This window comes from Malania oleifera, chromosome 7 (assembly GCF_029873635.1).
Source record: "Malania oleifera isolate guangnan ecotype guangnan chromosome 7, ASM2987363v1, whole genome shotgun sequence".
In the NCBI taxonomy this organism is placed as follows: domain Eukaryota; kingdom Viridiplantae; phylum Streptophyta; class Magnoliopsida; order Santalales; family Ximeniaceae; genus Malania; species Malania oleifera.
Window position 1 is genome coordinate 65,954,684 of NC_080423.1, and position 144,179 is coordinate 66,098,862.

Consider the following 144,179-nt stretch of genomic DNA (forward strand, 5'->3'; position numbering starts at 1 on the left):
AACCTGCATGACTCGGGTTGTACGGCCCGTAGGCTAGACTTAAAGCTGGCTGGCCTACCAGGTTAAGTCAAACATGACATAACTATGCACAATTGCCAACCCTGCTAGGTTTGCCCATCCTACTCTCCATCAACCTATAACGAGTTAGTACACAGTGCGTATCCTACTCACCGCCTACACTTCAGGGCTAATCGGCCTCCAACCCACACTTCCTGAATAGTGTGGTTGCACTGTTGGCTATACACCAATCTGGTCTGCCTATCCTACTCTCCATCAACCTCTAACGGGTCGGCACACAGTGGGTATCCTTCTCTCCTATCTGGCTAGCTAGCAGTGGTACCATGCTCATAACATATGTAACCATCCAGGTTCTATTACTATATAATACATTTCACATAATATATTTATGTTCATAAATAACATTTTCATATTTTTGAAATAAAATCTGGCTTTTACATATTTTTGAATAAAATCTGTCATTTCATAATTTTTGAATAAATTATCATATTAAAATTGATCACGGCATCTGCGCTAGCTTATCATATCATGACATTTGTGCCGACTATCATTACATCGCATCTGCGCCGGCTGTCATATCATAATATACTATAAATATCTTAGCTTCTGTACTGTTTATGAACTTTCTAAAAATTACTGTAAAATCATACTTATTTCATGAAATATTAACATATTCTGACATACTATTTTTCAATTAAACTTATACTCATGCCACACGAATGAGTTCTACTCTGTATTATACTATAATATGTTATAAATCTGTTCAATACCAGTATTCCCAAAAACTACATTAATTCATAAATAAATTTCTAAAAATACCTAACTTAATCTATTCACCTAATTCCTGAGAAGCCTATTAAAAGCCTTAAACCACGGTTACAACGTCTAGAACTCCAAATCCTAAAATTGCATTAACCTTTATTCAAACAACTCTAACCCCAATATATTACTATCTAACACCTTTCTCGAGTTCACACATTCCTAATAACCGCATAAACCCTAAATTAACTTACTTACTCTGATTTTGAGATGGTGCTCAAGAACCCCAAATCAGTAAATACTCAGGCTAAGTTGTAGAGAATCTCCCCAAGATCATCATGGTAACTTCCAATCGTCGAAAAGGGGAAAAATGGAGTCGGATCAAAGAAGAGAAGGAGGAGAAACCGAAAGTTAGAGAGAAAAAAATGAAAAGAAATAGAAAAACGAAAAGAAACTAATACCCTCACTGAAAATCTGATTTTTGCGTACATATAGACTACTAGCCACGTGACTTCATCGATGAGACACGTGTACTCGTCGATGATTCAAAGAAGGGTGTTCATCGGCAAAGATAATGAGTTCCTCGATGAACCCTTAATGGCCTGGTTTTCCTGTTCTCGGTATCTTCTCTTTGACGAGACACGTGTACTTTGTCGATGAGATCTAAAAGGACGTTTGTCAACGAGAACCCTGGGTTCGTCGACGAATTCCTACTGACACTCCTTAATATAATTCCTTTTTCCTTATTTTCTTTTCCTTTATTATTTCATTGTTATTATTTTTTCGGGTCTCTACATCCTCCCATCCATTTAAAAATTTTGTCCTCAAAATTGGCTATTCATCTCTTACACTAAATCCTTAAAGATAAACATTAAAATTTTATTAATAACCCTCACTTATAGTGGAGGAATGTCGTGGTTACATTTACAGTCCTAGGAGATTACAATAACTTACCAAAATTCTCCCAAAACCCACTATATCCTATAATCCAAAACAAAATTTACACATATATTACCCTGCATTGCTTAAAATAAAATCGAAACAATACTTACCTTACTTGAGCTATTATTTTACTTTTCTTGACTAATGTTGATCCCCACTGAATAGATGTGGATACTTCTGTCATATGTCCTCTAGCTCCCATGAAACTTCCTCCACTGCATGATTCCTCCACAATACCTTTACTAGTGAAATTTTCTTGGTGCACAATTCCTGTTCCTTCCTATCCAAAACCCGCACTGGTATTTCTTCATATGTTAAAGTATCTCTAAGCTCAAACTCTTCATAACTGATCTCGTGGGAGGGATCTGAAACGTATTTCCTCAACATAGATAAATGGAATACATCATGAATCTTGGATAATACTAGTGGTAAAGCTAATCTGTAAGCAATTGGACCCACTCTCTCATGTATTTAAAATGGGCCAATGTACCTTGGGTTCAACTGACCCTTTCTCCCAAACCTTATAACTCCTCTAATCGGTGCTACTTTCAAGAACACATGGTCTCCTACATCAAATTCTAATTTTCGGCGGCAAGTGTCGGCGTAACTTTTCTGTCAACTCTAGGCTGCACTAATTCTGTCTCTAATAAGTCAAATTTTATCATATGCCTACTAAACTAACTCTGACCCCAAAACTCGCCTTTCTTCCACTTCATCCCAATATAGCGGAGAATGACATCTCCTATCATATAATGCCTCATAAGGTGTCATTTCAATGCATGCCTAATAAATGTTATTATACCCGAATTCAACCAGCGGCATAAACTGGGTCCAGTTACCCCTGAAGTCTAGCACACATGCTCAGAACATATCTTCTAGTATCTGAATCGTCCTCTCCATTTGCCCATCAGTTTAAGGATAAAACGTTGTACTAAATGATAACTGAGACCCCAAAGCCTCCTACAAACTTCTCCAAAATATGGACGTGAATCGTGGGTCTCGGTTTAAGATTATAGATACCGGCACACCATAGGGTCGAACTATCTCCTGAATATATAATTTGATCAGCCTGCTCATGGAATAGTTGACTTTAATAGGGAGAAAATGAGCAATCTTCGTCAACCGGTCTACAATCATCCAAATGGCTTTTTGCCCATGCAACGCCGACGATAATCCTGTAACAAAATCCATAGAGATATGATCCCACTTCCACTTAGGAATATGGAGTGGCTGCAAATGTCCTGTCGATTTTTGGTGCTCAGCCTTTACTTGTTGGCACATCAAACACTACTCCACAAATTTGGTTATCTCCCTCTTCATGCCGCTCCACCTGAATGACTCCCGGAGGTTCTGATACATCTTAGTGCTTCCAGGATGTACTATGTAAAGGGATATGTGTGCCTCTTCTATGATAGTCCTCTTAAATTCAGCATCTGCGGGTACGCACAGCCTAGTACGAAACCTCATAGCTCCATCATCTGAAATATTGAACTCCTCCCCCTGTCTATCCTACACTTTATCCCTTAACTCTTCTAATTCTGCACCATTCCTCTAAGTAGTCTTAATCCTCTCCTGCAGGGTAGACTGTAGTACCAGGTTGGCAATAAATGTCTGGTGCTCACCCTCTACCAACTTCACATTGAGCCTCTCCAAATCCATCTGAATCAAACGTTGAATTACAACAGCTGATAATGCTGCTCGCACTGATTTTTGGCTCAAAGCATCAACCACCACGTTAACTTTCCCCGGATGGTAACTGATGGTGCAATCGTAATCCTTAATAAGCTCCAGCCACCTCCTCTACCTTATATTTAATTCTTTTTGCATGAATAAATACTTTAGGCTCTTATGGTCAATAAAAATCTCACACCTACCCCCGAGAGATAATGTCTCAAAATTTTTATGGCATGAACCACCGCAGCTAACTCCAGATCATGGGTAGGGTAATTCTTTTCATACTCCTTAAGTTGCCACAAAGTGTATGCAATAACTCTCCCGTGCTGCGTCAACACACATTCGAGTCCCTTCTAGGATGCATCACTGTATATAACAAATTCATCCTCTTCTAATGGAAGAGATAACACCGGTATAATGACAAGCTGCTGTTTTAACTCTTGGAAGCTCCGCTCACACTCATCGGGTCATTCAAACTTCATATTTTTCCTTGTGAGTCGTGTTAGTGGACCCGATAATCTGTAAAAAGTTATCCACAAAACGCCGATAGTACCCCGCCAGACTTAGAAAACTTCTGATCTCTTGACATTTCCTCGTCTCACCCAATTCACTACCGCTTCTATCATTCTTGGATCTACTAATATACCATCCCCAGAAATATCATGTCTGAGGAAAGTGACCCACCTCAGCCAAAAATCACATTTTTTGAACTTAGCGTATAACTTCTTTTCTTTTAGTACCTGCAATACTAGTCTTAGATGATCTTCGTGCTCTTTAAAATTCTTCGACTAGACCAGTATATCATCAATAAAGACAACAACAAACTAATCTAAGTACTGATGGAATATCCGATTCATCAAGTCTATAAACACTGCGGATGCATTAGTCAGACCAAATGGCATAACTAGAAATTCATAGTGGCCATATCTAATCCTGAATGTTGTCTTTGGAATATCCTTGGCTTTAATTTTTACCTGATGATATCTCGACCGAAGATCAATCTTAGAGTAGACCTAGGTTCCTTATAACTGATCAAATAAATCATCAATTCTACGAAAAGGATACTTATTCTTGATCATCACTTTATTTACCTCCTATAATCGATACACATCATTCTCAGCATTCCGTATTTCTTTTTTACACATCATTCTCAACATTCCGTATTTCTTCTTTACAAACAGCACTGGCGCTTCCTAGGGCGACATGCTAGGTCTAATAAATCCTTTATATAACAACTCCTGCAACTGATCTTTCAGCTCTTTTAACTCAGCTGGGGCCACCCTATAGGGTGCCTTAGATATCGGTGCTGTTCCTGGAAGTAACTTCACGACAAACTCAATCTCCCGATCTGGTGGTAAACTAGGTAACTCTTTTGGGAATACATCTAAAAATTCCTTGACTATTGGGATATCAGCAAGTTTCAATTTTTTCCCTTTGGTGACTCTTTTATATAAGCTACATACCCCTGGCAACCATTCTGGAGTAGCCTCTTGACTTGAATGGCTGACACTAATTGTGGCGAGGCACGCACACGCGATCCCAAAAATCTGAATTCTTGCTCTCCCGGGGGTCTGAAGATCACCTCTTTTTTATGGCAATCAATGCTAGCGTAGTTAGCTTCTAGCCAGTCCATACCCAATATCATATTGAATCCCTACATGTCTAATACCATAAGATCGGCTGGTAATATTTTCTCTTAAATACTCACTAGATAGTTTTTAATCACCCTTCTACATCTCACTATCGATCCGGTTGGCGTGGCTACTGACAAATCAGTATCTAACAACTGTGTCTCAACTCTAGTTGACTTGACATACTCCAACAACATGAAAAAAAGGGTGGCACCTGAGTTAAATAAAACAACAGCTTTATATGATAATGCAATAATCATACCTATCACAACGTTGCCTGCAGCCTCAGCATCTTCCAACGTCAATATATAGACCCTCTCCGGAGCTGTGTTCCTCTGATGGCCGCCACCCTTAGGTGCCTAGTTATGTCCCGGGAATAGTCTGGGAGCGGGAGCAGTACAGTATTATGCACGACAATCTCGTGCTACATGACCCGGTCCACCACATCGGTAGTAGACATTCCTCCATGCTCGGCATTCTCCTCTGTGTCTCTTTCCACATGCAAAACAAATAGGATATGCCTGCTCACCCTGAATCTCCCGTCACCCAGTCTCCTGCCTCTGAGCTTTGCTATATCTGCCTCCCCTCCAAGGACCTTGGCTGAACCTGCCTGGAATCCCGGAGGCGTAGGCCTCTTTCTCTTACTCGACGTCTCTACATCCCTCTATCTGATCTCCTCTATCACTGTGGCCTTGTCCACTGATTTAGAGAAATCCTACACCTTTAAAATTGCCACCTATCTATGGATGTCATGCCTCAAACCCCTCTCAAACATTCTCGCCTTCTTAACCTCATATTAAATGATGTAGGGAGCAAAGCGTGACAGCTCGATAAACTTTGCTACATATTGCTGAACCATCAGTCGCCCCTATGTCAAATTCAAGAATTCTGCAGTAGAGACCCGAACCCGTAAATAAGAAAAGGGGGTTTTCCAGCAGGGTTTGTTGATGAAGGTAAAAGGTTCATCAACGAAGTTCCTGCAGTACCTCATCGACGAAATTCAAAGCGTCGTCAACGAGGGAATACGAAGTAGGCCAAAGTATTTCCTAAGAAGACTTGTCGATGAAGGTATGGCTTCGACGACGAACCTCATGCCTGGCTCCTCGACGAAAGCACCACCTCGTCAACGAGATTAACTCGGTCAAAGGCCCTATAAATAACGTTTTGAGTTGCTTAAGGGCTAAGATATCCCAAAACTCTCTCTCTCTCTCTCTAAAACCAGCGGGTTCCCTCTCTCTCTCTCTTCGATCCTTCGCCATTTGTTGTAAGTTACTACAAACGAAGGTTCCTACGTAGATCAAGGAAGGAAGCTTTACAACTTTAGCGGATCAGATCGTCGTTTTGAAGATTTTTGGGTTTTCCCAAAAATCGAGGTAAGGATCTGATTCCATTTTTGATTAAGCAGTTATATAGTAGTCTAAATTTCAGAGAAGTTATGTTCTATGGTTTTTAGGTTTCGAGTATCCCAGGTTGTTGGTTTGGACCGTTTCGTACATGGTTTTGTTTCGAGTTTAAGGTAAGGGAAATTTGTTTACAACAGTATTTTTGAAAAACTAAGCCGCTAAAAAGATAGTTCATGTTTATATATATGATTTGACTACTTATTTGCTAAGTTTCACCAGGTAAAAATACCGGTTTTGCGATTTTACGTTTTTTGGTAAAAATGAGGATTTTGCGTATGATCTCCAAACTTTACAAAATTTCTTTATTTGCTTTATTATTTATGTAGGAGATGCTTGAATCCCTTATTTCTCTGTTAAATAATGTTTGTTGTATTATATACTATATAGCGGGTTTTTGATCAAACCTAGTGTGACATATGTATTGAAATGGTATGTGGGAATTTTTTATACAATACATGTGAATTATAGGAACTGGAGTTCCATTTTGTTATACTAAAATGTGGAAAATAGGTGCCGATTATATACCGAGCTTTATACCTAAAAAGGGTAAACCGAGAGAGTGTGTGCCGGTTTATACCCGAAGTGATTGAATGAGTTTGTGAAAATACTGAAATTGTACAGGTTATTATGTTTTCATTATAAATTATATATATGATATATGGAAACACAGCTTGCTACCAAAAGAAGTTGAAAAAAAACTTCAGTTATGGGGTTGAAAAATACTTTAAACTTTCATATACACGGTTCCGATGCTAGCAGTACAGTGCAACCACACATGAGGATCAGTGTGGGTACGTAAGATAGTTTGCTTGCAGGAGTTCATAATCAATGGTGAAATAATAAACTAGGGGAGGCATTCAGACTATAGAATAGATGCTCAACAGTGTCTGCACGAACAGAGCACATCAGAGGCGTTAGTGCACAACCTGTGCCACGAGGAAACTAGGCAAAACTTGTCATACCAAGCTAGTTGTTGTTCTAATATTCATATGCATGATTTAAATACTAGAATGTGCAAATAAATTTCATATGATGCAGTATCGTAAAAATGCTTTATATGTATCAGTTTTAATTGAAATATGTGTATGTCGTCACACACTGTTGTAATATCTTCTTCCTTACTGAGAAGTGTCTCACTGTTGACCTAATAGGTCGCACCCGGTTTTGATAATGATAAATATTGATATTTGATGTTTGTTAAATGTTTGTGCAGGTTCAAATCAAACTTCCTTGATGGCACTTGAAGAAACAAGAAGACCGTGAAGCTTTGTAATTTACATTGCAATATATTAGTCATTTATGTAATAAAGTCTGTAATAGTAATCTAGGATATGGTTTGTATGCTTGTCACCTGCACATCATACAGGATATAGCGTAAGCTCAATTAGACCATAGCAAGACCTTAGGCTCCAACACTCACACATATAGCATAAAATATATGAGTGTGTTATAATTGTGCTTAAAATTGGACAAATCTAAGCAAGATAAGAGAAGTTGGGCAACCGAACCTTTGGAGTATAAAACTCCTCGGGCGCCTGAACTTTGAAAGTCAAAATGTTGACCAGCCCTCGGGTGACCGAACCTCAAATGCACACATCTTTCTCGGGCACCCGAACCCTTCGAAAAGGACTGTTCACCAGCTTGGGCACCCTATGGTTTTAGTTCAAATATATCCCCGGGCGACCAAACACCTGCCTTCGGGCCACCGAAAATATGATCAAGCACCCGAAGTCACGAAGCTTGGCTACTAACTTTGATTCGGACTGCCGAACCTTTATCTGGGTGACCGAACTTAATTGAAGAACTTTTTGAACTATGTCTTATCGGGCGACCAAACCAAGGTTCAGCCACCCGAACCTCGCCTAGTTAAAATTATTTTAACCACGATAAAACAAGGTTATTTCAAGCTAATTGGATCTTAATCCTTTGGGACTTTTTTAATAATACCCATCCTGTCCCAAACGGTTATATTTTTTCACCTGACTATAAATATGTTCTCATTTGCATGATTAGTACACAATTAGCAAAAAGTGATTAGCAAAAATTCTCTCTCTCTTGAAAATCAATTTTTTGCCCTAATACTCTCAAACTTGCATCTTCTTGATCAAATCCAAGATTGTGAGAGTTTCATTCGTGTTTATTTGATTGTTGCTCAGAACTAATACTCCCATTGTTGTGTGTGCTGAGATTTATTTTGTTGGGAGCATAACTTAGGTTTATCCGATAGATTTTTCATTTATAAATCTAGTGTGGGATTAAACCAAGGAAGCTTAGGATATTTGCACTTCATTGCAAGTATCCAATAGTTTTGCTTTTGGTGTGCAAAGATTTTCTAAACAAGCAAGCAACCTTTTCAAACTAGTTTTGTGCTCATTTCAATGAAGAAAATCGTTTATAAACTAGTTTGATTATCTGCATAGTGTACTTGGAATATTGACGTGTTGTTGAAATATTTTGTTTAGATTCCAATTCATTGCTTGAGTTGATTATTCTTGAGCATCATACTGATTGTATTGTGTTGAATACTCTTGAGCTTCATATTGACTATATAGTGTTGAGTATTGATAGAACAAACCTTGCACCACTGAGCTTACATTACATCCTTGCTTTTGATGCGTATGTGATTGAGCATATTATTTGGGTACAAATCTGCTTTACGTGAAAGCACTATTTCATTGTACCATTTGATTGTAAATCTGAGTGATTCCAGGCGTGGCCTGAAGGGGCAGTAATCCAGTCCGGTAAGGATTGATGTAAAGGTTGAGGTCAGTTCTATGCTAATTGACCTGGTTTGTATAGGTGCCGCTCCACCCGTTTAAGTGAGCAAGTTATTGTGGTAATCCTTGTGCTAGTTAGCCAAGGCGGGGACGTAGGCAGTTGGCAGAACCTCGATAACATATCTGCATGTCACCCTCTTTTTACTGCTTTCTGGTGCTTGTGTGATTGATTAAACTACTTTATTTAATTTTTGATATATTTATATTATTTGCACTAGATTGACTATAGGGTTGTGAACATACTGCTGTTAGAAGTTAAATTTTAAAAATACCAATTCACCCCCCTTCTTGGGATCACTGTAAAGCTAACACTCACCCTATCATACAACCTTTGTTTTCAAGCCCATCAGGACATCGGTCCTAGTTGCTTGATGGACTTGGAGAATTGTTTTTGGGTATAGCATACGTAAGTGTACTACGTGTGTATTGAACTTAGTTGGAGTGTCTTTTTGGGGTTGTAATAATAGGCTATGTTCTAAGTCTGGATAAATGTATTTGAGGATACAATAGTAAACTCTGATATATGTCTATTAGAAATCCCGATGAATGTTTATGTTTTTCCACAACATTTGCATTGTAGTTATGTATGAGTTACATTCATATGTCCCTATTTAGGGCGGGTTGTCTATGTAACTTGAACAGGTACAAGTATTTTGTATGAGTAGGTGACATATGGGTCCATATAAAGGGTCGGGTTGTTACAGTTGGTATCAGAGCCCTTAACCAGTCGGAGGTGACGCTTAATTCTTACTGCCTGGTTAGGGATATGTGGAGAATTTAGGATTTATTAGTTCCAACAGTCTAGATTATACCATAGAATAGGACATAAATGAGACCTTGGGTTTTGCTTTGTATACCCGGAGACGTAAATCCATTGATAGACTTCTATATTTTTTTGGATCAATCGAAAGGTTCAGAAAATCACGGCAATCTATTGACGATTTTTTTTCCAAGTAGAGGGGCGGAATTTGAGTTAGAATGATGATGTCTAATTAATGGAGTATGTCAATATTAGGGATATGAATTTAAGGGACTGAGTCTATTGTATGAAAGTATTAGCTAATGCTTAGGCTATTACTCTTTCTAATGGATTCTCATAATTGTTTTTAGGACGGAATCTAGGGATATTATAGCCAACATAGGAGGTGGTTGTAGTGAGGGTGCTGGCCATGAGGCTAGCAGCGACTCTACTAGTGTATTACGTGATTTCACACAGCAGCTTATGGCTGAGGTGGTGCGAACAATTAGGGGGTAGGATCGTCCTACGACTGAGTTGGGTTGCTCTATTGAGCAATTCACCAGGTTGAAGCCCTCATTTTCCTAGGAAGTGCAGATCCAGTTTGTGCTGAGAATTGGATCCAGGAGATCGAGAAGATCCTGGATGTTTTGAATTGTACGGAGAAGCAGAAGGTAACTTTTGCAACGTTTAAGTTGGCAGGGGAGGCTAAGAGATAGTGGGTGTCTGTAAGGAAGATGGGGGAGCACCGACCGTTACCAGTAGTGTTGGCATGGGCCCGATTTAAAGAGCTTTTCTTTTAACAGTATTTTTCGGCTACGGTCAGAAACACGAAGATGGAGGAATTCATGAATTTGACTCAAGAGTCGCTGACGGTGCAGCAGTATGCTACCAAATTCTGAGAGTTGTCCCGATTTGCTCCATTCATGATACCAAATGAAGTGAAGAAAGCCTATAAGTTTTGGAGGGGTCTGAGGAAGGAGATCCGTAGGCAGATGAAAATCTTGCAGTTACAAGACTTTGCTACACTGGTTGACAAAGCTACTGTGGCAGAGGAGAGTTTGCTAAAGGACGTAGAGGTTCAGGTCCCGAAAAAGAGGCTAGCGCCTCCTAGTTCTTCATTTGGGGCAAGACATGGTAACTTAAAGAAGAACAGTGGTGGTACGTCTGAGAACACCGCACATTTTCAACGTTGCTCTTTGTGTGGTAGGAAACACCTTGGGCAGTGTTGATTGTCTACGGGGGCTTGTATGCAGTGTGGTAAGCAAAGACATCGAGCAAGTAACTGTCATATGCGGGGAAATGGTGGAGCCTCACAAAAGCCATAAAGAGGAAATGCTTCGACACAGCGTGGTGGTCAACAGGGGGGTACAGCCCAGGCTAGGGTGTATTCTCTAACTCCTAGTGACGTAAAGAATGCTGGTGATGTAGTCACAGGTATCGTTTACATGCTTTCCCATAAAATTGTTGTATTATTTGATTCTGGGGCAACACATTCTTTTATTTCCTGAGGATTTGTTCAACTGTGTGGGTTAGAGGTGCAACAGTTAGACTATGAACTGGTAGTGGCCACATCGTCTAGGTCTGCAGTCGGGTGTAGCTGTGTAGTTCATGACTTCCCGATTGAAATTCAGGGAAGGGTGCTACCAATTGAACTTATGGTCTTTGGCATGTATGACTTTGATATTATCCTTGGGATGGACTGGTTGTTGGCCAGTTATGCCAGTATCGATTGCCACAAAAGGGAGGTATTGTTCAGACAGCCAAGGGAGCAGGAATTCAGATTCCTAGGGTCATCCGTGCGTTCCGCACCACAGATCCTTTCATCTATGCAAACTAGAAGGCTAATCCTTAAAGGATGCCAAGGGTGTTTGGCATTTGTGAAAGACACGCCAACAGAAGAAAGTAAACTAGAGATGATTGCTGTAGTTCGTGAGTTCCCTGACGTGTTTCTAGAGGACTTGCTAGGGTTACCACCAAACCGTGAAGTGGAATTTGCTATAGAATTAACTCCAGGTACGGTGCCGATATCGAAAGCTCCTTCTCATATGGCTCTAGCCGAATTGAGAGAGTTGAAAGAACAGCTTCAGGAGCTGCTTGACAAGGGGTACATTCGACCCAGTGTTTCTCCCTGGGGAACACCGGTGTTATTTGTGAAGAAGAAGAATGGGTCGATGAGAATGTGCATCAACTATAAAGAACTGAATAAGTTGATGATAAAGAATAAATATCTACTACCCAGGATCAATGATTTGTTTGAGCAGGTTCAAGGCACGCAGATCTTCTCTAAGATTGATCTACGATTTGGGTATCACCAGCTGATGGTGAAAGCCGAGGACGTCCCGAAGAAAGCATTTCGAACTCAGTATAGCCATTACGAATTTATGGTTATGCCTTTTGATTTGACTAGTGCTCTTGCAGCATTTATGGACCTGATGAACAGGGCATTTCATGAATATTTAGACCGGCTCGTTGGGGTATTTATCGATGATATCCTACTGTATTCTAGGAATGTTGCAGAGCACAAAGTTCATTTGAGACTAGTATTGCAAATGCTTAGGGATAAGAGGTTGTATGCTAAGCAAAAGAAGTGCGAGTTATGACTGGAACAGATTGCATTTCTGGGGCACGTAGTGTTTAAAGAAGGTGTATCAGTGGACCCGAGTAAGATAAAAGCAATTGTGGACTAGGCGAGACCAAAGAATGTTTAGGAAGTCAGAAGTTTTCTAGGTCTTGTAGGTTACTACCATCGGTTCATAGAAGGGTTCTCCAGTTTAGCAGGTCCTTTGATGCAACTCACAAGGAAAAACATGACGTACGATTGGACTAATGAATGTGAGCTGAGTTTCCAGGAGCTGAAACGGCGACTGGTTACTACTCCAGTTTTGACTATTCCATCCGGTGTTGGCGGCTTTGTTATTTACAGTGATGCCTCGAAAAAGGGTCTTGACTGTGTTTTAATGCAGCAGGGCAGAGTAGTTGTTTACACTTCTCGTCAACTCAAAGAATACGAGAAGAACTACCCGAAACATAATATGAAATAGGTAGCGGTAGTGTTTGCACTTAAAATTTGGAGGCACTACTTGTACGGTGAATGGAGTGAGATTTTTACCAACCATAAAAGTCTTAAGTACTTTTTCACCCAGAAGGAGCTGAACGTGAGATAGCGCAAGTGGCTTGAGTTGATTAAAGACTACGACTATATTATTAGCTATCACCCAGGGAAGGCTAATGTGGTAGCTGATTCTTTGAGTCGAAAGTCTGTTGATGCATCTATCTCTGTAGTGAAAGTTCAGCATCAGATCTGTATGGATCTTGAAAGGTTAGGCTTAGAAATAGTGGAAGGGAATCATCAGGTTGTTCTTGCCAGCTTCGTGGTACAGCTGACTTTGCAGGAGAGGATCCGTGTAGCGCAAAGGGGGATCTAGAGTTAGTTGAAGTTATGGAAGGAATTCAGAAGGGGTTGAAGCCAAATTTCAGTATCTTCGCGATGGGATATTGAGATTTCGCAGCAGGGTTTGTGTACCGAATGATGTCGTGATTAAATGGGTTATTTTGGAGAAGGCACACCGTTTGCTCTACACTGTACATTCTGGTAGTACGAAAATGTACCATAATTTGAGGGAATCTTTCTGGTGGTCCAACATGAAAAGAGAGATCGCCCATTTTGTAGAGCAGTGTCAGACATGTTAGCGGATCAAAGCAGAGCATCAGAGGTTGGCAGGACCACTTCAGCCACTTGACATCCCTGAGTCGAAGTGGGAATACGTCTTGATGAATTTTGTGACAGGATTACCTACGATGGTGCATGGGCAGAATGCTATATGGGTAATAATGGATCGGCTGACGAAGACTACACATTTCATTCTAATCAGAGTCAACTACTCTTTTAATAGGCTGGTTGAGCTTTATGTGCAAGAGGTGGTACGACTCCATGGTGTCCCTATTTCTATTGTTTCAGATAGAGATCCATGTTTTTCATCTCATTTTTGGAAGAGTTTATAGGATGCCTTGGGGTCACAACTGACATTCAGTATGTCTCTTCACCCGTAGACAGATGGACAGTTGGAGCGGACTACTCAGACGTTAGAGGATATGTTGCAGGCTTGTGTACTGGACTTTGGTGATAGTTGGACACGATATCTACCGCTTGTTGAGTTTGCATATAACAATAGTTACCAGGCTAGCATAGAAATGTCACCTTACGAAGCATTATATAATCGTCGGTGTCGATCTCCGTTATACTGGGATTAGGTAGGTGAGCGGCAATTATTGGGTCCAGAACTGGTTCAGAAAACCTCTGCAAAGGTCGAGTTGATCAGGGAAAGAATCAAGATAGCTCAAAGTCGACAGAAGAGTTATGCTGATACTCGTCGATGAGAGTTAGAATTTAAGATAGGAGATATGGTATTCTTGAGGATCGCTTCGATGAAAGAGGTGATGAGGTTCGGAAAGAAAGGGAAGTTGAGTCCTCGGTATATTGAGCCTTTTGAAATCCTGGAAAGGATAGGTTTAGTTGCTTATCGAGTGACTTTACCCCCAACATTATCCAGAGCCCATGATGTATTTCATATGTCTGTACTGAGGAAGTACGTACCAGATCCATCACATGTATTAAGTTACGAACCTCTTGAGATTAGTGATGTTTTATCTTATGAGGAGGAACCAGTATAGGTATTGGACTGGAAGGTTCAGCAGTTACGGACTAAGGAAATACCTTTCGTGAAGGTATTATGGTGTAACCATGCAGTGGAATAAGCTTCTTGGGAGTTAAAGTCTGAAATACGCCAAAAGTACCAACAGTTATTTTTATAGTACGTAAGCATGTATAGTAGTATAGTTGGTTCAGATTTGGGGAGAGTTTTGTATGCGTATGTAATCTTCCAAAACGTCATTTTGTAACCACGGTATTCCTCCGTCATATGTGAGGGTATATAATAAATATGGGCCGGAGTCACTTTGTGGGTGGCTGCCGACTCTTCGATAGAATGAAACTATAAGATAATACTATGCATAGTAGCGGTTAAATGAATTTCGGGGACAAAATTCTTATAAGAAGAGGAGAATGTAGAGATCCGAACCCGTAAATAAGAAAAAAGTAGGGTTTTCCAACAGGATTCGTCGATGAAGGCAGAAGGTTCGTCGACGAAGTTCCTGTAGTACCTCGTCGACGAAATTCAGAGCGTTGTCGATGAGGGAATACCGAGCGGGCCAAAGTATTTTCTAAGCAGGCTCGTCGATGAGGTATGGCTTCGTCGACGAACCTCATGGCTGGCTTGTCGACGAAAACGCCACCTCGTCGATGATGAGATTAACTCTGTCAAAGGCCCTATAAATATCGTTTTGAGTTGATTAAGGGCTAAGATATCCCAAAAACTCTCTCTCTAGAACCAGCGGGTTCCCTCTCTCTCTCTCTTCTATCATTTGCCGTTTGTTATTAGTTTCTACGAAACGGAGGTTCCTGCATGGATCAAGGAAGGAAGCTTTACAACTCTAGTGAATCAGATCGTTGTTTTGAAGATTTTTGGGTTTTCCCAAAAATTGAGGTAAGGATCTGATTTCGTTTTTTATTAAGCTGTTATATAGTAGTCTAGATTTCAGAGAAGTTATGTTCTATGGTTTTTAGGTTTCGAGGATCCCGAGTTGTTGGTTTGGACCATTTCGTACGTGGTTTCGTTTCGGGTTTAAGGTAAGGGGAATTGGTTTACAACAGTATTTTTGAAAAACAAAACCGCTAAAAAGATAGTTCATGTTTACATGTATGATTTGACTACTTATTTGCTAAGTTTCACCGGGTAAAAATGCCAGTTTTGCGATTTTACGATTTTTGGTAAAAATGAGGATTTTGGCGTAAGATCTCCAAACTTTACAAAATTTCTTTATTTGCTTTATTATTTATGTAGGAGATGTTTGAATCCGTTATTTCTCCGTTAAATAATGTTTATTGTATTATATACTATATAGTGGGTTTTTTATCAAACCTAGTGTGACATATGTATTGAAATGGTATGTGGGAATCTTTTATACGATACATGTTAATTATAGGAACTCGAGTTCCATTTTATTATACTGAAATGTGGAAAACAGGTGTCGGTTATATACCGAGCTTTATACCTAAAAAGGGTAAACCGAGAGAGTGTGTGTCGGTTTATACTCAAAGTGATTGAATGAGTTTGTGAAAATATTGGAATTGCATAGGTTGTTATGTTTTCATTATAAATTGTATATATGATATATGGAAACACAGCTTGCTACCAAAAGAAGTTGAAAAAAACTTCAGTGATGGGGTTGAAAAATACTCTAAACTTTCATATGCACGGTTCTGATGCCAGCAGTACAGTGCAACCACATATGAGGATCAGTGTGGGTACATAAGATAGTCAGCTTGTAGGAGTTCGTAATCACTGGTGAAATAATAAACCAGGGGAGGCAGTCGGACTATAGAATAGATGCTTGGCAATGTCTGCACGAGCAGGACACGTCAGAGGCGTCAGTGCACAACCCGTGCCACGGGGAAAGTAGGCAAAACTTGTCATACTAAGCTAGTTGTTGTTCTAATATTCATATGCATGATTTAAATACTAGAATGTGTAAATAAATCTTATATGATGCAGTATCATAAAAATGCTTTATATGTATTGGTTTTAATTGAAATATGTGTATGTGGTCATACACTGTTGTAATATCTTCTTCCTTACTGAGAAGTGTCTCGCCCCATTATACAATCTTTGTTTTCAGGTCCATCAGGATGTCGGTCGTAGTTGCTTGAGGGACTTGGAGAATTGTTTTGGTTATAGCATACGTAAGTGTACTACGTGTGTATTGAATTTAGTTGGAGTGTCTTTTTGGGGTTGTAATAATAGGCTATGTTCTAAGTCTGGATAAATGCATTTGAGGATACAATAGTAAACTTTGGTATATTTCTATTAGAAATCCCGATGAAAGTTTATGTTTTTCCACAACATTTGCATTCTAGTTATGTATGAGTTACACTCGTATGTCCCTATTTAGGACGGGTTGTCTATGTATCTTGAACAGGTACAGGTATTTTGTATGAGTAGGTGACATCTGGGTCCGTATAAAGGGCTGGGTTGTTACATCTGCTATCTTACCTTCTCTAACAGTGGGAGGATAATAATGATCAAAGAACATTTCCTTTAATCAGTTCCACGTCATGGTCACTGGGACGAGTCTCTGTTCCTTAAGTAATTTCACGGCTGTCCACCATCTCTCAGGCGCACCTATCAACTTATATGTAGCATATAGGACCCTCTGTTCATCGGTGCAGTGCAACACCGACAGTGTTTTCTCAATCTTCCGCATCTAGTTTTCAAAAACTGCAAGATCAGCTCCTCCTAAAAACGTCGGAGGATTCATTTTGGCAAACTTCTCTATAGTCTAGCCCTGGTCTACTGATGGTCCTCCCTGCTCTTTAGAGTTACATGCAATCTCAGCCATAACCTACTGAGCTACACTACGCAGAACTGCTTCTGAATCACCGCCACCTGCACTAGAGGGGCCTACACCATCATCACCACTAGCGTGAGCACTGCTACCCCTAGGGTCCATCTTGAAAAGAAATAAACGTAATCTGAGAACCCTGTCTGCATAACATAACTAACATATTTATCTAACTCGAGTCTCATATCATCAATTAACCTAACGTCCTTATTCTCAATTTAAGATTCAGTCCCACAATTTATAAACGCATCCCGACAATAGTTTACTATGGCTTTCTTGAAATCGTCATCCCAGGAAAAACATAGAAACGACTACGAAAATCCTATTTCTCGATCACGGAACAAAACCCTAAATACTTATCTTAATTCCTCAGCATTGACTCACTAAATTTCTGATCCATTCCTATACTTTGGTATTGTTTCCGCTATACACTAAAGTCTAAAGAACCTAGCAACCTAGACTCTGATACCAAACTTGTAACGACCTCAAATTTTCTGCTATATATATATATATACTTTCCCACATACTATTAATACTCTGATACCACATAATCAAAGTCAACCCGGACCCATAGGTACCGAAAAATTACTTGTTTATACATACATGTCATCTAAGCAGTGGAAATTATAATATACTTAACTTATATATATAATACCATAGTTTCACTATTTCTACATATACACATATAATCTCAAAAATCCATCCTACCACTAATCTCTGGTACTTACCCTGCAACTAAGGTAATACCAATGAACTCCTCTATCATAAAGCTCGCTCCACTCGTCTATCGGGGTTTCTTGAAATATTTATAATGCTGGGGTGAGACAGCTTTCGGTAAGGGAAATAGACTAATATCAGTGTGTGGTAATGTGGGTTTTATCATATCTTTAAGTTGTAACTGATAATGCATGAAAATCTGTACTTTTTAAACATAATCTTACTATAACATAATGAATTTTTGTATCTTTTAAAGCATCTATTAAATTTGTATATTATTGAAATCTTACCCTGGATGTATAACTGCAAATCATGAATTAACCCTGCATGACTCAGGTTGTGCGGCCCATAGGTTGGACATAACGCTGGCTGGCCTACCAGGTTAAGTCAAACATGACATAACTACGCATGATTGCCAACCCTACCTAGTCTGCCCATCCTACTCTCCGTCAACCTCTAACGGGTCTGTACACAGTGGGTAACCTACTCACCGCCTACATTTCGGGGCTAATCGGCCTCCGACCCACATTTCATGAACAGTGTGGTTGCACTGTCGGCTATACACCAAGTCCGTCCATCCTACTCTCCATCAACCTCTAATGGGTCGGCACACAATGTGACGACCCGAATAATAATGGTATTTGAATAATAAAGTGGAAGGGAAATGGAAACAGTAACAGAAGGAGGTAGTCGACGACATTACACTTTGGGAGAAATAACCAAGGGAAATTATTAGGGCCTCGTCGACAAACACCGGGGATTCATCGACGAGGGTACAAGAGGACCTCATCGACGAAGACAAGTTTTGTCGACGAGAAGATACCAAGAGAGGATTTTGGGAAGTTTGAAACTCATCGACAAAGGTGCAGGTTCGTCGACGACTTTCTACAGGATTCGTCGATGACTTTCTACAGGATTCATCGACGAGGTGACGTGTCTCATCGATGAATCCAGTCCTATAAATAATCCAAAACCCAAATTTAAACGCAAAAATTAATAAAAATCTCACACTCTCTCTCCTCATTCGGTTTCTCTCCCTTCTCTCTTTGTTTTCGAGCTGGATTTCTGCCGATTCGAAGATTTGAGGCTACCACAATGCTCCTAGAGAAGTTCTCTGCATATCTGCCAGAGTGGATCGTCAGTGGAACTCCGTTGAAATTCATCTTTGAGTTGAGGTAAGACTTTTTATGCCGAATTTGGTCTTACTGTAGTTATAGGAAATGATATTCATGTGAAAATACTGAAGTTTAGTTCTGCGAGTTTTCATTTTCAGGGTATTGATTAGGAAATCCTACGAGTGTGAGACCAGAATTTATAGGAGCTTTTCTCAGTAGCGAGGTAAGAGAATAAACTAAAGCAGTTATTTTCCATGCAAATTATTATTATGTATGAGTAAACTTATTTTTAGGAAAGCATGTATTATATTTGTATATTACAAAGGAAATGCACGTTTGGGAAAATACTGCTATTATGTTGAAATGTATATATATGTATGAGATGCCAGAAATTATGATTTTTAGAATACAATGTATGGCTTTATACAACAAATATGTGGCATGAATATTACTTTACGTGAAATGTATTACGATATGACTTTGTTACGAATGAAGCATGTTTTCAGGAATATGCAATGTTACAGTACAAATGATGTTGAAAATACCTGATAATTGTTTTATTTTCAGAATGATATATATATGAAATGATTTCGGCGCGAGGCTGTATTTATGAAATGATTTCGACGCGAGGTCGTATTTATGAAATGTTTGGCGCGAGGCCATATATATGGAATGATTTTGGCGCGAGGCCGTATTTATGAAATGATTTTCGACGCGAGGCCGTATTTATGAAATGATTTTTGGCTCGAGGGCGTATTTATGAAATGATGAAAAATGCTATAATATCATGTATTATATGTTATCAGAATTTGGATGTTAGTTTAGTTCAGTTTCAGGAGCTTGGTACCGTAACTTATAGATCAGATATCTATGATCAGATTAGTGCTAACCACCCCACGAGGGGGTGGGAGATGGATAGTCGATGTGCCTTTCAGTGTAGAGTGTGGACATCCACCTCACAGTTCGGACCAGGGTGTGGCGGGTTCATCGAACTTATAGACATTTTTGACTCGACAGTAATTAGCCAGCCATTGTCGGGTCCCGCCTTTAGGATGCATAACCCTTTATGGGGGGTAATACATGACATCAGCTAACTATTCATCCTAGGCGTGTTTTCAATATTATTAGCTATAACAGACATTTCATGATTAGTATGAATTATTAGAAAATATGAAAAATATGATTATTCCACCATGTTATGATGTATGTTTTTCGATATATGAAATGTACTGAGTATGTATAACTGCAATAAATATTCATGTTGCCACACAACTGTATTTAGTTTATTTTCCCTTACTGAGAAGTGTCTCACCCCCGAACCTAATTAATTTTTCAGGAGACCCTGAGAGACCGGCGGGTCGTGGACGTCATTGAGCTTTTTGAGTTACCCCACTAGGAGGGTAAGATTTTGTACTAGGATCAGGATTATTTTGTTGTGAGATCCTAGTTCTATTTGGAATGTTATGGGAGATATATATATATATATATATATATGTTATTTTGGTGTAAGTAGACTCTGGTATTATGTTTTATGGTTGGATAGTTGTAATTTTATACTTACTACTGCTTAGACTTCCGTTGTGATTGACAGGTGTCCCCGTTACCCACGAGTTCGGGTTGACTATTGTATTTATTATATTTCATTTTATATTAAAATTTTTGAGGTTGTTACACACAGTGGGTATCCTTCTCTCCAATCTAGTTAGCTAGCAACGGTATCGTACTTATAACATACGCAACCATCCAAGTTCTGTTACTATATAATACATTTCACATAATATATTTATGTTCATAAATAACATTTTTATATTTCTGAAATAAAATCTGGCTTTTACATATTTCTAAATAAAAGCTGTCATTTCATAATTTTTGAATAAATTTTCATATTAAAACTGATCACGGCATCTGTGTTGGCTTATCATATCATGACATCTGCACCGACTATCATTACACGACATCTGCGCCAGCTATCATATCATAATATACTATAAATATCTTAACTTCTGTACTGTTTATGAATTTTCTAAAAATTACTGTAAAATCATACTTATTTTATGAAATAATAACATATTCTGACATACTGTTATTCAATTAAACTTATACTTTTGCCACATGAGTGAGTTATACTTTGTATTATACTATAAAATGCTATTAAATCTGTTTAATACTAGTATTCCCAAAAACTACATTAATTCATAAATAAAATTTTAAAAATACCTGACTTAATCTATTCCCTTACCTGATTCCTGAGAAGCCTGTTAAAAGCCTTAAACCACGCTTACAGCGTCCAGAACTCCAAATCCTAAAATTGCATTAATGTCAGTTCAAATAACTCAAACCCCAATATATTACCATCTAACACCTTTCTTGAGTTAACACATTCCTAATAACCACATAAATCCTAAATTAACTAACTTACCCTGATTTTGGGATGGTGCTCAAGAACCCCAAATCAGCAATTTACTCCGACTAAGTTGTAAAGAATCTCCCCGGTATCATTGAGGTAACTTTCGATCATCGAAACGGGGAAAAACGGAGCTGAATCAAAGGAGAGAAGCAGGAAAAACCAAAAGTTAGAGAGAGAAAAACGAAAAGAACCTTAAACCCTCACTGAAAATCTGATTTTTTTCGTATATATAGACTGCTAGCCACGTGGTTTCGTCGACAAGACACATGTACTCGTCGACGAGTCGAAGAAGGGTGTTCGTCGATGAAGATAATGAGTTCATCGACGAACCCTTAATGGCCTGATTTTCTTGTTCTCGGTATCTTCTCGTCAACGAGATCTAGAAGGACATTCGTCAACGAGAACCCTAGGTTCGTCGATGAATTCCTGCTGACGCTCTTTAATATAATTCCTTTTTCCTTATTTTATTTTCCTTTATTATTTCATTGTTATTATTTTTTCGGGTCTCTACAGCCTAGGTGAGGCATACCATATACCAAATATATGAGGAGTTATAAGAGAAGTCACCTATGAAATTAAAATAAGGTTGCCCAAAATGAACAACTTGAGGCTATATGATTAGACAGACAGTATTCCAGGTAGGGTTAAGACAGCTTAAGGGAAGTATTGTGTTGGAATTGGTGTGAACACAATAGGGGGTGAATTGGGTTTTAAAAATATTTTGGCAATATTAATATTTACATTGATTCACCACATATCATATCCCATTCAACATAATGACGTGTATGTAAATAATAAAACTACGAGTGCGAACATATACGTGCAGCATATCTCATTTAAATGAATGTGTGCATGCAAATAATTATAACTGTAAATGGACAAACATACTGATATGGAAATTACAGTGTGGAAAGTAAATGAGATAGGGAGAAAGGAATAAACGATATTTGTTATCGAGGTTCGGCCAAACCAGCCTATGTCCCCGCTTTGGGCATACCCCCTAAGGATTACACTATCCTTGCTCACTTAAACGAGCGGAGCAGAAGCCGTTTACATCCTCTCCTTACGAGGCGAGAAAAAACCACAGTTCAATTTTCGGGATGAACCGAACCGGTCTCACTTACGGGACTGAGACTCCCCAGTTCAATTAATGGGATGAACCCAACTAGTACAATAAAAACATTTTTCATACATATGAAATGCTTCTAAAAATACAAGCAAATATGTACATATTTAAGCTCAAAATGCGCTCTCTAATGATATGAGTTATACTCAGTGGAGAAAGGGTGTTATCAAATAATATTTACACAAACAAAATATATGGATATAAAATTATTATTATGTTCTCCAACAAAGATTTTTTCAAATAAAAGTATTTGGAAAATCTGGAGTTTAAGTTCAAGAAAAATATTTGTGCAATAAATAATTTCTCCCAAAAATATTTATCAAGAAAAATAACCGGAAGAAATATTAAGGCTACTCTAAAAAATGATTTAAATAAATGAAGATACAAATGAGAGTAAATGTAAATGCCCAAAATAAATATGCTCTCCTTCAAAATAAATTTTGAAATAAATAAACAAAAATAGAGTAGAAGAGATTTGATAAAAATATGCCCCAAATAAATGATTTTATCAATAAAAATTGGTTTGAGGGAACTTTGATTAACAAAGGGTTTAAAGAGAATTTGGAGTTAATCAAAGTTACTAATTAGGAGTTATGAGGGGATATTTATAGATTTTACAAAAATTATGACCGTTGGAGACATGCTTAGTATTTTGGAAAAGTTTAATTAAAAGTTAATGGCGTTTTAGCGCTTTTAAAAAATTCCAACCCGAGAGTTTCAGTCGACCATATTGACAAGTTCAGTCAACCATGACATTTTTGAACTGAGGTTCTAGTTGACCATATCAAGGTGATTTTGAACCCTCCAAGGTTCGGTCGACCAGGGCATGTTCGGTTGACCAAATTTTGATGTTCGGTCGACTAGATCAAATTTTAACTAAGAGTTCGGTCGACCAGAGCGTTGGGAATTACCCACGTGCCAGTTCGGTCGATCGTGTGGCGTAACGTCATTTTAAAAGTGGTCGGCCGAATAGTCAACTATTAACCCTAGAAGGTTCAATCGACCGAAAGTCTATATAGGTTTAGGTTCGATCGATCTAGGATATTAAAATTATGCATTTAAGTCCAAATTTTTATTCAAAGTCACCCCTGTTCACATAATTATAACTTCTAAGTTGTAGGGGACTTTTTATGTGATATTTTGGGACCTAAAGTTAATCTATGGTCTTTGAGAGTTAAACCCAAAAATTCGACTCCCTAAGGTTAATCTACGGTCTTGTGGCCCCCTATGGTCAATCTATGGTCCTATCTAAGCAAATAATCATATCATGCAGATGCATGCATTCTTACAAACCAACTGATAAAAATAAATGCAATTACAAAAGAAATATTATGTCTTATTCTTCTCCTTTGCTCTTTGACATCATGGAATACGCCAGATTTGAGCTTTAAGTCATGTCTTGGCTTCCATGTTCTCTTGGTCTTATGTGTGACCTGGATTATACCCGTTCAGCACTTAAACACACACATAAGAAACACTTGTATTTGTCAGCATCAAAATAGAGATCGGACTCAAAAAACCAACATATTGCCCTAACAATTCACCAACTATCTAATAGAATAGATGAGTCTACAAAAACACGTGGAACCTAATCAAATATTTTTATTTTGCATCAAGGTCACAAAATAACTTAGTCAAAACATAAGACTTAGCCACAAAATCCTTTCATATTAAGTTAAAAAGTAAAAAAAAAAAAACCCATTATAGTTCTCCTTGCATCTCGCAAAGGTAGCTAAGTCATGTTGCCATCGAACTACGTCCTTATAATTAGCCATCTTCACCTTTGCCTTTGAAATCTTTGATCATAAAGCCTATAGGTTGTCCTTGATCTCCGAATGCCTCACCTTCACATCCTTTGCTATATTAAAACACGAGTTAACGTTGAGGATACCAAGTTAATCTTGTCATGAGCATCTTTAAGCTCACTTTCTAGCCTCACCACTTCTTAAGTCTTTTTACATCGTTGGTCACATAATTGGAAATATTAGTTTAGAAGGAATTCCAAACTAGACTAGATAGAAGTCTCCTTAACAAAACTACTAACGGTTTTATGCTCCCCAATAACAACTTGGTGATCGAACTGTCGACAATCAAGAAGTTATTATACATGGCCTCAATATTGTTAACCTTGGCAAAGAGGGATTTGACATTGCTTCATCTATCAAAAGTGAAATACCCTACGATAGTAATGAGGATAACTTTGGGAGTTCCCATTCCAACATCGTATTCGAAGGTGTTGTTGATGATAAAAGAACTTCTCTCTTTTTGAATTTTGAAAGATAAAGTTGAAGAATGCATCCGTGGAGTCCTTAGCTTGCATCCAATAACAATAACCATGGAAGGGACACTTACTACATTTCTTGAGAAAAGGTGAATTTCTCACCAGTAGGGGAGATAAAGTTGGATACCCCATGACTTGTCAAGTGTCACCCTCTAAGAATGCAACTTGAGATTACCGACAACTTGAAAGAATAAACATGGAAACCAAAAGAGTCTGGAGCTATAAAAGAAAGGGATAAAAGGGTTTAAATAAAAAAATGACACAAGAACTCAAATGCTTTAAACTCTTAAAAGTCACAAGGATGCAACCCTTGAGCACTATAGACACAACACTTAGTATGTCGCTTTGATCTAAGGGATTAGGCAAATGAGAAAGACATATGGTAGTGCCACGAACACAAAATTCAAGTAATAGGTTGCCTAGATAAGGCACAAAAGTGGTTGCTTGGGTGAAGGGAAGTTGACTTTGCTAAGCCTAAAGAGCTATGATCATGCCCTAGATGGCAACCAATTAAGTGATATAGTGAAGAACACACCTTGTTCGCCTAGGTGAATATTGCCTTACCAATAAAATACTCCAGGCTAGCAACTAGAGGTTGCCACTCAAGTAATGCAAACAAGATGCTGAATGCCATAGATAGCAAGGTGATTACTACTAGTAAATTTGGATTCGCCTATGCCTATTGATAAAAGGCACATCATTGACTGGATGTAACAAATCATTTGAGGAAAGTGAGAAACTAAGGTGATCGAGATGTATTTTGCCCTAAATATGCAATAAGATGTATAGCCTCCTCACCACAATCACCAATGGAGTTGACTACATGAACATTGCAAATAAAGCTCGCCCAATGAAGAGGGAAAGAAGCAAAAGTCAAACGAGGAAGCTAATAATTGGGTGGATTTCATGTATACTAACATCACCTGTCAGTAGGTTGGAAAATTAAAGATTTGTGTCGTTGAGGGCATATTTTGGAACTCCAAGGATGACATGGAAAGTGGGGGTTGGGCATAAATATGTATTTTATACATTTTAAATTGGATATTTCAACCCATCATACACATTAATGCTACCAGCCTAGTGCTAAATGACCAAGCAACTCTTTATCCCGCCCTCCCTCTCTCTCTCTCTCTCTCTCTCTCTCTCTCTCTCTCTCTCTCTCTCTCTCTCTCTTATTTTCCCCTTAATTTTTTTACCTTTCTTCTTTCTCCCCCATCCTACAATTTCTATGATTCCCTTCTCATAATCTCCTTATTTCAATAGGGTATTTCTTGTAAAATAGGAATTTATCCCAAAACCTGTAAGGGGACTAACATAATAATCCTATTTCACCTAAACACTGCAAATTCCCAATTCTACTATTGGAACCATTTATTGGAAACAATAAATTGGCACACACAGTGGGACCCCACCCACCATCTTCCCATCTCAGCATGCTTATTTTATTTATTGTAAAGGAATGTTGATATGTCGATGAAAAGGAAATGAAAGTAACAAAGATGAGAAACAATAATGGATATCATAATGGCTAAGATGAACAAATCATCACTCAAAGAATGCTAATAGTGATGGGTCTTGTGATTTAAAAACAGGAAATGATAATCACACACGTGTTTAAGAAAACTTAAACTAATACTCTCACCCAATTACCAAATAAGTTATAACCACATAATTCTTTTCCTTTATTGTCATATGAATCTAATTTCTTCGTCATAATAGAGAAGTGCAAACAAAGTAATGTCATTGTATAGAACAAAAGAACACAATGTAAATATTGGAGTAGAAAATCAGTTGATGACACAAGCGTGGCATATATATATATATAAAGGCATGGCATATAGGAAAATAACCTCTCATAAGTTATAACATCTTCAAATTGTGAAATGCCCTGGTTAAATTTCCGTAGATGTTGATGTTGGTACGTCAGCAACCTTATATCAGTTTGAAGGCTTAAAAAAGTAATCATTTTTAGTATTATTGATGAAAAAAACAACTTGTATACAATTGTGGTGTAAGAGCTTCAACTGTGAAGAATCTTTAGAAGAAAATAATATTGCAAAACAATTATTACTTGACACTCGATCGTGGGAGGTTAACGAGGGATTTAAGTCTGAAATCGAGTTTGAAATTCATAGGTTATTGCATAAATTCATATATGTGTATATAGGAAATAAAAAATGCATAGCAAATAGGAAATTAACCTCTTCTAACTTCTCAAATTGTGAAAATGCCTTGATCAAAATTCCTTAGATGTTGATGATAGTACCTCAACAACCCTCTATTAGTTTGAAGTCTTTTGCAATATTTTTAATGAAAAAGACAACTTGTATGCAATTGCAGTGTATGAGTTTTGTTGATTTTTTTAATCCGATCCCTATTTTGATGCTGACAAAACATATGTATCTTATGTGTGTGCCTAGTGTTTTGAATACGTTTACAATTCATAATGCACACACAGAAGAAGAAGATGGAAGCCACAAAGCTCACATCAACTGGCGTTTTCCACGAAAGACAAAAGAACAAAGAACAAGACATTTGTTTTGTAATTGTATTGCATTTAATTTTTTATCTTTGGTCTATAACAATGCATGCATTTGCGTGATATGGATGAATGCTTATATCGATTGTAGACAAACCCAGCACATTTCATCTAAAACCTTTTTTTAAAAAGATTAAAATCATATAAAGTTTTTGGAATAACTTTATGGTCAAAATCAGGGCAAAAACAGGTTGACTGATGCTAGATTTTTGGGGTAAAATATTCATTGTTAATGCCGACAGAAGAGCAAAGAACAAGACATTTGTTTTGTAATTGTATTGCATTTAATTTTTTATCTTTGGTCTATAACAATGCATGCATTTGCATGATATGGATGAATGCTTATATCGATTGTAGATAAACCCTAGGGACCAGCACATTTCATCTAAAACCTTTTTTTAAAAAGATTAAAATCATATAAAGTTTTTGGAATAACTTTAAGGTAAAAATCGGGGCAAAAACAGGTTGACCGATGCCAGATTTTTGGGGTAAAATATTCATTGTTAATGCCGACAGAAGAGCAAAGAACAAGACATTTGTTTTGTAATTGTATTGCATTTAATTTTTTATCTTTGGTCTGTAACAATGCATGCATTTGCATGATATGGATGAATGCTTATATCGATTGTAGATAAACCCTAGGGACCAGCACATTTCATCTAAAACCTTTTTTTAAAAAGATTAAAATCATATAAAGTTTTTGGAATAACTTTATGGTCAAAATCGGGGCAAAAACAGGTTGACCGATGCCAGATTTTTGGGGTAAAATATTCATTGTTAATGCCCTTGGTCGACCAAACCAAACTAATAATAACTAGTTTGGTTGACTGAACCTGTAACGCCCCGAACCCTTAAATTCGGATCCACCACATTATACCTGATAAAATCCCTAATAATCCATAATCAACATATACGCAGCGGAAAACATAAACCATGATCTCCATATAACATAATACCAGAGTTTACTAATTCTAACTATCAACCATAATAAATTAATCATCCACCTGTATTCAAATATATACGTGTCTCCAAAACATTATCCACAAATACCAGTATGTTTCACAACCATCCATATCTTATAAAACTTAAAACATAAAACATATAATATACATTTCAAAATTAACATAAAAATATACCATTTTCTCTTTCTATTTACCAAAAATGATATAAAATCTCGAGCTCTTAAAGATTGATCTCGAGGAAATCCTGAAAAAGATAATTTCATATTCGGGTGAGACACATCTTAGTAAGGGAAGAAACAATATATATGAAAACAGTGTGTGGCCAACATGAGTTTATATATAACATATTATTTAACATTTGAAAATCGTTAACATAATTTTTGAAACCATTCTCTGATCCTAATCAAACACATGTAAAAGATTTAACCCACGAGATTTCCCGAGGATAGAGGTGATTACCCGCCTATACAAGTAGCACCCCTCTGCTTTGATACATTTAGCAACCTGAAGGTCACAATTTAAGCATACTAGGGCACTTACCTTACTCAGTAAGCCTTCAAGTGTTAAATTGATCTCGTACTTACGCATTCAACAATAGTTTACCGACAAAGGCCCTAAGGATAGGGAATTCTACCCGCCCATACAAGTAAGTTCCCTCTGCCTTAGTGCGTTATGCAGCTACTGTCATATCTGAAACTATTAGTGCACTCGCCTTACTCAGCAAGCCCTCAGGCGAAGAGTATGTCTCGCCCAATCGTAACATGTTTTATATACATAAATACTTCTAATATCATAATACATAATTATTTCCATCGTTATTCAATCATTTACATTCTTTCATGTTCATAACTTAACATTTCCTTGCGTTTCACTTCAAGTAACTTTTTCCCATTTGTATCATTTACATTTCACATTTCATTTCATTGCATTGTCATTCCTTGTCACTTCATTGCATTGTCATTCCTTGTCATTTCATTTCATAACATTTTCATTTCATTCATTTGTACTACAACCGCTTTTTAGCCATCATCAGTTAGTCCACATAGAAATGCGCTAAAATCTAACACAACTCCTTTTAGCTATCATCAGTTAGTCCGCATAGAAATGTGCTAGATTTGTTAACATGACTGTCTTTCAGCTGTCTTACATTTACATGGTTGCATTTAACATAAACAGACAACATTGTCCATATCACATTTTATTCTCATTGCTTTACTTACTTAACCTGCATATCGTACATTTAACATATATTTGCACAGAATCTCATGCCGCACATTTTAGCAGTAAAATTCATACATTACCTGTAAAATAAGCTAACCAACATTTAACGTTTATATACTGAAAATACCTTTCATTCCTTACATAATTACCCTAAAAATATTTTTCTACTTTCATCCGCTCATTTTCACATATACATATCTAATAAACAGCCCTAAACTCAAAAAAAATACAATTTAAACAGTTAACATTTTACCCATACCGAAACATATACACGTATATAACACAATTTTTTTTATTTAATTCATAAAAATTCTGATTTAATATATATTTTTTCCCTTACCTTGTTTCTTGAACTACGCCAACAGGGATTCCAAAAAATACCTGCGGCGCTCACTTGGACCCTAAAACAAAAATTTTAATTCCATTAAATTATTCTTAAATAAAATACTATTTAAATATTTCCTAGGGTCATAATCTCCAAATTAATAGTTATACCCGCAAATATAATCAAATTGCCAAATTTCCCAAATCCTACTCTCGCTTTGGAGTAGGACTTAGAAAACCTCAATTGGAAGTTTACCTACGTCAAAATGACGACAACCATGATTAGGACCACATGGTGGTGCCCAATCGTCGATTTAACTGCATATTTAAAGCGAAATTGAGAAAATTGAGAAAATTTACCTTTTCCCAAGAGTAGGGCCTAAGTCATTCCTACGTCAAATCTGCTCCAGTAGAAATGTCGGTAGTGGAGTTAGGAATCCAATAACACCTTCCGTTTTTCAATCAGCGCTCGTTAAATTGACAAAATTGAGGAGAGAGAAAGAGACGGAGACGGAGACGACGGAGAGTGAGACAGAGAAGGAGAGAATTGCAGAGAGAAAAAAAATGCAGGAAGCTTCTCTGCCTCCTTATCCTTTTTTTTTTTTTTTCTTTTCTTCTTTCCCTTCCTTTACTCACTTTACATATATCATAACAATATTATATTATATATATATATATATATATATATATATACACACACACATATACATATATACTTTAACCATTAATACATATATATATATATTATTTATTCAATATATCAGATTTAATAATACTTAATTAATTAATTAATTCATAATAATTTTTTTTCTTTAAAATTTTTATTTATTTATTTATTTAATTTAATAATGTTTAATTAATAAATTAATTAATTAATAATTACTCTTAATTTTTTTTCATACTATTTCTTTTTATTTGTTTATTTCAATAATTAATTTAATAATGTTTCATTAATTAATTGATTAATGATATTATTATTATTTTTACTATTTATTTTACTTGTTAATTTAATTAATTAATTTAATAATATTTAATTAATTGATTGAATAATAATTTTAATTATTTTTTTTTCGGGTTATTACAGAACCACTGTTTGCCCAGAAGTCAAAAGTTTGACTTGCAACAGTCGACCGAACCAATGGAGTTATAATTGCCACGGTCGACCGAATAGTTTGGAATTCAACTTTTTGACTTTGGACGGTCGACCATTCTGAAATGATTGTATCGTACACGCTCGACCAAATTGAAGCGTGTCTAACACCCAACTACTTGGTTGACCGAACCTTGTAGTTCAAATTGGCCACGGTCGACCGAATCTATGGGAACGGTCAATTGACCTTATCTTGGTCAACCGAACCCACGAAGGGATTCAGAATCTGCCTAAGACGGTCAATCGAACCTGTAGTTCAAAAGTTTCACGGTCGACCGAACTTGTCAATATGGTTGACCGAACCCTCTATGTGGTCAACCGAACCTCTTGAGTTGGAAATTTTTTAAAGGACTAAAATGTCATTAACTTTTAATTAAACTTTTCTAAAATACCAAGCGTGTACCCAATGGTCATATTTTCTTGAAAATCTATAAATATCCCATAATTTGTTTTGATTAGTAACTTTGATTAGCCTAAATTTTCTCTTAAATCCCTTGTTAATCAAATTTCTCTCATATCATTTTTATTGTCAAAATCATTCTTTTGGGGCAAAATCTTTTATACAAATTTCTCAAACTCTCTTTCATGCATTTATTTCAAAATTATTTTTGAGGAGAATATTTTATTTAAGACATTTTATTTGCACATGCTCTCACTAGACACTTAATCTTTGAAAAACATTTTTTAGAGTATTGCTTAACTTTTCTCCCAGTTATTTTTTTGATAAATATTTTTGGGAAAAAATTATTTACAGTACAAATATTTTTTTGAGCTTAAATTCATAAATTCTCCAAATATTTTCTATTTGCAAAAATATTTATAGGAGAACAATAATACTTATCTTCATATATATATATATATATATATATATATATATATATATATTCTATTTGTGCAAAATTATTTATTAACACCCTTACTCTATTGAGCATATTTCATATCATTAGATAGTGCATATTTTGAGCCTTAAATTTGTACACATTTGCTTTTTGAGAAGCATTTTCTGTTGTACAAAAATTTATTATTATTGATGTTATATTTCCGACGGGTTGTCGGAAGAAGGAGACTAGCCCTGTGAATGGTCTCGGACTTGCTCAGACCCGGTTAAGAGAGCACTGGATTGGTTCAGATTCGGTTAAGAGAACTAGGAGATGTACCCTTATGGGAAAGTGTGCATGGTGTTGACTCCACTCGTTAAGTGAACAGGGGAATGTTTGCCTCGTAAGGACATTGTAAACGGCTTCTGCTCCGCCCGTTTAAGTGAGCAGGTTTAGTGAAATCCTTGGGGGGTATGCCCAAGACGGGGACGTAGGCTGGTTTGGACGAATTTCGATAACAAATATCGTGTGTCACTCTCTTTTTATCTTATTTAATTTATACACTTTTAATTCAACATTAGTATACTTGTTCATTTACGATTATAACAAATTGCATGCACACATTCATTTTAAATGAGATACACGTGTATGTCTGCACATATTGCTTATTCAGTTTTTACATACACAACCATAATTAAAATGATATACGATATGTGGTGAATCGGCATAAGTATTTAAATTAGCCGAAATATTTTTAAAACCCAATTCATCCCCTATTGGGAATATATCAATTCTAATAAGTTTCAATTATGAAGAATCTTTAGGAGAAGAAGTAAATCATTGCAAATCGACTATTACCTGACTCTCGACCGTGGGAGGTTAACGAGGGATTTAAGTCTAAAATCGAATTATAAATTTATAGGTTATTTAGTAATTTCAAATTTATGCAAATGGTGTTTTGAAATACGAGGTATATATCACCCAAACACTTACATCCAAATTCGTGTTCCCAAGTGGAATAAAAAAATAAAATTTATTTTCTGCAATTAAACGGAACTACAGGCCCCAGTGGCCGAACCAGTCCTTTACCGGCTTGACTCCCGGTTCAGTTTCATAAACGCTGCGCCCTCGTGCTCGCTGGCCGTGCAAGAGCGCGGCGCACAGCTCGAATGCCATCGTAAGCTAAAGCGTTCGCAAAACAAAGCCTACTCTAACCCAACGATTCATAGTCATCACGAAATCGCTTCAAGGTCGGAGAACCCCTATTGACTCGGGAGCGCCAATGGCACCAAACGCTGTCACAGTCATCCGAAAGTCTCCACTCTCGTTCCAGTTTGCGGGCTTCTGGAGAAAACCCGTTTCGCATTTTCGTAGCCAAACACGGGTTCCCGCGCACTTAGTTGGAATAGGCACCTTCAGGAGCTGTTCTTTATGCCAAGCTTCTTCCCCCCTTTCAAATAATGGTATTGGGGCCGTTTTTAAGAATTTGGCTCGTTTTGAAATGAGTTTTGGGTCGTCGCGGTTTGATTGTTTTCGGGCTTCGGCGGTTTCAGATGGTGGGTCAGGTGGGAATGCTGGGTTTGGGGGTTCTGGTGGTGGGGGTGGTGGAGGAGACGAGGGGGGTGGTGGGAATAAGTGGTCTTTGCTTTCCTGGTAAAGTGTGTTTTAGCCTTTTTTTTCAGTCTAAATTTGTTGTTGTTGGTTTTTTTTTTGTTTTTTGTTTTTAGTTATTTACATTTTCTTTAAAATTTGCTTGTGTTTGGTTATATGAATCAGCACCAGAATAAAGAAAAAAAAAAGTTTGCAATGCAATGGTCAGTTGTGATATTAGTCAGGACGTGTATGTCTATTGACATATTGTAATTGAAGACAGAAAAATATTGTAATGTAGGGTTATTCCGGGAGGGAAAGGCAAGGTTTCTAGTTGAGCTGTATTGCTTAGTTTCATTTGTTAGCTGATCTGTAGTAGTTGAGTTATGAGAACTATAAAGTGTAATATGATGCATACATTGCTTTTATCTTTTCTTGCTCTCGTTGTTGTCAGACACAAAAACGAACAGAAGAAGCTACAGTGAGAATTTAAATTACATTTAGCTATGTCAACGTTGTAGTGTTATTGATCTTTGTTATGATAACTTTTCTGTTGACACTTCACCACAATTAATACTAACTTTAGATTAGAACTCATGATGGTTATGGGTCTGCCACAGAAATGTGAGCCGAGATGATTCTAGGTACTGTAAGTAATGTTTTATTTGACGTGGATGGCTTTCAGAGACAAATGTCAATATGAACCACTAAAGTGAGATGATCAGAAGATACGGTTGGTCACCATCTTTAGTCTTTGAAAAACAAAATTGAAAAAATTTGATGCTCCTTAGTGTATGAGAGACAATGATGGAAATTGACAAAGTTATTCACTTAGCATGGATTCAATTAAATTGTTTTCGTAAAAGAGTAAACTTTAATACATGCATAATGGTGTTTGCCGCTTGAATCGGTTGGTAGGGAGAGAGAACAAATGAACGTATCCTGCAAGCATGTGCTATCTTGAATTGGAGATGTGGCACCATTACTTTCTTCCATAAGGAAAGATTCAAACTTGGAGATTCCTCTATAAAAGGTTCTTCTTGTTTTTTTTTTTTTAGGATAGAAAAAGAAACTGTGGAAATTAGGAGGAATGTACAATGACGGAGAAGGATTCCTCAGCAGCAGAATAAAAAAGTAAAGAACAAATAAAGCCAACAAATACCAGAAAATCAGGCTAGTAAGCCTTCCGAACATGTTGACAATAAGATAAACACAAAATTTAAAAAGAAACCAACACAAAAGGGCCACAACAATGCCAAAAAAAAAGAAAAAAAGAAAAGAAAAGAAAAAAAAGAGAAAAGAAAAGAAAAGAAAGAAACAACAACAACAAAAAAGCCAAGCCTTAAGTCACTAGGTGGGGTCGGCTATATGAATCATTTTCTGCCAATTTATGCGATCATGGACCATTTCTTTTGACAGATTCATGGCTATTAAATCTTTAATCACTATTCCCTTTCAAGTTATTTTAGGTCTACCTCTACTCCTTCTACTGCTCCCCATAGTAACTAACTCATTCTTCCTCGTTGGCGCACTATGTGGCGTATGTTGTAAGTATCCATATCATTTGAGTCGTCCCTCTCTTATCTTATCTTCCATAGGAGTTACACCTAACTTACCTCAAATATGTTCATTCCTTAATGTATCTTTTAGTGCTATACCACTCATCCATCTAAGTATTCTTATCTCGACAACTTTTATTTTTTGGATATTCTGTTTCTTCGTTGCCTAACATTATGATTCATATAGCATAGCTGGTTTTATAGCCGTCCTATAAAACTTCCCTTTTAATTTTAAGAGTATTCTACGATCACAAAACACAATTGAAGCACTTCTTCATTTTACCCAACCTGCTTTAACTATATGCATTACATCATCTTCAATTTTTCTTTCAGTTTGCATAATAGATCCAAGGTGTCGAAATCTACAAGTGCTATTTATTTCTTCATCATCAAGTTTAAGGTCTCCAACATTCGTCCTACCATTATTGAAATTACATTTCATATATTCCGTCTTATTTCTACTTATCCTAAAGCTTCTAGATTCTAAAGCTTCTCTCCATAATTCTAACTCAGCCTCTACTCCGCCTCTAATTTCATAAATCAATACAATATCATTTGGAAACAACATACACCATGGAACCTCATTTTGAATACTCTTAGTTAGTTGGTCCATTACTAAAGCAAGAAGATAAGGGCTCAAAGCAAATCTTTGATGTACACCTATGATGATTGGAAATTCTCTAGTTTCTCCATCTATAGTCCTTACATTTGTCATTACTTCATAATACATATCCTTAATGACATCAGTATATACTACATACACCTCTTTTTTTCTTCTAAAACCCACCATAGAACTTCTCTAGGTATCCTATCATATGCTTTCTCTAGGTCAATAAATATCATATGTAAGTCCCTATTCTTTTCCCTAAACTTTTCCATTAATCTTCTTAAAAGATATATAGCTTTTGTGGTAGATCTCCCAGGCATAAAACTAAATTAATTTTCTGAGACATTCGTTTCTAACCTTAATCTTTGTTCAACTACCCTTTCCCATAGTTTCATCGTATGACTCATAAGTTTAATTCCACGATAGTTATTACAATTTTGAATATCTCATTTATTTTTGTATATAGGTATTAAAGTGCTTTTCCTCCATTCATCTGACATTTTCTTAGTTTTTATAACTGTATTAAATAAATTAGTTAACCATATAATTCCGTTCTCACCTAAGCATTTCCAAAATTGGGATGTTATTTGGTCCTATGACTTTCCCATTTCTCATTTTTTTTAGTGCAAATTTTACTTTGTTAACTCTAATTTTGCGAATACACCACCACTATAGCCTCCTCACATCCGCACGCTTCTCAAGACCTCTAAAAGAAATTAATAATAAAACTTCCAAGGAACTAGGCATATACCCAATGCTCACCCAACAAACTAAAAAGCTTATTCCATAAATTTCAAGCCATAGAGCAAAGTAGAAGTGAATGAGTATCAGACTCAACACTAGCATAACACATTAAACACACGTCATGAGACAAAGCATTCCAAGGTCTTCTAAGCTCTAGCACATTGTTGGTGTTATCCTTAAGAGGGTTCCTTAGCTATCCACCAATAATAAGAGGAGAGGGATAGACTAATTAATCAAATGAAAATAAAAAAATTTACAAGAGAACATGAGAGAAAAATGCCCAAAATCCAAATCCTAACATCCTCTTAATGGGAAGATTGAAATGAATCCAACAAACTAAGAAGTAGAGAAAATTCTTCATCCTCCTATCATTGAGATTCCTAGAAAGGTGAAAATCCAATGAAACACAATCCCAAATGAAATAGGTGCACTTTGACACATGGTAAGGCGAAAAAGAGAAGGAACAGCAATGCTAGCCTACCCATAGATCCTCCCAAAATGAACTTGGGAATCTTCCCCCTCTTTATATTTAATATGAGGAAAGAAAATGAGTGAAATATTTTCATGATGAATTTCCATCGGATTTCATGAATCATGAGAAACCCTTAACTCCAACATTGGCATCCCTTTGCCCAAACTAAATTTACAATTTATTTTTTTATGCCAAATAGAATTAGTTTCTTTGGGAAAATGCCATCTCCACGTTCCCACGTGGGAAATGTTTTTCCAATCTTATTTTTGATGGCCACTCTTGAAAATTTATGATAGTCCAGACTCCAGAATTTGGATCCTGCATAGATAAAATTAAAAAGGTAGTATTTACCTTTTTAAAGCTGCTTGGATGGGCTTCTACTAATTGAATTTGTAATATGAAAGTTCTTTTTGATATGCAAGAGACTAGAAAAAAGGTTTCAGTGATTCTTTGCTTGTTATCAAATGGGTTAATGGAGGAACATGTAAAATTTCTTCTGCCTGTAAGTTTCATGTAATTTCACTTTATTGATTGATGTTTTTAATTTGACATTTAAATCCTTGAAGCTTCATGTTCATTATCGAAGCTGGTGCTTGGACAAGTTTGAATATAAACTTCAAAGATCTAATTATCAAAAGTTAAAATCTTTAAAAATAAAATGGCATTGCATGAACCAATCAAATTAAAAGCACATTTGCATTGCACCTGGCCTTTGGGCCTTGTGATGCATTGCACCTCCCAAATGAGAGATGGGGTTTCGATTCCCCTAAATTCAAGTTTTAAGGGGTTAAGGGATCTAGGTTAGTAGTCTTGCACCCCCATGGGCTGTTACTTGTTAGGTTTAGGTGCTCCTTTGTGGGCTGGGCTGCCAGAAGTTATACCACTACAGGATCCTAAACTAGTGACTGGTCCCATATCGGCTTAGCTTCCTATTCACTTTAAAAAAGCAGCAGCGCAGCTACCCTTAGGCCCACAGCTAGTAGATATGCATGGTGCACAGGTGAATGCCATGGTTTTGGGCAAGCCTTTTGCAAAATGAAACTCATCCCGATCTGATGATTCACAAACACCACAAACTTGCTTCATGGTTGGAGAATCTCCATTGATTCGGAGTGCCAGTGCCTCCAAACACTGTCAAGATCAAATTAAGACCTCCACTCTTATTTCTGTTCACAATCGTTTTGAAAACCCATTTCACATATTTATAATCAAACTCAAATTCCTGTGTACTGAATTGGGATAGGCAGTTTTTTAGGAGCCGTTCTTCAGGTCATTTTAAGCTTCAGTCATGCTTTCAGAGACCTATATTGCTCTTTTACAGCCTCTTCTACATTTTCCATATGAAAAGATTTAATTGGAGCCTCCCTTTTTAAAGAGCTGTTCATGCTTACTTTTGATGGTTATCTCTTGGACATTTATATTAAGCCAGAATTTTATATGTTAGAGACATAAATTAAAAAAAAAATATTTAATTTTTAAAAGCGTTTTGGATGGATTTTTGATTTTCTGCTAATTGAGTGGGTAATAGGCAATTCTTTTTTGTTTGTGAGAGACTATAAAAAATGGTTTGGTGATTGTTATTAAATAAATTAATAATGGAACATGTAAAAATTATTATATTAATTTTAGAACTTGTTCCTTTTTGACATTGGATGTTTTTTCTTATGAGTCCTTAGGGGGCCCCTTTTGTTCTCTTTTATTTTGTTGGAGGATTAAGCATGGACATGCTGGAGAATATGCTACATGTACACATGGCATTGATTGTTTGACATTGATTCATTGAGAATGAGGCAATTCTATTGATTCGTTGACATTTTTGGACTCATAAAATCCCTAGACTTACAAGCAGTGTATTAATTTTATATTAGATGTGACATTTTTACCATGACACCTTATTTTCCTATTGATGGGTTGATGTGGACCAATTGAAAAAGGGACAAGGAAAATATTAGGGAAAGATAAATGGAAATTATATGGAAAACCAATGGTAAATTAAAGGAACCCAATCTAATTGCAAATCAAGTTTTTATGCATCTGTTCCATATTCCAGAATCACAGAAGAAGTTCCAATATATTTTTTCAAGAAACGGATGTAAGAATGGGTAGCAGATTTAAGCGGCATTAATTTGAAGGGGATGAAGAATTATTTTTAGTTATGAGAATAAATATTTTAGTTGTATAAGTAGATAATATGTTTATTCCAAGCGAATGAGAGTAAGATGCAACGCTTTTAGAGTTTTTGTCATCTTTGTTTCAAACCAAGGATTTGGTAAAATTGAGATATCTTTTTAGGACTTGGTCATTCTCCTGCAGGATTCAATTTGTCTCTGACAAATATGCGTTGATCTTCTGGAAGGTATTGGATTATTGGGATGTTAATTGTTTGATTGACCTATGGATCCTAATGCATAGTTGATGGTTGGTGATGGGGATTTGATTGAATATCCTAAATGTTCTAGGATGTTAGTAGGTAAATTGAATTATTTGACAGTTAATCAGATATATCTTTTGCTGTTGTGTATTGCAAGCCAATTTATGGATAAGCTAGGATGTCACACTGGGGTATAGTTGTCTGCATTTTATGATATCTGAAGAAACCTCTGGGTCTTGGCTTGGCTGGCTGCATAAGTCTGGTGGTGATCTGCAACTTGTTAGATTTTTAATTCTAACTGGGCAGGTTCGGCATTTGATAGGAGATCTCCTTCTGGATATTACATTTTTCCTGGATAAGTAAGGAGCACACCGTTTGATCTTTGTATAGTGCAGAAACAGAGTATAAAGCCATGGCTCACACCACTTGTGATTTGATGTGGTTAAAGCATTTGTTCTTGGATTGTTTTGCTCCTTGACTGATGGCACTACATTGTGACAACCAAGCTGCAGCACATATAGATTCAAATCCAGTATTTCATGAGCAGACTAAGGATACAGAAGGTGATTGCCAATCTTTGTTCAAGAAACTTGTGAATGATAATGTTTGCACTCTATACATCTCTTTGGAAATGCAGCTTGCGGATTTATTTTAAAATGAATTGGTTGCTGGTCATGTTGAGTTTTTATTTGAGAAGCTTAGTGGATTTGGCTTATAGTCCAGCTTGAGGGGATTGTTATGAATAAGTGATTGGGCTTTCAGGATATTATTGTGATTTCTTAATCTATTTAATATAAATCTATGTGCAAAAGAAATAACGTATAAAATTTCTATTCTTTCCTGTTTTTGATGATCATCTCTCTCTCCCCCCATCTTCTGACTGGAAACTCGCAGTTTGTCTCGTGTGCCTTTTGCTGCAACACACATACACATTCAAGCTGTGAAGGCTTAATGTTCATGGAACTGAAGTGCACAAACTTGCATCTTTTCCAGTTTGGTGCCATTGCACTATGGCTGTTTGGGGTCAGGGTCACTAAATGCTGCAGCAGTTTAGGATACTGTTAGGTATGGTACAATGTTAGATGGTCTAAGTTGGTCGACCTGAATGCATGGTATTGCAAAACACTTGTTTCAGTTGAAATAAAATTCTCAAATTGGATGTTTCTTCATTTTTTTCCTGTTTCCTAAGCTTTAATTCTGTGCTAACCTCTGTTTGGGAGATACTATATTTTCTTCTCAGCTTTCACCAGTGGCTTGATTTGATGGAAACACTAAATTGTACTAACCTCTGCTTTTTTCTGGTTCATTTTAATTGTTTCTAACATTGATAAGTAAATGGATATTCTGCAGAAAAAGGTAGAATAAGTCGATGGATCCAAATTCCATCGATGTATTTTCTTCTTTGTTTCCACTCAATTATTATTTTTTTAAATAAATAATTTCAGGTATCTGAATCTTCTGGAGAAGTATCCTGTCTTGACGAAAGCTGTAACATCTGCATTTTTGACTTTGATGGGTGATTTGATTTGCCAGGTAATTTTTTCAAGCTACCAAAACCTTCTAAAGTTCTCACTTTATTAAAAATAGGAGGAAGATAATATTTATCAAGTTCATATTTTTGGAGGTTTATTAATGGTATTATTGAATGGCATAGGATGATGAATGTAATTTTTTTTTTTTTTTCTTGTTTATCTTGCTAGTTACTATGATGTGATCATGATTATATACTTTGGTCTTGAGTCACTGTCTTTTAAGGATAGGGTTTAGAGGCTATCTGAACTTCACAGGTATTGGAATATTTATTTTTCGTTTTTTAGCATGCCTATGTTTTTCTACTCTTTATCATTAATCCTGCCATTTCCATTTAAATCTTTTTTTGTCCATTTTGACTTGGTGCAGGCAAGAAGGTCAAGTTGGTAAACAAATGGTTTAAACTTTTCTTGCAGCAAGTGGATTAAGGGTGAACGTCTATGTGTTATAGGCTTGTGTGGCATTGTTGAGAATGATTCTAGATTAATGTGCCTGGATATTGGGCTTGGAAAGAAAGTTGATTCCATTGGAGGGCTAGTGCCAAAATAGCTTAATAAATTTGTTTAGAATTAGGCTGTACTGTTGGATTATCCTTCACGGTGTGGAGTTCTGTAAGTTGGGTTTAGTGCCTGTTCTTGGTTGCCCCACACACACTTTCACATGGTCATGAAGTGCAGCCTAATGGGCAACCAAGAGTTTTGAAACTAGTTTTCTCATTTGTGAAATGAAATATACAACAAACAACAATAAAACCAAGCCTTAGTCCGACTAGGTGGGGTAGGCTATATGAATCCTTTTCTGCCAATTTATGCGATCATGGACCATTTACATTGATAGATTCAAAGATATTAAATCCTTACTCACTATCTCCTCCTAAGTTATTTTAGGTCTACCCCTACCCCTTTTACTGCCTCCCACAGTAACTTAGTCACTCTTCCTCACAGGTGCACTATGTGGCCTACGTTGCAAGTGTCTATACCATTTGAGTCGTCCCTCCCTTAACTTTTCTTCTATCGGAGCTACACCTAAATTACCACGAATATGTTCATTCCTTAATTTATCTTTCAATGTTATACTACTCATCCATCTAAGCATTCTCATCTCAGCAACTTTTACTTTTTGGATATTATGTTTCTTTGTCGCCCAACATTCGGATCCATATAGCATAGCTGGTCTTATAGCTGTCCTATAAAACTTCCTTTCAATTTTAAGGGTAATCTACGATCACAGAGCACACTTGAAGCACTTCTCCATTTTACCCAACCTGCTGTAACTCTATGCATTATATCATCTTCAATTTCTCCTTCAGCTTGCACAATAGATCCAAGGTATCAAAATCTACAAGTGCTATTTATTTCTTCATTATCAAGTTTAACTTTGTCTCCAATATTCCTCCTATCATTACTAAAATTACATTTCATATATTCTGTCTTATTTCTACTTATCCTAAAGCCTCTAGATTTCAAAGCTTCTCTCCACAATTCTAACTCAGCCTCTACTCTGTCCCTAGTTTCGTTAATTAATACAATATCATCTGCAGACAACATACACCATGGAACCTCCTTTTGAATACTCTTAGTCAATTGGTCCATCACTAAAGCAAAAAGATAAGGACTCAAAGCAAATCCTTGATGTACACCTATGGTGATTGGAAATTCTCTAGTTTCTCCATCTATAGTACTTACACTAGTCATTACTCCATCGCACATATCCTTAATGACATCGGTGTATCTACTACATACACCCTTTTTTTCTAAAACCTACAATAGAACTTCCCTAGATATCCTATCATATGCTTTCTCAAGGTCAATAAATATCATATGCAAGTCCCCTCTTCTTTTCCCTAAACTTTTCCATTAATCTTTTTAAAAGATAAATAACTTCTGTGGTAGATCTCCCAGGCATAAAACCAAATTGATTTTCTGAGACCTTCGTTTCTAACTTTAATCTTTGTTCAGCTACCCTTTCCCATAGTTTCATCGTATGACTCATAAATTTATTTCACGATAGTTATTACAATTTTGAATATCTCCTTTATTTTTGTATATAGGTATTAAAGTGCTTTTCCTCCATTCATCTGACATTTTCTTAGTTTTTACAATTGTATTAAATAAATTAGTTAACCATATAATTTCGTTATCACCTAAGCATTTCCAAACTTCAATTGGGATGTTATTTGGTCCCGTAGCTTTCTCATTTTTCATCTTTTTTAGTGCAAACTTAACTTCGTTAACTCTAATTTTGCGAAAAAATCTCATATTTTTAGTCTTTTCCTCATTTGACAATCCTAAGTTTAAGCCTTCTACTGGTTTTCATTAAACAACTTACTAAAGTAACTTTGCCATCTTTCTTTAATGTCTTCGTCCTTAACCAAGACAATATCATCCTCACATTTTATATATTTTACATTTCCTAAGTCTTTACTCTTCCTTTCTCTAGCTTTAGCAAGTTTAAATATATCTCTTTCCCCTTCTTCTATACCTAATCTATCATACAAACTATTAAATGATATATATTTAGCTTCACTAGCGAACTTTTTTGCATCTTTTCTTGCCTCCTTATATTTTTCAAAGTTATCTCTATTTCTACATTTTTGCCACGTTTTATACCAAATTCTTTTTGTCTTTATGATTTTTTGTACATCTTTATCCCCCACCACCAACTCTCTTGGCTGTTTGAGAATCTTCCCCTTGATTCACCTAAAATCTCTTTTGCTATCTTTTTAATAAAGCTAGCTAATCTATTCCAAAGAGTATTTGTATCTATCCCATCCTCTATGGTCCAATTTCCATCTTTGATCATTTTATCTTTAAATTTTATTATATTTTCTCCTTTTAGGTTCCACTATCTAGTTCTCTTACATTGATTTATTTTATCTTTTTTCTTCCATTTTTTAATACATATATCTAATACTAAGACTCTATGTTGTGTGGTTAGGCTTTCACCTGGAATAATTTTACAATCCTTGCATGATAAACGATCTACCCTCCTAGTTAAAAAAATATCTATTTGACTTATATTTTATCCACTTTTAAAGGTTATTAAGTGTTCTTCTCTCTTTTTAAAACAAATATTCATTATACTAAAACCATATGACATAGCGAAGTCTAAGATCATCTCCCCAGACTCATTTTTGTCTCCATATCCATATCCTTTATGTATCCTCTTATAATTTTTATTATCTCTTCCAACGTGTCCATTCAGATCTCCTATAAATATTTTCTCAGTCCCTGACATGCCTTGTATAATACTATCCATATCTTCCCAAAATTGTCTCTTAAGATTTTCTGCTAAGCCAACTTGAGGAGCATAAGCACTAATGATATTTATCTCGTCCTAATACCATCTTGATTTTTATAATTTTATCCCCTACTCTAGTTACATCCACAACGCTATCTTTTAAGTTTTTGTCTATAATAATGCCTACTCCATTCTTATGTTTTTCTTTTCCAGTGTTGTGAAATGAAATATGAAATCGGAAAAGGAGCAAGTGACTAGTTTTAAAATTCGTCTATAAAGGAGGGTTTATACCACATCATCAACGTTGAGAAATGAACATGTATTGTTTTTTCTTGTCACTATTTTAAGATGCAAGATATTTGTGGTCAAGCTAACAAGGATCTGATGGTAATAGAAGCATGTCTGGAGAATGGAATGGATTGTAAGCCATAGTTGCTAACATGTGCCATTTGCATCTTACGTTCTTTGTCTTGTACATCGTCCCCAAGTAACCATTGGTGTGGGCATCAAAGAGGTTGTTTTTGTTCATTAGTTTTTCTCAAATATCAATATTGATGGACTTTCCTTTGAGATAAATGATCAATGGAGCATTACCTTGATTCAAAATAATTGCAAATTGATTTCGAAAAAGTGCCCAGAAGGTTGTATTCTTTTTTCTCTTTCTTTAGGATTCTTTTGTAAGTGGACCATAAGATAAAAAAGTTAATGAGGAGCTTTTATGGCAAGATAAAAAAGTTGAGAGGAATTTTTTATGGTTTGTAGCAAGGATAGCGGTTGTGATCATTGTGTGGTTTGGGACATATATTTTGTAAGCCTAGGAGATAAGGGGGGTTAAGCTTAGGTCATTTGGTGTCCAAAAATATTTCCTTGATGAGGGAAATGTTACTGTGGTTTCTTTTATAACCTGACTCCCTATGGCATGAAGTAACTCGTATCGTATCATAGTAAATATGGGCTTCAGTAAAGTGGTGGGATGATTGGTCTAAGAGAAATGTTACTTATGCAAGCCTCTGGAAATTTGTTACTGAGATCTCTCATGATATGGTTAGAGAAATCATTTTTTGAAGGGTCATTTGGTTGGGGTTGCTCTTTTGTTTCAAGCTTTTTCTTTATTTTTTGCTTGTCTACTTTTCATGATGCTGAGATGCTCCTATCTCCGATCTCTTTGTTTCTTGTGGAGTATGGATTTTTAAAGTTTCAACTTTGGAAGGAATTTGAATGAGAGAGCAATGGTTTGATTTTTTGTTTAATATGGTGGGTTCTTTTAGTTGTTCTTCGTGGAGGGATAGAAGAAATTGGATCTCGGATATTTTGAGGTATTTTTTTTTTAATGTTTTTTTTTTCTCCCTGCATTTTAAACTCATGATTTTAGTGCCCTTCCTTTTGTCCTGTATTCTTTAAATTTGGATAAGATGGCCCATAAAGCCCATAAAATAAAGGCAACGGGATTATAATAATGACCAGCTTCAAAAGAGAGGCTAAATAAAGCATTTTTTCCTAGCATGTGCTGTATTGTCCTAGAACTAGTAGTGAAGTACATTCTTTGTGAATAACAAAGCATGTCACCAAGTATAAACCATGGAAGAAAGTGGGAAGTGCTTTGTGAATGAATCCTTCAATTAGAATAACACAGTTAACCCATGTTTTGTGCAGTGTTTTTTGAGCACTTGTATGCTTAACCTGCTTATTGGGTTCCTTTGACTTGAATTGTTACACTTGGTATTAGAGCTAACTCTAGCTGAAAGAGAAAGAGTAGGGAAGAAGAAGAAGAAAGGAGAAGGAGAAAAAAGAAGGGCAGAGGAAGAGGGAGAGGAGGGAGTGGGAGAGAGAGGGGGCTGAGGGAAACTAATCTGAAATCTGAATTCAAATCTGGTTAACTGTCTCATACATTTCAACTACTATAGTATTTATGCCCTACAATTAACTAAATACATAATTTCAAACTACTCCCAAGATAACATAAAATTACACAACACAAACAAAAGATATAATACATGCATATTTTTCTAAATCTACGCTGAAAATAAATGTGCTGAGTAGGCAGCCTATGTGATGTAGGTGGTTCTCTGTCACTATGGTTTGAAGAACAACTACTTCATAGGCATGTGGATAAAGGAACATAAGAGTCTCTGTTGTACTTTCAATTGCAATTGTGCGTGCGTGCCCATATTGCATATTGAGGCGTGTGTCTTGGAGCATGTATGTGAAGCTTTGCAAGCACGTGAAGTGCCTAACTAGCGGATATCTGTAATGCCCCAGAACCAGTAGAGAAGTAGGTGATTTGTGAATTGTGAAGCATGTGACAAATGACAAGGAAGTAGGTGAAAATGTTATTGCACTTTGACCATGGAAAAAACTAGTACTGGTTTATAAGTGAATCTTTTGATAGGCATAAATAACACTTGGGCCATGAATTTTTCTTGGTTGCTTGAGCACGGGGAGGTCAAAAGTGCTCATTCAGCTCCTCAGAATTGGATTGTTATATATGTATGCTTAGTTATTAGAGTGCAAAATTCACATCTTTTCTGGCATTGCATTTTTTCCTAGGGCATGTGGAATAATTTCTTTGAAATTTTTGGGGAGCATTGGGTTTGCCTTCTAATTTCAAAAGTTTTTTTCAACTTTGTAGAATGGGTATGGGAAGGAGGAACACTCTCTAGTAGTGTGATTATTTGGTGTATTTGGCCGGAATGCGATTCTAGATTTTTCGGAGGCTCATTTACTTCTGTTGGATTGTTGTAGGATGGTATTTTTGGCCTCTTTGATGCTCTTCCATGTTTTGTTTAGAAGAGTATCTTTTAGTGACCTAGAGCAAAACTTCCCTGGTTTTTGGCTTTGCTGCATTTTTTCCTAGGGCATGTGGAATAATTTCTTTGAAATTTTTGGGGAGCATTGGGTTTGCCTTCTAATTTCAAAAGTTTTTTCCAACTTTGTAGAATGGGTATGGGAAGGAGGAACACTCTCTAGTAGTGTGATTATTTGGTGTATTTGGCTGGAATTCGATTCTAGATTTTTCAGAGGCTCCTTTACTTCTGTTGGATTGTTGTAGGATGGTATTTTTGGCCTCTTTGATGCTCTTCCATGTTTTGTTTAGAAGGGTATCTTTTAGTGACCTAGAGCAAAACTTCCCTGGTTTTTGGCTTTGCTTTCTTGCTCTTCTGTTTATATTTTAGTTTAATTTGGGGAACGCCTTATTCTCCTTCTTGTAACCTCACTTTCTTGTCTCAATAAATTTCTTCTTTTGACAAGAAAGAAAGAAATGATTTCTATTTACTTTTGATCTCTTGGATATGCCTTCCTACTGTTGATTGTTCTTTTTGTTTTTTCTCTCCTCTTGTTTGTAAATGGGTAGCACCCTCTTAATTAATTCAATTGAGCCTGAAATTGGAAGTTATTATATCAATTTGGCACTCTAAACAGGTTGAAGATAACTTAATTGAGAGTTGATAATTGAGTTTGATGCAACTTGTTCATTTGTAAGGGATGTCATCACTGATGGAATTTCTAGTAAAAAATGGAGATAGATGAAGTTTCTTCATTATGGTATCTTTTGAATTCATATTTTGATTTCACATTTCATTAGAAACATCTTGAAGATCACTTATCACCTTTCTCGAGCTTTACAATGCAAGTCCCAGGATTTACTAAATGCAATGTATTCGGTGTTAACTACCGACATCAAAGATTAAGAATTTAGGAGGATATGCCTGGGATCCTTTATTCGAGAGAGTGAAATATTTTTGTGAAAAACAGGATATAGACATTCTTGGAATGAGTACTTCTTGTTCATTTGGCTGTGCTCATTATCATCAAGGAGATCACATCACAATGGAGCATCATTGCAGGATTGATATATTGAGAACTACATTAGACTCTCAATTGCAAGAAGTGAGTAGTAGATTTAAATAAGGTTTAGTAGTATTTACTGAGTCAAAAATTGACAAAAGCAATAGAATGTGCATTTTCAGTCTTGAAATTTATCAAGACTAGGTTAATAAGAGGATGGAGGATGACTTGCTTACCAACACTGAAGAGGCATTGTTCGAGAATTGGATATTTGATTCAATTGTGGATGTGCTTGAGATTGATGAAAGAGCCTAGTGCACAACTTGTGTGCCTGAGCTTCATAAGATGTGCATTTTTTTTTTGTAGTTAATGTACTTTTTTTTGATTGTGACTAGGATAAATGAATTGCTTTTCCTTTTCAAGGATCTTTATTGATGCAGATTTTATATATGAATATATTGTTAGTCACTCTAATATTTACATTTGCAAAAGATAATAAGTCTGTTATGTTGGCATGAATTTTTTGACATGGTTTATGCTTTGCTCCCAGCCCACACAATGCATAAATTCTATGTTTGCAGTACGAACAGGGAACTTTGAATTATTTAGGATGACGAAAAACAAAGTTTTTTGTGTAGAGTTGGAGGTCTTGGAGTCTTGAGCAAAAATTCTCTTTAGAAAAATTCTCAAATTGGAGGTTTTTGTTAGGAAGGGTTATGGTTAGTCATGGAGGTCTTGAATGAAAGTGTGAACCTAAGTCATAGTTTAGGGCTTTGAGGGGGTGTTAGGCAGGGGGATCCTTTGGCCCCCCTTTTTTTTCCCTCATGGTTGATGTTTCAAAGTAGGTTCAATCGTTGATTGATAGGCAGTTAGTAGGAGCCTTGTGAAAGGGATTAGTGTGGAAGTGAGGTGATAGTATTTCTTCATTTACAGTTTTTAGATGATACTATTCTTTATTTATGTGATAGTAGAGAGTCCTTTTTGAATGTACTCACAATTATGCAGTCTTTGAGTTGTTTGCTTTTAAAAATCAATGTTTTAAAAGGCTTAATCAAGGATGCCTTGGGGCTTGCCTCAGGGCATGTCATGTCTAAAATGCCTTGAGGCTTAATCTAAAATACCAAATCCCAAAAAGGCTAACGCATTACACCTTGAGGCTTATGCATTTGTACAAAAGGTACTCCTTTTGTGTCTTTTTAGTTGATGCTTATGCATTTTGGGTTTGTGACTCAAGTTAGATTTGCTAGAAAATTTTAACTCCATATTTACATAAAAGGAATGCCATATTATAAGTTGATTCTAAAGCTTTTGGACCTCAATCTTTCCAAAATAATTGAGAGTTGTATCTTAGATCTTGAAAATTGTTATAGGTATCTCTTGTCATGATTTATGTAATGGATGTAAGTCAAGCAATTTTTAATTGCTCGAAAAAGTAGTGTGCAAATTATATTGATTATTTTCACATTATATTTATGATTTTCTTAAATTTTTCTTATTTTTAAAATTTATAAAAAAATTCTCAAATGGCTTATGCTCTAACGCCTTAAGACTTACGTCTTGCCTCTTAAGGGTTAAAATGCCTTGGCACCTCGCCTTTTAAACACTGTTAATAGTTAATGCGGGCAAGAGTTGGATAGCTACTTTTATCCGTAGGTTGGATAGGTTCTTGGAGTTGGCTTTATTTTTTGTGTTTTAGCTCGGCCTTTTTTGGCCTATTTAGGAGTACCATTAGGTGGCAACCTATGTTTTTTTCCCCTCCTCCTTTTGCGTCTAATATTTTTTGGAATCCTGTGATATCTGAAGTGTCTAAGCTTCTGGATATGCTAAAGGGGGCTTTCTTCTCTTTAGGGGTTCATTACTCTTATTCAGGCATGCCTTACTTCTATCCCTATTTATTTATTTTTTGTCTTTGATTAGAATTCCAGTTGGGTAGCAAGTAAAATTGAGAAGATTATGAGGGGCTTACTTTGTTCATGGTTATGACTATATGAGAGAAGAGAGATCATCTAGTTAGTTGGCAGGTTGTTTGTAGATCTAAGGTTGAGGGAGGGTCTCGGTTGGTGTCTAAAAACATGGATTTAGTGGGGTTTGGGTATTTGATTTGAGAGGAATGCCCGTATATGCCTGCCCCTTAAATTTGTCATGGGATAGGATTGTTTTTTTTGCTTCTTTGTGGGCTTTTTTCTTCTGGTTGTTTTAGTGGGGTTAATTTCTTAGACTTTCAGTGGGATTGCATGGGTTTCCTGGTTTGGGTTTTGTTGTATTCTTTGCTTCTCATATTTTCTTTCCTTTTTCCTATGTTTTATTGGAGAATGAGGTTTCCTCTTTCTTGTAGTCGTACTACTTATTTTTTTAATAACACTTTTTTTTTTCTCGATCCAAAGAAAAATTAGAAGATCCTAAAAGGTAGTGCCTCCACACTTCGGCACAACACACTACGACATGGAATTCTTTCTATTTGTCACTATACATCTTCTCTGACTCAGTCAACTTCCAATCTACGAGCTATTAGATGTGAGAAAGGGAAAGGGAAAAGAAACATTTGGTTGATAATGAAAGAGTTGTATTCCTTTATGACTTATGTAAATTCATTATTTATTCCAAATAGTTCATAACTCCTATTAATCTAAAAGATTCCTTGATATGGAAGATAGATAACTAGAACTCTCTCATAGGAGTTAATTTTTCTAAATGAGAGTTTTTCTTAAGAGAAGCCTGACATCATTTTTTTTTGCATATGTTGTTTTTTAAGATTTTTTTTTCCTCGTAGAATGCATGACTGTAGGATAGAAGAAATTTGCTCATATGTACTTTTGTGCCATTTATTTCAACTTACAATGCTCTTGTTTTTAGTTGCTATAAAACAGCTAAAAGTGGAAAAATTAAGTAGCCAAGAAGGTGGTAAAGGGATTCTCAAATATTGTTTCTCATGATGATTTTTCTAGGATTTCTGTTATGCACTATGTGACTTGCGAGAAATAATCATAGTTAACATTGTTTTGTAAGGATATCAGTATTCGAGCTAGTTGAGGAATTGATAATATATCTAAGATATGATTATGATTACATGGACTTGACTTTTTTTCAACTGATCCTATGACATTGGAGATGCAATCATTGCCTTCTAATCTCTTAGAGTGGGAACATAAGTTATGATTGGCTAACCTCAGAAGCAAGCGTCGTACTTTTGTTACAGAAAAAAACTAGGAGTTCTAATATTCTATTATTCATTTTTCTTAAATTGTCCAAATTGGGGTCGTGATAATGTGATTTCATTTTAGTTTTAAATTATCCATGTGGAGTCTACTTTGTTCTCGATTCTTTTCCTTCATGTCTTGGTATATTTCTACCTTTTTGGAGTTGTACACTTTTACCTTGTACAGTCTTGGGGCCAGTGTCTTATGCAGTGGCATAAGTCTTGGGTTGTAAAGCAAAGGCGCACAAAGCTCAAGGCTTGAGAGGTGCCATTTCATGCAAAAGTTGAGGATCTTCTAGGACCCTACTTTGTGGAACAAGCACTCATGTATAATATATTTTGGAGTTTTACAGTTAATAGATTTGAGGGTGTTTGGGATGACTTAAGAAAGCCACTTTTTGAGTTTTTCCTCGAATAAATTACTTTTTCTTATTTGAATTATTGAAGGAAAGTATGCCAAATATCCCTTAGTCAAGCTCTACAATATGGCTTTGCTTTGTTTCATTTTATGTTTTTTTTTTTTTTTTTTTAATTAGCAAAAATTGGTGGTTAGCTTGTTTCTAGCATTTTTATGTTTCACCTTGTTGGATCTCATTGCACATTGTCACTCGTAGTCCTTTCTTTCTTTGGCCGATCCCACTCCTTCTAAATTTTATTGGTCATAATGGAATGCTCGTAAAAGATTCTGATGGCCCTATTTGTCTCTCTTTCCCTCTCTCTCCTCCTCGTGATACTATTTCTCTTCCCCCTCTTGCATTCGCTGGGATGAAGAGGTTTATGTTTTGACGAGCTGAGTGATTCAGATCTAAGGGAAATCCTTCGATTTGCATTTGGACAAAGGCGAGGGGAGATCATTTTTGCTCGTGGTTGAGAAGAATGCTGTTAGTAATAGGATGGGTTAGGTTATTGGAAGAGGCTGTTTCGTGGTTTGTCGAAGGGTGCTTGATTTTTGGTTGGATGGAGAGGGGTTTTCAAAGTTTTAGCAAGGGTATTACAAACTATTGGCTGTCGATTAGGTAGATGAAGGTGAGAAAGTTCCTGGAGTTAGGGTTGGTTCGGAATTGTATGAGGTTTTCTTTGTTCATTCCTGGCGGAGCAAAAGGTGAAGGGTGGCGAAGCTTCACTAGTGTTTTCTGTGACTTGGGGAACTAGTTACGAAAAGAAATTTGGGTGATCTGGTTGCAGATGGTCATCCACGTTTCATATCATGGATGCAGGTCGTGCTGGAAGGTAATATAGATGGAGGCGAGGGTTGCAATCATCAAGCCCTCTTTGGAGATTGAGTTATGGCGGCCAAGGAAGATAGGTGCTGTAGGTGTGGTGATGTAGTTCAGATGAACAAGGCTGAGCTTCCAAAGTTAGCAGCAGTTTCAGTTAATCTGTCAGAACCAACCATAGCCAACTAGTCAGCAACCTTCAAAGGCTGCAACATTTGTCAACCAGTCGGATTTGCCTGAGAAGGTAGCTAGGGTTCTGATGGAGGGTTTTTTTGATTCAGAGGCTGCTAGGGCTGCATTTAGGGGGGAGGAAGCGCAGAGATATGGGCTGGGAGGCCCAACTAATTGATAAGAACGGTATTTCTTTTTTATATAAGCTGGGCCATTTTCTTGAGCAAGCCCAAGTCTTAGGTTTATCTAAGTTGGGCTCTAATGAGGAGTCTAGGGGTGGTCCTCATTCCCTGGGGCCTATTCAGAAGGTAAATGGTGAAGGTCAGGATGCTGGACAGGTAAACGGGGAATCAGACAAGTTAAGAGTCGAATTTCAAGAACAGGAAGGACCAGATTTCAGTCCTTAGAGCTCAAGAAACGAGCAATGGGAAGGAGGTTAGACTTTACGCTCAGAGTCCAGCACTCCAAACTTCAAGTTGGGCTGATCAAACTCTGGTACATACCCAGAATATTAATAGCTTGGAGCTAGAATTAGACTGGTATTAAAAATGTAACAATTCTGGAAGAGTGTTAAAAAAATGGGGAGGTAAGATGCAAAACTCCACGAGCAATTATGGGGAGATTGATGATATTTTGTGTCCAAATTTTGATAGATTTGAGGGTAGTAAGGTGTATGCTCACCAAGAGTTAGCTTGTATGGGCGCCGAGATGAGGAAGGTGCTTGATGAGAAGAGAGAAAATTCTGGTGCAACAGGGACAAAGCTTTTAAGAAGAGACTCTAGAGGATAACTTCGTATAGTGGAAGACTCTCTTACAAAGAAGGTGTGATCTTTGGGGGGTTTTTTTATTTCTTTGGTTTTTCAATTTTTTCTTTCTTTTCTGTTTTTCTTGGTGGAATCCTTGTCCCCGCACAGTGACCTTTTTTTTCCCTATCCAATATACCTTCTTTTATTATAAAATATATATAAATATATATATATATATATATATATATATTGGAATGCTCGTATATGAGATGTTGATACTGGTCCCTTATTTGGAGTTAACTTCCAGCCTCGTGGTTAGGGGCAGATATTGTCAGAAGACACAGAATATGGCTTGAGCTTCTTTGACATTAACAGGGTGTCGGAACTTTCATTTCTTAGAACAAAGCACTTTCTTGGCAAATAGACTTTAATGGTGTACTGGAATAGTTGTTTAATATGGAACTTCTGAATTTATTTTTGAGTTCACTTCCCAAGTCCTTGCATTTTGTTGGCATAGTTTACCTATCTTATGCTTTAATAGTACTGACTTTTGAGGGTCATGTGGCTCAGCTTGTAATTGATAAAGTGGAATCTATAGACCTGAAAAGGACATTCATATTCACTCTGTTGGGGCTTCTACTGGTGGGTCCCACATTGCATTTCTGGTAACGGTTTGATCTATGCTTATCTTTTACATTCCTTCAATTTATGCCATCAAGGATGTGATAATTAGCTATAGTTTTATGATGCTGCAAAAATTTTCAGATCCAGATTTGTTTTTCCAAAAAATTATGGCAGTACAAGATTGCATATTGCAGTAGTTTGAATCTAATTGGATGATTACTATTGCTTTTCTCATTTTTTTTTCTTTTTGAATTTCATTCAAGGTCGTGGGCAATGGTTTATAGATGTATTCTGCTTGGACACTTTAGTTTTGATATTATGGGCTGCCAGACACATGGTATGGGCCCTTCGTGGTTAGCCTGGTTAGAAGATAGGCACCGAGTGACCTTGTTAAGAGAACAGGCGAGGACAACAGCAAGGGAAATTGCTTCTAAATTTGTCATCTCCCTCACAGGAAATGTTGATATCGCTGCCCAAGGTTTGGAAAAATGGGAGGATCAACCGCAAGCATATTCAGGTGGAGTGGATAATTATGGCTAGTTAAAAATCTCAATTTCTTGCAACTCAAAAAAATGAGAAAATTTGTGCAACTGGAAAATAGAACATTTGAGAATTGAGATCAAATTGATGCCCGGGAGGATGAGGCTTGGATCCTTGAGAGAGGAAGTGGAAGGATGAATTGCATCAAGATCTCCAGGATAGGGGCAAAATGAGTGGCTTTGTTCTATTCAGGATCTGGTCTGGCAGTGGCTAAGAATTTCAAGGAGGTAAGGTGCACCGAGGGTCAAGTTCTGTTGACTTCCAGACCTTCAGAGGGCATTTAAATCAATGAGGTGTGTTCCTGATCTGTTGTTGTGGGGTCAAATAAGCCCTTTCTGGGTTAGAGCTCCAGAGGCAAAAGATATAGAGGGCTGGAAACTTTTTGCAGAGGTATGCAGATTGTTAGCTGGAGAGGAAGAACAGGGCAGAGGAGGTAGGGTGACTTTGAGATCCTTCAGGACTGCAGAGCTGCTGGAGTGACGTGACCACAGGTTAAGGCTTCTATTTCCAATTCCTTTTGCAATGATAGATCAATTTTGGTGGACGTGGGGATCTTGAACATGATTATAGATGAGTTATAATTACGTCCTGGTGGGGAGCTGTGCAGGGAAGGGCCTGCACCAAGTAGAGGAGAGATACAGCAGTTGAGGGATGAGAGCTGGGGTTCAAAGGCAGGTGCAATAGCTCTTGGCATGAATCAATTGTTTTTGTCAGTGTTTCAGACATGGAAGGAGGCAGAAGCGGTGTTAAATAGATGATGGTGTTTTTTTTTAGATTATAAGAAGAATGTATATTGGAAGATAAAAAATTACAATACATCAAAGGACTAGGAGACCTCCAAACGAAAAGAAAAGAAAAAAAACCAAACAATAATCAGAAAATGAAAACTGCAAGGCTCTCCCTTGCATTGCAAATCAATGAGCTGTACCCCTCGGGAATATTCCAAACGCAAGACATCAAAGAAGCCATTAAAGAACCCTTTTCCAACCATCTCTGGATGCGTATTTCTCCCTGAAAATTCTAGAATTACTCTCCAAGCAAGTGCTCTGCACAACGACAAATAGCCCATTTCCACGATAAAATCACTTCCCAGACCAAACTCTTAAAACTTTGGAGAAGAAATCTTGTCAATGTTGCTGTGCAAACCCAAAACTTCCAAGCACACCAAAGAGCCTACACTAGATGCCCTGCAAGAAAGAACAGTGAAGAAATAAGTGAGCATTTGCTTCACTACTGCAATAACATAGGAAACAACCATCTTGTGACAAGGCTTTCTAAAGTTGTCTAACCTGTGGCCAATCATTAGTATTAATCCTGTCAAGAATTGCGGACCACATAAAATCCCTGATTTTAGACGCAGTTTTGGCTCTTCAAGTCAAAGAATGTAAAAATGGGACCCATTCATATCACATGTGAGCTGGTCGAAAAACGGTATAGAAGAAAACTCACCCAACCCATCCAAAACTCAAACTCTAGAATCAGTACAAGAAGATAGAGTAAAAGCATCAAACACCTTCTAGAGATCTATCAATTCCCTAGCTTCCCTCCCTCTCAATTCCCTCCTAAAAGAAAAATGCCAAGAGGTAGTAGTACTAGTACCCTAACCTCAACAATCAAAAAATTAGAAAATGGAACATCATGACAATTCGAAGAGGTAAGGAAAGGCAAAGCAAAAATTAGCTATCCAATCCATAAATCCTCCTGAAATTGCACTCTGTTTTACAAATTTAACCCAAGGAAATAAAAAATGCGAATTTGTGAAATGAAACCCCGGGGACTTCTATTATTAGTGTTAATCCTGATTCTGGCATCCCATCCATTCTGCTGGATTCCAAATTTACTGCGATTTACTTTATGCCATAAAGATCCGGGTTCCAAAAGAAAATGCCGTAGCCATTTACCTGCCAAGGCTATTTTCTTAGAAATCAAGTTACCCAGGCCCAGACACCCTCACTTTTAGGCAATGGCGATCTGATGGGACTGAACTGATTTTTGATTGGTGGCATCTGTGGGCAGGCTCTGACAAGGAGGGATTCAATTTTCAAACCGAAAGTGATTTGGATAAGGTTGCTCAGTTTTCCTATCCACCTTTGGGGGCGGTGGTTTTGAGGATGGTGGGAGACCCCTGTGGTGGTTTTATTGAAATGGATGAGGCTACCCAGAAGGACCAGAATAAATTGGATATGCAACGCAATGAGCTTGACTAAAACTTGGGCATAGAGATATGCCTTGAAGCAGAGGTTGAAATGAGGTGGAGAGTCGTAGATCACCACTTTAAATGAATGATTAAGCTAATGTATGTCATTATAACTCATTGGCACATGCAGGCCTGATTGTAGGAAAAGAACATCCATTATCAAAAAGGATTATGGGGAGTAAGATAATTTTAATAAACAATGGTAGTGGGGCAACAAGAATTGAACCTAAAACTCTTGACAACCAGTGCTCTGATGCAATGTTACTTGACCACTTTACCTTAAAGCTTAAGTTATTAGGTTGTGGGCCAATAATGTTTATGGAGTCTTTACAGAGGATGGAACATCATTGAAGTATTCATTTTCTCTTCGGCCTGAAACTGCGCCAATGTTAGATAAGGAACAGGGAAGATGAAAGGCAGCATGAGAACTGAAGCACCAGAATGGGCAGTACACAAACTGGAGAGGACTGTGGGAAAAAAGATTGATCGAGGACATGTGTGAGGGTCAGGATGGAAGAGGAACATAATTGGAAATTTGATCAATGAGGGGGGAAGAAGGGGATTTCAAATTTGAATTTGGATGGGTTGGGCTGGAGTGCTAATGAATAGTTGGGGGGGGGGGGGATTGAGGCAGAGGCAGATATAGAACAAGGGAAGAATGTTTTCTCACACAATTGGGGTGACACGGAGGTCCTTTTTCTAAAGAGCATGAGAGGCTGGTAGTGACTGCCTGCAAAATGGGCTTCTGAATGCCTATGTTAGAAGGGAAACAGACTAAAGAGGCCCATAGAGATTTGTCTAGGAGCTTCTAGGAGGAAGTTAGGGTCTTTAGAAGGGGTATGTCATAGGGAGATGGATATCACATCTTGGGGAATTGGGGGTGCTCTAAGCGAGAGGAAATTTCTTTCCTCTTTATACTTCCTGCTATCCTTTTTGATGAGGTCTTGATGGTATGGTCAAATCAAAGGGATAGAAGAATCTAAGTCCTGAAGTCAACCCAAAGGAAAGTGGGTTTTAGAATTCAGATGCTAGGATTGAGAGCTATAGGGAAGGAAACATCATTATGCAGGGACTAGCGTCCAAAATGCCTATACGAACTCAATTAATTATTTCGGGATAGGGATGCGGAACCAAAGAGAAAGAAAAGAGGTCTTTGGGATTTGTTTCCTTTTATGGACAAACAATATTTCCTTTTTTTTATTCGACCTTTGCATTGAAAGAAGGGATTAAAAACAAGGCGATGAAGTTTTATTTATTTATCTATATTTTTTTTTGGGGTTGGGGGTGGGGGTGGGGGTGGGGAGGCATCTTGCTTCGGCCATATAATGATTTAGGTTGTTGAGGATTTTATGGAAGGGTTAGAGGTATGGGTCCTTGCCGTGATTTGAGTTGGTGAGGATTTCATAGAAGGTTCAGGAGTGCTTTGAGAAAGAAAAAGGGGGCTGGGGGAGAGGATGGTATCTGTAAATGCTGTCTAATTGAGATAGTCAAGTTAGAGGCCTGGGATGGAAGTGAAAGGGATTGGGAGGAGATTTTAAGGGACAGGCATAATGAAGATGTTGCAGATTTACAAAATAGTGGATGTTAATTTCGAAGTGCAACTATGTAGAAGAAGACAGGAGAGGAAGTGTTTAGGAAGATAGATGGGAGATCAAGAAAAGAAGATAGTTGAAAAGATTACAGTGCTCCATAAATTATGAGAGGAAATCCAAGGAGATATGTGAGATCAAAAATAGAAGAGCATTGAAAATATTGCAAGGCTTCATCAATTCTAAGAAAAAATCCAAGGCGAGAAAGTGGAGAGAGGAGAGTAGGTACTAGGTACGACACTTTTAATGAAAAAAGTTGACATTACTTATGAAGATGAGGATTAATCTCATGGAATATTAGGGGGGCATAAATGACAAGTTAAAAAGCATTGCTGAAAGCTTCCTTGAAAGATTGGAAACCAGATCTAGTGTGTTTGCAGGAAATGAAATTGATCTCATATGAAAGAAAAAAAAATGTACTATTTGTACATCATTATGGGGAATTAGACTCTTGAGCTGGGTAGGGAGAGAAGTCTCATGCTCTGGTGCAGCAGGATTATATTTTTGGTGTGGAATAAAGGGATACTTGAAAAGGAAAATGAGCTTTTGGGGAAGTGTTCAATTTCCTGTTAAATTCAGAGAGAAGCACAACAACAAAGAATGAAGGTTTTCAATGGGGACTATGGGAAGGGAGAGGGGTTTGGGGAGGTGCAGATGGGATGGTTCTTGCCTCATGGTGTAGCAGGGGATTTCAGCTTGGCCCTTTACCCTAATGATAGTAGTGGAGATGCTGTTATCAAAGCCTGCATGGAGTTTGCAGGGTTCATTCATACACTTGCTTTGATCAACTCACCCTTAAGGGGAGACAAGTTACATTGACTAATTTTAGAGAGAGGCCTTCCTTCTCACAATTGGACATATTCCTCACATCTTTCATGAGATGAGGAATTCCCATAAACTGTACAAGAGTTGTTTCCATAGTCTATGCTGGATTACTACCCAATCATATAATACTTTGGAGGTAGTAGTCAAAGACGAGCCCCCTTTAGGTTTCAAAACATGTAGTTAAAAGGGGAAAGTTTTGGAAATTTGGTGGATTGGTTTGAAGAGCTAGAGGTCTTGACAATGCGACTTCTGTCTGACAGTTAAGCTAAAAGTGTTGAAGTAGAAAATAACGAAATGGAACCAGGGGGTTTTGGCCTTTTAGGTGATATTATTATCAAGAGCTAGGATCTAGTGGGGGAATTTAGCAAGCTAAACCAAAAAGGTTTAGGATGAGGCTCTTGGAGAGTCAAAGGAGGATAGTGGGGAGGTAGGTGGGTTGTTGGGGGTGTGGCCCAAATTGTGCAAGTTAAAAAGATATCATGGTGGTAAAGCTATTTGATTGGATGGTGACTAGAGTAGTGAGTTCTTTCGCAGAGTTGCTATTGGCCACGGAAGATTTAATTTTTTATATTTGGATGTAATGCTCTTGAGCCCAATTCCCGTAGGGTATTGTCCGCTTTGGCTCATTGGCCTCGCAGGTTTGTCCTATAAAAGGCGCCTCACCTGGTTGGAGTCCAAACCATCCTTATAAGCCCAAGACTCCCCTTGTACAAATCTGATGTGGGATCTTGACATTCTCTTCCTTCTGATCTCTGACACCCTTATTATAGTGGCTTACACCTCTGTGTAGGATCCACCCACATGATAATATTCCCAGGATGGTTCTAATAGCAAATGTAATGGTCTTGGGCCCAACTGCGGTGTGGTATTGTCCGCTTTGGCCCACTGGTCTCACGGTTTTGTCCTATAAAAGATACCTCACCAGGGTTGGGCCCAAGATCATTACATTTGGTATCAGACACAAATACTCTTTGGAGTAGGATGTCTAGCTCTATTAAAAAGATAACAAAAGAGATTTTACGTGAATCAAAAGGAAGATTATTGAATAGCAAAGAAAATTGGTGGCGGGATCAAGATGTCCAAAAAGCATTAGAGACAAAAATAATTTGGTATAAAACTTGGCAAAAATGTGGAAACATGGATAACTTTGAAAAGTATAAAGAAGCGAGTAAAGATGCAAAAAAGGCCATTGGTGAAGCTAAACACATATCATTTAACAATTTGTATGATAGATTAGATACAAAAGAAGGGGAAAGAGATATATTTAGACTTACTAGAGCTAGAGAAAGAAAGAGTAAGGACTTAGGTAATGTAAAATGTATAAAAAGTGAAGATGATATTGTCTTGGTTAAGGAAGAAGATATAAAAAAAATGGAAAAGTTACTTTAGTAAACTATTTTATGAAAACCAAATAGAAGGCTTAAACTTATAATTGACAAATGAGGAAACGACTAAAAATTTGAGATTTGTTCGCAAGATTAGATTTAACGAGTTAACTTTGCACTAAAAAAGATGAAAAATGGAAAAGCTATAGGACCAGATAACATCCAAATTGAAGTTTGGAAATGCTTAGGTGATAATGAAATTATATGGTTAAGTAATTTATTTAACACAATTATAAAAACTAAGAACATGTCAGATGAATGGAGGAAAAGTACTTTATTTACCTATATAAAAAAATAAAGGAGATATTCAAAATTTTAATAACTATTGTGAAATTAAACTTATGAGTCATACAATGAAATTGTGGGAAAGGGTAGTTGAACAAAGATTAAGGCTAGAAAGGAGGGTCTTAGAAAATCAATTTGGTTTTATGCCCAAGATATCTACTATAGAAGCTATATATCTTTTAAGAAGATTAATGGAAAAGTTTAGGCAAAATAAGAGGGACTTGCATGTGTTATTTATTGATTTAGAGAAAGCGTATGATAGGGTACCTAGGGAAGTTCTATGGTAGGTTTTAGAAAAAAGGGTTATGTAGTTGGTATACTGATGTCATTAAGGATATGTACGATGGAGTAATGACTAGTGTAAGGACTATAGGTGGAGACACTAGAGAATTTCCAATCACAATAGGAATACATCAAGGATCTGCTTTGAGCCCTATCTTTTTGCTTTAGTGATGGATCAATTGACTAGGAGTATCCCAAATGAGGTTCCATGGTGTATGTTGTTTGCTGATGATATTGTATTGATTGATGAAACTAAGGGTGGAGTAGAGTCTAGGTTAGAATTATGGAGAGAAACTTTAGAATCTAGAGGCTTTAGGATGAGTAGAAATAAGACAGAATATATGAAATGTAATTTTAGTAATAGTAGGAGGAATATTGGAATTATTAAGGGAAGTCATGACCTTTTTCAGGGACTTTCTTATTTCCTGGGAATTTGTGGTTAATATCAATGCTTCCTTTGTTGCAATTATCCCAAAGAAAAGCGGAGCAAAAGAAAAGTTTATTGGCCATTTGACCTTATGCATGCTTTTGCCGAAGGAAGACAAGTTCTTGATGTGGCTCTAATTGCGACTTAGGTGGTCAATACATGGGGTTAGGCTGTGGTGCGTGGGATTTCTTGAGGTTGAGATTCTGGATCCCGAGATATATCTCAACTGTTAAATTCTCAATGTTGGTGATTGGCACCCTGTTGGGTTCCTTTCCCTCAAGTAGGGGTTTGAGACCAGGATATTCCTCCTACCAATTATTGTTTATTTTGGTTATAAAAATGTATAGTCACATGTTAAGGAGGGAAGACGAAGAAGGCTAATCCAGGGGTTTAAAGTGGGGAATCTGGAGGGAGAAGAGATCTGAGTTCCCATTTGTTATTTGTTCAAACTTATTTTTCTGGTTTTTGAAGCTGCTTTTGGGTTTAAAGATGAACTTAGGGAAGAGCATCTTGGTCACACTAGCAGAGTCAATGGGCAGGCTCTAGTTGGGATTTTGGGATGTGGGATGCTGTTGGTAGAGAATTCTAACCTTGATAATATAATTGGGGAGAGGACTGCTTATAGCTAATTGTGTTTTTGTGCAACACTCGGGGAGAGACAGTCAACTGTCATCTTCTTCATTGTAGTTGGGTGAGAAGTTTGTGGAGCTTGATTTATAGCTCTCCAGACATTAGCTGGACAGCGTCAGATAAAGTTTAAGGTGAATTTCAAGCATGGGGGGGATTCAAATGCAGAAGAAAGGGCAAGGAAACGTCGGATGCCTTTCCTCCTTCTGTGTAACTTGGAGAGAAAATGCTAGAGCCTTTTTATTTGTTTTGTGGTGCAACTGAATTTGCATAGTAACTTTTTTTTGAATAGACAAATGGGGTGGGGACGATGAGGTTTGAACCTTGCTTAAATTCAGGTGGGATGAGCCCCTACCAATGAGCCTATCCTTTTTTCAATTGTACTTGGGATCCTTAGCAATATGCACTTTTACATTCTATCTGTGTGCTTTTGCTTGTGGAACTGTTCTTGCAGTTTTAATTAGTTTAACTTGGTGTATTTTCAGGTATCTGTATCTGAGCAAATTGGTTGTATTACCTGGAGCATCAGGTGCTTTCTTGCGCCTTCTACTTGATCAGGTGATGCCATTTCCTCCTTTTGACCTTTCAAACTTCATGAGTGGACATTCATGAAGCTTGGCACAATGGTTTTCTTATGCTAATATGATTGTATTTGATGCAGTTCATTTTCTCTCCTATATTTATCGGAGTTTTCTTAGCAACATTGGTAACGTTAGAAGGAAGGCCTTCACAAGTTTTACCCAAGCTTCAACAGGTGGTGTTCGATACTTGATTTCTGTTATTTGTATTGTTTATTTAATATTTATGTGCAAAAAAAAAAAAAAGGAAGTAATCTTTATCTTTTCGTCTCTCTGTTTTTTTTTTTTTAATTGAAATTTATGTTTGTTTTAACTGTTTATTTTCCAGGAGTGGTTTTCTTCTGTTATTGCCAATTGGCAACTTTGGATACCTTTTCAATTTCTCAACTTCCGATTTGTCCCACAGCAGTTCCAGGTTTGATCAGCATGCATATATGAATTGATGTGCGTACATAACAAAGATGATTTCTCATTTATTTTTCCTCCCATCCACTTCTTCTCATAATATTGCTCATTTTGTATTTGGTTGTCTTCCCCAAATGTAAATTTCTCCATATAAAGAGATGGCTTATTTATGTACCCTAGTCATCATGTGACTAAGAAAGTTTAATTATGTTTTTTTATACAAAAATGCTGTATTTTTTTATTTGTAGATGCTTTAAGATTTAGGGATTTAGATTTTAGAATAAGGATCCTCGCATCTCCTACATCGAGTAGATTTGTTTTTTGAATGCTTGTATTGATTCTAGGGACATCTAAGACCTATAATTAGCTAATTTTTAGAAAAAACTCGTGTGATCTTAGAGGTGTATGAGCTTTAGAATTGAGCCATGCTTTGCGTGTGTTCTCTCTACATCTCAACCCTTCTCCTCATGTCCACAAAGGAGGACCTTTACTTTACTTATTTATATTTATATATTTTTGCGTCGAGATGGTTTGATTGTTACAAATTTGAGATCAAGTGTCCCCAACTAGATAGGATCTGTTCACCCTATATATTGTGGGATCATTATTTATTTTAGTATTATGAGTCATTTTAGGGTTTTATTTAATCCTTGGCATTTGCTTATTTATCAGAGCTTTTAGAGCTTTTGGATTAGAATGAGGATCTTATTATGTTTCTATTGTTGGCAATGTTGTTTGGCATGATTTTCTGTTTCTTTTGGAGTTTTGAAGGGCTAACTATTCACTGCTTCATGGCAAAATGCAAATTTTGATGAGAAAAATATAATAATTTCAGTGCCATATAATGGGTTAGTGATGTAGGAAAGCAACAGAAATTTAGAAACAAAGAGAGAGAGAGAGAGAGAGAATTATGGGACAGGATTAGAAAGAGGAGGAGAAGAAGAGAGAGAGAGAGAGCAGAAAAGAAAATAGACAAGGACAGAACAGAAAGTTCACAAACAACACAGGGATAAGAGCATAGTTGTCAAATTGAGATTCGAATTGTGAATCGAAATTCCAATTTTGGGAATCGAGAATTGAGAATCGAATCGAATCGAATTGTAAGATTCAGTACAATTTCCAAAAACAATTCTAAATGATGTGAATATATTGATATACAAACAAGAAGCAAAATGATAAAGTATATTTAAATTTTGAAAATAAAAAAAACCATATTCCATGTGTATACTTTCCCTAAGCGAATGAAAACTAAGAGAAAAGAGTCAAGAAATATTAATTAAAAGAAAAGAACTTTATGTTGAAATTTTGGTGTTCATCAACAATTTTAAAAAATAATATTTCATGTATATTCTTTCATGGACTAAATAGAAAATATGATAATAACTTAACTACCACAAAAACCAACTCTTGAATCTTAACAACACAATGAAACATGAATACCACCTCAGCCAGCGAGTGTTCTTTCCCTTCTTCTTAACAGCAGAATAGTATACTCCTAGGCTGAATAACGGTTTTGTGAAGGCAATATAAGATGTAAAGTTCTATTTCTTCTCTGTTTTAGCACAAAACTAGCATATACAAGGAATGAAAGGTAATTGTGTAAAAACAAAAGCGAGAAAAAAGAAAGAAATATTGTTTTGGGGGGTTTAAACTATTCAGGTTTGTTAGGATATGATAGGTGTAGAATCGAGTGGATCGATAGATTTGGATTGATTCATTATATTCACAAGGTGAATCGATAGATTTGACACTGATTCAGTAGATTTTAGATTCGCTAGTAAGATTCGAATTGATTTGGCGTGGAATTGATACGAATCGTATGAATTGAATTGAATTGAGAATTGTAAGATTCTAACAAATATGGATAAGAGACGGAGAGAATTAGAGACAGAACAGAGGAGGAGGGAAGAAGAAGTAAGGAGGAAGAAGGAGGTACAAGGGGAAAAAAGGGTAGGCTGCACGAGAGAGAGAGAGATAGAGAGAGGGAACTGAAATTGCAATTTGATTCGAAACAATAACTGTCCGAATAACTTAAAAGACCAATATTTGTACCTGTTACTAGCTAAAACACATATTTACAAAAAAACCCCTATAAAACATGAAATACACAATACAAAGAAATTTTAATATAAACCCAATTTCTTAAATCGATGCCTAAGTAAGTGTGCCGAATGGGCAGCCTAAACAACGTAGGTGGTCCTCCATCATACTCACCCAGATGAAGGGAGTTAAGAACTCAGGAGCGCTCTCATGGACAGTATCCTTGGTCATGTACCATCTGAATTGGGATGACCTTTAAACTGAACCAAGTACCCTAAAAAATCACCCTTAGGAGACCTCACAAACTCATATCCAAAATAGACTTCTTTGTCTCCTGTGGCTGAGAAATAGAGGGAGGCTGAGGAGTTGCTGACCCTGCATGAATATTAGATGACAAAGCAACAAGCTTAAAGGTGCCTTTGTAAGGTGTCAAATCCTCCTCATTAAGAACTGGACTAATGGTCATATGAGTAGGCAAATCAAGTGAATATGCATTAGGACCAAGTTTTGCAAGGATGGAAAAAGGGCCAATCGAGCATGCATGCAGCTTTTTAAATGAATTTCTAGTGCAGTTTTTAGGAGAAATTCTGGCACTTCCCTTATGCATGTTGCCAGTGCGTGGGGCACATGGGACTCTAGTGAGGCTACTCTTGTGATGTTTTTCTGGCTGGTGAGTTGAGTGGTGGTGGCGGTGTTTCAAGAGCATAGTTGTCAAGTCGATATTTGAATTGTGAATAGAAATCCCAATTTCATGAATCAAGAATCGAGATTCAAATCGAACCGAATCATAAGACTCAGTACAAAATTTGGAAAATCAATTCCAAATGACTTGCATATATGTACAAGAAGAAGTAAAATAGTAAAATACATGAAATTTCAACAAATATGGATCAACCATGTTGATAATTGGAATGGTGCTTGCCTTCGAAGCAAGTTTTGTAGGCTTAAATCTTACCATGATATGTTGAATTCATACATATATTGATATAAAAAGGGAAAACTAGCCATATAAACAAGATATACTATGACCTAACTATTGCACCTCTATTAAGTATCATGTTAAGATAGTTTCTGTGAAACTATAACACATGTTATGTGACTCAAAACTGAAGCACCAAATCTAAGAGTTCAGAGTTCAAGATACACTAAAAAAATAGATAAGGACCCACGAAGAATTTTAAAAAATTATCCTTTTAAGTTTATGGTGTGAGTTACATGTTTAACAATAAAAAATTCGTGTCTATGTTTTTTTTTTTTTTTTTAAATAAGGAGAGGAATCCAGGAGAACTTCATGAAAAATTGATTTTTTATGGTTTTTAAGGGAATGAATCAATAAAAAACCAATAAAAATTTGAACTTTGCAGTGTTTAATTAAAAAATAGTCGTTTTTAAATCATGGGCTTGCTCTAAAAACTAAAACAAGAAGAAAAAGTAAGAAACATAAGCAAGACTTGTTAAAATATAAAAACTAATAAAAATCAGATCTTTAAATCTAAGGAGTGGAGTAGGCAATGTGCCAACCAAAAGCTCACCCAACTCGTGAACTTTGATTTTCTTCTTAATACTGAATTTCCCTCTCTAACTCTGTTTTATTCTGATCTTATATAATGAAGAAAAGAAAGGTGAAGAATGAGAGGGCCAAGAGACTTCTTTCCTCTCTAGGAGGACAAAACTCATGTAAATAGCAAATAGAAGGCCATCATGAAAAGAGAAAAAATTTTAAAATCTTAAAATTGGGTTTTAGAGGAGTTGGATCTGAATCTTACAATTTGTATTATTCAATTCAGTTCACCGATTCACAGCCTTCTCCAATTCTCCCATGCAACTCGAACCGATTTATGCCTTTCTCGATATGAATCATATGATTTGAATCCAGAATTGTATGATCCTAATGACTATGGTGAAGAGAACAGTGGCAAATGTGGGATGGGGCCAAACTCCTTGTTTGGCAAAGGTGAAATTGCTGGGGATGGGGTTTTGGTGGTGTCTGTCTTCAAATGGTGAGGGAGGTGTCATAAAATGATGCCTGGGAAAGGGACTTTGAAACTCAGTGCCATGACTTTAATTTTCAGAAGAGTTGCAGACCAGCAATGTTTCAGTTTTCTGGGATTGTCCTGTGATTTGTGTAATGTTGTTGCAGCTATTGAAGCTAGTGGAAATGTCGAAGGAAATTGCAGTTGTTTGGTGGAAGTGGTTTGATTTTTTGGATTATTCTTCAAAGGAGATTGCTATAGGAGTTAGAAATTTGATGGAAGAAACAGCAACAAGGAAGCTTGAGACTGGAACAAAATTTTCTCCAATACCAAGTTGATGTCGGACGGCAACAGAAATTTAGAAACAAGGAGAGATGGAGAGAATTATGGGAGAGGATTAGAAAGAAGAAGAGAAGAAAAGGAGAAGAATACGAGAGAGATAGTAGTAAAGAAAATAGACAAGAACAGAATGGAAAGTTTAGAACAGCACAGGGAAAAGAAGGTAGGTTACAAGAGAGAAGGAGAGGGAGAGGGAGAGGGAGAGGGAGAGGGAGGGTGGGAGAGAAGGAGGGAGATTCAAAACAATAGCTGTCCAAATAGAGAGGAGGAGGGTGGAAGGGAGGGAGAATAGCTGTTGAAATAGAGAAATTGTTGTAAATGATTTTAATGTAATCTTTGATCTTTATGACACCCTTCAAGGTGGTTGATTTTCTATTTTGGGCTGGCATCCCCTTGATGCCTTTTCAATAAATTCCCTTTATTTATTAAAAAATGTTGATGCTAATATCAAAGTTTATTTTTTTTGTATAACCTCAATAGCCCTTGTATTAATCTTTGGTTTCAATTGAAAAAAAAAAACATAAGAGAGAGATTTCACTTTGTGCCTAAATCTGACTTTTGAATTCTAGGAAATTTCATTCTATAGTTACAAATTTTAACAAGTTTGACCAAAATTTTGAGATTTAGATAAATTTTGGATGTTTTGTTAAACTTTTGGTGGAATTTTTGCAAGACGGAAATTGACTGCCATTTTGAGAAGTTGATGAGGGATTTTTTGTGGCCAAGTGGTGGTTATTAGGGTAGAGACCATTGTGTAAATTGAGAGACTAAGTAGATCTAAAAACGAGGGAGGCTTGGGTCTAGGTGATTTGCTAGGAAACATCGACACTTTTGGAAGCCTAAAGTGTCGGTGTTTGATGCGTGTTGGGTACCGAGACCTGCCCATCACCTCTCAACACATATTTGATATGTATTGGGAATTAACTAATTTATTTTTATTTTTGGACACAACCGAGACACTTCCCAGCATGGCGAGGAATGCTGCATTTGTTGCTGCCATAAATTTTGTTAAAAAAAATCAAAAAAGAAAAAAATTTGAAAAGTTAATAGATTGGGACTTGGGAGTCGATAGTTTATTTGACATTGGAGTAGTTGGACTTTGTAGCCTTAGTGCCACTGCACCAGCCATTTGGAGCACTGTGTTACCTTCCATCCTTCATAATACCCCCACCCCCCTAAAGCTATTGCCATTTTACTACTTTCTGGTTCACCTTTGAGCCATGCCTGTTGCCCACCATCAGCCTTGCCCTTGAGGTATTTTTTTGTTTTTGGACTAATATTCTGTAATATAAATGTAGTTGATGATTGTATTAAGTGTAGTTTGTTAAAAATTTTGCATGAATGGTGCTTATATTTCATTTAAAATTAAAATTATCCCAATATTTGTCATCTAAGGGAAAAACATGCCTAAATATATATTTTTATATTAATTAATTATTGTATCCCTACCATAATTATCGTATCCCTACCATGTTGTTTCCTCATTTTTTCAAAATTGTTGTATCACGTTGTTAGTATCATGTTGTATTTGTGTCTTGTGTTGGTATTGGTGCTTCCTAGGTAATGTGGCGTCCAAAAACTTATCTTTGGTGGGAAAATAGTTATTATGTTTTCCTTTAGAACCTAGTTCTCTTTGGCATAAGGAAATTCATTGTAAATTTTTGGTTTGCTATAAAATGGGTGGGATGCTAAAATGGGAGTTAATATTACTTATTTGAGTCCTTGGAAGTTTATCTGTAATTATCATCATTTTCTTTCTAAAATCAAGTATAAAGTGGGTAATGGGGAGAGAATTCGTTTTTGGGAGTACCTCTGGGTGTGGGAGATGCCTTTGGCTCTTGCATATTCTTGTATTGTTCAGTTGTCAAACCTTCGTGATACCCCAATTTGGCTTTTCTCCTTTTGGAAAGGGATGTGCATTCTTGGAATTTCCATCTTGGGAGAAATCTTAATGAGAGGGATTAATGTGTTTACTCCCTTGAGCAACTTGCTTGACTCTTTTCATGTCCATTTGGAGAGTGATAAGAGGGCTTAGTGCTTAGATCCTTGTAGGGCATTCTCTTTTTTGTCTTGAGATACTAATGCGGCTCCTTCTACCTTGTGCTCTTTGATTTGGAAAGCTAAGGGGTCAGTTGGTATCACTGTAAAAATTTATGAAAACGAAAACTAAAAACCAAAAACCAAAATAGAAACTAAAAATTGAAAACCAATAGCCTGTCTGGTTAATATTTGTAGAACTAAACAAGTTAAAAACTTGATTAAATGAATTCTCAATTTTGTCCTTGAATCAATATCAATAAAAAATTTTAAAATAAAAAAAAATTTAAAATACCAGAATAAAAATAAAATTTTATATTTTAAAATTTATTTTAGAAGGAATATTAATTATGCATGACAACTGAAAAATAGTAAAAAAATTTATAAATATATTTTACTTTTATTATTTTTTGAAAATTTACTGTCATTTTTATTTTAATTATATGATCATATAATTTAATTATAATTAAAAAGTATGTATAAAATGAATGATTTAATCTAAAAAATTTAATTCTGAATATTAAAATATTCTAACAACAGGTTCTCAAAATAATTGAAAACCATAAAAATTATGTTTTAAATTCTTCGCAAACAACTGAAAATTGAACGCAGGAAAAAAAAACTGGTGACATAAGGAAACGTATTTTCATAATTTTTTTTCACTGTATAGAAATGAAAACAAGAACACAGAAAACAGAAATGATAACAAACAATCCTAAAGTTCCCTAAAAATTAAAAGCTTTTATTTGGATTACGATACTTGAGAAGATCAACACCAATGACTTGCTTTAGAAAAGAAGAACACCAATGACGACACGAATGATTTGCTCACATTTGTTTCTTTCATTGCCCCTTGATTTTGGCTGTTTCGAATAAATTATTTGGTAACAAAATTGGGTTTGCCTCTCCATGTTGAATGCTTTTTGTACTATTATGTTTAGGGGATTTGGGAAGGGAAAGAATGGGAAAGCTTTGTGGTGATGCATTGTTATGACTATTATATGGTGTGTTTGGTTGGAGAGGAATGCTAGAATCTTCGAAGGTGTGGCTACTACTAACAATTTGCTTTGGAGTAGAGTGGTTTATCTTGTGTTGCTTTGGGTTTCAGCAAGTGGTCTCTTTCGATATGTTTTCTTGGAAGAGTTAAAGTGGAGTTGGTTAGCTCTGCTTCATCGAGTTGTTTTTTTGTTTTGTTTTTTTTTTTTGTGATCTTGTAACTGATTTTATTTTTGTAAAAGGAGTTCTTATTCTCCTTGTCACACACATTCAGAAACTTGACTCATTCTTCTTCCCCTTTTCTTTGCATTTATTGAAATATTCTATAAGAAAGTGAAGCAATTATTGTTTTGAAGGAATCTATTGCAAGCAAGATTCTTGCATGCCATTTTTCAGTTCCTCATGGACGCTGATAGTGTAAAAGTTAATGGAAAGTGCTAGGAAAATGTATGGGTAGGGCTCTTCAAAACCAGTAGTATGTTCAGATTCTTCACTTATTCCCATATTCTGATCTATCATCATTCCATTGTAGGATTCTTTTTTGTGCTTTTTTCTTGGAGGATTTCTTGCCCTCATTCTATTTTAATTGTCTCTCCTTTTTAATTGATTTATTTTATTATATAAAAAAGATTCTCATCCATTGTCAACAGCCATTGCATCTTTAACTTGCAGTCTTACATTTCTTTTTCTTGAATTTGACTGTCTGTGACTCCATCTGAAATTGAACTGATAGGCCTAGGAAGATGATAGTATGAAAATGTCTAATTGCAAATATAATTTCATTTTTGGAGAGAAAACAACCTTTCGCTTCTTGAATCAATTCAAAAAGTCTGAAAAAGAGCATAGTATGTGAAAAGAGAAGAAATTAGATTTGTTTAGGAAAAATTGTAAAAATGTTTTAAATTTGAACAAAGGAAAGTCTTAATTAACCAAGCTTATTTATGTAGGTCTTAACTCGCTTAATGCATCAAACATCCTTAGTAAACCTTTACATGCTGTCACTCTAGTCCTATTACTTATTTCTTGCACAAGTTATATTACAACATGGTAAAACACGTGCATTGTATCTTTGTGCTAGCCTGTGGCATATATTTATATGGTTAGGCAGGCCTTTTAGGAAATTCTGCAAATGATTTTCCTTTATTCCAGACAAACCTGAAATCCTTGCAAAAAAGTAAAAAAAAAAAGAAAAAAAGAAAAAGAGTGTTATTCAATATCTGCAGTGCTTTAGCATATGCACCACTTGGGGATGGGGGATGGAAGGGTACCTTCTCCATCTAGGATCTTACTTCTGTAGGTCGGAGGATAATATTCAAGCCATTAAGAAACTTTGAGATATACAACGCTTCGTTTTGTTTCTACAATTTATCCAAGTTAATTGTAAATGGATGGTAATGACTACTTCAATTCATCGGGTATCCTTTGAAAATACCTGATACTTGATAACTGGTTTATTTCTTGTTGTAGCTTAAATATGAAAATATTGATTGTAAACTTGAGACACATTTTTATCCACAGAATACATCTCAGTGTTTTAAAATGTCGCACTGGAACTCACAGATGGCTCCATATTAGTCCATTGCTGTGACATAGCAACCCAATTTGGACTGCAATCATCACAATCCTTCTTTATTGGCCGGAGGATCTGATATAATGAACTTTACTTTCTTCCTAGCTCCAAGAGTGACTCTCATGGCTTGTCTTCAAAGCAAGTAGTTATGGCCATTCAACTTTACACCAGTAGTTTGAGCAAACTTGTTCAGCAGAACCTTTATCAGTCGGGGTAGTGGTATTTAACTGCAAATTGAGTGAACCAGGGTCAACCTGGCTGGACTCAGGTTGACTTGGTTTTCATTAAAAATAGAAATGTTGCAATTTAGTAGCTGCCTGGGATAGAACCTAGGACTTCAGTGGTGTGAAAGAAGCACCTTACCGTGGTACCCACACTTGTTTTGTTGACAGAATAACCACTATATTCTATATATATGTATATATGTGCGTGCGTATATATATATATACATACAAGAACAACAACTACAACTACAACTACAACAACGAACCAAAAGCCTCAAGGTAAATGCCTTTGATCATGTGAATTGGTAAGAAAGGATTAATATTCCATGTATGTATGTATAATATCATGTGAATCTAAAATATTTAAATATATGTAAGAAATATCAAAATTTAAAATCATTTTCCTTAAAAACTTGTTTGAAACTTAAAAAATGTTAGGAAAAGTAACGACAAATATGAAGGAATGTAAATTTTTCATATTTGGTTATGGAAGGTCGAAAGGGAAATAAAGTATATAACAAAGTAATTAACAAAATTTTGATTTTAGACATCATGAACTTTTATTTTTTCTTAATTTTGAATCATATTAGAACAAATTTTTATTTTTAATGGTATTCAATGTTGAAAGAAAGTATAAAACAACAACAACAAGCCTTAAATCCCACTAGGTGGGGTTGGTTACATGAATCCTTTTCCGTCAATTCACCCGATCCTGAGCATTTTCCTCTATTAGATTATGGGCTATTAATCCTTCCTCACTATCTCATTCCAAGTTATTTTAGGCCTGCACCTACCCCTTTTCATGTTAGAAACCATAACTAACTCACTCCTCCTCACAAGTGCTTTACTAGGCCCACTTTTCAAATGCCCAAACCATCTAAGTTGCCCCTTTTATCTTGTTTTCAACTGGTGCTATGCCTAAATTATTGCGTGTATGTTCGTTTCTTACTTTATCTTCTAAAGTTAGACCTCTTATCCATCTTAACATACGCATCTCAGTAACTTTCATTTTCTGTACATGTGATTTTCTTTCTTCAAATAAAATCTTTGATTAATACAGAACCTAAATAAATTTTAACTAAATAAAACTCTATATTACTGTTTTGTAAAATTTATTAATTAATCAAAAGTTTTTTGCTCTTTCAAATAAATGCAAAATATTAATCCCCTCACTATTATTTAATATGTATATACCTTTTAACAATAATAACAATTATCAACATTAACATCATCATTAAATATATATATGTATATACAAATGATTAGACAACAGATTTGACCTGCTGATCCAACCGGTTGAACTGACCTGAGGGCCTTACTGGATTGGTTATGGGTTGCCAAAAGCATTAGCATAGTTGAGCAGGATATCATAGAAACACCAAACAAAATCCTTTAGATCACTGAATTAAATCACAGATAGACTAAAGGATCAACACAGATCAGTTTAAGCTTTTCTAGAACTTTATGGTATGAATTTCACACATCTACTAAGTTCCTATTCCTCCTTTGTTGCTTTCCTTTGCTTTCTCTGAGATTTCTAGCTTGTTTTGGATAGAAAGAATGAAGGGAAAAGGAGGAGAATAGATATGGAGAAAGTTCTAAGTGATCCAAAAGAGCGAATCCATGTTAGGTCACCAATTGACTTAACACAGTGTAAGTTAGGAGGCCTTATAAAGGCATTTTCTCCTATATTTGTTTGATGTGTTAGAGTTAGTGGTGAATTTCTTTCTCATCTTTCTGTGCAATGCTCTAATGCATGAACTATGTGGAACTACTAACTTTTTAGTTTGTTTGTGGAGAGGCGGTGGTAGTTCTGTAATTATAATGAATTTGGTGGCAATTTTGTAATAAAATTCTCCTCTCCCCTCCCTCTTCCTCTCTTGTGTGCAACTCCTCTCTTGTTGTTTCTCTCTCTTTCTCCCTTTACCTTCTCTAAGCCCTTTCCCCTTCCCAAATTGTAGCGGCCAACCCATATCTAGTGGTGCTTTGCGGCGGACTGGTGGTGCTCTTTAACTTGGAGGCCACAGCCGCCACCTGCACCTCCTCTTCCTCTGCAAGTTGTTGGTGCCGCCGCCACTGCGTCCTCCCCCTCGTCATGCTGCCACGATCTTTTGCGTAATCATGATGCTTCTTCAAGTATGAAGAAGCAAGAACCATATATTATTTAAAATTAAGATTAAATTAAATATGATAATCATAAGTTATAAATATACATTAATAACAAGATTATTGTTGATTTCATAATATTCATATGTCGTTTTACTAAATAAATAATATTTAAATTTTAATTAATTAAAATAAAAAGATTAATTGCATTGCTTATTAGAAAAATATTAGTGCTTTTTAGTTGTGGAAAACAATTTTCATTTTCCATTATATTTTTTTTGAAAAATTACAATTTTTTTATAGTTTTAATTCTAAAACATTTGTATGAAATAAATAAACAATAATAAAAAGTTTCGGCAATTTTTGAATCTCAAATTTTTTTCCCAAATAATTATGAAAATGCCGCCTTCTTTTCCAATTTTCTAAATTTGTATAGAAAAGTTGGAAAACATCTTTTCATTATTTTATAGATTTCCAACTCTTTGTAGATGGGAGTGTGGAATTTATATCTTGGACTTTGATACATGTGGATTATTTATTGAGTGTCATCTAAATCCACAAAAATCCAAATTCAAGGCCAAAATTCCATGATCCCAAATGGTATCTTGTATATAATTTTTTAAAAATTGAAAAATAGGTTGTATCTTTTGTATTTATCTTGAAATCTAGAAATAAAAAATGAAAAATGTTCTGCACAACTAAGTAAACTCTTTATTTTCTACCTTTTAATACGGATATTGGAAAACTAAAAGAATAAGCTGAATTTTTTCTAATTTTTTGAAAAACTAAAAAATAGAAAATGAAAAATATTTTCCACAACTAAACGAGCTCTTAATAATTTAAATAAAAAGTATTATTTAGAAAATATATTATAACGTATTAATTATGAATGCAGTATAACAAATATAAATTCATACATCACTTATAATAAAAGTGAGTACCCAAACACCACTTATTTATTTTTAGATGCAACTGAACCACACTTTCCCAAAGAGCTTTATACTGCCATTGGTTTTTTCTCTAGCGGTGGATAGCTTATCTGCCTTTTTTTCCTATATACTTACTCTGTCGTGTGTGCTGAGTGCTCGCATGCTGCCTCCTTCTCTGTTAATTTAATTCCCTCTTCGTTTGTCAAAAAAATGTAATACCTATAAATAAAAAACTAAAAATGGGAAATAATATAGCCTATCAAACAGGTCCTTAGTAGTTGAGACCAACTTAAAATTTAAGATCGAAGATTTAATTGTGCGTTAACGATAAAATTAATACTCTTTGTGAGCTTTTATTGAAATTTATGGAGATTTTTTTCTCCAATTAAGAATTAAACTTCTAATAGTTTCGTATATCCACAGTTAGGTCATATATCATTCCTTCTGGTGTATGCTTATATTGTTAGATAACAAATTGCCAAATTATTTTTTATGCATTGCAATCTTTTGCAGGTTCTTGCTGCTAATTTTATTTCTTTGATTTGGAATGTGATTCTCTCATTTAAAGCTCATAAGGAGATTCTCCCAAAATAGGTATATTTATATTTCTAAAAATAAGAATTACTTCATAGTAGTGTTATATGTAAACAACATTAATCCTGCCTGTTTTTCTTAAAAAAAAAACATTAATCCTGCCTGTTTTTCTTAAAAAAAAAACATTAATCCTGCCTGTTTTTTCAGATTCTTACTTTATGTTTTAGATAATTTATGTAAAAGGGTAAAATTTTAAATTATTTATCACAAGCCTTGTTTTTTTTTTTTTTTTTTTTCAGTTGCTTCTAGATGAAGACAGACTCACAAAAGGTGTAATTGTTATTTCAGACTCTGTTGCCATCCCTACTAGGTACAAGACATTTTGAATAATAGTCGGTAATTAAAGTTGTAATTGTGACAGCACTTATAGCAGCAGCATCAATTTCTTGCTTGTGTTTGTTATGTGTGCATGCCTTAGTTAATTATGGCCATTCAAGTTGTACATTACAATCTGCAACTCAACTCTACAAGCTGCTGTTGCACAGTTACTATAATATTAAGATGTAACTTTGTAAAGCATTCTTTTTTGTATGCAACGTGTGACTGGAAATGATATAAAAATATGAAATCAGTGAACTGTTACTGTAAGATAAGTTTTAATTTTTTGTATCCAATCTTTTTTTCCTGGACTTCCATCCCGCCCAAAGGATCATGTTCTCAGCTCAAGAGAATATCCAATCTCAGCATGATTTTTTCTTGTGAATTATTTTATTTGCATGTGAATATTCCTTCTACCCCTTTCCCTTTTGCTTATCTTGTTCAGAAGGCTTTTCTCCTGGCTCTAGCCTTTTGTTTGGTTGGCATCCTCAATAAGGTTAACAGTTAACACCTAGTCACTGACAATCTCCTACGGATTATGTCAGATACCAATCATAGAGGACTATAGTGCCATTTATAGAGCAATCATACTGATGGGGTTTCCATCATAACATAATTTCTTCTTGTCCAGTCTTCTGGTGTGTATCTTCATCTGTAGCTTCTCTATGCATGGATGTCAATGTGTGATTACTTAGCTATATGTTTGCTTTCAAGTCTATGTATTACTATAAAATACATTACTGTGTGTGGGTGTGTTAAACCTGAATGTTGAGGTTCATATAGCATGGAGGTAAGACTCGGTACATCTTGCCCTCCAAAGATTCCCTATGGCGTGGATGCACTTGGTGTTAATTTTTTTAATTTTTTATTTTTTAATTTTAGCAAGTAAAATTCAATTTTTGAGCTCCCTTGGCTTTAATCTCACCCACAAATCCAATGTCCCTTTTTTAGTAAATATGGGCACTGTGTTACGGTGATCGCTGTGTTGCTTCAGCTGATTGCCTCTACTAATGTGACTGTACAGCCTGGTTCCTGATTTGGGCACCACAATCACATCACTGTCAATTTGAATAATCCTTCTATTGCTGCTGATTACAACGGTGAGGACTGTGCTTTGCGATGGTAATCATCTACTTATTTCTCATTTTGGTTCTACACATCTTTCCTCATACATCAAACCCGTAATATATTTTTACATGTTCCTAATATCACCTGTAAATTTATGTTCTCCTAGTTTACTAATAATAACAATGTGTTTATTGTATTCCATCCTTCTGTCTTGTGAAGGATCAGCTTGCAGGGGAAATGCTGCTGTAGGCTACCCTCAGTAAAGGTCTACCCTCCCATCGCCCTCTTTCTCTTAAGTACTTACCCTCTTGCACTCATTGGTGAACATACGACTCTGGATAATAAGCACAACTGTCTCGCCCACTCTTCCAGTTGTACTGTTTGTTGCATACTTCACTCTGATGCTTTATCAATTCCTGAGCCTAAGGAGTAAATTGCCTCTCTGTGTCATTTGGGAAGTATCACCATCTCTCGTTTCGTTGATCTGATCGTTCATTTCCAGGCCATTAGAGTTAAATCTTTTCTGATGGCAAACTTGTTTGAGTTGGATTGTTTTCGATGATTGTATTCTGTTTTATGTTTGAATTTTTTTTTCCAGTTGAAGGACCAAATATCATGAGACTTCCTGAGTTGCAAGATGTTCTCCATCTGCTGCATGCCAGCATGTGACTCTTTCTGTCATTTGTTATTTATATAAGTGTATGGTTTTTGCTGATTTTAACATCTGCATTTATTCATTAAATGAAGGAAGCAATTCTGTTCATAAATCTTGGGAGTATATCTGTCTCAATCATTCTTCAACCATAAATGATTCTCAGAAAATAATCATGTATGGTTAGCAGTGGTGTCAGCGATTGTATCTTCATTTTCTTTGACTATAAACATGCCTGTAGAAAATTGGACTGAAACTGAATCCACAGGGTGAGCACGCAGGTTTAACATTGGTTTAAGTTTTGGTTTCACTGCTTAGGTTTTCTGAAACCTAAGGTGTAGTCCCAAGAGGGGGGAGGGGGTGAATTGGGTTATTTAAAAATTATTCTTAAGAGTCTTTTCAGAAGTTTTAGACTTTTTACAATTCTTTAAAGACTTCTTTTGTTCTTATTGATTAGGCAATCCACACAACTCTTACTTCCTCTAATCAATCCACAATCACAAGAAGCACAACTAATTAATTAACTGTTCAAGCTAAACAACCACAACACAAGAAATCAATTCTTAATTTGCAATATTCAGCAGCCCTGTATATGATTGTGCAAGTCCTGTAGTTGGGTTTTGAATTGAATATTAAAATACCTTCCAAACACTTTTTCAAGATCAGAATTTAAATAAACTTCAGCTAATAGGTTTTGGGTTGTTAACCAATTAACGTACTTCCTTACGGTTTCCGCAAAAGATTAATTAACCAACGTACTTCCTTTCAGTTTCCGCAAGCCCAAGAACAAATTAGGCTTTGGGTTTACTTAATTTCCAATACGCGTTAGTTTATGATTGAAAGAATTACAACATCCACGCAGGTTATATCTTTGCTGAAATTTAAAAGAGAGTAAGGGAAAGAGAGTGATACCACAGCTTTTACGAGGTTCGGCTTACCCTAGCCTACGTCCTCGCCTTAGGTCAACCACCTAAGGAATTCACTATACCTTGTTCCTTTCGAGTGGAACAAAAACCTTACAAGAATTACCCTCTCTTTTAGGAAGAGAAATCTCTCCAAGCAACAACCTATGCTTGGTCCAACGATTCAACAACACCTTGAACCGTCAAAGATCAAGTGGAAAGATATGGATCTGCATACAAAAACACTCTCAAAACATAGAGCAAATTGTACAAGTTAAATTCCAAATCGTACTTCAAAACCAAAATTAAATAGAAAATGTGAAGTTTAAGATTTAGAAGTCACCAAATATTCTTTCTTATTGATATAAGAATTTTAGATGCAACTCAGAATTAGAACCCCTTTTTAATCCAGCAAATTCGTAGAGTTTTCCCCCAGCAAAGGTGTGATCAAGAATGAGCTTTAGGAAAGTTTTAGCATAGAAATCATGTATTGCTTAAATGTATTCTTCATTTAGTAAGGAAGGTATTTATAGACCTTTTTGAAGGAAAAGTTTTCTCATCAATCATGAAACATTTAAGTAATTTTTCAAAAAATATTAAATTATAAAATTAATTTTGAAAATCTTCCATTTAGGCAACTTTTCAAAAAATATTAAATTATAGAATAAATTTTGAAAATCTTCCATTTAGGTAACTTTTCAAAAAATATTAAATTATAAAATTAATTTTGAAAATTTTCCCGCAAGTTTGAAATTCAAAGATTCTTAATTTTGACAATCTTCCCGCAAGTTTGAAATTTAAAAATTCTCAATTTTAACAATCTTCCCACAAGTTTGAAATTCAAAAATTCTCCACAGAGTCAGTCGGCTGACGCACTTGACTGGGTCAATTTTTTGCACTAGTCAGTCGGCTGGGTAGTCTTCTCTTTTCAAATATTTTCTATTTCTGATTTCTTGAAAATCTAGTTTACTTGAAAAACTTAATTATAACTTTTCAAAAACATTTTCAAGAGTTTTTTTTTTTTTAAGTGCTAGTCTCTAAGTTTTTGTATCTTAAGGAGTTTCACATATCTAAATAGTGATGACTTGAAGTACTTACAAATATCCTTCTAAACATGATCTCCTTAATCACTAAATCTTTACTTCAAGGTTTGCTTGTCCTTTAAGCTCTTCAAGCATCATTTTACTCTCTACAATATTTGTAGTTTTAAGACCAATTACAATATCATACAATCATGGATCCAATATCATGCTCATTTCATCATTCAAGTTCAAGATCATTCAATATCAAATACTTCTCCCTCTTTTTTATGATGCATATCTCATGTTCGAATTTTTCAATGCTCAATTTTATCATGCTCATTTTTTGCTCAATACTACTCCCCCTTTTGACATCAATCAAAAAGAAAAAAAAATTAAGTTCAAATGAATAGATGAACACATACTTCTCAATATATTGCAATATAGTATATATATAGTGTGCTTCAATAGTCATATATCATATTTGGCATTCTTATTGCATATGTGTTGCGACGTCTTTGAATTTTCAATCATGCATATGGTGTCCAACATTCATATTTGTGAAAAAAAATACTTCAAAAATCACATTTGTCATGCATAATGCATCATTCAAATACCAAGATCATGACAATGTTACCAATATCGTTACATGCTCATAATTATGTTGTATTGCTCAAAAACCAGGTGATATATTCATGGATACCAATATACTTCTTTAGTTACCAATGTTGATGTCATATCATGCATTGCTCATGGATGCCAATTTTTCATTTGTTCATGTGATCCATCATAAGCATACATGGTCAAGTCATTTCAAAACTCATGTTTTTAAAACATGCCTAATAACTTTATGCTCAGATTTTCAAAAATATAGTAAGCCATAAATCATTAATATTTTTGCATCGACGTTAAAGATTTCAAGATATACACATGTAGCATATAGCACATAAGCATGAAGTCTATTATTCAAGAAACAATGGGAAAGAAAGCAACCAAACTAAGTGTTGTATCATTCACCATATCAAAGTACATGCCAAAACAAACTTAGAGTGTACGAAGAGACAAACCCTAGGTCAGTTGACTGACTGTTGATTTTTCTTTAAGCTTGTCTTTTCAGTTAGTTTCTCTACTATGTAGTAGACCAAACTCTCTTCTAATGGTTATAAATCTATCTTCTGAGAGAGGTTTAGTGAAGATATCAGCCCATTGATCATTTGTATTAATGAATTCTAGAATGATGTCCTCTTTTTGAATATGATCTCTTAGGAAGTGATGTCTTATGTCAATGTGCTTGGTTCTTGAGTGTGATATAGGATTTTTAGATATGTTTATTGCACTCTTATTATCACACTTAATTGGTATAGTTGTGTATTTCAAATTGAAATCTCTTAATTGTTGTTTCATGTAAAGTGTTTGTGCACAACAACTCCCGGCTGCTACATATTCAGCTTCAGCAGTTGACAAAGCCACGAAGTTTTGTTTCTTAGAGAACCAAGAAACTAAAGATCTTCCTAAGAAGTGACATGTGCCACTTGTACTTTTTCTATCTATTTTATATCCTGCATAGTCCGCATCTGAATAACTAATCATTTCAAAACCGATGTCCTTAGGATACCTTAGTCTTAAGTCCATAGTGCCTATTAATTATCTTAGGATTCTCTTAATAACTATTTGGTGTGATTCCTTAGGTGTTGATTGAAAGCGTGCACACATACACACACTAAACATTATGTCGGGTCTACTGGCAGTAAGATATAGGAGACTTCCAATCATACCTCTGTAATACTTTGAGTCTACGGGTTTTCCCTTTTCATCTTTGTCTAGGCTGATGGAGGTACTCATAGGTGTTCCTATGGGTTTGCTATTTTCCATTTTGAATTTTTGTATCATTTCTTTTATGTATTTGGATTGACTTATAAAAATCCCATTCTTTGCTTATTTAATTTGCAGTCCAAGAAAATAGTTTAACTCTCCCATCATGCTCATTTCAAATTCTTTTTGCATACATTTTGCAAACTCTTTACATAGATGTTCATTAGTGGCACCAAATATTATATCATCTACGTATATTTGAATTAAAAGTATGTCATCTTCCTTAGTTTTAATGAAAAGGTGCTATCAATTTTTCCTCTTGAAAAACCTTTCTTAATTAGAAATCCACTAAGTCTTTCATACCAAGCCCTAGGGGCCTGTTTTAATCCATACAAAGCCTTAGTTAATCTAAATACATGATTAGGATTTTCTATATTTTCAAAACCAGGGGGTTGTTCAACATATACCTTTTCATTTATATACCCATTTAAGAATGCCCTTTTGACATCCATTTGGTATAACAAAAATTCTTTGTAAGAAGCTTAAGCTAACAACATTCTAATAGCTTCCATTCTAGCTATAGGGGCAAAGGTTTCATCATAGTCTATCCCTTCTTCTTGATTATACCCTTTAGCTACAAGTCTAACTTTGTTTCTAATGATTATACCATTCTTATCCTTTTTATTTCTAAATGCCCATTTAGTTCCTATGATCGAATGATTTTCAGGTTTGGGTACTAATTGCCATACTTTGTTTCTTTCAAATTGGTTTTGTTCTTCCTGCATAGCGATTGTCCAAGAGTCATCTTTAAGGGTCCCTTCAACATCTTTAGGTTTATTTTGAGATAGGAATGCATAGTGATTGCATAGGTTCTTTAGAGAAGATCTAGTAGTTACACCTCTAGATAGTTTACTTATAATTTGTTCTTGAGGGTGATCTTTCTTATACTTCCATTCTCTTGGTAATTCTAGATTTTCTATAAATTCATCTTTTGGGTTTTCTTCATCTATTTCCTTTTCCTCCTTGATTTCTATCTCATCCTCCTTTTTGAAAATATCGTCATTTTCATCATTTTTGACTTCTCTTGAAAAAAAGATTAGATTCATCAAAGTCTATGTGAATTGATTCAATTATGGTGAGTGTTCTTTTGTTGTAGATTCTATAGGCCCTACTATTTGTGGAGTATTCTAGGAAAATACCTTCATCCGATTTAGCATCAAATTTTCCTAAGTTGTCTTTGTTATTTAGGACGAAACACTTACATCCAAAGACATGAAAGTAAGTTATGTTAGGTCTTCTTCCTTTCCACAATTCATAGGGTGTCTTGTTTAGGTTTGATCTAATGGAAATCCTATTAATTATATAGCAAGCTGTATTTACAGTTTCGGCCCAAAAATACTTGGGTAGGTTATTTTCATTAAGCATAGTTCTTGCCATTTCTTGGAGGGTTTTATTTTTCCTTTCCACAACTCCATTTTGTTGTGGGGTTCTAGGTGCTGAAAAGTTGAGATTTATGCCATGTTCATTGCAGAATTTTTCAACGTCTTGATTCTTGAATTCTCTTCCTTGGTCACTTCTAAGATTTGAGACATTATATCCATTCTCATTTTGAAGCTTCTTACATAGAGTGATTAATAAGTTGCAAGCTTCCTCTTTGTTAGCTAAGAACAACACCCATATGTATCTTGAGTAATCATCAACAATTACGAAGACGTATTGTTTTCCTCCTAAGCTCTTTGGGTTCTAGTAGGACTGAACAAGTCTAAGTGTATGAGTTTTAGAGGTCTACTAGTTGATATATGTTTCTTCTTTTTGAAGTTTTTCTTGATTTGTTTTCCTAGTTGACAAGCATCACACACTTTATCTTTGACAAATTTGGTGTTAGGCCAACCCTTAACTAAATTCTTTTTAGAAAGCTTGGATATAAGATCCATGCTTGCATGTCCTAGCCTCTTATGCCAAAGCCAACTATTTTCACTCATGGCAGCTAAGCAAGCTATATCTTGAGAGATCAAGCTATCAAGGTTTATGCAATATACATTGTTTATTCTATGTGCAGTGAATAGTGTCTTTTGATCCTTAGAATCTTGAATTATGCATTTTTCTTTCTTAAATATTATTTCAAATCCTTTGTCACTAAGTTGACTAATGCTTAATAAATTATGCTTTAGACCATCTACTAACAAGACATCGTCTATAGTAAGTAAAGAGTCTTTACCTATTTTACCAATTCCGATGATCTTGCCTTTTGCATTGTCACCGAAGGTTACAAATCCTCCATCATTTTGAGTGAGAGAAGTGAACTTTAGATTTATCTCCCGTCATATGCCTTGAACATCCGCTGTCCAAGTACCATTTATCCTTTGATGGAGTGGTCCTAAAGCAAACCTACAAGAAAGGATTTATGTTGTTACTTTAGGAACCCAAACCTTCTTAACTTTATTTAAATCTTGTCTAGTTTTAGCATTTATCTTCCACTTATTTTTTACTTTAATGTACTTTTTCTTGAGTGGACAATTAAACATTATGTGGCCTTTATTTTTACACATGTAGCAAGTGGTGTGCTTATAAATATTTGTTGATCAAAGTGCTTGCAAATGTTTAGATTGGTTTACAAAATATCCCATAAACAAGTTTTTCTTTCTTTTGTTTGGTGTTCCATTGTAACCGATTCCTTCTTTGTTGTTTGGCATCCTTTGTTGTCCTACCATTTTTTCGAAGTTATCTTTACCTTTGGTAAAATTGTAGATGACCTTTTCTTTCTCTTAAATTTGGTTTTTAAGATCATTTATTTCTTGCACTTTCTTGCTATCTTCATTCACTTGAGACTTAGCTAATTTTTGAGACAAGTTATCTACATTCTTCTCAAGTTCTTCAATCTTTAAGTCTTTTTCTTCTTCAACAAGTTTTGAGGATTCAAGCTAATTTCTAAGTGTTTCATTTTGTTGTTTCAAGTTTATGTTCCTCTTTGAGACTTTAATAAAATTGTTATGTAGAGAGAATAATTCAAATTGAAGTTCTTTGTAAGAGGGCATGCTTTCACACTAATTACTACATGATTCATCACACGAATCTTCAGAGAGAAAGTAATAAGAGTTTACCTCTTCGTTATGTGCCATGAAGCACATGTTTGCTACTTCTTGATCGTTTGACTCACTCTCCGATTCACTCGAACTTGTGTCATCCCAAGTTGTTTTCATTGCAGGCTTCTTTTTCTTCTTTTCCTTCTTGAGTTGTGGGCATTCTGGCTTGATGTGCCCGACCTTTTTACATTGATAGCAAGTGGGAGGATCATTTTTGCTTTTGTATTCTTTTTTATTACTTTCTCCTCTTTCAACTTTTGATCCATTGAATTTTTTAGCAAATTTCTTGTTTCTTTTCAAGAATTTTCCAAGTCTTTTAGTTATTAGAGCTAAGTCTTCATCTTCTAATTCACTAGATTCATTATCTTCCTCACTTGAATGTTCTTTCAAGGCTTTTAGAGCTATAGACTTCTTGTTTTTGTTTTCAGTTTTTTTTTCTTTCAATATCATTTCATAGGTTAAAAGAGATCCTATGAGTTCATCTAAGGAAGTTGTTTTAAGGTTTCTCCCTTCCGTTATGGTTGTGGCTTTTGGTTCCCAAATAGGTGGAAGTGCTCTTAGAATTTTGCGGATCATCTCATGGGTGGAATATGTTTTTCCTAAGGCACTTAGTGAGTTTGTGATATGCGTGAACCTAGTGTACATGCTTGTTATAGATTCATCGGAATTCATTCTAAAAGTTTTGTATTCACTAGTTAATATATCAATTCTACTTTCCCTAACATCTACCGTGCCTTCATAGGTTACTTCTAATTTATCCCAAATCTCTTTAACTGTTTTACATGCCATTATTCTATTGAATTCATTTGCATCAAGTGCACAGTATAAGGCATTTATTGCACTTGAGTTAATTTGCAGCATTTCGTAATCTGATTCGACTGGTTCTTCATCTTCTTTAGGTGCTTCTTTTCCATCTACTAGTTTAGTAGGAATCAGATTTCCATTTGTAACAACATTTCATGCCTTCCAGTCATTGTTTGAAGATAAATTCTCATTCGTTGCTTCCAAAAGGTGTAATTTAGTCCACAAAAAATTGGTGGCCTAGTTGAGGATTGACCCTCACCAAAGGGAGCTATTCCTATTTGTGCCATTTTGATCTTTATATAGCTACTTGTTAGGTTTTGCTATAACCGGGCTCTGATACAAATTGAAACCTAAGGTGTAGTCCCAAGAGGGGGGGATAAATTGGGTTATTTAAAAATTATTCTTAGAGTCTTTTCACAAGTTCTAGACTTTTTACAATTCTTTAAAGACTTCTTTTGTTCTTGTTGATTAGACAATCCACACAACTCTTACTTCCTCTAATCAATCCACAATCACAACAAGCACAACTAATTAATTAACTGTTCAAGCAAAACAACCACAACACAAGAAATCAATTCTTAATTTGCAATATTCAGAAGCCCTGTATATGAATGTGCAAGTCCTGTAGTTGGGTTTTGAATTGAATATTAAAATACCATCCAAACACTTTTTCAAGATCAGAATTTAAATGAACCTTCCGTTAATAGGTTGGGTTTGTTAACCAATCAACGTACTTCCTTACGGTTTCCGTTAAAGATTGATTAACCAACGTACTCCCTTTCGGTTTCTGCAAGCCAAAGAACAAATTAGGCTTTGGGTTTACTTAATTTCGAATACGCGTTAGTTTATGATTGAAAGAATTACAACATCCACATAGGTTATATCTTTGCTGAAATTTAAAAGAGAGTAAGGGAAAGAGAGTGACACCACAAATTTTATGAGGTTTGGCTTACCCTAGCCTACGTCCTCGCCTTAGGTCAACCACCTAAGGAATTCATTAGACCTTGTTCCTTACGGGTAAAACAAAAACCTTACAAGAATTACCCTCTTTTTCAGGAAGAGAAACCTTTCCAAGCAACAACTTATGCTTGGTCCAACGATTCAACAACACCTTGAACCGTCAAAGATCAAGTGGAAAGATATGGATCTGCGTACAAAAACACTCTCAAAACATAGAGCAAATTGTACAAGTTAAATTCCAAATCGTACTTCAAAACCAAAACTAAATAGAAAATGTGAAGCTTAAGGTTTAGAAGTCAGTAAATGTTCTTTCTTATTGATATAAGAATTTTAGATGCAACTCAAAATCAAAACCCCTTTTTAATCCAGCAAATTCGTAGAGTTTTCCCCTAGCAAAGGTGTGATCAAGAATGAGCTTTAGGAGAGTTTTAGCATAGAAATCATGTATTGTTTGAATGTATTTATAGATCTCTTTGAAGGAAAAATTTTCTCATTAATCATGAAGCATTTAAGTAACTTTTCAAAAAATATTAAATTATAAAATTAATTTTGAAAATCTTCCATTTAGGTAACTTTTCAAAAAATATTAAATTATAAAATTAATTTTGAAAATCTTCCATTTAGGTAACTTTTTAAAAAAATATTAAATTATAAAATTAATTTTAATAATTTTCCCGCAAGTTTGAAATTCAAAGATTCTTAATTTTGACAATCTTCCCGTAAGTTTGAAATTCAAAAATTCTCAATTTTGACAATCTTCCCGCAAGTTTGAAATTTAAAAATTCTCCACAGAGTTAGTCGACTGAGTCAATTTTTTGCATTAGTCAGTCGACTGGGCAGTTTTCTCTTTTTAAATATTTTCTATTTTTGATTTCTTTGAAATTTAGTTTACTTGAAAAACCTAATTATAACTTTTCAAAAACATTTTCAAGAGTTTTTTTTTTTTTAAGTGCTAGTCTCTGAGTTTTTGTATCTTAAGGAGTTTCACACATTTAAATAGTGATGACTTGAAGTACTTACAAATATTCTTTTAAGCATGATCTCCTTAATCACTAAGTCTTGCAGCCTCTTGAGGTTCAGTCTTTACTTCAAGGTCTACTTGGCTTTTAAGCTGTTCATGTATCTTTTATTTCTTCAATGTTCTGAGAAGCTTTCATTTGGTTGACTTCGATCTCCAACTTACTTCCATGATTAATCGTGAGTGTCCTTTTATTTAGACCTGAATTAAAACCACTCAACAACGCATGTTAAAACATCTTTCATTTTGTTATCATCAAAACAAGATTGAAAAACCCAATTAGGCCAACATTTTCTTTCCTACCAATCAATTCGTAACTTTTTCATTTTATGCTGCCATTTGGTTTGATGGCAAGAATGGTGCACCTTCAGCAGGTTGGTGCCTGAGCTGCTGATATTCTGAGCTCCCTCTGCTCGAATATTATCAGAGTTTTGAGGGTCAATTCTTTCTATTTCATTGTCAGAAGTAATTTTTTAAATGGATGGGTAATTGGTTAGTGAAATTGATTACTCTTGAATTGGTCATGATTGGGGAGACGGTGGGGACTGATCAAGTTTCTAGGCACTGGGCAGGGTTTTTTAGAAGATATACAGCTAACATGTCATTCCATAAGGCTTATAATCATGAAGATCCTATAAGAGAATCAGTTTTCAAGCAATTAAGCATCCAAAGGCCTCCATATTATGCAAATATTCCCAGTGAAAATCATTAACTTTGGTAGTCAAGGCAGCTTCTAGGCGAAGGCTATCGTCTTCTTGTTGTGAAGCTGGATGAAGTATGTCTTGCATGTGTGATTCGTGGCACAAATATTTGAAGAGGATGGGCTGGCCTATGGTGTGCTCACTTTATGTTTGTGCTAGCATGCTTTTTTGTAAAGTAAATTGTGGAATTTTCTCATCAGGCAGGCATAAATAATTGTATTAAATAAGCAGCCCCAGTCAATAGTTGTACCGAACCGAGCCTTTGGGGGAATATCTTCAGCAAAATCGATTTCAGTAGGTGCAGGTGAGCAGAAGATTCTCAAATAATTTTAAACATGGTTGTTAATAAGCTAAAGCGGGATTTTTAGTAGGGAACAACGGGTAGCCAGAGAACTTTATGTGATTAGAAGTCTACAAGTGAAGCTAAGAGGAGACTGAAATCAAATATCATGGAGAGGTTAAAGGGGTTTTTGAAGGACTTTGTATGGCAGGAGACTTGATTAACAACTAAGGATAGAGGAGAAGTAGAATTTGAAGGCATGATATGATCTCTATTTGGGTGTAGGTTCCTGGAAAGTCAAACAGCTAGTAGGATCCAAAACCTACCTTTAAAAAAAATCGAAGGGGAAGGCTTGGTTAATCTCCTAGTTCCTGTCTTCAATTTTTGCAACTCTTGAAAAGGCAGTTGGAGGTAATGGGTTATTCCAGGGGGGAAGTGATTCAGTATTACAAGTGTTTGACTGTGAGGATGATTTGGATTGCCTGTTTCAGGCAAAGAAGGATATGGTACTTAATAAGGATGTGGAAGATAAGGCAATAAATTATGTTGGCTTATCCAAGTTCATGGTGGTGAATGATGATAAATCTGAGTTGGACTTTAGGCTGAATGGAGATTTGGAATGTGGAACAAGGAAATCCTTACAATAGTAGGAATCTTTATAACATGTCTAAATCTGTTCAGGTTGGTGTTCTGTGTTTATTTTTTGAAAGGTGTTGCAAGTCCAAATAGAGGCTTGACTGAGAGGAATGAATTGGTTTTGGTTCCTGTTCAGCCTCTCCCCATTGTTTTCTCACCTTCTTTTTCACCTACTAAGTGTGTTTTACTTGCAATTAATTGCTGTATGAATTCATTTGACAATCTTGCTCTAAGCAACGATATCTTGTCTACTCCGTTGCAAGTTGAGGTTGTTAATGATTTAGCTTACGTCGAAGAGAAGAAATAGATTAAAAAAACCATTATGCCCATTGATCCATCAGTGGACAAGGACAATTGAGTTGCATAAGCTCGTCTAGAGGGCTTGGGCTTGAATCTAGTTAATTGTGTTCGGTAAAATGTTAAGATCTTTGTCTTACCTAAGTCACATTTTAAAAAGGAAAAGAAAAATGAAGAAGAGTTTCAAAAATTGGCTTCATTTATTAATTATGGGGAAAAAGAAGGGTAGGGATAAGCATGGCAACATATGATCCTTATGAGAATCCTTAGCTAGAATATGAAGGGTTTAGGAGAGTCTGTGATTAGTCAAGTCATCTTCAAAAGTGGAAACAAAGTTACCAAAGGTCGATAGGAGTCTTATTAGGGGTACCTAGTATGTTCAATCTATATATTTAGAGAGCTCTTTCTTTTGGGTCTTCTGGGGGTCAAATGGCTCTCTAGGATACTAGTTTTGCCTCTTCGGTGGATAGCTTTGAAGGGTATTTCACTCTTACTATTTTGTTAGATTTGCAATAGCTGGGGAATTAGTGGCTTTTTTTTTCTTTCGATTTATAGTCCTCGGTATGATGTTATATATTTCTTAGTTCTTGTTCTAGTATGGAGGTTCTTGGTTGTTTTATTAGAGAGAGTGGTTTGAGGAACTTCTTGTTGGTTAATGATGTGTTTACTTGGTGTTTGGGTAGTGATCAATGACTAGTCACATCTATAGATCCTTGTGTTGTAGTAAGTGAGAGGGTGTTTTTCTTATTATTTCTTAGGTGACATTTATTGGGCTACTCTCAGATCACTTTCCCTTAACTTTGGTGACCTCTAATGTTAGATGGGTCCCACTCTTTTTTGTTTTGAGAATATGGGCTTACTCATTCTTCTTCTTCTGTTGAGGATTTTTGGAGGAATAATTTGATTTAGGGTGGGAGGGGCTTATGTCTATGAGGAGGTTGAAATTTCTTATATTGTCCTTGAAGAAATGGAATGTGGAGGCTTTTGAGATGTGAGGATTGGGAAGACTAGGATTTTGAAGGAGTTGGAGGATATTATTATTTTTGATCTTGGTAATATTTTAGACTTGGTCTTTAGGAGTGACTCGGAAGAATGGAAGGGACGAGGAATTCTTGAAGAAAAAATATGAGTTGGGGAGAAAAGGTTAGGTTAAATGGGTGAAGGTGGGGGATTATAGTACTATATTTCATTTTTATTTTTCCATAGAATAGCTTATGATAGGTGGAGAGAAATGTGATTAATGAGGTGGTGATATGGTTGGTTGTCAAAGATTAGGAGGCCTTTGTGGAGGAAATTACTAAGTTTTTTTAGGAATTTGTATTTGAAGGAGGTTTTGCATCAACCTATAATCAAAAGATTGGATTGGTGCCCTATCTTGAGTGTTTACCAGGCTGTTTGAAGAGAAGGTGGTTAAGAGGGCAGTGTTCATAAACAGTGATAGTGCCAGAGCTAAATTGTTTAATTTTTCTTTCATTCAACATTGTTGGGATTAGCGTGATGAAAGTATTTCGTGAATTCTCTACTAGTAGAGTGATTCAAAAGAATATAAATTCTCTTTCATTTATCTAGCCCTTAAGAAGGATCATTAATTAGGGTTAATAGCTTTAGACCTATTAGTTTTGTTAAAGCTTGATATACATTGCTTGCCAACAACCTAATAGCCTAAGCTTTTAGGTAAAGTGGTATCATGGTATCAGAGTTGGTTACTAGGAGATCGTGGGTCTTGGTCTTGTTGCATGCGTTTATTGTGTGTTTTTAAAAAATAATTGTATTCCCTGCAATGGGTATCTATTGTTTGTTTCTCTCTCCATGTGTTTTTGGGCCCTGCACATCCCCACTCCACGCCTCGGGGGGGGGGAGGGGGTTGTTTGTTAAAGCTTGATATACATTGTTAGCTAACAACTTAAGAGCTTCAGCTTTTTAGGTAAACTGGTATTCTAACGTGTTTGATTACAATTGCGTATAAGATTATTACAGAAGTTGTTGATTGGCCAAGAGAAGCTGTAGGGGACACCATTTCTTATTCCTCTACTTTTGTTGGAGGTTGCTATATTTTAGATGTTATTCTTGTGGCCGATGTGGTTGTTGAAGAAGTTTAACAGGAGTAAACAGAATGGTTTAATATTTATATTTAAACTTTGAAAAAGCTTTATGATAGGAGAGTTGGTGCTTGTTCCATAGTCTTTGTTAGGAAGGGTTCTGGTGCAAAATAGTGTGTTGATCAAGGATCGTCTTTGTACTACTTTTCTTTTGGTGATTATTACAGTGGAGCTGAAGACTTGGTTTTCAGCTTCTTGGAGGGCGGGGGCTGGGCTAGTCGTAGGTATATGAGATGAAAATCCTTATCCCCTTTTTTATTTTTATTTTTATTTTTATTTTGGTTGCAAATGTTTTGAGTGAGATGATTGAGAGGGCGCAGGTTTAGTTCAGAGTATGGCGGTGGGTAGGGATTTTTTTTTTTAATTTTTTTTTAAAAGAGGGGTGCAACTCGAGGACTTTCTAGGAGGTCACCCATCCTAGAACTGCTCTCGCTTAAGCACGCTTAACTGCAGAGTTCTGATGGGATCTGGTGCATTAGGGTTGCTTTGATCGCACCCGTGCTTTTGTTTTGTGGGGGGGGGGGGGGGGGGGGGTGGTGGCATGTGACACTGGGGTTACAAAGTTAGATCCTCTTCTTTCCTATCATTGTTCATGTTGTGCTAATAGTTAATGGTAGATACTACATTTTTTCGGTTTGATGTTAGGCTCTTCATTTGTTGTATTCTTTGCTACTTTGCAGGTTTTGGGTTGGTCTTAGAACTTAAGCTTTGATGTTAGGGCCCCTAATTTGAGTCTGGAGGTGACTTCTAGTAGTAGGCTTGTGGGTTACAGATGCTTAAGTGGCGTTCGACTTATTTGGAGTTTTTTTTCTTTCTCAGTTGTAATCCTCACTCCTTGAGATTTTGGGATTTTGTCGTTTGCCAAGATTCTGAAATGTTCTAATGACAAGAAGGGCCACTTTTTTTTTTTCCTTTGGGTATCACGTTACTCTGTCTTTCATTGATGCCTCTTTAGTCGAGGCTTATCTTTCATAATGAGAGATTTTCTTTGGTCAGGAGTGGGGAGGATGAGTGATCATCTTGTGAGTTGGGAGGTTGCTTAGGAGGTCTTAGTGTGAGGAGGACTTGAATCTTGGTTACTTGGGGTCTAAGAATGTTGCTCTAGTGGAAAAATCATTTTGGCATTTGCCTTTGGAAATTAATTGTCTTGAACATCAAGTAATCAAGATCAGATTCGTCTTACAAGTGAATGAATGGGATGATAATGCTAGAGTACGAGTGACTCTTGAAAGCCCATGGAAAATTCACTAAAGAAGTATTTCCTCTATTCGTTCCTTGTACTAAATTTAAAGTGGGATATGGTTGCTGTCTTCATTATGGGAGGATCTTCGGTTGGAAGGTAGTGTTGTCTATTTGCCTTTTCTCACTTTTTTTTTTTTTCGTTTGTCATAATGCACCTTCTTTTTTGATTGTTAAATAATTTTGTTAAATAATTTTTTTTCTTTGGATTTTCATTTCCATAAATATCATAATGATAGGAAAGAAGGGGATCTATTTTCCTTTTTTGTTGGATTCAATATATTACTCATAAAGTGGGGAATATTAGGGTTTGGACTTTGGATGCCTCAGGTCCTTATCTTGTAGGGTTTTATTTTTATTTTTATTATTTTTTCCAGTCGCCCAACTTAGCCCTCGCTTATTTCTCCTTTTGCTAATTGTTCCTGGAAAGCAAAGACTTTTTTGCGGATTGATATATTCTTTATAGAGTTATTACCAATGATCTAGTACAAACAAGGTGGTCCTAACTTCACTTTGTAGATGGTCAAAACTTACACTGATACAATTATTGCACTTCAAATACGAGTAGTCAATCTTATTCCACGAAGTATTATGTTTTCATTATTTTATACTTCAGTCAGTCATCTTCTTTCATCAATTTGCTCTTTTAGATTCTATAACCTAATTCTAGTATAATTATTTATTAACTTTTTTCTTCTATTTTTAAAATATGTCTAACATTATAATCCTATATTGTGTAGTTTATCTTTCTGCTAGTGCTAGGGCACTTTACTATCTTTACATGACAGTTGGCTTGTTATCCTGCTTAAGAAAAATTTATTTAACATGTATTTGGTCCAATCTTGAAAGCTATCATGTATTCATTCTTTGAAGCATATATTTATCTTTAGGAGATCATATGACATAGAACAAATTCTAAAAGTCTATCAATTGACATTTTCTTGTCTCTAAATTCATTTCCTCCATGATCATTGGATTGTTTCCAGTTGTATAGAACTTTACATAACTTACCTTCTTTTTCGCACCATTGATTATTTCTTATATGATATTATTTATATCTTTTCTACACCATTGTTTGATATTTTTGAGTAATGCAACTAAAAGAGTATCAACAGTGAAAATATTCAATTAATATCTCTTGACCTAAAATCAATTAAGTATTTATAATTATGTCATCTATTCTTCTAACACGTTCAATGCTATGTCATAGTCTTATATTTGTAATGACACCCTACTCTAGTTTTATATTTTTATTCCCTATATACCAACATTTAAACCTTCTCTCTCTCTCTCCTGAGCTTTTCACTCACCCACTTAATTTTTCTATGGAAAATATGGTATGTGCTTGCTTCTAATCGTCATACTTTGTCCAATTAGAATTTTTATATGTTTAAAGTCTATTTATTTTATATTGAATTAGGTTTTTTTCTACTCATTTCTTGTTGCAGAGTTGTATATTCGTTAGTTGACAGTATTTAAGAATCCCTCATTGCCCAAATTTGATGAAACCAAGAGTTGTATAAGTGAATTTTAGGTTGAAATAGGAAAGCTCTCATTGATTGTTATTTTTGTCAGTTGGAGGAACACACTGAACTTGGGGTACAGAACAAGAGATAGTTCATCTCTTAACCTCGGATCCTCCTCATATCTCAGGATTCAAAGTCGAAAACTTCGATATGGAAATCTTGTGCTTTAACAATCGAGATGTCTCTCAGAAGATGAAACTTTTATGTGTGAACAATGCTCTCTTATTATTGGGACTCCCAATCAGGTTTTACATGCTCCTCAATAATTAAATAACTTCCAAATCTTAATTTTACTGAAGCCTTCCTTATTCGGAGTATGTGTTTTGTTGTTTTGGGTAGCCTCATTCGTGTTAGTATTCTTCTTATTCATGGTATAAAAGAAGAGCAATTATGGTGTTTTGTGAATTTAGAAAAGCATGCAAGTTAAAGAGCTTAGCTCTCTTTCTAATAATGTAGATTTTTAAAAAAGAAAATACGAAGCAGTTGCTGTTGATGCCATAGCTAATCTCGATCAATCCTCCATATACTTTGCGCACCGTTCACTAACTCAATTTTAAAATATGTAGAATTGACCAAGTACCTAACGTTTTCTCTTGCTATTATTTTTGCGATGTGTCATGAGTGCTCGACATTATTATAACTATTAGTAGGTCTACTATTTTATAAAGCCTCATGTACTTGACCAAATGATAAGTTGCGAAAAAGATTTTTAACCATAATAACTCTTTTGCTCGTGTTTTTCTTTCTTCTTTCTTACCTTCTTTATTTAAAAAAATTCCCGTAAAAGTTTAATATTATTAACTCCCCTCCCTAACATGTGTTGGATAATTGAAAAAAAGACCTGGATTTGATTTAATTTTTTGTTTTTCTTTAAATAAAAAAGTTTATTCTCATATTATAAAAACAAGTAAAAGGAAAGGGGATCTTCTTATATACTCTAATTTATTTTAATACTTCTTTATTAAAATAAGTATCTAAGAAAAAAAGTATTAATGGTAAGTGCCTAATTTTAGTTTATAAAATCATTCTTGTGTGTGTGTGTGTGTATTTTTTTAATTAGAGCTTGCCAGAAAGCTTTTTAAAGTTACTGTTATTCCCATGCGTAGGGATTTTATGAGCGACGTAATTTTATAAGAAAGGTCGGTCATTTTGCTTATATATATATATATGACGCATAATTTAATAAAAAAGACACTGAGAAATTTAAAAAATAAAAGCTTCTATCACTTCTTGCTTCTTCCACCTATGTCCACGGTTCCATCAATCTTTTTATGCACAAAATTGTTTTAAAGTGTAAATGAATATGAGTAAAGAGAAAAAAGAAGTGGTAGGTTGAATATTGGCTTCTCCCTTTCCTTTACACTCAATGAATAATATATATTTTACAACTGTAATTATTATAAGGATAAATATAACTTTTAAACATTAGTGAAAATGGGAACACGAAGACTTTTAGATTTCATTTGAAACTCAAAAAATATTAAGAAAAAAAAACAAAGGAATTTTTAGTTTTATGTTTGGTTATTGAGAAAAAAAAAAGTAAATAATATGTAAAATGGATAAACAAAAATTTGATTGTACACATTATTTATGTTTAGTTTTTTTTTTTTTAAAGTTTTTAATCATATTCAAATAAATATTTATTGTTAATAGTATTTAATAGAGAAGGAAAATATTAAAGAAGATAAATTATTTCTTTATTTATTACATAAAATCATCTATCCAAATATACTTTTAGTATTTATGACTAATTACAATTTGCATTCGTAATATCATAAGCATTTATAATGTAGTGAAAGGAAAAAGGAATGATGAGGAGAGGAGAACGTCAGGATGAGGTAACGGCGGAAATGCGGAGGCGGTGGTAAAGGACACAGTGTCCCCTTCATTAATTAAATTATTACATTTGACAATGACAACGACTGGTTCAGAGAGGACACCCCACCACCATATCACACCTTCTCTCTCTCTCTCTCTCTCTCTCATAGATATATTTGGGGAGAGAGAAAGGGATGAAATCAATAAAGCGGGGGAGGCACGTAGAGTTGAAATGTGTTCGGGAGGAGGAAGCAAAGTCAAAGACGGGTTGGTGTACTTGATTGTACCGAGAAGAAGATCGAATTACCTGCAATCACCATCCGCTGGATTGTCATGTCAAGGGCCACCATTCCTACGATCCAACGGTGACCAATCTACGGAGGCCACCGACTCCCCCCCTCTGCCTCTCCTAATGAAAGCCAACTTTTCAGTTTCCATGCAAGCGCTCTCTGATCCCTTCCTTCCCTGCAACCATCGCCATCGCCATCGCCATATATAACGATGATTGATGAGATGTGCAGAGAGAGAGAGAGAGAGAGAGAGAGAGCGTAGATGGTGATCTACGGACAGTGCTCCTGCTTGTTAATATGAAGGGAGCAGTGAAGGGATTGGTTTATAATGATAATAATAACAATGAAGATGAAGGGAATCGATTTGATCTTTCCCTTGGCCCTCTCCTTTCTGCATCCCTTTCTCCAACCTGCTTTGCTTTATGTGGCATGCCTTCAAATGGATCGCATTTGCTACTTTTGTTTTTCCCTTTTTATTTACTACTTTAGATTACATCATTTGGCTGAGTTTTTTACGAAAATATTAAGAAAGAAAAAGAAAAAAAAATGCTAATATAAGTGGATGGAGAAAAATTTACGATTTTGGACTCACCCGATTTTTTAAAAGTCGGTTGAATACTTGAAAAACAACATAATTGATTTTGCAAAAATTGATTTTGAAGAAAGCTTATTAAAAAAAATAGAATCGACTTTTGGAAAGTCGGTTGAATTCAAAATTGTAAATTTTTCTACACCCATTTATATTTTGTGTTTTCTATTCTTAACATTTCCTTAAAAAAACTTTCTTTGGCTCTGTTAGGAACATTTTAAATGGATCATTTTCAAAAATAATAATATTTTTTAAAATACTTATTTTAAATAATTGTATTACTAAGAAATATTTGATTTATCCTTAAATAAATATTTATTTTAGAAGGTATTTTTTAAAATTAATTTAAAAAAAAATATATTATTTAACAGTAAATTACTTACCTGAAAAGGTGCTTACACTGACTGTAAGTAATATAGATTACTTTTAGATAATGTTTTTTCAAATAATTTTTTTAGAAAAAAATACTTTTTATAAATGATTTCCAAGCATTTCTTAGTAACGTTGTAAAAAAAAAAGACAAGTACTTTTTAAATATTATAATCAATGAAAGATAAGCTTATTAGCATAAAAATAAATGATTGTGTTTATATGTTCACAAATTAAAAAATTTAAATTAGGGACAAAGCATAGAATAAAGCTGCTTCGGGCCCATTGATTAATCTCTTTATCTCCTTTCAAAATAGGGTTTCAGCCTTTCAGGTTTTGTGTTTCACTGGTGACTAAGACATGTATGGAGAGACCTTAACCAAACTCAATGTGTCACAGTCACACACTATAAAATCATAAACATATATATGTATTCTCAAAATTTAAACTATATTTCATAACTATTTCAAACTTAGTCATGAAAAAATAACCATTGGGTATTGAAGATTAATGGGAGTCTGAGTTCGTTACTTAAGAAACTTGGGTAAATCTTTTTTTAAAGCTCATCACTGGAGCAACAACAGTTGGAGTAGGTTACCAGCCGCCATTATTGTATGGCAGGTTGACTACAGTATCTTACATATGCCACTGTGCATTGTTCTACTTCATATTTTTCAGCAGTTAGATAATTGATTTATGCAAAGAGTTACTCTTAGATCTTAACTAACAAGATATTTTAATGAGCTTGGTTTTTGATGATCATAAATATATGTTAGCTGTATGCACTCGTACTCCCAAGTCATACCATTCAGTCAGTATACATTAAAATTTGTGGACAACAATTCGAATGTATGATATGAGAAGGTCAACAGATTCATTGAACATTATTGTGCAGATACATGTGTGGGTGGAGAAAGTCAATCAAATTCCATGCTTAGTGATCTTTTGGGAACGATATAGTTTTTCAAACCATGTTGGACCTCTTTTAAGATTAATTTTTGTTTCTCAATTAAGAGTTTTAAGACATTTGGAGCCATCTAGTATTAGTTCTGAGCTTTTTTGTAAATTTTTTTTAAAAAAATTTCCTTGTAATTTTTTAGTACTCAGAGTTAACGTTAAAAGGGAAATTTTTTTCCACTTGTAGTCATAAGGAAATAATTAATCTGATATTGTGCTTGAGCGTATGAATTTCGAACATTAGATTTAGACAATACAAATATTCAAATCCAAACCCTAAAATCTATGTTCCCAAACGTACGATAATTTCATTCTCGAACATTTTTAAAATTAAATATCTATATAAATAGTTTTATGAAATAATTAATGTCATTTTTGCATAACTATTTTTGGGTTAGACGTTTTATATAAATATTTTTGCGGCAAGATTACTAATTTAAAGATTTTCTCTTGAAATTTAAATACTAATGTTTTATAACTTTTAACAGAAATTGCTATACACACACACACACACAAAAGAAGTTTGATATTGTGATGAAATTTATTGAACAATTTGTGTGTTTTAATAAGTTATAACAATTTTAACATTTTGTCATAAGAATTCAAAGAATCACTTTTTCATGTTTGGCTTCAAAGAAAACGAGATTTTTTATTTTTATTTTTTTAGTTCTTGATATGAGAGAAAATAAAATAAAAAATATTTTTATATTAACAATTTCCCCTTTTCTTTTCTTCACCAATCAAAATGGTTGACCCAACAAATACCAAAAATCATATGTCATCTTTCTTTGTACCCTCTTATGTTTTTGTACAATAACTCTTTCTTAAGCCAAACCATTTACCTAATAAAAAATTAATCCTTGGATGGTTTGGAGCCTGCACCGGATCAGACTCTGGGTTCAACCCAACCACCATTGCTGAATGCTGAATATCATCTCTGCAACTCTAGACCATATGTGTAATAATTTAGTAGTCCGAGACCAAGTTGAATTTAATTATATAGATGGCAGTCCAAGAGCATGTTAGATTTGTCCAAGTCTTGCTATGACCTTAATTTCTAAGATGATGATGAGGATGACGAAGGATGGCAGCTCCATCCCTAGGAGATGACTTAAAGGTCCACAAGATTGAAGAGCTATGCTGGTCTGTATAAAATTTTCAGTCTTCTTCCCCACGCCACTGTGTTTTACTCTATTTGAATAAGTATTTTTGGTTTTTAAAACTAGCATTTAAAGAATAGTATGTTTGAACCATTCAAAGGTAAAATCCTTTAATTATGAAAGGATTATATAATGCACAAAATGCAATCCATGCACAGCTACATGTGTCGGCAATAATTATTTTTTAAATGCCTATTTAAGAGTATAATGAATAAAATAAAAAGAATTTTTTTTTATAAAAAAAGTCTACTACAAATAGTCCATAAAAAAATGTTAAAAACTAGACAAAAGTCAATTCAATTATTTAAGCTATGATCGATGTCCCCTAGAAGTATGCTATGCGTATAGTCTTATACGTACGTATGTATGTAGGCAACAAAACATCACTAACAAGTTTCATTTAACTTATTTTTTAAATATCATAGTCTAGCTTAAACAATATTTTAAATTGAGATATCAATAGTTTTTGGAATGAGCTTGTAGTGAAGAAAGGTCAATAGGACCAATAAAAAGGCAGATTAAGGATTTGTTTTGTATTTGTCTATCTTTGTATATATATTTTTTTCATTGTATGAGAAAATAAAATAAGAAGATATCAGACACGGAATGAGTATCACATCAACATCCCGAGTGATGGTAAATTAATGAATAAATGACACTTATATTGTGGAGCTCTTTCTTTCCTAGAATTTTGTTTGGTGCCTCTCTCTATCCTCAATATAACAAAATTTAGGCTTGAAGCCCTACAAATATCAGAAGAATAATGTTCACACTGGCAGCATTAGGGTTGCATGCAGCTTTGGGGTTCAGACCAACTAGGAATGAAAATACTTAGTCACCACCGATCATAATTCCTAATACAAAAGAAATGAGAATAGCTAGAGAAAATATTAAAGAACAAGCCCTTAGCTCTAAGGCGCATAGCAAGTATGAGATATTAGAAGAATGCTTGAGAGTTGTACAAGGTACAAATGTACTTGGACTAGTACATGTGTTTGACTTATTCTTGGTGCCCAATGTTGTTCTATCGCCGAAGTTTAAAGTCCCGAATTTTGAAAAGTTTAATGGTCTTAGGAGCTTAGTTACTTATTTGAAGTTGTATAATAAAAAAATGGTTGTATTGTCAATTGATGATAAATTGTTTGTCCATTGTTTTCAGGATAGTTTGATTGGAGTAGCCATGAGATGGTACATCGAGTTAGATTGTACGAGGATTCGCATGTAGAAAGATTTGACTCGTGCCTCGTTGCTCAATAGAGGCATGTAATCAAAATGGCTCATGACAGGCTAACTTTACAAAATATGGAAAAGAAAACAATGAGTCATTCAAGGAATATGCTTATTGATGGAGGGAAGCAGCAACACAAGTGCTTCTGTCGGTTGAGGATAAAGAGGCTATCTTTTTATTTGTTAACACTCTTAGGGATCCATACTTTATTCATCTTATTGGAAGTACTCCCCAAAGTTTTGCTGACTTGGTAACTATTAGGGAAAGAATTGAAGGAGTGTTCAAGATGGAAGAATGGGCAACTCCAGTACTAAGTAGGGGGTTGCAAAGAAAGGAATAAGCAAAAATAAGGATGGAGTACAAGCAATACAAGCTCGCCCCTATAGAGAAAGCAATGCTAGGTGGACAAATGATAGCACGATAAATAATGTTGTCTAGTAAACTGTGCGACCGAAGATGATTTCTTTGGGCTCGTTGTCTACTCCTAAGTAGTAGAATGTCTAGGCATCGGAAAGAAGATTTCTAGTGGAGACAAGAAGAAGGGAAAATACCACTTCATCTAGCATATGGCATGACAACATGAAGTTCAAGGATGAAGGCACTTCATTTCTATTGTAATTGCATTTAATTTTGAGTTTGTAATAATGTATTCATGCATGATGGTAATGATAGCTCAACTATGACCATAGATTGACCTTAAAGAACATATGCTTTCACGAAAATCCTTTACCTAAGTTGATAAACACTTACAAAGTTTTTCAATTGAACTTAAGGCCAAAAAGAGGACCAATATTAAGTTTTTAAACTAGCCCGGCTGACCGACCTTCCCATACACAAAATGCCCCAGTCGAACGACCTTGCCACATGGGCCGGTTCTTTGAATCCTCAGTCGACCAATCCGTTTATTACTAAAAAGGTCAGCCAATCGACAGTCCTTGGCCAACCAGACTAAATGACCCAAAGAAAGCCCCGACTGACCAAACCTCCATAACTTAGGATTTTCTTCTCAGCACAGCCAACCGACACTCTACTCAGCCGATCGAGCCTTGTATTATTTTGAAAAACTTAGAGAGGCCAGCTGACCGGCATTATGCTCGGCCAACCAACCCTCTCAGGCTGGCATTGATTTTTGTATGGTCAGACGACCGGTGCTTTCACCAGCTGACCGACCCTCTCGGGTTGCTCGTATTTTTAAGCGCTAAACAGGGTTAATTTTTCAATTAAACATTTTCTAAAATTCCCACCATGTCTGTAATGGTTATAATTTTTGGGAGTCTATATATACTCCATTCCAAAGCTGGTTTATCACCTTTGATTAACAAAAATTCTCTCTCAAACTATTTGTGCTATTTTTGCTATTTTACTCACATGCAAGCTTAGTTTTCTCACTTTCTTTCACACATTTATTTGTATACTCATTTAGAAAGAGAGCATAATACTCACCTTCTTCTTTTGCACTTTGATTGCAACTTGAAGCTAGGGTTGAGTGTTCATTATTGTGAGCATTACATGTTTTATTTGAAGGCTTAAACTCTCTCTCATTCTTGCTTTGTTGAATATTGATTTTTAGAGCGTAAGCTTGAGTTCTTCCCATTGTATTTTATTCATAAATATTTCTTGGGAAAAACTCTTCGTTAGCTTGTGAATCTTTGCATCCTTATTGCAAGATTCAAAGGCTTGCATTGTGCTTTTGATAAATATGTTTTGGCCAGCTTAAACCCTGATATCTCATTTGCTTCATATTTGAAAAAACATCTTGTGAGATATTTAATTAGTGTCTTAGGGATCTTTTGATTAAACTCTTAGTGAATATATTATCTTGAATCAAAGATCTTACTCTCACATATTTATATATACACATATGTTTTTTGATAGTTGACATATAGTTTACAAAATCTCTATTGAGCTTAAACTCCCATTATTTGTGAGTGCATTGTGCTTATTGTTGTACATCATCCGCTTATTATAGAAGCATTCTCTTTGTACACAAATATTTATTATTATTGTATTCCCAACATGTGGTCGGAAGAGGATTGCACTGACCTGTAACGTGCACCGGATTTGTTCAAACCCAGTTAGGAGAACTAGGAGCACCGTCTTGTAAGGTGTTGTTGTTGGTTTAGCTCAGTCCAGCAATTGAGCTGGGGTTTTTCCTTACCCTATAAGGAGAGGTTATAATAGTGTCGCTCCACCCGTTAAGTAAGCATTTAGTGAATCCTCTTGCTGGTGAGCTTGAGGCGGGGACGTAGGCACTGTTGGCCGAACCTCAATAACATATCTTGTGTCACTCTATCGCTACACCTTTTACTTTACAGTATTTGCTTGCTTATCTTTCCTATTGATATTATTGCTTGTGAATTTAAATATTAAATCGTGTTTGGTTGGGAAATACTGGAACTATTTTTACTTGTGCAAATTATTCAACTGTTCATATATCCGTTGCATTCATACTTGTCTAGATAGACCTTAGGTTGTGGTAACTGTTGCTGGTTTAATTGACCTAGAAATTTTTAAATATCTAATTCACCCCCCTCTCGGGATTACACCACAAATTACACATTGCATGCATAGCATCAATAGTGATAGGAAGCATTCCATATGCATTATATTCTATAAAGTGTTATCACTGCATGAGCAGAGTTAAGACGTGTCCACACGTCATGCATCATAATGTTTATATCATACCAAATTCCTTTCATGCATTTTGTGAATAATGTTCATTTCGCTTCTCACATATTCAATTTGTTGCCTTTCATAGATCCAAATGATTCACGTTCTACTTAGGGTATAGAGACCGATTCTCCCCTTTCCAAGTAGTCATTTCCTCAAATCTTATTTTTCTACCTTGGAGGCATGTGGCGTTAGTTCCCAAATCCGAGTAGTCACTTTCAAGTTGTCATGTCTACTTTGGAGGCACGTGACATAGTTCCCAAATCCGAATAGTCACTTTCAAGTTGTGATGTTTTGTCTACCTCAGAGGTATGTGACATTAGTTTCTAAATTTGAGTAGTTGTTTTCCAGTTGAAAAGCATAAAAATATAGAAAATTCAGAAATTTATGATCTTAAGAAAGAAATTGAAGATCAAACCAAAATCATTTATAATTTCACTAAAGGAAAATAAAATTTTGATAAAATAATTGGCTCACAAAGAATGTCTCTAAATAAAGAAGGCATAGGATTCAATGGAGTTGAAAATACAAGGAAAAAGAACCTCTATGTGGGGTACTTTACAAAAGCCTCCAAGGACTATGCAAGCACTTCTTCAAATGCTTACACTCACACCACATGCTACCTATGTAAAAAGAAGGGACATATAAAGTTTGAATGTCCATTCAAAAGAAAAGGTGTGAAAACAAAATAAGTTTGGAGAATTAAAGAAATATCCTTTATTAAACCATTGGGACCCATGAAAGTATGGGTACCTAGATAAAAAGTCTTGTATGGAAAATCTCAAAGAAGAGTTTAAGCACTTATCTTATTAAAACAAATAAAAACAAAAATGAAAATTGTTGGCCTCAATTAATGAATGATTCATACAAGCCTTAAATTAGAAAGTATTAAGATATATGAATGTTTATATGAAATCAAAAGAAAAGAATAACTGAAGCAAATAAAACTTGTTGCATAAGTATTTTGATAAAGAAGAAAGCTTGGCAGGAAAATTGTCAGCCGACTGACTGAACAACAGCTTTAAGGAGAAATGATAGGTCAGCCAACTGGACAGAAGCTCAGTCGACTGACTGAAGGTAAAACTGTTAAACAAGTTTGAAATGAAATATTTGAGTAACATAAGAACAATCCAAGTAAAAGTATAGTAAAATGTATGATATACTCCATGCTTATATGAATGCAATATGATACATGTGTATATCTTGAATTTGGTATCTTGAAATCTTTAAAGAAAATGAAAATATTGATGATTTATGGCTCACTATATTTTGAAAATCTGAGCATAAAGTTATTAAACATGATTTTGAAGCATGAATTATGATATTGATATATGAATGTGAAATTACTGTTTATGATGGATTAACATGGATTGATTGAGTTGCGCATAATGTGAGATTAGCATTGGTATCTATAAAGTGTATTAGTATCCATGAATATATAAATTGATATTTGAGCATGTCAAGTATAATGATATCCATGAGTATGTTGTGACATTGATATAATGTTGATATTTGATATTTGATATCCATGAGCATATAACATGATATAAATCATATGTTTGAAACATGGAAGATAAATTTAGAAAGCATAATTGGTATCAAATCTGAATGTATTAAATTTAGGGGGAGTATTATGACTCGTTGCTTGATTTTCCCTAATTTTTAAATGAGTATCATAAAATATTATTATTTTTTAATTGGTATCATAAACTTTCAATTGGTATTATTCATAATGTTTCAATTGGTATTAAAAATTCAAAAGTTCAATTGGAATTAGAATTAATGAAAATCTCAAATGGTATCATATGCTTGATATGCATGTTTGATATTCATATGCTCAAAATATGATTTATTTTTCTTAATATCCTAATCTTTTTTATTGATGTCAAAAGGGGGAGAAGTTTTGAGCAAAAAGCAAAAATTGAAAAATTGAGCTTGGTATTAAAAAATTTTGATTGAAAAATTTGGAAATTTTGTAGCAAAAGGAGGAGAAGTATTTGACATTGAATGATCTTAAACTTAATGTGAAGAGCATGATAGTGTATTGTATTGAAATTGGTAAAATTACAAATATGTTGAGATGATGCTTATTGAAAGGGAGAGCCTTTTTTAAGGCTTACTCATATTTTTGCGCCTTATTTATCATCATCAAAAAGAGGGAGATTGTTGGTCTTACAAGACTTAACATCCTATTTTGATGTTAACAAACAAGTGAAACTTAACATAGTTGTTGAGCATTATATTTCAGGACTCATAAGGATCAAACATGAAAATGCAAGCTTATACTTCAAAGAAGGATGATCATATGAAGTTTAAAGCATGAATTTCAAGATGATATTTTAAAACTTGAAGAATATAAGAGAAAGTTTAAAGCAAGAGAGCTTAAAGAAAAGACAAACATAAAGACTCAAGCGTCAAGAATGTTCAAAGTCGTAGAAGTCTTTATGTAAGTGTTTCATATTTTAAATATCTTTTGAAATATTGTTAAAACTCTTTTAGGATTGAATATGGACTTAGAGACCAAATTTTTAAAACCCTAGAAAAGTTATATTTAAGTCTTTCAAATAATAAAAGGGTTTAAAAATGAAAAATGAAAGATTTTTAGAAAATGGACTAGTCAGCTGATTGACCAGAAAACACTACGATTGGCCAGCCGACTGACAAAACACAAGAATGGATAAACTGTCCAGTCGACTGACAGTTTGAACTAGATATAGTCAGCCGACTGACAAGCCCAATTGACTGACATTTTTGAACTGTGTCTAGTTAGCCGACTGACATTTAATTAGGTTAAATTCTTAACAGACAGAAAGGTGTTAGCCGCCTTACCAGCTGACTGACCCTGTGAAATACACTACCCAGTCACCTATCCAGCCAACTGATTTCATGGGAATTTGAATTTTTAAACTTCAATGGGAAAATTCTAAAAATCAGTTTTTCAAATATGAACGTTATAAAAACTTGGTGAACACTCTAAGCAACGTGGGGAACAAGGAAACTCTTCCTAAAACCTCTATAAATACATGGTTTTACAAATCAAATAATACCAAGAGCCAAGGAATTGAAAAATATGCTAAAAGCTATCTTGCAAACCGGCTGTTCTCTCTTGCTCAAATCTTTGCCTAGCTGATATTGCTGAATTTCTGAAAGAGCTGATCTTCCTAATCTATTCCTACTGCTAATCCTCATCTAAGAAGAATATTGGTCATTTCTATACTTGAACTTCAATTCTATTTCATATTGGTATTTAAATTCTTGAAGTACATAGTGCTGAATTTGTACTAATCTACTCTGTTTGAGAGTGTTCTTGTACGCAGCTACTCTTTTGTATTCTTGTAGTATTTTTGACAATTCAAGGTGTTTGGATCGTTGGCTAAGTGTGAGATATCTCTTAGAGAGGTGTAGCTCTAGCCTATTGAAGGAGTGATCGAGTGAGGGGATATCACTTGGAGAGGTGGGTTCTTGCCTACCTACTAAAGGAGTATGTAAATGATGTTGTTCTACCAGGCAAAGAAACTGATTTAGTGGAATCCTTTGGTGGTTTGCCAAAGACGAGGACGTAGGCTAGGGATAAGCCGAACCTCGTAAAAACCATGGTATCACTCTCTTTTCCCTTACTCTTTACTTTCAACATATACAAACTGCGTGGATGTTTTTAATTCCTTAATCATATACACTACGTGAATTAGATATTAAATAAACTTAAACTTAATTTGTTTTTGAGATTTCGAAAGGTGAAAGGGAGTACGTGGTTGATTCATACTTTGCGGAAACTATAAGGGAGTACGTTGATTGGTGAAACACCCAAAAACTCTTTAACTGAAAGTTTATTTAACATCTAAACTTTTGGAAAGAGTATTGATTTTTATATTGCACTTCATTTTAAGAAAACAAATTTATTATCACAGGGCTTGCATTAACCACAGGGCTTAAATCAAACTTTTATACATACATGACTGCAAACAAACAAAAGTTGAATCTTATATCTTAGTTTGGATATTGTGGTTGATTGGAAAAATTAATTGATTGGTTACTTGATTGTTTAAGTACTTGTGTTGTGGATTGGATATTGTTTTAAATATTTGTTCTATATTTGAGAAATCAATAAGAAGTCAAGAATTGATTAAAAAGAATTAAAAGAAAATTTTGAAATTCAATTCACCCCCGTCTTGGGATTACACCTTAGTTTTCAAGGTTTTTGGTGAAATGTTAGGTGTCTTAATTATGGTCAACCTATGGTCATCTGAGCATTTAAACATATCATGCAGGTGCATGCATTATTACATACTAAAATAATAAAAACTTAAATGTATTACAAATAAAATTAAATATCTTCTTTATCTTCTTTGCTCCTCTTCATGGAAAACGCCAGATGTATGAGCTTTATGCATCTTTATGGCTTCCATTTCCGTTCCCTTATGTGTGTGTTAAATTAATCAACCTGTTTACGTGCTAAATACACACATAAGTAACTTGTATTTTGTCAGCATCAAAACAATGATTGGACTCAAAAAGCTAACATCGTCTTCAACCATATAAAAGGTGACATCACGCTGACGTTACCATACCATGTGTTACTTCTTAATTTAAAAAAAAAAAAAAAATCAGAAAACACACCTTCATTGGCGGAAACATAGCAGCCCAACCTTATTTCTTGTCTTATCTTTCCTTAAACCAAGTCAACCTAGTTTGACTTGGGTCAACTTAGTTTGACTTGGGTCAACCTAGTTTGACTTGGGTCAACCTGAGTTGACTTCGTAGACCTGGTTTGGACTAGTTAAGCTGGTTTGATTTTCCCTGAACTGCTTGCTTTATTTTTTAATTTAAAAATTAAATTTTGATGCATTTTTAATTTTTTAAAAATAGAAAAAATAGTAAAAAAAAAATCACAAAAATTAGGAAACAATATAAAAAAAATAAATGAAAATTATTTGAGTCATTTTTGACTTGGGGAACCAAAAACATGGAAAAATAAAACTCCAAAAATAAATAAAGTAGAGAAAATTATTTAAAAATTCTAGAAAATTGGAGAAAAATCTTGAAAAATTCTTGAAATTTTTTGAAAATATAGAAATGTTTTAAGGATCTTTTTTGCTTAAATTTGATGAATTTATGTGATCATTTTATATGTTTAGTATCTGCATATATTGTATTTTGTGTGTGTGTGTGTGTGCATTTCGATGATAAAAACATTACCTGTATTAGTTATGAGGAGGTTTTATCTAATAAGATCTCCTCATTTGAAGGTCTTATCAGACATTCCTAAGTTGCACTTCATTTTATAGATATATATTTTAAAAAGTTTAGAATTTATTAGATTATTTAGGAGTTAATTAAGGATCATATGATTAAAGTTGGAATAATTTTTAGTTAGTTAGGTATTGTTCATAGAATGGGTGCCTGGGGGGGGGGGGGGGAGGTGCTAATACATTTCTCTCACAAAACTGTACTCTTGATCCTAGTTTTAGTAATTGCATGCATAGACTACTAGTTCCTTGATCTTAAGATTAGTCTAGAGACCAAATTAGTAAGTAGTAATTAGGTGAACTAACCGTACCTAAAAAAATAACAAGTTAGTGACGATTCCAACAAATCAATGATATTATTGTCATCCCTCGCCACCCTTTTTGGGGACATTGCAACAAAGGTAGCCCACTATGATGGAAACATTCTCAATTGGCATATGTTGCGCCACATTGCATGTGACACCTTATTGCACTCGGTTTTGCCGACAACCTCGCCTTCCTACATGCAATTGGTACATGACGATGTGAAGCTACAATAAGTCCTCTTTAATGCTAGATCGATTTCAAGTGGTGACAATGGTGAAGGCTTTGATTTCCATAGCTGCATTCATGTTTATTAGTTGGAAACCTAAGAGAATTCATATTATTCATTAAACAAGTGGGGAGGAAGGGAAAACATGTGTGAGAGGAGGAGGTTGGATACGTGATATTTTGGCGGGGAAGTGATTGTAAAAGAAAAGAATGTGGCGAAGAGAGTAGGGTTGTTCATAGATCAGGTTGGATAAGGTTGAATTCAAATTACCAATCAATTTGACTAGGCTAGTTTGAGAAAATCTCAAACCAAAGTCAAACCATATTGGATATGGTTTGAGTTGGTTTGGATCGGTCTAATACTCATTGGTTTGGGTTAGATTGATAGTTTAGTTTTGTATTTTTATTTTTATTTTTTAAAAAGCAAACTTTCAGAAACGAACAAATTAATGTTATAATTTTATCAGAGCATTGTCTTTGATTTAAAATTAATTAGCACTAAGAATTAGTAAAGGGGACTTTACACCAATCCTCTGCTTTGTCCAATAAATCCAACATTTTGCAAAGTCTGAGAAGAAAGTAGAAATATGTGGGTCAAAGTCTAATAATGTCAGACACTAAGGGTTGTTCCTGAAAATAAGTTAAGATTGTTGCGATAGACGGCCGGAGGAGCAGAAAACATTACCCTGAGATGACGGCGCGGCGCAGCCCAGCCCAGCCCACTGGGTGGACCCCACAGAGTCATTGCCCATGTGAGGTGGGACAGCATTTTGCAAATCCCCCGTTTTGGATTCCTATTTCCTAATTACGTAGCCACCTACCTACCTTCTACCCTACGCTCGCGCGCTGCCAATATAGTAGAGAATGGAATGTAAACTTCACCATATGTGAAATTATAAAAGCTCATAATTATTTCATTCTCCTGAGGAATCCAAAAAAATCTATAAAATTTTAAAATATTATTCAAATATTATTAATAAAAATTAGGGCTTAATAGATTGCTTAAGCCTTAGTCCGTTGCATCCTTTTTATCTGGATCCGTAGATAATATGAAAGCATTACATTAAAGTTTTGTTTGAAACCCAGAAAAAATTATAGAAAGGAAAGAAAAGGAAAATGACGAAATTCTTGTTTGGTTAGAGAGAAAGATAACAAATGAAAGAGGGGAAGGAAAAGGGGGGGTGGGGGTTGACGAGGACCATTTGATTTTAGCATAGAATAGAATAGGGAATAGGGAATAGGGAATAGGGCATAGGGAGAGGATGTCATCCCAGGGGAGGGGTTGCTGTCGTCTGATTATGACCTTAATTACTTGCTAGTCTCTTGGCCATTTTAGGGGCGCTTGTTTCGGCAGAATCTCCCATCATTTTTTTATCCTTCATGTTTCATGTGGTCACCCACCTCTTTCTTTTCTTTTCTTTTCTTTATGCATTACTCAATCAAGTAGTAGCACCTATTAAACTCACCTATCCAAATATATCATTTTTCTAGCATTATATTAAATTGTGAGTATCTCACATGCTCTTTTAATAAAAAGAAATCCCTTAATAAAATTTAAAATATATTAAAATTTCCTCAATTCTCGGTCCTGAATAAAAGTTTAATGAGATCAGACATGTTCTTTTTCGATATACTTAAAATAAAACGCATGACAGTATCCATAAAATCCTTAAGTATTTTATTCACATCCGATAATATTTTATCTTTATCATTTTTTATTTTAGTGCTTTGGTACACACACACACACACTATATTTAGTTTAATTTTCATTTTTGAATGGGACAAATTAAAGTATGACAGAAAAAGATGCACATGCATATTTCTTGTCAAAAAGAAAAATTATACTCTCACGTTGTCAAATGGAGAGATGGGTATAGGGCATGATTTTTAAGTTGACTAAATTAGCATTGCTTCTTTTTCTCAAGTATCAATGAGAACTATTCTTTTTTCAAATAAAAAGGGAACAAAATTACTCAATGATTATAATTCTTGGGATAAAAAAGTAACTTGAAAGAGGATTACTTGATGGTATTAGCTGATATGTGTTATTAGTAAGTGCTAATGAACTTTAAATTCTTATGTATTTGTTCGTCATATGTGCACTTGAAAAAAGAGAATAAAAGAACGAAATCAAGGACTTGCTTTACATTTTAGTAGGAAAAAAAAAATCATTTTAGAAAAGGCGACAAACTCACTCTTAATTTGCCAAATGGAATTAAAGTAGAAGAAACAATCGAGACAAAAATGGAAATATAGAATTGATTATTGTATTTGATTAGTGATACATAGATAACAACTATAGGAAACAACTTCAATTCCTTTTTAATGTTTAGTATTCATTTACGATAGATGACTATAATGGAAAGAAAAATTAAGGAGTTTTCAAAAAATGTATCTTCCAAATATATGGTTTTTAATTCAACATTATTTTCTTTTCGTTGTTGTTATCATTATTTTTATAAATAATAATTACCCTTAATTGTAATTATTGTGAATACTATTTAATTATTATATGCCTTTGATGCTATTATATTATTATTATTATTATTATTATTTAATAGTTTTGTTGTTATTTTTTTATTATTTTCTTAATATTTTTAAATATTAAAATTATTATTATTATTATTATTATTATATAGTAAAAGTTATTATTATTGAGAATTCCACTTATAAGCTCGTCTCACATTGAAAAATTAGAGTGGATGATGAGTACTTACATACATGGTTGGTCCCAAGACCTAATGAGCTTAAACTTTTGCATGGGCTCTTCTAGCCCTAATAATTAATTAATTATTTATTTATTTTTTAAAATAAGAGATTGTATAGTAAGTAAGTCTTGTGAGATAAAATTTGGATTCTGTTCTTCACCGGATTCAGTAAGTCAAAGAAATGATTAATGATGTGGGATTAGATTTTTATTTTGATGAATGAGGAATAACTTTGAACTTTGAATTTGCAAACTTTTATATTGCCTCAGAGGAGCAGCATCAATTCATGCGAGAAAATGAGGGAAGGAATAGGCTCAGTCGTGATCAATCGTTTTTGTAGATGACGACTGCATCTCCGTCATCACTTGCAGAGTCCTTCACTTCAAACGATTGCATCTCCGTCATCACTTGCAGAGTCCTTCACTTCAAACGACTGCATCTCCGTCATCACTTGCAGAGCCCTTCGCTTCAAATCTTTGAATGAGCAGAGAGGGAAGGATTAAAATACAAATACAATTACTCATAATAATGCTACAAAAATAGCTAACAAAATTTATTTAAAAAAACTTTCCTTAAGATCCATTTGGGTTAAGAATTATTTTTTATTTAAAAATAAAAAATAAGGAGGAAGCTCATTTTTTATCACATTTTCTTTCTATATTAAATATTATTAAAATAAAGTTTTGTTTAAATATGATTAAAAATGAGAAAAAATTAAATGGTAATGATATGCAAAAACATAAGTTTGTTTATGGATTTGGTATATTTTTTCATTTTCTTTATCATTTTTCTTCATAACCAAACATGAAAACATGGGTTTTTTGATTTTTTTTCCTTTTTCTTATATTTTCTAAGTTCCAAATAGGACTATAGGGTCTATCTGGAGTAAATATTTTATTTAAGAAAAGAAAAGAAAAGAAATGAAGATAAGAAGGAAACTCATTTTATATTATATTTGTCTTCTATATTAAATACTATTAAAAATAAAAAAATATTTAATATGATTAAAAATAAGAAAAAATTAAATATATTAATGATGTGTAAAATCTAAACCTTGTTCATGATTTTGAAATATTTTTTTTTTCTTATTTTTATTAATAACTAAACATGAAAATGTGAATTCCTTGATATTTTTTTTTTTCTTCCTTTTCGTTATAGTTTTCGAGTTTCAAATTGGATCTTAATATTGGTGTAATTGTACAAATATTTTTCATTTAAAAATGAGTTATACTATTCGTTATGGATGTTGCAACGTCCTGGAGAAGGGTCTGGAATGACGAGGGATGATAATAGTAAAGGTTCGATGGAGTTGCCACTAACCTATTATTTTCTTAGGTGCGGTAGTTTACCAAATTACTACTAGTTTATTGGTCTCTAGACTAATCCTTGTTAACAATGCATCCCAACTCGACACACTCAATGAGAGTAATATTGCCGACGATTTCAAAAAGAAAGCAATTCCGAAGCAAACCGTTGACAGTTACATTTGTCCGCTGTAGATTTAAATGACGAAGATTTGAGGTAAATCATCACAATAAAGACTAAGGAGCGTCAAAGATCCAAAGTCAATTGTCTGAGAATCATATATCCTAACAAATCAGAGCCTATTGATTCAAAAGGATGATAACACCACATATTTTATCTCAGATTTCATGAGATTTAAAATATATCATTTATTGTTACCTTGATCATGTAATTGTGTTTAAATACCTTTACTTGTATCCTCAAAGTACGTAGTGTTCACGTTTCAGTTATTTGAATAAAAATACCATTGTTCTTCGTGTTTCAGTTTTTCTTTATGGTATCATAGCCATTGTGAACACTATGTTAAAAATAAAAAATAAAAAATCACTGCCCCTGTATTATCTATACACCTCCTACTTATCTTCTGTTTTTTTTTTTAATCCATTGTGTACACTATCTCTCAATGCTACATCATAGCATAGTGGAAGTCTAACCGTCTCCTTCGAGGGTTGATCAGACTCGTTGGCACCATTTCTCAATTACACATGTGAATGTCATCAACAGATCAACTACCTTCAGAAAGAAAATCACACAACAATAACAGAACATATCCGTAACTTCAAAGGCCGCTCTTCATTATTTTTCGCAACAAACTTTGCCTCTAACCCCGACAAAGTTTGCCGAATTGTGTTAACAATGCATCACAGCTCGGCACACTCAATGAGAATAATATCGTCGATGGTTACATCAACGGTTTCAAATATAAAGTAATTTCGAAACAAGCCAACGACGGTTACATTTGTTTGCTATAGATTTAAATGACAAAGATCAGAGGCAAATCATCACAATAAATACTAAGAAACATCAAATATCCAAAGTCAATTGTCTAAGGATCATATGTGCTAACAAATTAGAGTTCGAGGCAAATCATCACAATGAATATTAAGGAGGGTCAAAGATCCAAAGTAAATTGTTTGAGGACCATATATGCTAACAAATCAGAGTCTATTGATTCAGAAGGTGGATATATGTCAATAACACAGATCTTATCTTAGATTTCATGGGATTTAAAATATATCATTTATTGTCTCCTATATCATGTAATCGTGTTTAAATACCCCTACTTGTATCCTCCTTAAAGTACGTTGTAAAGACCCAGAAAATAATAATAATAATAAAATAAAGACGAAAAGGAAAATTTAAAGGAGATAAAGCAGGGCACTCGTCGACGAACTCTCTTATACGGTTCGTGGACAAAGTTCAGTGTTTGGTCGACATAGAGATACCGAAAGGGGGTGTTTTGGAACCAGTGGCTCGTTGATGAGATCCTTACCTTCGTTGACGAACTACCTTCTTTGTCTCGTTGACGAGTACATGTGGCTCATCGACGAAGCCACGTGTCAAGTCACCTATATATATATAATAGAATTTCGATTTAAGAGATTTGGGAACCATTCCAAAATTAGGGTAAGTAGGTTATTTAAGGGTTATTTGGCTTGTAGGTTTTTATGAACCTAGATTTGGTTGTAGATGTTATTATACTGGTGTTAGGGATGATTAAATTTGGGTGTTGTGAATTCATAGTTTTAGGGCTTATATTGCAAGCAGGTTAGAGAATCTAGTGGGTGTTCTCAGGAATCCAAGTAAATGATAAATATTTTATAAATTCAGGAAATGTGAGTATGGAAATTATTCTGAAAATTCAGTTGATTAACAGGGAAATATGTATGTGTATAATTTCAGGATTGTGAAATTATGAACGCCTTGGGCGTAAGTTAGAAATCAGTAAACAAGCCTAGTTTGTCAGGTAAAGGAAATATGTTATATTAGGAATTCAAGAAATTTTATCAGTAATATATATGTGTTTTAGGGTAAATTCAACAGAGTGTAAATTATTTTCATTATCAGAAAATACAAATTTCAGTACAAGAGTTTTTATTTCTTTAGCTGTGTGGCATGAGTTAATATTAGAACAGTTCAAAATTTATATAGTTTTTTAGAATATCATGAGTTATAGTATTTTTGAACAGAAATATGCTTTACCAGATTTTACAGAATTATGAATTACAGTATATATACAAACAAATATTTTACAGATAGATATTTTACAGTATAATTTTGTACAATATAATGCAGTTACAATTGACAAATTTTGTATTCATTCCTTTTGCACTTCGTATTGTCATGTCATACACTAGGTAATGTTGAATTTTAGCTCCTCATGAATTCTATTTTATCCTTAGCATCCGTGCATGCAAAGTGATAATCCTGCTCACATATTCAATGCACAAGTAAAATACTTTGTATTTGTCATAATCAAAAAGAGATAACACTCAAAAAGTCAGCATCGTCATAGCATAGGATTTAGAGGTTTAAATTCAATCATATAAAAATCACAAGTTCTAAAACACAATAAAAAAACTTCGAAATATCTCAGAAAACAAGAAAATCAAGTTTCACCTCTGGCCAGTCGATTGATCATTGATGTGCGATCAACCATTTGTGTGCAATTAATATCAGTTGATCGTCCCCTCACGAGCGATCAAACACTTGCAACAACAAAATAGAAAAATACTTGAAGATCTAGACTTTTGAATCTACATACATGCTATAGTACACTTTTACATGACATGTAAACAAGAAATACATACATGCAAATATATATAAGCTTTGAAAACCATGCACACCTTCTTTGCAAAACATGCTTCATTCTTTTTTGTAGAACACAAATATACTTTAACTTAATGAATGCATGCTACGACATATAGTATTTTAAACTCTAACATACAATTTTATGGACTTTACGAACAGGGATGCACACATACACAATATTTACGCAACATGCATATTCATAACATACATAAAATAGAAATGCATGAAACTTAAAAGACAAAGAGGTAGAATTGAACTTAAGACATTATTGCTAAAGGACAATGGGCAATATGCTAAAAATTAAAAGAAAATATGGAATAAATGAAAAAAAAAAAATTGAAAGAAAAAGCACAGAGGGGAGAGATATGTGAGAAATGATGGAAGGAAACAAGTAGATTAATAAATAAACGTTCTCTTTGGTTGCATTTCAAGCCCTTTTTCCCATTGTTGTTTGTGCATGAGAAGGCTCCAAGGGTGATCTATTTATAAACTATCCAAGGGAGGGAAAAATACCAAATTTGAATTTTAAAATCCAAAATTAACATAATTACCGTGTGTGAGACATGGTAGTTACCACTATCTTGACGTTACAAGACATCTGTCAATGGTCAAGGACACGTAACAAGACCAGAGAAACTATCCAATCAAGTAAAAACACATTAGTTGATCATGTAGACACCCCATTTTATCCAAGGCACATAATAAGATTTAGTAAAATTTTATTTTATAAAATGAAAAAAAAAATACAGGGAAATGAATTTTACATTGAAAATGAAAATACGAAAAATAGAAAAGGAAAAAAGAAGTAAAGAAGTGGGCTAGCAATTTTCAACTTCCAATATAAGCCTATAAAGAAAAAAAAAAAAAAAAAACAGCAAAAAAAACATGTGAAAAATATATAAAATTGGAGTAAAAGGAGATTGATTACATTTAGTACTGATTCACTAATCAGCATTAAGTTGATTGATTTCCTAAGCCTATAAATAGAGGCTTTCTGAAGGTGGGAAAGGGACAATCATATAGAGTGACACACAGATAGACAATCACATAGATAAACACACAGACAATTATGAGAGAAAATCATAGAGTTCTGATTGAGAGACAGTTAGACAGACAGACTGTAATTAATAGTGAGTAATAGAGCTTGGGAATTGGAGATATTGTGAAGGAAAGGGAAGAATTTAGAAGAGCTCGGATAGTGTTAGTTAGAGTTCAAGAGTTAAAACTTGAAGGTTTGAAGATTGCAAAGGGTCATAATCAGAAAGAAGGATTGAAGGTTGGCAACAAGCTTGAGGACAGAAGAAGTTTGAAGATTAAGGTTGGTTTTTTTTTTTTTTTTTTTTCATTTTTTGCTTCGAATTGCACGAATTTTAAATCCTGTGATCTGATTGTAATATCAAGGTCAAGATCTGAATTCGACGCATTGGACTGGATCCGACTAGTTAACCTAAAGATCTGAGCCCAGATTATTGACCCATTGACCCAAAGTGTAGCGACCTTAATTTCTTAATAAGAAATATAACATAATAAATGGGAAAGTCAACCTGAACCCATGGGTAACAGGGACACCTGTTAATCATAGTGGAAACCTAAGCAGCAGCAATCATAAACAATTAAATCATCCATCCATCAAGCATAATACTAGAGTTTACTACACATCATAAAACTGTACTTTTATACATCCTTATAAACATCAAAATAACTCTAGGGTCAAATACAAAATAATTCTGATCCTAGTACAAAATCTTACCCTCCTAGCGGGGTAATAATCCTAACTCAACAGCGGCCACGACCCGCCGGTCACTCAGGGTCTCCTAAAAAATATATTAATGTTGGGGGTGAGACACTTCTCAGTAAGGGAAAATAAACTAAATACAGCTGTGTGGCAACATGAATATTTAATGTAATTATACATATACAGTACGTTTCATAAATCGGAAAACATTCATCATATCATACTGAATAATCATACATTTTCATATTTGCTAATAACTCATAACGTACATAAAACATCTGCTATAATTGTAATATTGAAAATATACCCAGGATGAATAACTAGTTAATGTCATGTATTACCCCCCATGACGGGTTGTGCAGCCCGAAGGCGAGTCCCGACAATGGCTGGCCGACCGCTGCCGAGTCAAATATGTCTGTAAGTACGATGGGCCCGCCGCACTCTGGTCCAGACTACCAGGTGGACGTCTACAACTATACACTGAAAGACACACCGACTATCCATCTCCCACCCCCTTGTGGGGTGGTTAGTACAAGTCTGAACATAGATATCTAATCTATAATTAGCTACGGTACCGAGCTCCTCAAAATGAACTAAATTAACATCCGGGTTCTGATAACATATAGTACATGATAATATAACATCTTTCATAATCACGACCTTGTGCCGAACATTTCATAAATATGGCCTTGCGCCGAAATCATACATAAATACGGCCTTGTGCCGAAATCATACATACATACAACCTTGCGTCGAAATCATACATACATACGTCATTCTGAAAATAATCATTTAATCATATATTTTTCAGAATCATAATGTACTGTATACTTCCATAATTTCTCAAATCATACTGCATTCATATCATTATCATATCATAATATTTTTCCACGTAAAATAATATTCATGCCACACATTTGCTGTATAAAACCCATGCATTGTATTCTAAAATCATAGTTTCTGGCATCTCATACATATATATACATTTCAACATAATAACAGTATTTTTCTCAAACGTACATTTCTTTCGTAATATATAGATAAAATATATGCTTTTCCCGAACATAACTTTTCTCATAAATAACAATAATTTGCAAGAAAGTAGCTGCTTTAGTTTATTCCCTTACCTGGCTACCGAGAAAAGCCCCTATAAACTCTAATCTCACACCTGTGGGGTTTCCTGATGAATACCCTGAAACTGAAAACTTTCAGTATTAAACTTCAGTATTTCTACGTGTACATCACTTCCTATAACTGTCGTAAGACCAAATTTGGTTTAAAAAACCTTACCTCAACTTAGGGATGATTTCCAACTTACTTTCACCAATGATTTGCCCTGGCAAATTTGGAGAGAACTTCTCCAGGAGTGTCATGGTGACTTTGGAATGACGATCCGGCGTAAATCTGGCCCAAAAATGAGGAGAGAGAGAGAGAGAGAGAGAGAGCACCGAAGAGGAGAGAGAGAGGTGAGAGTTTGCTTAAGAGTGAAGTTAAAAATTCGGATTTTTCTATTTATAGAATTGGATTCGTCGACGAGCCACGTCATTCGTCGATGAGCCATGTCATTCGTTGACGAATCTTTCAATAAATTTGTCGACGAAATTCAGTCAGCTCAAACCCTCTCGGTGTTTCTTCGTCGACGAATTCTCTTAAGCTCTCGTCGACGAATCCCTTGTATTCATCGACAAATCCTTAATGACCCCCCCATTGATTTTTCCTTCCAAAATGCAATGTCGTCAACGAACGCAAAGCGTTCGTCAACGAAGTTGACTTCCTCCTTCTGTTACCGTTTCCATTTCTCCTCCCCTTATTGTTTAAATTCCATTATCATTCGGGTTGTTACACAAAGACCCAAGACCTAAGTCTAATTTGGACCTGGATCCACTGATCATTGACCCTACATTTGTCCTTGAATCCAGCTAGGCCCATTTTCAAATCGTGCTTGTTGGGGTCAACCTAATTAGATAAAGCCCTTTAATAAGAATTGAGCCCAATGGCTTTGCAGCCAAATTATAATTTGGGCCAAGCCCAACTCAATTGCAATCGTATTGGCCTAATTTATTAGAGCCCAATTAAGTAGACTAAATCCTAAACTAAGCTGAGACTGTTGGTTTTGAAGGAAAATCTTTCAAAAAAATCCAACAAGATGAAAGATAAAAAATAATAAGGAACTCATTTTGATTTTGTGTGTGATAACTGAAATTCTTTGGCCATGCTTTTTTTTTTTTTCTTGTTTAGATCTGCAAAACAAAAGAAAATGGAATGAAGTCTGAGAAAAAAAGAAAGAGAATAAGAGAGAGAGAGAGAGAGAGAGAGAGAGAGAGAGAGAGAGAGAGAGAGAGAGAGCGAGATCTGAATGAATACGAGGAAAAAAAGAAGAAGAGAAAGAGAAAGAAAGTTATTCGAGAGAGTAAGAGATGATTTGCAAGAAAGGAGGAGAAAAGAAAGAAAAGTAGAGAGGGAGGGACAGTTGCGAGAAAAAAGGAGATCAGAGAGAGAGATCTGCGAGCACAGAAGAGAGAGAGAGAAAAAGGGGAAAGAGAGAGAAGAAGAAAAATGGAGAAGAGAGAGAGAGAGAGAGAGAGAGAGAGAGAGAGAGAGAGAGAGAGAGAGAGAGAGAGGTTTATTTATGTGTGTGTGTTATTGGAACATGTGTCACCATCCATACGGTGACACGTGACACAATCGGGAGCAAGCTTTCGAGAGTAACATGGCACAATCCTAGCCATCCAACTTGTGTTTTCTCTTGACGACTAGATTGTTGCCATGTCAACAATCCGCATGAGATACCTAGAGCCAACTAGAATTTGCTAAGTGACAAGCAACGTCATGCTGATGTCACCTTACTGCATGATTTTTTTTTTTTAAAGTTCACGAGGTAAGTGACATCATGTTGACTTCACCTTATTATAGTGAATTCCAAAAAAAAATAAAAATTAGAATATAAGTAGAGCCACGTGTCACCACTGCGGGTGGACATGTGGCTTACTTTGTCCAACTGGGTTGAACCTAGCTTAAACTGGTTGAACCGGTCTGATTTTTGAACCATTGGTTTTATTTTTATTTCGATTTTAATTGATTTTAAATTTTTGAAAATTGATAAAAATAATAAGAAAATTAGAAAAATTAGGAAAACTATTGCTAAAAAATTAGAAAAAATCAGGAAAAATATTTTTAAAAAATAGAAAAAAATAAATCAAATTATTTAAGTAAGTTATTTTGACCCACATAATAAAAAATGGAAAAATAGAAAAACCAAAAAATGGGAAAAAAAAGTCTTTAAAAGTTCCTGAATATTTTGAAAAAATGTTGGAAAATTTTCAGAAAAATTCTACAAAGTTTCGGAAAATTTTGGGGATATTTTAAAGACTTTTTTTTGCTAAAATTTGATTATATATATATATATATATATATATTCTATTTTTGTGCGTGTGTGTCCCAATGATTTAACAAATGGTGAAGAGGTATTTCAGACCCCACCTATATTAGTTTTGAAGGGGGTTTATCTTACAAGATCTTCTCCTTTAGAGCTCTTATTAGACATTCCTAAATTGCACTGTAAATTTCATTCTCCTTTTAAATTTTTATTTATTTATTTTATAGGAGTTAATTAAAGGCCATTAGATTCAATTTAGAAATAATTCATAATTAATTAGATATCGTTTGTAAAACGGGTGTACAGAGGGGGCTAGTACCTTCCCTTCGCATAATTGATCCCCCGATCGTAAATGCAGATCGAGACAATAGGTTCTTTAGCTTAGGGTTGGTATAGAGACTAATCAACAAGTAGTAATTAGGTGAACTAACCGCACCTAGGTAAATAATAAGTTACTGGAGACTCCATTGAATCTTTCAATATTATTATTTTTCGCCATTCCGGACCCTTCTCGAGGACGTTGCGACATACCAAATGTGGGCTGACGTTAACTGTTTTGCATGTGTGAATAAAATATGTAGAAAAGGAGCCGATCGACCGTCCATTAATAACTGATCGACCACCTATAGAAGATTTTATATTTCTCCCATTTATCTTGAAAATTTAAGTTAATTTAACTTGATTGTTATGTGTTTGATTGAAAAATGATTGTGGACAACATCGTATGATGCATCTAAAAAAAAATAAATAACAATCATAGAACATCCTATGGCGAATCTAACGCTTAGGCAATCATAAAACATATAGCGGAGCATTTAATGGTAAGATAGCCACAAAACATCTAATGACTCAATCGATAATTTTCAATCATTTTGGTATTTTGCAATCATCAAAACTTCTTTACATACGCACATAATTTCTGACACTATTCAATATGTAAACCACAATTTTTTTTTTTTTTTAGAAAAAAACATTGCATACATGTTTTGCTTCAAACTAATTTATGTTTTCTTGCATATCTATTTATATTAATATTAGTGTTATATTTTTAGTTTTTATTTTGACTCTCAATTATGAAATCCCAACTTCATGCCCATGTGACATCAACTTAGCCGATCTCCCAAAATAATATTAATATTAATATTAGTGTTATTTTCATCACATTCGGCACAAAGCCAAAAATTGTATATTGACATACATTTTATTTCTTTATTCCTCCCACTAACTGCTATACCGTACGCGAAAGCAACTTAATTAATTATTATTAAAAATATCTTCCACTTGAGCATATATTATATTATATTATATAAATTATTTTATTATTTTATTATATTGAATTATCTGTGGGCCCTACCGGGTAGGGCACATGCATAACCTTTCCGGTTTCAAACCAGAAATCTGGTCAGCCTACACTACACTACCACCCACAACCTAACATGTTCAGGGGCACCGGTTTCTTTAATCAAACTTTTTGACTTGAGTAAACACTCTTTGTATATTTCTAATACCCTAATTAAGTTCTTAAGTAATATTTAATTAGCAGAAGACTCCGATATTCTAATTCAATCAATGCTCTTGCTTCATCCACAACAAACAATTGCGGGTCTACGCAGGCTTGACAATGAAAGATCGATTATTCATTTTGATTTTAACAGAGTAATGTGGAACTGTTGGGTATTATTTTTATTTTTTTATTTTAATTTATGTATGCCGAAGACGTAAATAAATTATAAAAATGTACTCGTTTATATTATCGATTTTCACTTGCTGTTGTTGTTTCTAAGTTCTTCGAAAAGAAAAATTAAAAATTAATTTTAACAACTTAGTATGACGGTATTTAAATATTTAGAATTATTTTTTGAATTAAATAACATATTTTATATAATCATATAAATTTAAACCACAACTAAAATTTAAAATCACAAAATTTAAAAAAAAGAAGAAGAAAATGTTATAAAATTATTTACAAGATATTTTTATTATTTTTCAATTGCCAGGTACAATAAGATTGTTCTTGTAAACAGAAATTTAAAATATAAAATTAATATGTTTAATTTTGCGTTATTTTGCAAGTTTATTATTTTAATAATAAATTTTAAATTTTTATTTGATTGAAGGACAAAAAAGAACATTTTTTAATTAACTTTTAAATTTATTAAATATTAACTATGTTTGTTCTTGGTCTTCTGTTTTTACTTTTTAATTATAATTTTTAATTTTTATTTTTGGTTTTCATTTTCATAATATTTGGCAATGATCTAAAAATAACATATTTATACTCATCATTAATCAAAGTTATGTTTCTTTAACTCTTTCTTTTAATTTTTATAAGATAGAAAATGTAAATCACTTATTAATAAGTTATTAAAAAGTAACTTTTACAAATTACAAGTTACATAAATTATTGTGAACAACTTTGGCATGACTTATGCACATCAATTTCCACTCATAAGCATAGGTTTATTTTTCTTTGGAACTTCTACATATGAGTCCCATAAATTGAATTAAACCATTTAGTGATCAATAAAATATTCTTATAAAAGAGGAAAAAATATTCATTAAAAATTAATTTTAGGCTGAAATGCACTTTACAAATAGTTAGGGACTGATACCAATTTGGTCTTCATGGATGCTTTAATATTTTTAGTTATGCCTCCTAATAAAATTATTAAATTCTTTGCTTACCACCTCTCTTTTTAGATATGCTTTTGGTTATTGTTAGCTCGGATGGCCAATTCGTCACTAACGTCAAATCATGTTTTGACGCATAGATTGTAATTCATGTCACGTCAACTTTCATTTTAATACGTGTGGCGACATCTTGGACCCCACTAGAAAACCACTCCGGCAAAATGTGGGTGCGGCTGCGAACTTAAAAAAATGGATGTGTGATTTTGAAAAAAGTATTTTTGTGAAAAAACAATGTGTGATGAAGTCGCTACTAACCTTTTGGAGTGCGGTTAAAACACTTGATTGCTATCCCGTTAGGGGTAGAATCGGTCTGCATCACTAGAGTTGGGCTCGACAGTACGGTTACACGAGGGGAAGGTATTAGCACTCTCTACGCGCCCGTTCTTACGAATGGTACCAGATTAATAAAAAATTATCCTAAAATAAATTTAATAAGCCTTTCAAAATGGTCGTCATCCAAAAAGCGAAGAAAATGCACAAAATAGATATTATATAGGTACTCCCTCAGAACCAGGGCAATTCGATACTTGGAAGAGTTCATACCCTTTGTTGCAATCATCGGGACGGAAAATCAAGAAAATAGGATACAAAATACGCTCCCGAGGTTTTGAAATTTGTAGGTTTTTTCTAAGTAGGAAAATACTATTTTGGGAGGTTTTTGAAATTTGTTCGGGATGAAAATGATTTTTTTGGTCCTAAAAATATTTTTGTGATTTTTTTTAGTGTGAAAATATTTTTTATGATTTTTTTTAATATTTTTCCCGAACTTCAAAATAGCACAAATAACAACCATGAAAATCAAAGTATAAAAATATTTTTTTGGGATTTTCTGAGAATTTTGTGATTTTTTTGTGAATTTTCTAGATATCTAAATAATAATAAACAAGTGAAAGCAAACGTGATTTTTTTGTTAATTAAAGATTTTGATTGTACCATCAGTCATCACTTAGGGAAAGCAAACGTGGTAGTTGATGCACTGAACAGAAAATCTGGGGAATCAGCGTTGGCTGCTTTGGAGATCCAGTATTTGATTATGATGGATCTGGAGAGACTCAGCATCAAATTGATCGAGAGTAATCCTACAGTGTGTATCGCTAGTTTAGTGGTACAGCCTTCTCTACAGGAAAGAATTAAAGCTTCTCAGAAGGAAGACTCAGAATTAGCAGAGGTGATAAATAAAGTGTAGATTAGTGAGGGAGAGGAATTCTGTATTTCAGATGACAAAGCGTTGCGGTTTCATTCCAGGTTATGTATTCCTGCCAATGCTGATATCAGGAAGACTATTTTGGAGGAGGCTCACAGATCCTTGTATACAGTTCATCTTGGGCAGTATGAAAATGTATAGGGATCTGCGAGAGTTTTACTAGTGGAGTGGTATGAAGAAAGAAATTTCCGAGTATGTAGCGCAGTGTTTGACGTGCCAGCAGGTAAAAGCTAAGCACCAAAGGCCAGCTGGTCAGTTGCAGCCACTATTTATCCTAGAGTGGAAGTGGGATCATATATCTATGGATTTTGTCTTAGAGCTGCTATCGACATTGCGTGGTTAGAATGCGATATGTGTGATAGAAGATCGATTGATTAAGACTGCCCATTTCCTTCCTATCAAAATCAGCTATTCCCTTAATCGTTTGGCAGAGATTTATGTTTAGGAACTAGTTCATTCTCATGGGATGCCAGTATCTATAATGTTAGATAGAGACCCGCAATTTACGTCACGTTTTTGGAGGAGCTTGTAGGAGGCTCTAGGGTCTCAATTGTCATTTAGCATGACATTCCATCCTCAGTCAGATGGGTAGATTGAGAGGACGATATAGATATTGGAAGATATGCTCCGGGCATGCGTATTTGATTTTGGGGGTAGATGGACTCAATTCATGTCGCTAGTAGAGTTTGCGTATAATAACAGTTATCAGGCTAGCATTGGCATGACACCGTTTGAGGCTCTGTAAGGTGGGAGATGCCGTTCTCTGTTATATTGGGATGAGATGGGTGAGCGGCGAGTTGTGGGACCATAGCTTGTACAGCAAGCGAACGATAAGGTTCGGCTCATCAGGGATAGAATTAGTGTAGCTTAGAGCCGACAGAAGAGTTATGCTGATAATCGCCGTAGGAATTTGGAGTTCGATGTTGGTGATCATGTATTTTTGAAGATAACTCTGTTAAAAGGAGTTATGAGGTTTGGAAGGAAGGGTAAACTTAGCCCTAGCTTCATTGGTCTATTTGAAATTTTGGGAAAAGTGGGGCCGGTTGCCTATAGGTTAGCATTACTGCCTATGCTATCCAGGATCCATGATGGATTCCACGTTTCTATGTTGAGGAAATATGTCCAAGACCCTTCTCATATAATCAATTATAGTGAATTAGAGTTCAGTGATTCGCTAGCCTATGAGGAGGTACCAGTGCAGATTCTGGACAGAAAAGAATAGGAACTACGTAATAAGAAGATTCATCTAGTAAAGGCTCTATGGAGGAATCATGCAATAGAAAAGGCTTCTTGGGAGCTCGAGGAACAGATCAGACAAAAATACCCACGATTGTTCCAAGAAATTCAGATGTAACTAGGAAATGCAAGTGATGTATAATGTTTCTTTTGCAGGTACATGTAATAGTTTAGTTAGTAAGTAGTATTTTAGTTTGGAGGATTTTCTTTTGTATATGCAATATCCCAGGACTTGAAATGTAACCACGGTATTCCTCCGCCATAAGTGAGGGTAAGTAATAAAATAAGTAGACCGTTTTGCCTTTAAGAGAAGATGATGAGTTATATGAATAGTAAATTTTGAGGACGGAATTTTATAAGGATGGGAGAATGTAATGACCTGAAAAATAATCGTATTTAAATAATAAGAGAGAGGAAAATGAAAATAGTAAAAGGGTTGCAGCAGGCTTCGTCGACGAATGCTCGTCAATTAGGGTATGCTTTGTGGACGAGAAATTATCGAGAGGATGTTTTTGGCAAATCTGAATTTTGTTGACGAGGGGGAGAGTTCGTCGACAAGAAGCCTTCTTGACCTTGTCGACGAGGTGACAGACTTTTCGACGAAACCCATAGTATAAATAGCCTAAACCTCGGATTTTTACATAAAAAATCAGAAAAATCCTCACACTCTCTCTCCTTTCTACGGTTTCTCTCTCTTCTCTCTTCGATTTTGGCTCCAACGTTCATCGGATCGACGATCCAAGGCCACCATGACGCTCATGGAGAAGTTCTCTCCATATTTGTCGGAGCAGATCGTTGGTGGGACTGAGTTGAAATTCATCCTTGGTTTAAGGTAAGACCTTTTATTCAAAATTTGGTCTTCCCATAATTATAAGAAATGTTATTCACAGAACAATATTGAAGTTTAGTTTTGAGAGTTGTCTTTTTCAGGGTATTGAACGAGGAACCCTGCGGGTGCAGGACTAGTGAATTTTAAGGAGGGTTTCTTCTCAGAAATTAGGTAAGGGAATAAACTAAAACAGTTATTTTTCATAAAAATTATTATTATTTATCAAAAAATTAATTTTGAGGAAAGCATGTATTATATTTGTATATTATAGAGAAAATACATCTTTGAGAAAATACTACTATTATGTTGAAATGTATATATATATGTATGAAGTTTCAGAAATTATGATTTTAGAATATAATGCATGGTTTTATATAACAATGTGTGGCATGAATATTATTTTACATGGGAAGTATTATGATATGGTAATTTTATGAATAAAGTATGTTTTCAGGAATTGTGAAATATTGCAGTACATTATAGTTTCAAAATACATGATAAATGAATTATTTATTCAGAATGATATGTATGAAATGTTTGGTGCAAGGCCGTGATATATAGTCAGCGTAAGGCCGTGTTTTACGTATGATTTCGGCGCAAGGCCGTATTTATAAATGTTCAGCGCAAGGCCATATGTATGTATGTTATTTTAGAAAGTGCTATCAATCTATTTATGTTATACAAATATATTATCATGTATTATATGTCATCAGAACCCGGATGATAGTTCAGTTCAGTTATAAAAGCACGATACCGTAGCTATACAGATAAGCTATTATGTTTAGACTTGTGCTAACTGCCCCACAAAGGGGTGGGAGATGGATAGTTTTTGTGGCTTTCAATGTAGAGTTGTAGACGTCCACCTGGAAATCCGGACTAAGGTGTAGCGGGCCCATCATACTTACGGACATTTTTGATTCGACAGTGGTCGGCCAGCCATTGTCGGGTCCTGCCTTCGGGTTGCACAACCCGTTATGGGGGGTAATACATGACATCAGCAAGTTATACATCTTGGGTAAATTTCAATATTATCAGTTATATCAGACATTTCATGATCAATATAAATTATTAAAACCTATGAAAGTTATGATAATTCAGATATGTTATCATGAATGTTTTCCAGAATATGAAATGTACTGTATATGTATTATAGTATTAAATGTTTATGTTTTCACACAGATGTATTTAGTTTATTTTCTCTTACTGAGAAGTGTCTCACCCCTAAACTTAAATAATTTTCTAGGAACTCAAAAAGACCGGCAGATGGAGGCCGCTGTTGAGTCAGTTGTACTACCCCGTTAGGAGGGTAAGTTTGAACTAGGATTAGGAGATTTTGATGTAGGATCCTAGAGATATTTTTGTATTTTTGGGAGTTTGTATGTAAACATCGTGTTTTGGATTATTTTTGACTCTGGTATTATGTACTTTGTGGTTATGAGATTGTGATTTACATTTACTATTGCCTAAATTCTGTTGTGTCTGACAGGTGTCCCCGTTACCCACAGGATCAGGTTGACTATTGTACTTATTATGCTTTATTATATGATAAGATAAGTAGGTCGTTACACAAACTCTGAGGAGGTCCAACCAGAAAAATTCGCCACCATCAACGAACTAAAACTGGATAATTAAATGAATCATCTGCCCCTCATTTTCGGAATTTTCTCTACTGCGGAAATGAAGGAGAAGTCGAGGGTGGCTTCGCTGACATTGCAAAAATTCTGCAAGTCTGATCTAGAGTGATTTTGCAAGGTGGTTTGGCTACTGGCTCAGGGGATGTGAAGGAGATGAGGAAGGTTGGAGCTGGGTGATGGAGCTGTTATAGCAGTGGGGTGGTTGCAGCCGAGGAGTAGATGAAGAGATGAAGAGTGTAAGAGTGAGCTATAGAGAGAGATAGAGGCAGTGAGGAATCCGAGAGATAGGGAGAGCAGGTGAGAGTAAGGGAGATGAGAAGGAAAGGGAATGGATGGAGAATGGTTCGGGTTTTAGGTGTTGTTGGTGGCCGCGAGGTAATGGGTTTTTAGATCTGAGTTCGGGTGACAATGAAGGGTGGAGATGGTTCGAAGATGTGGGCGGCTCAGAGGTTGCTGGGATGGAGGCTTTGTGAGAGAGAGTCGAGAGATTGGGGGTGACCGGGGATGGGTTTGCGGCTGGAGAAACCATGAAGGATAGGGTGGCGCTGGTCTAGCCGTGGGGAACTGCGGTGGTTGCGGGTTGTCACGGGTGGCTTGGGTATGGATGGTGGAGGTTGCAGGTGAGGATGGAGCTCGTGTGGTAGTCATGAGATGGATGTTGCGGTGAGGGTTCCAGAAAGGAGATGGAGAGCTGTGGGAGAAAAGGGAGTAGAGACGAGGGAAGAGAGAATGAAGAAGAAGGTGAATAGTGCTCGCCCCAGCTATGTGTGGAAGAAAACGAAGAACCCCTTGCTGTGTGCGAGTGAGAGGCTGAGAGAAGAGAGAGATCAGGGAGATGGAAATAAGAATGGAGGCGCGACTATCTGGTATTGCAGAGTATGAGCGAAAGAGAGAGATATGAACAGTGAAAAATGCCCCTCCTTTCCTGTGCGTGAGTGTTCACCTTTATAGAATCTAGGCAGTGCGGAATGGCGCCAAAAAGCCCGAGGAAAGCAAACCCAACAGAAATATTCCCTACACTCCCCATAGCAAAATATTCTCTCCTACAAACGTGGTTCTGTTAAGGAGTGCGCGCGCATATGCTTTCCTTTTTCTTATTTTAGCATTTTCTTTTGTATCCATTATTTTTTTTTGGCCAATTTTTGACTTCCCAAAAAGAAAGACTCGGGTTTGAAAATTAAAACCCGATTCTCGGAAATGGCGGACCCAGACTCGAAAATAAAAATGACTCAAATAAAAATAGTTGATTTAAAAAGACCCAATTTAAACTTAAACGACTCCATTTGGGAACTCTCGGACTCAATTTTAAAACTCCCTTTCAAAAATTTGAAAGACTTAGTATAAAGATTAAAAATCAATTAAAAATTGCAGGACTCAATTTAAATTTAAAAGACTCACTTTAAACTACCAAGACTCGATAAAAACATCGGGACTCAATTTAAAATACCGGGATTGGTTAAAAACATTGAGACTCAATTTAAAATACTAGGACTCAAATAAAAATACTGGGACTCGGTTAAAAACATTAGGACTTAATTTAAAATACCGGGACTCAATTTAGAAGATCGAGCTTTTCAAAAAGGGTCCTCCAATTTTCGGGATTCAAAGTTAACTTTTATTACACCGGATCTTCTTAGGAAGGGCTGGTAAAAATTAGGGTGTCTACAATACATTTTACTATTTGCCTCATTTTATTGCATTGTATTTGGGTTCGGGTAAGACTATTCACATGTTCATCTAGAAAAGTCTTTCTACAAGCCCTCATTGTTTACAATGCGACACAAATGAAGTCTCTATGGTAACATGGCAATCAAATTGCTGAGAACACTTGCTACATGTTAAACTTCTAGGTCTAACAATTTCTTATAAACCTATACTAACTAACTTGCAAATTATTGAAGAGATCCAAGCTTAATACTGTTAGGAATATACGAACAAATTCCCGAAACCTGTGAGAAACAAATAGAGAAAGAATAACGCCAAAGAAAAATTCAATCACACGCACAAGACAATATTTACGTGGTTCGGCAATTTTGCCTACGTCCACGGAGTTGCAGGGATTTCAATATTATCAAGAAGAAAGCACAGAGAGTATGGCGATACAATTCACTCGCTCTCGCTCTCTCTTGCGGATACAACCACAGAAACCCTAATCACCCGAAAGCACCCTTTTATATGTTGCGCCTAGGGTTCCGTTCCGAATGGGCTCCAAAAATTTTCCCCGGGGGCGTTGCCCCCGGACCCCCACAAGTACAGCTTACACTGCTTAGGATAGAAATCTCTAATTAAATAGAGGTCGGGTCGTCATCCAAATCAAAACATAACTAAGCTCCACAAAAGCCCAACAAATACCAATTATGACAACCCATCCAATCGAAGAAGCTCTAAATAAGTTGCAATTTTCTTACCTAAAGTTTCTCGATATCCAAGAAAAAAGTTTAAAGTCTAAGTTACTTCAACTTATTCAACCTTAATTAACCTTATATGCACATGTTAAGAACTTCAACTCCTACATAGACATAAGATAGTTTTTTGCATGTTTGCCTATTCATTTAAGCAACTTTGCAATCCACCTCATTAGGGCGCTTTCCTATTCCATTGCACAGTTCAATTTTTATTCTATTGTAAGCTCAACAACTTATTTTTTCCACTTTTCAATAGAATTTAGGTTAGGATTGTGTTCACCTTTGAAACTAAAGTACCTTGCACAAAATACTATTCCTTGCTTAAAGTATCTTTTATTCAATGCAGTTCTTGTGACAAATCATCAATCGATTGCTCATTAGTTGTACGTCTACCTTCACAATCTCACATTGGGACCTTAATTGAACTGAAACCTCCTCCTCCTTCTCCTTCTCCTTCTCCTCCTCCTCCTCAGTTTTCTTCCACTTCTTGTTTTATGATAGTTGGCTACCTTTTATCCTCATTTATGTTTGAAAATTAATTATAAGCATTTTAAAGGTTTTGGTGGTTGAATCATCACTACAAAAAAGAAGACTTTTAGTGATGGTTTTCGTCATTAATAATGGAAAAATATCACTATTAATTATTAATGACGGCACAGTGGAGCTTACGAATTAGTGATTCTAATGGTTGTCTCAACTGACTATTAGTGACGATTCCGAAAATTGTCATTAATAATGGACTATTTGTGACGAAGACAGACCGTCACTAAAAGTGTAATATCATCGCTATAACTAACACTATTTTTGGGCTGAAAATTGTCACTAAAGATATACTGTTAGTGACGGTTTAGAAACTGTCACTATTGCTAACTTTTAGCGTTGGTTTGCAACTATCACTAGTGTCCTACTTTTAGCGACGGTTTGCAACGGTCTCTATTGTCCTACTTTAAGCGATGGTTTGCAACCATCATTATTGCCCTACCTTTAGTGATGATTAGCAATCGTCACAATTAGGACACTTTTAGTGATAGTTCTAGAGCGATCACTACTACCCAACTTTTAGTAACACCTGTAAACCGATCACCAAAAGTTTCTAATAATTAAAATTTTTTTTTCAAAAAATTACACATTCCTATGAGAACCCTATAGTTAATTTTCGTCACACATCATATTGAACCATAAATGAAGATCAATTGTTGTAATTGTTAAGAAAATGAAAATATACATACATAAAATATGTTACAACGTACATATACATCATATATATACATTGTCCGTGCATTATTATCATTGTGGTCATTGTCATCTTCATCATCATTCGATAGGCCGCAGACCCTACGAAGTAATAATTATAAAAAAATTAGTATAAAATTTTTAAATACGTACTAAAAGTACAAATGATTTGATAGCAAGAATGATTATACATAGTTAAATAATAAATGATACAATTTTAAATATATAACTTTGATCAGCAGGGGAGGAGTTTTTAGGCATCATCAACTCTGACATGTCCAGCTCAATATCACTGATGTGTCAGAACTAATCTCACTCGGTTTGGAGCTCATATGCCTGACTTGGACACCTGAGTGCTGAAATCGATTAAGTATAGATCTACTTGCTTGTAATGTAAGTTTGCTTCTAAGGGCCTAATTTTCAGTAGAGGATGAGTTTTTGGGCATCGTTAACTTTGGCATGTCCAACTCAATGTCATGACATGTCAGAACTAAACCCACTCGGTTTGGATCTCATATGCTCGACTTGGAAACCTAAGTGTTGAAATCAATAAAGTATAGATCTACTTGTGTAAAGACCCTAAAAATAATAGTAATTAAATAGAACAGGGAAAGGAAAATTCAGAGGTGGTAAAGCAAGGCTCGTCGACAAATGCCCTAACTTTCGTTAACGGACATCCTTATACAAGTCGTCGACAAGTCTCAGTATCTCGTCCAGGAAGAGATACAAATAGGGTGTATTTCAGACCCATTGATTCGTCGACAAGTTCTTTACTTTCATCGACGAACTATCTTCTTCACCTCGTCGACGTGTCTCGTTGACGAGGCCACGTGGCCAGCCATCTATATAAGTGCAAAAATTAGATTTTTGATGAAAAAATCAGCAAATTCTCTCTCTCTCTCTCTCTCTCTCTCTCACACACACACACACACACACACACACACACACACACACACATACACAGACTAGGTTTCGATTTCTCTTACTTCTCTATAGATTTCTGGTCCTGTTTCTTCCCATTTCGACGATTAGAAGCTACCACGATGATCTTGGGGAGATTCTCTACAACCTAACCGGAGCAGAATTTCGATTTGAGAAGTTTGAGAACCATCCCAAAATCAGGGTAAGTAGATTATTTAAGGATTATTTGGTTTGTAAGTTTTTTTGAACCCAACATTAGTAGTAAATGTTGTCATACTGGTATTTGAGATGATTTATGTGGGTATTATGAATTTAGGGTGTTGGGGCTTTTACTACAGGCAAGTTAGGGAATCTAGAGGGTGTTCGCAGGAAATCAAGTAAGATAATGAATGGTTTATAATTCAGGAAATATGAGTATGAAAATTATTCTGGGTATTCAGTTATTTGATAGGAAGATATATATATGTGTGTGTGTGTGTGTGTGTGTGTGTGTGTGTGTGTGTGTGTGTGTGTAATTTCAGGAATATGGAATTATGAACGCCATAGGTGCGAGTTAGAACCAGTAGACGAGTTCAGTTAACCAAGGTAAGGGAAATAAGCTATGTTAGGAATTTTAAAATATTTATTAGTTAATTATATGTTTTTCATATTATTATCCAGTATGAAAATTATTTGTATATTAGAAGATACAGTTTTCAAGATATGAAATATTTATTTATTTAAGTTGTGTGGCATGAGACATTGTCAGATTAGTACAAAAATTCTATAGTTTTCAGAATACTATGATTTATAGTATTTATGTAGAAATATGTTATATCTGATATTTTACAGATAAATATATTTTAAAGACAGTCATTATACAGACAAATATATTTTACAGATAGACATTATACAAACAGATATATTTTAAAGACAGATATTATACAGATAGATATATTTTACAAACATATATTATTCAGATAGATATATTTTACAAACAGATATTTTACAGATAGATATTTTACATTATTTACTGAATTTCCATGATTTTCCAAAACCATAACACTCAGATATTATAGATTATTCAGTCAGATATTACAGTTATTTCAGTAAGATATTATAGTATTTTAGATCAGATTTATAGTGTTATGGTTATTTTGGAATCATGATGAAACAACAAGATAATTATATATATATATATATATATATATTAGTATTATAAAGTAACAGATCCCTGATGAATTATTTTAGTTAGATTAATTATTTCAGACAGATTCAGTCAGAAGAGCATGGTACCATTGTTATTTCAGATCAAAGTGCAACCACATATTTCAGATAGTGTGTGGATTCCATATACCATGCCTATAGAGGGATTGCAATCTCCCTAGATTCCTGGGTTGAGGAGGCCGGTTTGACAAGGTAGATACCAGTATCGTGCCTTTGGAGAGATTGTAGTAAAGGTCGGACTGAGGATTGGTAGAGTATTTAGGTGACTTATCCTGGTAGGCCAACCAGAGTTAAGTCCAGCCTACGGGCCGCACAACGCTGTCATGAATGGTTAAATCATAACATACAGATTTCAAGGGATATTTCTCACTTATTTATATACAAACAGATTTACAGAATATAAGCAGATATAATATAATACTAGCAGTATGATTAAATAGAAAACTCATATATTACAAGTGTATTTTTAGTCACGTAGGTGAGAGTTACTGTTGACTTAATAGGTCACACCTAGTTTTGATCATGACAAATACTCTTGGTACTGATGGTTGTACTAAGGCTTGCATGTAGGTTCACCTTACGTGCATACTCGAACTGAAAGACATATCATGATGGCATGTAAGTTGTGTCGTTGTAAAAGATCTTTCCAGTATGCCAACTTAAAAAAGATGCTTCTCTTTGTCCAATTGAACTCAATCTTGGTCGTTTCCTTTTTCTACTCCTCGATGCTTTCCCAAATTTCAAATTTCTTATCAACTTCAATTGGTTTAATATCTCTTCCCCACTTATTCGAGTTGGTTGCAACTTTCGTTTAGGTTTTCCATAAAAGCTTCTATTAGAATAAGTCCTCCAAGGATGTCTAGGTGGTAGAAAACGACGATGACACATAAAGCATAACTTATGTCCATGCTTCAAGGATAAGGACCAAGCATCCTTATTACACATTGAGCATGCAAAGTATCCTTTTGTACTCCACCCTGATAGATTGTCGTAAGTAGGGAAATCATTAGATGCCCACAAAACTGCAGCATGTAACCAGAATGTTTTCTCAGTTTCCACATCAAATGTGTCCACTCCTTTTTCCCATAATTCTTTTAACCCATCAATTAACGGCCTTAGGTAAACATCATTATCATTTCCCGGTACCCTCGGTCCAGGAATAAGCAAAGACATGTAAATGAATGCTTATTTCATACATTGCCATGGCGGCAAATTGTATGGCATCATCATGACTTGTCACATGCTATATGAGTTGTTCATGTTACTAAAAGGATTGAGACCTTCTGAAGTAAGGCTAATTCTAATGTCGCGAGGATCACTGGAAAACCATAGATGGATTTTATCAAATTCGGTCCAAGCTTGTGAGTCTGCTAAATAGCTAAGGATGTTTTCCTCTTGAATACCTTTCTCTTTATACCATCTCATATCTACAGTAGTCTTTCTAAACACGTATTATATTTGAAGCCTTGGTACTAATGGACAATAGAGCAAAATTTTTTGGGAGATCTTTTTACACTTCTTGTGATTAGTTTTAGACTTTAGTTCATCACATTCTGGACACTCACTTGCATTTTCAAATTCACCATAAAAAAATGCGCAATCATACCTACATGCATATATTGGAGTGTAATTGAGAACCACATATGTATGTCTTCACTTCATAAAAAGATTTTGAAAGTGTTTCACCATCAGACAATACCGTCTTAATTAGCCTCAAATTCATGTTGAATGCACTCTGAGTTTGACAATGCATTGTCCTTGAATGAATCAACTTTATCAAGAACTCCAATTTTGGGAACTTTTTTACAGTTTGGATAAAGTAACACCCATGCATCCCTCACAAGATTAGCAAATCGTTTACCTAGTTGATTTAACTTACTAGGATCGCAAGGTATGCTACCTACTGAACTAAATTCAAGACTAGTATGCGACACATTACCATCCTCTGTGTCCACTGCATTCCCCCTTTGCAAGTCACCTAACATTTCGATTAACCCATCCGAATGTGTATCACTACCTCCTATATTGGCCCCCTCATCTTCATCTTCATCATCATCACTTAGAATTTTGTAATTTTCATCGTGAAACACCCATCTTGTGTAGCTATTGTCCATTTCATTGTCTAATAAATGTTTTCTAACCAAATCAATGTGTCAAAATGTTATATTTTGATATTTCTTGTAAGGATACCTTATTCTACTAGACTTGTCAGAACGAGGACGCGCGAACTCGATGAAATCATGCACCCCTTTGACGTATTCTTATGAAAACCTACCCCAAGCCTTCATCCAACTCTTATCCATGTTCATTAATTAACCTATAACATGTTTAAGTAAATAATGTTGATTATATTTTCATAATGTTTATGAGGCATGCATCGTGAATCCTAAAATCAACCACTTTTTTTCTAAAGGGTACGGATCCTATCCTATTCATGAATGATGCATTTAAATTGCAGCCTATCACTCAAATTCTTTGATCATACTCATTCTAAATTTTGACAGCATCTCCCAGTGGTTCTCCAAGTATAGGAAATGAGAGAAATGAACATGTTGCTAGTTTTTCATCATTAACAAATTGTCATGACATCGCACTATACACCCAGAAAACATAAGCAGAGATGCTCTCGAAATCAAAAAGACTGTTTAATTATAACTTTAAACTAATAAAAATAAAAAAAATAAAAAACCAGTTCAACAATCGAGGCTATTGATTATTAAATTTTAGTAAATGATTGCTGTAACTCAGTAATTAGGAAGACAAATACCTAAACTTTTTTATTAAAAAAAAAATGAAAAAGGAATGGATCTAGAAATTAGAACTGATATTTCAAAACTCCTAAATGATAGCCAAGGATGCATATGTAACACAATAAATAGTATTTAAACTAAATTCTAAATAGAGGGTGGGAAAACAACAAGAAGAAGAAAACATAATGGCATGGTTTATCCTAATCCATTAAATCATAACGAGCTATGTTTTAGAAAACGTTCCAAAATATCCAAGAAAGAACAATAGAGAAAGCAATTGATTAATATAACCATCTGAAATATTTTTCCTACCCCATTATATTGAAGTATGCACATGAATAAAGCAAGTACTGCCCAACTAAAAGGTTTTAATTTAAGAACCCTATCAAAGTAAGAGATAATTTATTGATGAAAATAAGCACAAGGGTATTGAGGGGAATGTGCAAGGAAGGCCGGCAACTACAGTAGACAATCCTAGATTGAGCAGTGCAGCAGTATTGGAAATTAGAACAATAGCTCCACTGGTACAAGTTGTATATCAGAACCCGCTGAAAGATCACTGATGACTATTAATTTGGGGAGAGTAGTTTTCAGTGGCAGGAGGTCTCGGTTGTGGCTGCAGTAGGCAGCAAATGGTTGGCCGGCTGTCGTCCTCATTCAGCGGTGGCAGTGGCTCTTCGGCGAACCGCACGTGGTGGCTTGGGACGGAGGGGATGAGAGAGAGAGAGACAGGGGGAGGGAATAGGAATTGGGATGCATGGAATTTTGCACGAGGAAAGCAAAAAGGTTATTTAGAAAATATTATTAGTGGCCGTTTCAAAAACCATCACTAAAATACCACAATTAGTGACAATTTTTAAAAATCATCAGTAAATATGATTATTAGTGGTGGTTGACAACCGTCACTAATAATAAAATATTAGTATTACCCCCATGGGCACGGAGCGGTGGAAAGACATCGATACGTAAGAGGGAGTATCGGGAGTTCAATTCCATATAGATACACTCACGGAGCCAGCGGTACCCGTGGATGATGAGAATTTACTCTGTTAGCTAACGGGGATCGTGGATGGTAAAAGTTCTTTCTGTGAGCCAGCGGGGACTATGGATGGTGAGAATTTTCTGTGAGTCAGTGGGGACCGTGGATGGTAATAGAGATGTGTCCCGGAGGTCGAGTTGGCCGAACGTCCAATTGATGCACGGAAGTCATGTCCGCATTCCGGACTTTACCTGATCAACGAGACCTAGGGGAAGGACGCTGATCCGTAGGTTTGGTGCCGCACGAGGGGATCCGAAGGGTTTGTTGGTGGCTGAAGTTTCTATGTAATAAAAAAAAAATATTAGTGTTGAAAAATTTCATCACTAATATCCGATAAATCGTTCCTAATATTTTCGTACAATAGTTTGAGCAAGGAAAATTACTTTTAGTGACGAAAGTATAAGTGACGAATAGAACTATGATATCACTTGCGTCACTTATGTCTTAACTATTAGTGAAAACAACGTCAATTAATTTTAAGAAGTCATTGAATTCTATATCATTTGTGAAAATTTCTTGTTATCAATAACAATTATAATAATTTATGATTATAAATGAATAATTGTAAAAAGAATATCAACCTTATAAATTGAAAATAAAATTTTAAAAAATTATTATGCTTGAGAGCCTCAACATCCAAGATCCACCACTATTTTCACTTATTAGATCATTCTCATGTGCCTTTGTATTGTGAGAAGATTCCATAATAATGCATTAGTAGCCTTTCTGCTGGGGGAAAAAAAAAAAAAAAAAGGAAAAAATTATGGTTGAGAAGGGAATAACCTGTGTAGCGAAGCTTTAAGATGAATAGGAGTATGAAGGCTTCATGATTTTTTTTTTTTTTTGGGGTATCGGTTAAGTCATGAATAAAAGTATTACTTTATTTTAATTGGAAATATATTGATTCTTTTTTTAAAAGTGGTAGCCATGACGAACACATCGCCAAGACACGTCACTTACCCTTTTTATCCAAATTTTTATTTTTATTTTTTGAGTAACCCAATAGTAAGTGGCAAAATCTAATGAAAGAACGAAACACTAACATTGCATAATTTAAGGATATAATTGAAAAAAATAAAAAATCGAGATTGATATTTATCTGTAAAGTATAAGAATGTAAAGTAAATTTAGCCTAAATTTTATAAATTATAAGCTACTTTTTTATAAATAAATATTTACGTTGAATTAAAATTTTTAAATTTATTTAGTCATTCTGATTAAAGGTTATCGAGGGACAAAGGTGCCTACGAACATAGACATAGCCTAGGGTTTACCAAATTAAAAATAAAATAAAAGAAGAAAAACTTGAGTAGGAATCTCCCTATGCCCATTGATTTGGGTATCCTTTTCACCTGAGAGGAGGATTCTTTATATTTGTTCTACTTTTTTTTTGTTAAAAAGTTTGTGGTGCGATCAGCTCAGATCGGAGGTTCCCATGTTAGCAGGCAGAGGGAGCGCCATTCATTGCAAGTTTCTTGCAAGGAATTGAAAAGGCATAAAGAGGAGAAATTATACAGGAGACCTTCCCCTCCACGTGTCTGTGTGCCTGCATTTTGAATGTTAGATATGTGACAAATTGATTATACCTCCATTAATGTCAAAGGAGGACCCACGTTCAACAAGTGTATAATTTAGGAAACAGACAGACGAATGCATAGAGGGAGAGATCCCCCGTATAATTTCTCCATAAAGAGGAGCAAAATTAATTAAAAGCCTACGAAAGACTAAGCTTTAGCCTTTAAAGCTTAATTACCACAGCAACTTTAATAACCATGCATGCAAATTAAATATGATGATTGTCCAATTGCCTTTTGGCTTTAGGGCTGAGGGTAACATTATCCCACATGACTCCCTTCATAGAATAGGCCCATATACGTGCAAAACTTAGGGGAGTTAGGGCTTCGTCGCACTAGTACATTATTGTATTGTATGGAGTTATTGTTGTGTGCAAGAATTGTTGACTATTTTTTATTTAGTATTAAAAATAAGTACTTCTAGATGTAAAAAAAGGCAAATTGATGATATATGAATAAATAAATGAAAGATGACAGGTTGGCTAAATGAGCATTTCAACTTTTTTAATTATATATTTGTAATTTATTTATTTATTTATTTATTGAAGGTTTATTGAGTTTAGGCAACATAATATAAGGTTGTATGTGATTTCTCACCCCATGCTCCTTTTTAGTCTTTCACACGTTAAAATTAAGTCACATACAAATTTAACCAACGAAATAATTTACAAAGATCTATTTCAATTTTTTATATTAGTAATGATCTTACCTTGTTCTATAAAAAATCTTTTGAGCAACTCATTAAATTTGTAAGTACCCTAACAAAAAAATAGAATTTTTTTTTATGTCAAAAATATTATATTTCACAAGTTGCTATTATTTTAGTTTTTTATTTGTAATGTACCAACACAAAGAAAATAATGAAAAAATACAAGACATTTTTGTAGCGATGCTATTCTTTATCAAATCTAGACACCATAGTTTGACCCAACATTCATTGCATGAGATTGAATCTAAATTCATAAAATCCTCCTTTTTCATGATGCATTATCTTCCTTAAGCATGTTTAGGAATAAAAATGGGTAAGAGATCTTTTTTGTGATTCGTTATTTTTCTCAAGGGTTTTTCTTTATGGTGAAAAGCTCATTTTCAGCAATTAGATCATTTTTCCAATTCAAGTTGGGGATTAAAAAAAAATAAATAGAGAAACTCACCTAAACTTAAATTCCCTCTTTTTTTTTCTTCACAGTGGACTTGGGCTAGACAATAGGAGGTGGAGGTAACCGATTTCCCGTTCCATATATATATATATATTCTCACCTCTTTAATATTCAAATATGATATATCTAACATGAAAACCTCAAGTTTTAACAACTACACCTTATTTTATGGACATCTAAACTCAAACTCTCATAATATATGTGGTATAGGTATCAAATTTTATTTTATTTTAAAAAGTGAAAATTAAACACAAATAAACATACACGTGGACAAAAAAATGAGGCATGTTCCTCTCAATGAGAGGTCTCTACCATTGCGCATTCTCTTAGCCAATTTCATAATACTTCATAATTTTTGAACCATCTAAATTTTTTCTTATCTTGAATGTCTATAATTTTGTTGTGTTATAGAGTTTGGAGTTTAAAGTTCGGACCTTGAACTTAATATATATCTAGAATCATCCAAATCTATGTCTCAGGTTCAAGCTCCAAGCTTACAAACACATGCATAGGATTAAGGTATTTCTAAAGGTGGATATATGGTAATTGTTGCGAGATAAAAATGGCGATGACCTACAAGACTGCTTTTCGATTTTCGATGACTTGAAAAGGGTGAAAGCAAAATAGGCTTCGAGGACCCAAGGTGTACTCCAGGAGATCACTTTGATGCCTAAGTAAGGAGAATGCTTCAGAGGTTGAATGCAACAGTAAAGGTAAGTTAAGAATGAGATACCTTCCTTTTTTGCATCCCCCTCTTTATAGTGGTGAGGGTTGACTCTTGAGGTGATTCGTCATTATGACGAGGGGGCGTGGATCGCTCATGGGTCATAAAGCGCCAGCATGTATCATTTCGAGCATTTAAGGCGCTGGTGTGGATCTCTTCCTTCTTTATTGAGTTGGAGTTGATTGCTCTCACCAAAAGGTTTGACTTGGGGAGTGATGGTTAGGTGTTGACTTCCTGATATATTTTGGGCATATCACTTGTCCCCCCTTAGTTTCAAATTTTCAGAACTTTTTCTTGAAATTTCAAACTAGGGTCTCTCTCTCTCTCTCTCTCTCTCTCTCTCTCTTTGGGCTCTGTTGGTTCGAGCTAGTTAGACTCCCTTTCGGCTCTATCGAGCCAATTCATGTGCCGAGTTGCCTTTTGCCAAGCCAATGCCCCGAGGGGTTTGGCTAGTCCGAGCCGGTTGGGCTCTCATTTGGCATTGCCGAATTGGTTCACATGCCAAGCTGCTTTTTGTCGGATTGATGATGCAGGGGTTTGACTGGTCCAAGCCGATGCTTGCTGAGTTGATGTCCGGGGGGTTCAACTGAAACATTCTTGTCGTGTTGATCTTCGCGGCAGCTTGTGTCGAGCTGTTCTTTGCTGAGTTGTATTCTTGGGCGTTTCATACCGAGCTACTTTTTCCAAGATTCTCCCCATGGCATTTCTTTCCGAGTCATTTCTATCGAGCTACTCTTTGTGGCATTTCTTGCCAAGCTGTTTTTGCCAAGATTCTCTTCGCGGCATGTCTTACCAAGCTGTTTGTGTCGAGTTGCTCATCATGAAATTTCTTGTTGAGCTATTTGTGTCGAGCTGCTTCCCATAACATTTCTTGCCGAGCTACTCTTTGTGGCATTTCCCGTCGAGCTGTTTCTACTGAACTGTTCTTCGTGGCATTCTAGCCTAACCATTTCTATTGAGCTACTCTTCGTGACATGTCTTGCCGAGCTGTTTGTACCAAGCTGCTGGTCATAGCATTTCTCGTCGAGCTGCTCCCCATAGCATTTCTTCCCGAGCTGTTTCTACCGAGTTGCTCTTTGTGGCATTTCTTGCCAAGTTGTTTTTGCCGAGCTGCCCTTTGTGACTTTTTTTGTCAAGCTGGTTGTGTCGAGATGCTCCCTATAGCATTTCTTGCCGAATTGTTTTGGCTGAGCTACCTTTAGTGACATTTCTTGCCGAGCTATTTCTGCCGAGCTGCCCTTTATGGCATTTTTTGCCAAGATGTTTCTGTCGAGCTACTCTTCGTGACATTTCTTGCTGAGCTGTGTATGCCAAGCTGCTTTTTGTGGCATTTCTTGTCGGGCTGTTTCTACTAAGCTGCTCTTCGAGACATTTTTTGCCAAGCTATTTCTACTGAGTTGCCCTTAATGGCATTTGTTGTCAAGCTGTTTTTGCTGAGCTGCTCTTCGTGGCATTTCTTTCCAAGCCATTTTTTCCGAGCTGCACTTTACAGTATGTCTTGCCGAGTCATTTGTGTTGAGCTGTTCGTCATGACATTTCTTGCCAGGCTATTTCTGCCGAGCTGCTCTTGTTGAATTTTTTGCCGAGCTGTGTTCGCCGAGCTGCTCTTAGTGGTATTTCTTACCAAGCTGTGTTCATTGAGCCGCTCTTTGTGGCATTTTGTTGATGTACTTTGTGGCCTCACGAGCTGTCCTTGTCAGCTGGGCCTTCCCTGCTTATTTGAGTGGTGCTCATTTGTCTTTGTGTTCTTCTGGCCGCATAAGCGTTGCTTTGTCAGTTGGGCCCTGTTTGCCTAATGAGTTGTGCTTATTTATTGGGCTGTTGTGTGGTCTCAGGAGTTGTGCTCGTCAGTTGGGCCTTGTTTTGCCTAATGAGTTGGGCTTACTAGGCTATTGTGTGGCCTCACAAGCTGTGCTCGTCAGTTGGGCCTTGTTTACCTAACGAGTTGTGCTCATTATTGGGCTGTTGTGTGGTCTCACGAGTTGTGCTCATCAGTTGGGCCTTGTTTGCCTAATAAACTATGCTCATTACTAGGCTATTGCGTGGCCTCACTAGCTATGCTTGTTAGTTGGGCCCTGTTTGCCTAATGAGTTGTGCTCATTACTGGACTGTTGCCTGACCTCACGAGTTGTGCTCGTTAGTTGGGCCTTGCCCTAATGATTTGTGCTCATTTATTGGGCTCCCTTTTGGCCTTACCAGCGCTTCCTGTCAGTTTGGCCGCCATAATGTGACGTTGGAGTCCTTCCATGACGTTCACCGCCCCTACAAGATTTAATAATCTCTTGTTAATTGTGCCATACCTTGGGAGAATTAAGACTCATTAGAATTAGTGCCACATTTGCGTATCGATGGAAATTAGATTTCTTTCCCTCAAGACGCACACCAGGATTGATGAGCTCCCGCCTTCTAGAGATGCTAACTTTTTGGGGATCCGTGTAGGCTTTCTCTATAAAAGATGTTGGTTCACTCTTTTGCTCCTCATCTCACCCAAAGGGTCCCCTTCT

General features: G+C 35.3%; 1 protein-coding gene and 1 pseudogene across 7 annotated transcripts; one reads left to right on the forward strand and one right to left on the reverse strand.

The window, feature by feature from the left end:
- The first annotated feature begins 33,151 nt into the window (after positions 1 to 33,151).
- Positions 33,152 to 94,681, forward strand: LOC131160401 (protein sym-1). Of its 7 annotated transcripts, none has more exons than XR_009138024.1 (11): positions 33,171 to 33,714; positions 40,850 to 40,937; positions 53,861 to 53,955; positions 62,557 to 62,629; positions 62,733 to 62,825; positions 62,978 to 63,064; positions 75,782 to 75,862; positions 76,102 to 76,172; positions 77,205 to 77,302; positions 77,468 to 77,513; positions 94,326 to 94,681. XR_009138024.1 is itself a non-coding variant. In XM_058116058.1 (8 exons), the coding sequence occupies exons 1-7, from the start codon at positions 33,344 to 33,346 to the stop codon at positions 75,860 to 75,862; spliced, it is 888 nt and encodes a 295-aa protein (XP_057972041.1). In that variant the 5' UTR covers positions 33,171 to 33,343; the 3' UTR covers positions 76,102 to 76,450. The 7 variants fall into 7 exon arrangements, 1 of the variants encoding a protein (XP_057972041.1); XR_009138027.1 differs by having other exon boundaries at positions 77,205 to 77,280; positions 77,474 to 77,513; XR_009138029.1 differs by lacking the exon at positions 94,326 to 94,681 and adding an exon at positions 77,847 to 77,924.
- On the reverse strand, positions 91,891 to 92,009 carry LOC131161132 (5S ribosomal RNA; annotated as a pseudogene).
- Positions 94,682 to 144,179: the final 49,498 nt, after the last annotated feature.

Bases quoted from the DNA above. Each gene is read 5' to 3' on its own strand.
- LOC131160401 (XM_058116058.1), top strand. From the start codon at position 33,344: ATGGCACCAAACGCTGTCACAGTCATCCGAAAGTCTCCACTCTCGTTC. The intron at 53,956-62,556 runs GTAACGGTTTGA...GTGTATTTTCAG, and splicing joins GGTCCCACATTGCATTTCTG to GTATCTGTATCTGAGCAAAT. The intron at 62,630-62,732 runs GTGATGCCATTT...TATTTGATGCAG, and splicing joins TGCGCCTTCTACTTGATCAG to TTCATTTTCTCTCCTATATT.